This window comes from Diceros bicornis, chromosome 12, assembly GCF_020826845.1.
Source record: "Diceros bicornis minor isolate mBicDic1 chromosome 12, mDicBic1.mat.cur, whole genome shotgun sequence".
Classification (NCBI taxonomy): domain Eukaryota; kingdom Metazoa; phylum Chordata; class Mammalia; order Perissodactyla; family Rhinocerotidae; genus Diceros; species Diceros bicornis.
The window spans coordinates 49,842,855-49,987,033 of record NC_080751.1 but is presented as its reverse complement, the minus strand read 5'-3'; the positions used below and the strand labels follow the sequence as shown (position 1 = coordinate 49,987,033).

General features: G+C 39.8%; 2 protein-coding genes and 1 long non-coding RNA gene across 20 annotated transcripts in view; all 3 read left to right on the top strand.

The window, feature by feature from the left end:
* The window catches only part of LTBP1 (latent transforming growth factor beta binding protein 1), a 381,680-nt gene extending 369,297 nt beyond the window's left edge, over positions 1–12,383 (top strand). For all 18 annotated transcript variants that reach the window (XM_058551457.1, XM_058551453.1, XM_058551456.1 and 15 more), the window contains 3 exons: positions 5,810–5,932; positions 9,750–9,899; positions 11,368–12,383. In XM_058551457.1, the coding sequence (XP_058407440.1) occupies positions 5,810–5,932; positions 9,750–9,899; positions 11,368–11,549 (455 nt within the window). In that variant the 3' untranslated portion in view covers positions 11,550–12,383. The remainder of the gene's footprint in view (positions 1–5,809; positions 5,933–9,749; positions 9,900–11,367) is intronic.
* Positions 12,384–70,720: 58,337 nt separating this feature from the next.
* LOC131412064 (uncharacterized) lies at positions 70,721–104,241 on the top strand. The gene is made up of 3 exons (XR_009221701.1): positions 70,721–70,932; positions 101,293–101,424; positions 104,219–104,241. It is a non-coding gene; the product is annotated as an uncharacterized LOC131412064 (long non-coding RNA).
* A 12-nt stretch (positions 104,242–104,253) lies between these two features.
* Positions 104,254–142,157, top strand: RASGRP3 (RAS guanyl releasing protein 3). The gene is made up of 16 exons (XM_058551449.1): positions 104,254–104,414; positions 105,400–105,502; positions 107,309–107,371; positions 107,905–108,036; positions 109,287–109,434; positions 110,882–111,055; positions 111,437–111,553; positions 113,545–113,820; positions 120,507–120,584; positions 124,563–124,679; positions 128,081–128,196; positions 130,759–130,906; positions 135,512–135,548; positions 137,616–137,741; positions 138,080–138,444; positions 141,800–142,157. Exons 1-16 carry the CDS (start codon positions 104,345–104,347, stop codon positions 141,806–141,808), a joined length of 2,079 nt encoding a protein of 692 aa, XP_058407432.1. The 5' UTR covers positions 104,254–104,344; the 3' UTR covers positions 141,809–142,157.
* The last annotated feature ends 2,022 nt before the right edge of the window (positions 142,158–144,179 follow it).

Here is a 144,179-nt window from a genome sequence, read left to right as displayed (position 1 = left end):
TTGCCCAACTAAGTACTTACCTGATGCTTACGGTCGAAGGAATGTATTTAATAATTTTCCTCTCTGGGTTTCAGAAGAGCAGCTGTGGAGAAGGAAGAACAAAGCTTTCAGATAGACCGATTTAGTTTCAAATCCCTCGCCTAAACTAAGACAAGTGACACCATAAACCTTAATTTTCTTACTGGAAACAAAAGGAACTAATTACAGTTATTTCATAGGGTTGATCTGAGATTTAAATGAAAAAGTGTATGCAGAAGTACACAGCTCCTGGCACATAGGAGCTTTAATACCATGTTAGTGAACTCTCCTTTTTTCTGTTCTCCAGCAGCGATCTCTAGTAGCCAGCGTTGCCGGGTACTCTTGTTTCCCTAACACTTGCTTGTCTGTTGTCTGTGCCTGTGACTCTCTCTGAGTTCCTTTCCCTCCTCCTCTTTACCTGGTGAGCTTCTTTCCTGTAGAGTCTCGCCTCCAAGGTGAAGCCTTCCCCAGCTCTTCCTGGCTGACCCTCGTCATCACCTCTTCTGTGGTCCCCATGAGCTGTTGCACGTGTCACAGTGTACTGCCGTTATAACCTTCCTGTCTCCCAAACCCCACCCTGCCTGTGATATTCTCAGCCTCTGTTGGAATGAGTGAATGAGTCAATCACTGAAAGAAAGGACAAGTTGCCTTTAATATCACCAAGGCAAAGTACCATAATCCTGTTCAAGAGATAAGGCTCAAAAAAATGTGTCCAGTCCAGGGAACTAGGATGTGGAGAAGCAGGATTGGAACCTAAGACTTGGACTCGCATCCTTTCTCTGTTTAGTATCCCCAGTTTTCTCTCACAACTCAGCAAGTTTTAATATCGGGGGAGCAAGGTTCTCGCCTGTTTACCAGACACGGTGGGTAAGAGTTTATTCTCTGAGAAGGAGCGTAAGTGGACAGCCCCTGGAACAGATGCCAAGTTCCACAGGGTGTGGCATTGCCAGTAGAATCCCTTTTCACATTCCTTTCTCTGTCATCAGTACTGGATGGTATGTTCTGTCAATGGCCAACATTTTTCTAGTTTCATAGCTTTTGCTAATTTCAGTCAAGGAAAAATGCCTGTTACACTGCTGATTCAGCATGCACGGGGTAGATCTGCATTCCGCTCTCCCTGCCTCCTCCCTCCATTTCCTGGTTGTGTATGTATGTTTTCCGAACACCAACATCAATTAGTAATACACTTGGAAGCCTATAAGAAAAACACCTCGTCTAGAAATTTGAGCAAAATATGATCCATTTTTCTTAGTGTATAAGAATTGGTCCCTGTTTCTCCTCTATTTGAGAAGGATGCACTTCAAACTTTAGAGCACTGAGTTTGTTGCCCTGATGTGTGGAGAATGAAATGCAGCCTCTTCCTCATTTCTAGAAGCAGCTGAATTTAATCTGCCTCAGAACTAAAACTTTACCTCCCAGTTTCCTCACATGCCGGAGTGGCATTGTGACATGTGACTGTCCAGACCAGCCCTGCAGATGTGTCTGTCATCAGGAATGGAGATTTCCTGCCAGGATATAGTAATGTGCTTCCCAATGCTGCTGACAGCAGGGGCCCCAGACCCGCTGGCTCCGGGGGGTAATTTTTAAACGTTTTTTTCCAATTTAAAGTGAAAATCAAAGCAGCCCCATCTGTCATATGGATCTGCCATGCCAGGGAGATGAGTGTCATCAGTGGCCTGGATCTTGTTTAGCCCACTTAGTGACGGTGTCCCACACCCTCCCATGTGTGTCTTTTATAGCTTTGATCAAGAGCTGAGCATTTGTGCTTGGGGAGGTGAGGAATGCAATGAGGGGGGATGCTTTGAGGTGTGAATATTTCCATTTCCTATTCATTTCACATTCGGATTTGGCTAGATCTGGACGAACACATAGTATGGTGTCTCAAAAATGGTATTTTCCTCACAAGCCCTGCTAAGCAAAGCTATTCCTTTGCATCAAGCCCCAGACAACTAGGTGTGTAATTGTTGTTGACATGCTTAAGTAAAGGGTTTTGGAGAAAGAAAAAGACTCTAGGGACAGAAAACGTGTTCATCTCCACACAGTGAGCTGGATGACGTAGCAGCCAAGAGATTCTCATGGTCTCTCATGGGAAGTTGTGGAAATAGTTCAGGGGTCTGCTGTTCCCGGGCTTCGTACCCTCAACCAACCACGATTCACTGCATGCCCAAGCTGGACTGTAGCCATGACCCAGCCCTAGAGATAACCAAGGCCAGGCGCCTCCAATCTAGAATGGGTTCCAGTTGGGGCTTGTGGTGCTCAGAGACCCAGCACATGCTAGAATGTGCATGTGTGCAAATCCTGAAGAGGATGCCTTGCCCAAGACTCATTAGAAAACTGTGATATTCCACTTGCTCCCCTGAAAGATGATAAGAAAACTTCTCTCAAGACATTTCTAAAGGATTCAGGCACATACTAAGAATTGTTGAACATCAGTTTTTTCCCTATACTTTGAGTTCTCTGGATCTGGTGTTACAATGTGTTATCGCTCATACTTTATCACTGCCCGACCAAGTAGTTAAATTTGCCAAGGCAGTCACTAATTGTGTGCGTGTTACTTGAGATGAAGTCCATGAAGATATCTTCCTCTCTTTCCTGAGCTAGAGTTTCCCTCCATCTATTTAAAAATTCCAAACGATCTTGATACAATATCTAAAAACCTCTGGAGACTGCACTTTGATTGCTCTTAATATACTGCACAATTCTTTGCCCAATTGACAGCTCCTTTTAAGTTTTGCTAACACTAAAATTTATATCAATCATTCTGATACTGTCTTTGAAAATCTTCATTTATTTCCAGATGTTCAGTAGGGACTTAGTGGTTTTGCCTATGAGAAAAAACTGTAATCTCCATTTTTTTGGTGCTTCAAAATTTATGAACAGTTCCATAACATTATCTCATTTTTTATGTGTCAACACAGAGGCAGGCAAACAGGAATTATCCCCATGTGACAGATGTGGAAAATGAGGTTTGCCAAAAATTGCTAAGCTGGAAAATAACTGGTACAATCAGGACTTGAGCCCCGGCTGCTGCCTCCCAAGCCCACGTTCTTTCTGTTACTCTGTACTCACTTCACCCTTCACCCTGACCAAGTGTGAGAGCAGATGTGTGCAACAGGAGAGGCGGCATGGATGGATTAGGATGGACCCATCCATGCTCCCCAAAAAATAACTCAAAGCGGCATGTCCTGGTGAGGATGGGACTGGAGCACATCTTCAAATACAAAAGAAAGTACATTTAATGCACAAGTTATGTTTTGATAACTGACCAAAGCTGTCTTGAAGTTTGGAATGTTAATGTGTTAGAGAAAGTAAAGCAGCAAAGGACAGTGAGTTCTAGAATCTTAAAAATGTGTAGCTGCAGGAGAAGGGAGGGGAAAGAAGATGCGGCAAGTCCTAGAGGCCCCACTCGGTTACTCTCCTCTGCTCCCCTTTACCAGCCTGGGTCAAGTCAGAAGCCTTCCTTAGGAGCCACTTGGGAGCCCCCAGACCCAGCCTGTAGTTTGCTTTCTTGATGCCTTTGGATATACTCTTTCTAAAATCAATCCCAAATATCTTTTCCTGTAAAATAAATCTTGCTTGTCTACTTAGTTTCAGGTCACTCACCACCTTTTCCGGGAAGCTGTTTCTAAGCATTTCACAGGAGCAAAGGTCTGTTTCTCCTCTGCACTCTGCTCACATTTGGTCTCTTCCTTTTGCAATGCTAGATGGTGAGAGCTTGGGGAGTTTCATTTCTTGGTGGATGAGGTTTGGTCTAGGGAAGAGCATAGGAACAAGGGCCAGACAGCCCTGGGACAGCCCCATGTCAGGCGACAGATCCGGGATCTCCAGTCTCAGCAGGGCTTCCCTACAGCCAGATGTTGGAGAGGAGCGTGCTCAGCCATCTCTGGATTTGGTTTTACAAAATGAGAACATGAATGAATTTATTTTTAATATCCACTCGTGATCACAACTTTTGCTTGGATGTAAAATATTGACCAAGTCTTCCTTTCAGATGTACAACAAATGTATATAAAAAGTCACGAGAGAAAATGACCTCAGCTCTTGAAACTTGTAAACATCTCAGCAGTCTTGCTCTTGCAGGGAAATTTTTAATTCTTCTTTTTCAGACAAAGCACAAATGACAACCATTTGTGTTCTCTTTGTTTGAAGTTGTGTTTTTTGAGTCAAGGATCTATTTCCAGGTTCAGCTGTTTCTGTAATGAAATTAATGTTTCTCATGAAATGGTTTCATGCAAAAGTGTTGGGGGGTCTGTCTGTTGTCTCTGGAATGTTTCTGCACAAGGAGAATTTGGGGAAGGGGTAACCATAATCCTATCTATCTGGTGGTTCAGGTGTTTTCTGGCCTTACACTTCCTTTGTGCAATTCTGGAAGAGAATCGTGTGTGCTCATATGCACACACATGCTTGCGCACATACATGCACCTTTGACAATGAAAGAAAGCCTTAGAAGTTCACACTGTGGCCTTGGTGCATTTCTTTAGTTTTGTATGTTACAGAAGGAAACAAAGTAGAGGAAAACTCCCCTAATCTGTGGTCCAGGCCAGTGTGGCTGTCACCTTGTGTGACTGCCCTGAAAGTGTCCATCCAGTCATGGGGCCTGCAAACCTGCATCTCTGAGTTTTGACAGAGCTGCGTTTAGAATATGAAGCTATCCCTTCTAAAGCTTTCCTCTCTAGATCTTCTAAATAATTCTTCTAGAAGCAGGCAAGAGCCTGGGACTATGAAATGCATTGAAAGCTCGGTAACCCCAGAGCAAATGGAGAACCAGGAGCCCATGTGCTCGGTGGGTCCTGTGAGGAGGACTAAAGGAGAGTTTAGAAGTCAGACGGCAGTGGGGCTGACCCAGCTTGGACTGGGAATATGGCCTCGGGGAGTGGTAACTGCAGATGAGTCTATGTGGGTGCAGAGAGGTAAAGATGAGAACTGCAAAGGAGCTGAGCGAGTTGCAGGAGAGGCCCAGTGTTTAATGTGCACCGTGGAGCTTCACTACTGAGTTCCAATCTGGCAATGCCATCTACCAGCTGTCACTTAACCACTCTGTGCTTCTGTTTCCTCATCGGTAATATGGAGCTGACAATAATACCTCTTATAGGGTGGTGTGAGTGTTTTAGTGAATTAATGTGTGTTAAGTGCTTAGGACAGCACCTGGTACAGAGCAAGCAATAGAGGACTGTTAGCTATTATTATTACTATTATCATTACTAGACTATCATCATCATCATCATCATTACTATAATACTATTCATCAAGACCAGGTCTTGAGTAGAGTTATAGTAGTAGCTACTAAATTCAAATAGTACCTAGTAGCATCCTCACTTGGTTCTCTCATTTTTGATCACCAGAGATACATTTTTTCAGTCTCTAGTGAGTGAAAAAGTACCTGTCTGTAAGTATGATTACTTTATACCTCTAAAATGTTTTGATGATAACATTTTGATGATGGGTTCAGATAAAGCCGTTCTTCCGGAAGGCCTGCAACACTCTCAGGGTGCTGGCTCCGTTTTTCAGTTCCTTAGTGCCCTGGGATATGTTCTACCAACTGTTCAGCTACTATTTTTGGTCTTCAATTTAGAATCTTAATTATGTTTTACAGCATTCATCGTGTGTGAATGTACAGAGCTCCCATAAAGAATATTGAGACGCGTTCCAGGCTGAGAGGTGTTGAGGGGAGATGGGGGCATGCGGTGGACAGTGCCCTGGCTGATTCCTTTTGCTCTGAGCTGGGAGTGGGTGCATCTAGGTGCGAGCAAACAGCGATGGTGTGTCACGTTGCTTGTCATTTCCTTCTTAGATGACTATGCCCAGCTGTGTAACATCCCGGTCTCGGGACGCCGGCAGCCATATGGACGGGATGCTTTGGTCGACTTCAGTGAGCAGTATGCTCCAGAAGCTGATCCCTACTTCATTCAGGACCGTAAGCAACATTTTTTTGTTACTTTGAAACTAAATTGTGATTAAAGGTTAGTCAGTGGTCCTCAAAACGTAGTGTGGGAAACTTGTTAGAAATACCGATTTTCAGGCCACACTCTAGACCTGCTGAATCAGAAACTCTGGGGTGAGACCCAGCAATCTGTTTCACCAGCCCTCTGGATAATCTTTATGCATGTTTAAGTTTGAGAACCATTGGATCAGATTATTAGTCTCGCTGGTAGAGATGCTGTTATGTTTACTATCCTTAAAGAAAATTATCTTCTTATAATTTCCATAACAAAATCATTTTTTAATCCATTCAGTGGTGGTCTAGTTTGAGGGCTAGGGTTTTCTTGAAAGCCTGGTTTGAACTGTAGTCTTTTTTCATACAAGGAAATGACAAATGTGAACTGTACTGAGTTGATCCTTACAAGTATTTTAGAATGGGAGGTCAAAAAAATTGCTCTCCTGGGCCGGCCCCGTGGTGTAGCGGTTAAGTGCGCGCTCCGCTGCTGGCAGCCCGGGTTCGGATCCCGGGCACGCACCAATGCACCACTTGTCAGGCCATGCTGGGGTGGCATCCCGTATAAAGTAGAGGAAGATGGGCATGGATGTTAGCCCAGGGCCAGTCTTCCTCAGCGAAAAAAAAAAAAGAGGAGGATTGGCATGGATGTTAGCTCAGAGCTGATCTTCCTCACACACACACACACACACACAAAATTGCTCTCCTGGACAGAAATTAATTTTTAGAACCCACTCGGGAGGGGACTTAATAAGTAAAAAATGTGTGTGGGCTTTTCCTGGATTCGTGTGCAGAGTTCACCTGTGGGAGGTGGAGTGTGCATGCACAAATCGTGTTCCCATTTAGAAAGTAAATGTCTGAGGAAGCCACACGGGCTAAAGGTTTTTATGGGGGAAACCAGAGCTTTCAAATACAGACTAATTAAGAGGAGTCTGAAAAACAGGATGGTACAAAATGAAATATTAGTAGAGAATGGGTTGTGTCCCCTCAAGCACAGGAATAGGGACGCACAGAGTCCAGCCGCCTCGTCCCCATCTTACAGAGGGGCCCTCCTGGCAGCATAAAGCTGCAGCAGGTTTTCAAGACAAGGAGTCCCTGTGGGCCAGGGAGTGGAGGTTAGGACTTCGGAGACGCTGCTGAGTTACAAAATACAATGGAGCTTTTTCTTTCTTTGGGCCCTGACACCTGTGCACAAAGCAAACTCGCCATGGCCTGGTTCCTGAGGAGCAACTCAAGCTTCGTGATTGCATTTGGATCTACTTCAGTTCTGAGTTGAAGAGTTTTTTCTTCCTTCCCTTTTCCTTTCTCCTCCTTCCCTTTCTCTCCCTCCCACCCTCCTTCATTCCTTCCTTCCTGTTGTTTTTTGAAGGATGCAGGGTGTTTTCCTCCAGCAGAATTGAGTGCTTTAAAATTCATGTGAAAACAGCATTCTATTAATCCAGCCAAGTTGATTAACACACCTGTGTAACCCCCACCCAGGTCTAGAACATTGTCAGCACCCAGAATGCCTCTGGTGCCCTTTCCCAGTCCCCTCCAGCCCCAAGGGTAATCACTCTCCTGACTTTCTAACACCTTAGATTATTCCTTTTAATCAACAACACATACCCATGCACTACTTCATGAAATGTGCCTAAATGCACTGACAACTATGAGACTGTGTGCTTATGATTTTCTCCACTTCTCCGTGTGTATGTTATAGGTCAATAAACATTTACCTTAAAAAAAATAATGAAAAGAAGGGAGAAGAAATATTAAGGCTGAGAGAAAGCCCTGTTTGCCTGCCCTATAAATCCAAAGAGCAGGTTACGTCTGTGTGCGGCTCTGACACAGTCCCATGGCTTATGTGTGTGTCCTCCATCGCATTATGGTTCAGATTCCAGGAACTTTAATGTTGAAATGTTCTGGCTTATGTACCTTCTTTTGTAATGCTGACATTACTTTAAAAATTTTTTAATTCGCTACAAATGTTAAGAAATAAACATGTTGGTGTCACATCAATTTCCTCTTTAGCAACATATGAAGTTGAGAGGCAGTTCCAAGACCTCCAGCTTTGACTATGTAATAGCCTTTAAATTTCTTACAAGTTACAGAGAAATAGCTCCTCCTTCCCAGATCAGGAGCAAGGGCCTTCTGGTTCTGCTGTAGAAATGATCATATTGGGTTGATAGTAACATAGAGGGAAGGCTGAGGTTTCTTACCACCTTTCTGATTCACCATCACTTGCCTTCTGGTTATTTGAGAAAGTTGAGCTAATGGCTGGTAGTACCTTTAGTTAGAGCAGTATTTCTAAAATTGGAATCTTTTTCCAGAGATCAACTTTTTCTTGTAAAGGACCGGATAGTAAAAGTTTTAGGCTTTGCAGACCTAGTCTCTGTTGCAGCCACTCAACTCTGTCATGGTACCAGGAAAGCAGCCACAGACAATACGTCAGGTCAGCGAATGGGTGGGGCTGTGTTCCAGTAAAACTTTATTTACAAAATAGGCAGCAGGCCAGATTGGAGCAAGGGCTGCAGTTTCCTGACCGCTGTTTTAGAGTCCTCTGGAAGGGTTTTGGGGAGAGATTCAAAATTTCATTTCGTATTTTAATTTCTGTGATAAAAAAATAGTTTTACTAGTTATAAAGTCAAAATGATTTTGCCGTGATACATGGAATTTGAAAATATTTTCATAGATTAAGACTTTATTTTCTTAAGTCAGTATTTCTTGAACTAGCTTTGGGGATCTGGTGACATGGTCTTGATGGCCTGTAATATTTTTTCCCGCTTTAAAATTTTAAAAAGAGCCTGTCGTGGATGTATTACTCAATTTTTAAAATCACTGAGTTAGACCTTATAGCCCTGCATAAGCCATGATATGTTGCTGCCCCCTGCAGTCCCACTGGAGAATTACTTCAAAGCCAGATGGAGAGTTCTGGCCCTATTTTGATTTTTTTTTTTTTTTTTTAAAGCTCGTATGTGGTGAGGTTTGGAAGGGGGGGAGGGGATGAGAGGCCACATCAGCAGTGTTTTTGGGTCACCATGGATTTATATTTACAACTTTCCTCCCTAGAAAGAGAGCTAAACACTCTTGATGCCTGGTTAAATTGTTTTTCTATTACTGGACTCTAGCTCTGAATCAGTTTAAAGATGTCTAAACTATAAAAAGAGCCTAACAAGAGCTTCTTTGTTTCCTTAAAAAAAGACTTTCAGTTTTCTAAACACTAGTGTGATGTATTTTTCTCATTTATCAAGATGTTTTGAGTCTCTTTTACTGCCTTTATGCTTTGATCCCCAGAGCCCTTTCGTAAGGTTCCTTCCGCAGCCAGAGCAAATAAACAGGCTTCACACGGCAGGGCAGCCTGGCTTTCTCAGCTCTGGGGAACGCCAGTGAAAAAGCACCGCCTCAAAGCCCCATGGATCTTCTGAGCAAATGTCTACGGAACTCGGATAGCGAATGCCACTGCTTCTATCCTGAAAGATGTTCTGACATTTGCCCTACTGAGAACTCAGGAAATTTGGAATTCTAGATACAAACTTTTAATAATTAAGGGCAAAACAACCATACTTGCTTTATTCATTTTATGTGATTTTAATAAAGAACATCAGAATTCAAGATGTGGTGCTCATCTGTACAACATACACAACGTTTTTAATATATTTAATATTGTGTACAGATATATTCCATGTTAAATTTTAATGCTAACTTTAAGGTGTCTGGACTATGTATATATGATGAACCATAACCTTAATAATCATAGAGTTTCAAAAAATGATGTAAGAGGTTGAAATTTCTAACTTGGTGCCTGTTCTTTCCTTTCCAGGGTTTTTAAATAGCTTTGAGGAGCTGCAGGCTGAAGAATGCGGCATCCTCAACGGATGTGAAAATGGCCGCTGTGTGAGAGTGCAGGAAGGTTACACCTGCGATTGCTTTGATGGGTACCACTTGGATATGGCCAAGATGACCTGTGTCGGTAAGAATGATGTGTGTCCTGTGGGAAATTATTCTTTTCCTGAGATCCTCTGTGGCCAGATCTCATAAAGTGAAGTACATTTAAGGTAGATTTGCCGAGTTTGAGTTTGGGAAGAGGAGGAAAGTTCTGGAGATGGGGGTAGTGATGGTTGCACAATGTGAATATACTTAGGGCTACTGGACTATCCGCTTAAAAATGATTAAAATGATCGATTTTTATGTTCTGTCTATTTTACCACAATTTAAAAAAAAGAGTTGATATCTCGTTTAAGAATTTATATGGTGATACATATGGAGGAAAGGCCAGAATGTTCCAGGTAATTACTTTGACTCTTTTAAATTTAGCTTGTGTCTATGCAGCAAGTAATGTTTTCCCTGAATACCTGACACAAGCATAAGGGAGTGTAGATGTCTGAAAAAAATACAGCTTCCATGGTAATCATTTTGGAGAAAGTTGTTCCTAAAACTTTCTCTCGCATTGCCTTCCCTCTTATTTTTAAAAGGACAGCGAACATACATTTATCCTTCCCTATGTGATCAGTGTTGTCTTCCAGGGCCAGTTAGCCTCTATGCTAAAAGGCCCTTGACTTGAAGTGGGTTTTTTTTTTTCTTTTTTGGTGAGGAAGAGTGGCCCTGAGCTAGCATCTGTTGCCAATCTTCCTCTTTTTGCTTGAGGAAACTGGTCCCTGAGCTAACATCTGTGCCAGTCTTCCTCTAGTTTGTGAGTGGGATGCCACCACAGCATGGCTTGATGAGCAGCGTGTAGGTCTGCACCCGGGATCTGAACCCACGAACCCCAGGCTGCTGAAGTGGAGTACGCAAACCTAACCACTACGCCACCAGGCCAGCCCCCAACGTGTTTCTTTCTATATTTTTGTGGCTCTTCTGCTCTCTCCTGTAGCAGCCCCTTTGCCCACTTAAGTTTTGTTAGTCTCATTGTCTGGTGGGTCTGGAAAATAGGTAACCTGGGGTATTATAGGTGTTTCCAGTGCATAAGAGCCTTTCCTTTCTGTGGAAAGAAATCGAACAAGGTAACTGAAGCCTTTAGAGAAGCTGCTCAGAGGGCGCTCTGCTCACTCCTTTGGTTCTTAGCTGTGTTCCTCTTGACACATCTAACAGTTCTTCTATACCTGTGCAAGGGAATTTAGGAGTAGGATGGTTCTTCCAGCTTTCTTGAGGTTTTGACTATAAAATGTCAAGCTGACAGAATGTTTATGTTGTGTTAAATAGCAGAGAAAGAAATTCTAGAACTTCCCTGATAATCTACCTTTCTAAGAACTAGCAAGTTTTATTTATCTTGCATGTGATTGAAACAGACAAGAATGGGAAAGACTGTACAGTTTACTGGGGGGAGAGCAGAGAGCAGCCGGGCCGTGCTCAGGCCAGATGCCTGGATGCCTAAAGCGAGCTATAGGTTACGTTTCCTCGATAGCAAAGCTTGTTTACCTGCATGGTTTGGCTTATTGCAGACGTCAACGAATGTGACGAGTTGAACAACCGGATGTCTCTCTGCAAGAACGCCAAGTGTATCAACACTGAAGGTTCCTACAAGTGTTTGTGTCTGCCAGGCTATGTCCCTTCTGACAAGCCCAACTACTGCACTCCGTTGAATACCGCCTTGAATTTAGAAAAAGACAGTGACCTGGAGTAAAAGAGAATCTACATAATCGAAGCCCATATACCCTGCACTGTGTAAAGGAAAAGAGAGAAATGTATTATACTTGAGACATTGCACCTAAACCTGGAATGTTGGCAGTATGGAAACATCATGGCATTGCATGCTCTCAGAAGAGAATGAGAGGATTCAGTGTGAGCCTGACTGGTGTGACAGACCAAATGGACATTTCTCTGAAAAACCAGTATATATAGTCTGTTCATATGTAAAATTCAGTGGAAAAGAGGCGGAACAGTGCTATTATTTTAAACAGAAGGTTGTATTATTATGTCGTTTTGTTTTTTACTATTGCTTGATTAAATTTGGCATTTAAATAGTGGTGGAAATATTTTATATAATTTTCATTTTTTTGTTGTGCAGTTCCTTGGCTACTGTTTTTCTTCAGATTTTTTTTTTTTTTTAAATCTCAAGTGCAAAAGTCTTTGATGAAATATTGTTAAACTGTATTATAAGTGTTGTTACACAGGGTTATGCTATTCCTGGTCTGGAGCATTTTTAAAATCCAAATTGTCTGTCCTGTGGAGCAGGCAGTGATTTTTGTTTCAAAACTTTTATACACATTTGGAGAAAAGTACTTTATATTTACGATGTATTGTCTGATTTTAATGTCCATTCTTAGCCAAGCTGCTATTAGGTGTCAATTGGATCCTTTTCCTACATTAAAATGGAAGAACTAATGAGCTTACATTAGTATTGTAATGTGTAAAGTAAACCCAGCAAAATTTTTTGAAAACTTGATGATCCCAGTATATTTACCATTGTATGTTAAAGCAAAATAAATCACCATTTTTTTAGAAAAAAATTCTGAGAGTAACTGTTAATGAGTCCATGTGTACAAGTTGTCTCCCCCCGCCCTTTATTTTTATCAATGGTTCTCTATTAATGTAGGGTCTTGTACAGGTTAATTATTAAATTTGTTAGATACTGTAATGGACTGAATTGTGTCCCCCCCAAATTCATATGTTGAAGTCTTAACTCCCTAGTGACTTCAGAATGTCACTATATTTGGAGACAAGGTCTTTAAAGAGGTAATTAAGGTAATAAATGAGGTCATTGGGGTGGGCCCTAATCGAATATGACTGGTGTCCTTATAAGAAGAGGAGATTAGGACACAGACACACAGAGGAAAGGATGTGTGAAGACATAGTGAGAAGACAGCCCTCTGCAAGCCGGAGAGAGGCCTCAGAAGAAATCAGCCCTGCAACACTTTGATCTCGAATTTCTAGCCCCCAGTATTGTAAGAAAATTTGTTGCCTAAGCCACCTATCTGTGGTACTTTGTCATGGTAGCCCTAGCAAACTAATACAGACATACATCACAGGAAAAATGAATAATAGCTTTCAAAGTTCTAGTCCCTGCTTAATACACATCTACAGTCATGCAATCGTTTTATAACTTAAACTGAATTTCAGAATCCATTTTTACATTTATTATTTAAATTATTATTATTTAAATACATCTGAGTTAAACAAACAAGCAAAAAACTATGTATAGGCATACCCAGCAGCAAATCTCCCCATTTAACATTTTTCTGAAAGACAGGCTTTTGGTTTTTAATACTTTTGTTTGCAGAATAATGGCACATCAAAGATGTCCATGTCCTAATCCCTAGAGCCTATGAATTTGTTACCATATGTGGCAAATGGGAATTCAGATTACAGATGGAATTACGGTTGCTAATCAGCTGGCCTTAATAAGGAGATTATCCAGGTGGGCCAATATAATCACAAAGGCCATAAGAGTAGAAGAGGGGGGCAGAAAAGGAAAGTCAGGGGGAGATGTGAAAAGGGAAGAAGTCAGATGACAGGTGAGAAAGACTCTACTCCCCATTGCTGGCTTTGAAGACAGGAAGAGTGGAGGGGGCATGAGCCAAAGAATGTGGTAGCCTCTAGAAGCTGGAAAAGGCAAAGTGCCATTACTCTCCCCTAGAGCCTCCAAAAAGGAACACAACCCTGCTGACTCCCTGATTTCAGACCAGTGACATTTGTGTCAACTTCTAACCTATAGAACCTTAAATTAACAAATGTGTTGTATGAAGCCACCAAATAGGTGGTGATTTGTTGCAGCAGCAATAGAAAGCTAAAACAATACCCAAGCATCATAAAATGTACCTCTCTCTCACATTTTTCAACTGTTTATATATAGGAGAAACTTATATCCCCAAAACTCAACTCGGCATTTTCAATGATGTGTTGGCACAGTCTTGTTATATTCCAAATATAACAGCTGGATCACCATAAATGTTTGAAAAGCACAAAGGCTATCACAAAGTGGAAGTGCATTGGCATATCGCTGGTACCAAGAGGCCCCCAGGTCATACTCAGTGTGACCAGCCACCAGCTCATGTGCTTGTCCTGAATGCATTTCCACAGTGCTTTCCATGTCTGTATAGCCCTTATTTTTACCTAGTGTTGTGCAAGTCCCCCCAAAAATAGAGCAAGTGTCAAAAACTGAAAAGGAAACTATGTGAGTGTGTGACTTGAGCAATTACAATGGAAGAGAAGATATTACTGTGCACAAAGCAACTTGGTAAACCTCACTAACGATCAAGAAGAGATGTTTTAAGCATCTTATATTCCAACATGGTTTTGCTGTGTTCTAGTCGTATTTTCAGGGAATTGGTTGCGGGACTTTGAGTATCATAAATTCTCTCATCATTTCACACTGAACATTTAATTTTTACAAATTATTGATGTTAAGCAGGAGATGCCTGTATATGTAATGAAAATGCATAGCTTTAAATGTGACTTCCTATATTTTGTGTAATTTTGTTGCATACATTTTCTTTCACAGCCCTGGAAAAAGAAATTTTGTTTTTGTAATGTATGCAATTCCTTTCGCTCCTTTCAGTAGTTTACTTCAATTTTACCTTTAATACCCCAGTTGTCCTCCAAACTACAGGTTTGGGCTTCTGTGGCAGTGGTGCTAATTCGTTCGCCATGGGGAGACAGGCACATAGTGCAGTGCGTTCTAGTCATTCATTATACTAATTATATCTAATCAATTATTCATGTATTTTCCAGCTGCCTGAGTAAGAGCCTAGTCTCTTCCTCTGTCAATCCACAAAATGGGTTTCTGTATCTCGAAATACCAACAGTCAATAACATTCTATCCTTTTTGTCATAAAAATCAAGCATTGCTCCAAAAAAACCTAGACCTTGCTATCTGATTTAAGCCTACGTAATTTGAAGTTATACCCTTGAAATCTGCCATGTTAGTTGAAATGAGCGCTAGGCACAAATCCAGCAAACCAAACCCTTGAATATATCAAAGTTATTTTGCACCATTTCATCATTTATATTTCTCTAAAAAATGTTTATAGGTTAAAAAAAATACCTTGATTTAGCTTTAGTATTTTCACACTCAAAGGACTTGTATTTGAATTCTCCTGGTAAATCTCAATGTCCCCAGCTTGGCAGCAATGACAAATCTGACATGCTTAAGAAATGAGGTTCACGAAACATTTCATTTGGGTCAACAAACTGCAAGGAAACAGTTAACATGCATGTCAATACCACACGTCCCTTCTTGTGGGGACAAACCATAACCCTGAATTTAGGAATTGTTCTAATAACTTGCAGCATTAAAATATGATGATTCTAATACTGTCTTTGACTTTCAAATAAGAGTGATTTAAGTACGTACTAGAGCACCATGATTTACTGCTCAAATCTTTGGTAAGAAGAAAGATGGCTGTCACAGATCAATCTCAAAGTGACGGGTAATCGCAATTAAGAGAAAAAAAGAATAAGGAAGGTACCATCTGCAGAGTGCAGGAATAAATCACGGTCTGATAAGACAGGACACACTTCTCAGGGAAAAGAGCTCCCTAATTGAGGATAAAACATTTGTAATCATCACAGGAATGTGAGCTTCCTCTAAACTGCTTTCACCTGTCTTTGAGAAGGTAAGATGGCCATCACTAGAGGAAGAACAGTTATCTTCCAAGTCATCTGTGAAGAGAATTTTTGTTTTTATAGATGACTCTGAGTATAACTAGAACAGGCTATGCTTTCTTGTTGCGATCAGACACAGGATATTCAACAGGACACTGGTAGCCTATCATGTTGCCCTCCCCACCCCACCCCACCCCACCCCCACTCCCCAACATACACGCATACATAAGAATTCACTGAAGCCTGCATAAGAATCTGAATTTTTCTGGAGAAAATCTTCTGGGGTCAGGCACACTCAAAGTATAGTCCTCAGCCAGTTATATTTCCTGAGAGAGCTTTAGAAATGCAGAATCTCAGGCCTGCATAACAAGATTCCCCAGATGGTCCCTATGCATGTTACATTTTCAGAAGCACTTTTCTAAAGTGGGTTGGTTGGTTTGGCTGCATATTGAAATTACTTGGGGAGCTTCAAAAACTACTGATGGCTCTATCCCCAGAAATTCTGATTTAATTGGTCTGAGATATGGGGGAATTCTTACTTGTTACTTTCTTGAATTGTTACTCTTTGAACAATGTTCCTTATCTGTAAAATACAGACAGTGACAGCTGCCCTCACTACTTCATAGGAATGTAGAAGGGATCAAAATAAGATATTTAAAAAGCTTTATAAGCCAGGATTCATTGTGCGCAGATAGGGAATGATTACTTGTTGCTCCGTGCCACTAAACACACTTTAAAACCTTGACTCTTCTACATGCTCCTTTTTCTGTGGTGAGGAATTGGTCTGGATTCCTTCTGCTCTTTCCTCCCGAGCTACTTTCTTTCCTCCAAACCCGAGGCCTCCCTTGGATACACTTTCATTTAAACTCTTCACATCCTCACAATCTGGAGACTCTACCCCTTGCCCAGTCATTGAAGTAATTTTCTGGAGAAAATTGCTGCAAGAGAGCATCAGAAACAAAGGATTTTGGAGGGACAGACTACAAAATTTATTTGTAAACTTAGGAGTCATCTAAATCTTCCGGAAAAAAAAAAAGCGTGGGATTTTGGAGGCAGAATCAGAGTAAGAGTGTTAGAAGGTGGTTGGGAGAGAAGGGACTCCATCAGGGAACAAATTGTATTTTATTTATAGATATATATTTTTTTTAATAGAGCACTCCACTAATTATTTTTTATATGCTCCACATTTAATCATCATAACAACCCTGTAACCTAAGTGTTAAGAGGTGTTGCCGGAGCAGGCTGTTACCAGCTCGTGAGAGCTACTTGTGCATATCTATTCCCAGCTCACGTTGGTGGCTAGAAATTGGCCATGGTGAGAATATTTACACCGCAGAAATTGGCAAATGGAGAGCTGATTGTTAAACATTTGCCAGTGCACCACTCAATTATCCTTTCTTGTAAAGGAAGGAAACAGGATCAGCGAAGTTGAGTTGGCCAAGACTGCATGTATATGAATTTTAACCTAGATCTTGTAACTCCAAAACCAGCCTGCTGTTGTTAGCAGGGCTCTTGTGATACTTGAGTTTGTTTCAGTCAACTGAGGGCATCCAGAATCTAAACAGGAGAAACAGAGGCCATGCCTACAAGACACCAGGCTCAAAGTACCCTTCTGTAGAGGAGAAAGGTGGGCTGGAGAGGGAGATGTACTAATCAGGTAAAAATAAAGCCACACCTTGGAGGACAGGCTTAACTATTGTTCAAATCATTCCTCTTTAAGAAAGTCTTTTACATTTAAGGTTTTTTTTGGCTGACTCCTGTCTTTCTTAGAAAAATTGGCCACACTGACCCACAGTAATCTCAAGTTTAACTGGGGATTTACTCTCCCACCCTGAACAGGATCTTGAGACACAGGGATTTTGACAGGAATTGCACTGAATGTGTGGATCGATTTGGAGAGTTATGCCATCTTAGCTATATTAAGTCTTCTGATCATAAACGTGAGATGTCTTTCCATTTATTTAGGTCTTCTTTAATTTCTTTCAACAATGTTATTTAGTTTTCAGAATATAAATTTTACGTTACTTTGTTAAATTTATTCTTAAGTATTTTATCCTTTTTGATGCTACTATAAATGGAATTGTTTTAATTTCAATTTCAGTTTTCTATTGTTACTACATAGACATACAATTATGTTTTGTATATTGATCTTGTATCCTACAATTTTGCTGAACTCATTTATAAGTTCTGAAAGTTTTTCGTGGATTCCTTAGGAATCTGCAAATATAGTTTTACTTCTTCCTTTCCAATCTTTTATTTCATTTTCTTCCTTAATTGCCCTGGTTAGGACAAGTAGAAGTGGCAAGAGCAGACATCCTTGTCCTGTTCCTGATCTTAGGGGGAAAATATTCAGTCTTGCACCATTAAATCTGATTAAGCTGAGGGTTTTTATAGATGCCTTTTATCAGGCTTCAGACGTTTCCTTCTATTCCTAGTTTGTTAAGGTTTTTATCATAAATGGATGTCAAATTTTGTCCAATGCCTTCTTGTGTGTCTAGTGAGATGATCATGTGGTTTTTGTCTTTCATTCTATTAATGTGGTTTATTACAGTAATTAATTTTCGGGTGTTAATTAATTTTCGGTTGTATTCTTGAGATAAATCCCACTTGGTCGTGGTGTATAATCCTTTTTATACACTGCTGGATTCAATTTGCTAGTATTATGTTGAGGATTTTGTGTCTGTATTCACGGGGAAATATTGGTCTGTTGTTTTCTTTTGATGTCTTTGTCTGCTTTTGGTGTCAGGGTAGTATTGGCTGAATAGAGTGAGTTGGAAAGTATTCCTTCCTCTTTTATTTTTGGAAGAGTTTGTGAAGAATTGGCATTAATTCTTCTTTAAATGATTGATAGAATTTATCAGTGAAGCCAGCTGGTCCTGGGCTTTTCTTTGGGGGAAGGCTTTTGATTACTAATTCAGTCTCTATTTGTTATAAGTCCATCCAGCTTTTAAAAAGAGAAGACTTTTTCTCTTTTTAGCGTGTACTCACCTTGGAGTCACAATCCCAGCAGCCAAACCTAACTAGTCACTAGCATCCCTAAGAGGGAGGAAAGATCAAGATGAGGCCCAGGAAGGGCCAGGCAGGGCCTAAGACAAAGGCAACTGCCAGCTCCCTTGGTTGCCTGCCTCTCGACTATAGGTGACAGTAGACCCGGCTTGCATGGGACACTGTGCTCCAATGTCACTCTTCCCTGGAGCCTTCTACCCTTCACTTCTTCCCTGGCAGTCACCCAGGGCTGTGGTTTCAGCTCAGCTCTCCTCTTGGCTGTCCCTCCTTGGAAATCTCATTGGACTCACCTTAATTTCCTGGCCTGCCTTGTCCCTCTGGCCTCTCTCCACTCAACAACCCCAGATGGTTTTCCAGGTCAACTTGCCTGGCACTGCATTCCCACTAGCGGCTCTGTTTTCACCACCCTCATCCCATCCCCTCTGAAAGCTGATCTACCTCCTCTATCGTAGGCTTTTCTTTCAGCTTTCATCTCCTAGGTGTTTATGGGAAATGCTGGGTTTATGTACATGCCTGCAAGAGGCCCTGGAGATCTGCCCTCATTTTACAGATGAGAACTCTCTCCACCAAGAGAGTGATCACTCATCCTAGCCATAGCCCTACACCCCTGGGACTGGAATCCCGAAGGCCCCGTTCCCAGCAGAGCACTTTCCCCCACACCTGCATTAACCGTCCTTTCTGTGCCATCTCTTTCTGGTCTCCTTTTTTACACATTAAAGCTACTATTTGTGATTCCTTGTTCTGCGGCAAGCCTGTCATTTAATTTTCATGAGAACCGTGTTTCATCCCCATGTTACAGATGAGGGACCATGCTTGGGGAGGTTGAGGACCTTGCTCAGGGTCCCCTGAGTAGGGGGGAGCAAGGTCCCCTACTACTACTACTAACGAGTAATACGCAGAGCTTCAACTGAGTTCCCAGCCCATACTCCCACCCACTATGCCTGAATTCCCCATAGCTTTGTTTAGGAAGAAAACACACACTTCTCAGTTTACAACAGGAAATAAAAATGGGTGTAGAGGAGATTCTCCTGCAGAGTCTCTTGGGGAAAGCCCTTTATCAGGCTCTTGGTTACTTAGTATTAGTGAGTCCCAGATCACAGGGGCTGAAGCAAAATGCAAGGCTTGGGTGCATGCACCTCATCCCTTTCATTCATTCACTCACTCATTCACTCACTCACTCACTCAACAAAGACTTACTGAGTACTGCTATGTGCTGAGCAGCATACGAAGCACTAGGATCCATCGGTGATCTATAAACAACATTCCTTCCCTCATGGAACTTCCATTCTAGTTGGGGGACAACAATATCAACTATAATGTTGGGCAGTGAAAACTCTGAAGATAAATGGAAGGAGGCTATTTTATGTAACATCAGGGAAGACATCTCCTGGGATTGTATTTAAGCAAAGGCCTCAGTGAAGTAAGGATTTGAAAGGCCTGCAGATTATCTTGGAGAAGCAGTTCCTCTGTTTTAGAGGAAGTACAAAGAGCCTAGGTGGGAGTGTCTGGGGAACTTTAGGACCAGTAGGGCCAGCGTGGCTGCAGTGTAAGGAGCACTGAGGAGAGCAGTAGGTGATGCCTTCAGAGAGGCCAAGGAAGCCTTATCCTGGGAGGTTTATGGCCAGGGTAAGAAAGTTTTCCTACCTCCTAAGATTTTTTTATGTGTGTTTTTTTTTTTTTTCATAATTTTATTTATTTATTTTTTTCCCAAAGCCCCAGTAGATAGTTGTATGTCACAGCTGCACATCCCTCCAGTTGCTGTATGTGGGACGGGGCCCCAGCATGGCTGGAGAAGCGGGGCGTCGGTGCGCGCCGGGGATCCGGACCCGGGCCGCCAGCAGCGGAGCGCCCACACTTAACCGCTAAGCCACGGGGCCAGCCCTCCTAAGATATTTTTAAAGTTCTCCTTCAATCTTTATGCATCTCAATTTTTTCAGCCCATTCCCAGACTCAAACGTCCTTGAATGGTGAATAATTTTTCTGCAGTTTGTAAGCAAACTCCTCTTTTCCTCTCCATAGGGATTATCCCCCTTGGTTCCTTCCCTTGTGGCTTTCATAGTTCCCTACAGGTTATTCTGAGCTATAAAAACCCCAGAGCCAGGGTGGCCCCATGGCTTGGTGGTTAAGTGCACGCGCTCCGCTACTGGCGGCCCGGGGTTCGGATCCCCGGCGCTCAGTGATGCACCGCTTCTCCGGCCATGCTGAGGCCGCGTCCCACATACAGCAACTAGAAGCATGTGCAACTATGACATACAAGTATTTACTGGGGCTTTGGGGGAAAAAAAAGGAGGAGGCTTGGCAATAGATGTTAGCTCAGAGCCGGTCTTCCTCAGCAAAAAGAGGAGGATTAGCATGGATGTTAGCTCAGGGGTGATCTTTCTCACACACACAAAAATAATAATAATAAAAACCCCAGAGCCTCCTAAGGCACACACAGAACAGGAAGTCACATTGCTCCTGAGCCCCAGGTGGAACGTCCTGCTCTTGGAAGACAAAACAGCCCTTTCCTCTCGCCATTTGTGAGGCCCAAAGGGCAAAGACTAAAAGGATAATGAGACCCTCCTAAGGAAACAGCAAGGAGGCCGGCCTTGGGAAACTGCCCAGCTGGGTCCATTTCAGCCCCTTTCCTTTGAGAAGTTCCTAGCAGGTGGGATCCTGGCAGTGTTGTGTGCTCACCAAGCTCACTGCTCTCATGAAGGGAGCAAGGGGAAAGTGGTTGAAAACGGAGAAATACTTTGTACAGAACGTTCCCATGTAGGAGATGTGGCTGGGTACTAATTAGCCTCTTAAGATTTTAATAGCTAAAGGGAGTTGCTATTATTTCATTTATTCAGTAAACATCTGCTAAATGTTTATTTTGTGCCAGGCATTGTGCTTGACCCTGGGACTATGGAGATGTAAAACTTGTAGTGTTTGACCCCATAGCTAGCTCAGAAGACAGATGTGAGCCCAACTAACCATATCACAATGAGGTAAGTAGTCCCGTGGGAGCTAGAACTCAGTGTTATGGGAACAAGGAGGAACCAATTGATTCTGCCTGGCTCGGGGTTGGGCGTGGAGTGGGGTAGAAGCCCTAGGGAGAAGATGAACTAATTAGAATTGTATGGGCCTTGAATTTCACGAGGGAAAAGAAAAGAAAGCAACAACACAGCCGTGTCACCTGTCTCTTCCTTTTTGTCACAGAATGTGCATCTGGTCTTATAGAAAAAGCCATGGACTTGGCATCTTAGAACGTCTACCTGGGTCCTAATTTCTGGCTCTTCCACAGCCCGCTCTAAGACCTTGACCAAGTCTCTCTTTATCTCTTGTAACTGTTTTCTCATCAGTAAACAGAACTCTGAGGTCCCTACTACGTCAAAAGTTGTCTAATTCTTTGATTTCCCTTTTATTAAAGTGTCTTCTCTTTCCCAGCCTGATTTCTTAATCTCGTTAACTGTGATCACATAAATGATTCATTACTTTAGAATGGCTTAACAAAGCCCTTTGGAGGCATAGCTAATCTCTGGAGAAATCTCTAGAAAGCTGGGTGTTTCTACGTTTCATAGATGCATAAGAATAGGTGGCAACCGCTCCAACAACACAAGGGCATTCTGCAAATTAGAGCCTCAACATTTGAAAGACTCAACAGGAAAAAGATTGATTAGATTCTAAATCCACTGGCATTTTGACAATAAATTTCAGCTTTACATTTGCCAATGTGAACAAGGAAGAGAACGTCTTTAAATACAATTTTAAGTGTCTTAATTTTCTGAATGATTTTTAGAAGATTTAAAAAGTTTTAGCAATCTATTTGTGCAAATTTTTCACTGATGATGACTGTTAAGAATCTGAGACATCAAATTAAAAGTCTTGATCAGGAACTGTATGCGCTCATTAAAAGACAACACATATAAAAAAGTTTGCAGCTACAAACTCAAGTTTCTCAACAAAACAAAAACATTTTATTAGAAAGTGTTAGGAAAATTCTTCAATACTAATATTATACCTACTACTTCATATTTTATTCTTCTTAAAGTGATTATATAATATAAGGAAATGTTAATGAAGTTTTTCCATCAAACTCCACTTAGAGGCCTCAAATCCCCTCCCTTTTACCCCAGTGTGCCAAATAAAGATCCTGGGAAATAGGCTTTTACCATTATGTGAAAAACATTAGGAAGCATTATCAGGGTATACACCTGTGGGTGAAAGCGATCATTTTATTTAATAGTCATCCTGTCCTCCCCTGATCTGCGGGGACAGCCCTGTCACAGATCAAGTTTCCACCTAGGCATGGGTCTATTTCTGAGCTCTATATTCAATTCCATCATTTTTGGTCTATGTCTGCATCTATACCATACTGTTCTCATTATTATAGCTTTTTCTTAAGCCTTCATTTCTGGTAAGGTAAATTCTTCTACCTTTTTTTTTTTTGTTTGGAGTGTGTTCACCCTTCGCATTTTTTTTAATTAGTAGACTTTTTTTCTTTTTCTTTCTTTCTTTTTTTTTTTGCTGAGGAAGATTCACCCTGAGCTAACATTTGTGCCAATCTTCCTCTATTTTGTGTACGGGTCACTGCCACAGCATGGCTGACAAATAGTGTAGGTCCATGCCTGGGATCCGAACCCATGAACCCGGGCTACTGAAGCAGAGTGCGCTGAACTTAACCCATTGGCCACGTGGCCAGCCCAATAGACTTTATTTTTGAGCAGTTTTATTTTTATTGAAAAGTTTAGGGGAAGGACAGAGAGTTCCCATATACCCCCTGACTCCCACTCTCACTCTGAGTTTTCCCCATTAACACCTTGCATTAGTGTGGTACATTTGTTACAACTGATGAGCCACTATTGATGTATTATTATTAACTAAAGTCCATAGTTGACATTAGGGTTCAGCTTTTGTGTTATGCATTCTATGGATTTTGACAAATATATGATGTCATGTATCCCCCATTACAGTATCATACAGAATAGTTTCGCTGCCCTAAAAATCCCTGTGCTCCACATAGTCATGCCTCCCTCCTTCCCCCCAAACCCTTGGTAACCACTGATCTTTTTACTGTTTCCATAGTTTTGCCTTTTCCAGAATGTCACATAGTTGGAATCATATAGTATATAGACTTTTCAGATTGGCTTCTTTCTCTTAACAATAAGCACTTAAGATCCCTCTGTGTCTTTTTGTGACTTGATAGCTTCTTTCCCTTTTTTCGCTGAGTAATATTCCATTGTCTGGATGTACTACAGTTTTTTTATACGTTCACCTACTGAAGGACATCTTGGTTGCTTTCAACTTTTGGCAACTATGAATAAAGTTGGTATAAACATTCATGTGCAGATTTTGGGTAGATGTAAGTTTTCAACTCATTTGGATAAATACTAAGAAGTGTAATTGCTGGATCATGTCATAAAAATATGTTTAGTTTTGTAAGCAACTGCCAAACTGTCTTCCAAAGTGACTGTACTATTTTGCATTCCCACTAGCGATGAATGAGTGTTCCTGTTCCACCTCCTGGCCGGATTTTGATGTTGTCAGTGGTTTGGATTTTTGACGTTCTAACAGGTGTACAGTGGTATCTCGTTGTTTTAACTTGCAATTCTCTAATGACATATGATGTTGAACATCTTTTCATATGCTTGTTTGCCATCTGTATATCTTCTTTAGTGAGGTATCTGTTTAGATCTTTTGTCCATTTTTAATTGGGTTGTTTGTTTTCTTATTGTTGATTTTCAACATTTCTTGGTATATTTTAGATGCCAGTCTTTTACCAGATAGGTGTTTTTGCAAAGATTTTCTCCCACTCTGGGGTTTGTCTTTTATTCTATTAAACTCTTTGTTTTTATATATATATTCTAGAATCAGTTTGTTAAGGTAAAAAAAAAAAAAAACACCCTGTTGAGATTTTGATTAGAATTACATTGATTCTATAGATCAGTTTGGGGAGAAATAGCATCTTTACAATATTGAGTCTTCTTGTCCATGACATTTATTTTGATTTTATTTAATATCTGTCAATAAAATTTTATAATTTTATTCATAAAGATTTTACAAATATTTTAGTAGATTTATTCTGTTTTTGTTTTTTTTTTGTGAGGAAGATCAGCCCTGAGTTAACATCCGTGCCAATCCTCCTCTTTTTGCTGAGGAAGACTGGCCCTGAGCTAACATCTATTGCCAATCCTCCTTCTTTTTCTTCCCCAAAGCCCCAGTAGATAGTTGTATGTCATAGTTGCACATCCTTCTAGTTGCTGTATGTGGGACGCGGCCTCAGCACGGCTGGAGAAGCGGTGCATCGCTGAGCGCCCGGGATCTGAACCCAGGCCACCAGTAGTGGAGCGCGCGCACTTAACCACTAAGCCACGGGGCCGGCCCTAGTAGATTTGTTCTTAAGTATTTATTTTTTGTTGCTATTGGAAATGTTGTCTTTTTAAAAGGTTTATGTTTAATAGTTTGTTTTTGATGTATAGAAATACAGTTGACTTTTTTATATTGATCACAACCTTGCTAAACTCTCTTCTTAATTCGAACTTTATACTTAGATTATTTGGGGGTTTTATTTTATCTTCTGTGAATAATGACAGTTTTGTTTCTTCCTTTGCAGTCCTCATATCTTTAATTTTCATGCCTACTGAACTAGTTAAAACCTTCAATACAATATTGAATTGTAGAATGGTGACAGCAAGCATCTTGATTTGAAAAAAATCCTTTACTGTTTCCCTGTTTAATATGAATGTTAAGTGTTTATATGTATACCATTTATCAGGTGAAGAATGTTGCTTCCTATTTCTAATTTGTTAGGGTGCTTAATATGAACATAAATGTTGAATTTTATGGAATTATTTTGCAGCTGAAGAGAATATTCCTTTTGATTTTGTTGCCTACAGAAACCTCATGCAACTCAAGAATAAACCTCTAAGTCTGAAACATGCCTGAACCGGCCTCTGTTTGGGAGGAACATTCAGTGGATCATCCAAGAAACCCAGTCCACTTCAGATTATAAAAAATGTTCATTGACTGATTGAAATAATAAAATCTTTTATTATTCCTCCCGTAAGCAGGCAACTAAGTCAATTACTGGAAACTGTAACTTGACTTCTCTTAAACAGTATATAATTCCAAGTGCATACCTGGGTGCAAAATTAAAACCATGAGTATATTGTATTTCCAGAGGCATAGAATAGTCAAATGCAGTGCCTTAGCATCCAGGAAGCACAGAGTTACTTTATTTGCTCTGGTGGCATACATCCTCCTCATCCCACCCCACATTGTACCCATATTAAAGAGGGAAGGCCCAACTATGTGGAGAGGGGAAAAGGGAAGGAAAAGCAGAAAACAGAAAAACAATAGCAATAATGAGATCTCCTAGTGACAGAGTATAGTAACACCCAACATCAGAGCAAAGTGGATGTTGTCCATCTGTGAGCCAATGGAGACATTGCTATAATGTGAGGGTCAAGTTGATTGCATTAGAATCCATTATTTTTTCTCTGTTGTTTACTGTATACTAATAGTCAGTGAAATATTTACTTTTACTATATGTATGAATGTGAAATAGGTACTTTTTCACACTTATTTTCCTGCTGTATGTTTTATACCAAGTTTTTACTGACTTACTGACTCTTTTGGTTACTGTGTAGGAAATTGTTCTTATGTATTCTGATTTTATAGTTGATTTGTATTAGTTTTTGTAAATATTTACTCGAATTTATTTCGTGTTGTGATTTACTTTTGGTTTCCAATATTCATTGGAAGATTGTATTGATATCTATTTATACAGTATTCCATGTGGGATATGGGATTCCATTTACCAGTAAATTTGTTTTGTTTTGTAGCCTACTCGGTACCAAAAGTCACTAATACTGATATATTTCTTTTTAACTATGTGAATTTACATTTTTTCAGGGTAAGTAGAATATTCTTACATAACCATAACCAATGCTTTTCATCTGGTCTCCTGTCCATAGTACACTGTATCTACAGAACCACTTAAAAATCTCTTCAAAACAAGTGAGATAAAAACTATTTCAATTTTTTCCTCCACATTTTGCCCCCAAATTTCGGTGTAAAACAGGCATGTCTTATCTGCCAATAAATACAATATACATTGACCTTTTATTGGATACCAACTGTGTGCTTTGGTCTTCACACCCTTATGAATTGTATAAGCAGGGCTTGCGTAGCATTCTCTGAAAGTGTTTTTTTGATCCGGGCCAGTCCCTGGAAACCAGTTGCACAAGCCAGTGGGAACAAGCAAAGCCCTATGGTCTCCTGAGCCCCTACCTATCTGCACCACTACAGTGGACTATAAACCTGCAGGAGAAAGGAAACAGACCTGGGTGGTGTTTGTTTTTAGTGTCAAGGAGTGACATCACTGCCATCACTGAGATTATGACTTTGGACAAGCTGGTGGGTCGGCTTGGATTTACAGCACAGAAAGGTCAAACCTTGGTTAACAGGCCACATCATTAGCGCACAGAGAACACTATATGTGTATTTTAAAAGTAGGAAACATTAACACTTTTATGAGCTTTGTGTAAACTGGATGGAGTTCGTCAAGGCCAAAAAGGGCACTTTGGGCCTGGCCCGGTGGCGCAAGCGGTTAAGTGCGCGCGCTCCGCTGCGGCGGCCCGGGGTTCGCTGGATCGGATCCCGGGCGCGCACCGACGCACTGCTTGGTAAGCCATGCTGTGGCGGCGTCCCATATAAAGTGGAGGAAGATGGGCACCGATGTTAGCCCAGGGCCGTCTTCCTCAGCAAAAAAAAAAAAAAAAAAAAAAAAAAAGAGGAAGATTGGCGGATGTTAGCTCAGGGCTGATCTCCTCACAAAAAAAAAAAAAAAAAAAAAAAAAAGGGCACTTTATGTAAATCTTACGTGACATACTTGGGCCAATTTTTTTTCTTTTTCTTTTTTGTGAAGAAGATTGGCCCTGAGCTAACATCTGTGCCAATCTTCCTCTACTCTGTGTATGGGATGCTGCCACAGCATGGCTTGATGAGCAGTATGTAGGTCTGCACCTGGGATCTGAACCCACAAATCCCGGGCCTCTGGAGCGGAGTGCACAAACTTAACCACTGTACCACCTGACCGGCCCCCAATTTTTCTTTTATTCTAAATCTTGTGATAACAATTTTCTTTTTTTTCTCCAATGGGTTGGCAAAGTCTCTTGCTTGGTTAAAATCAATGAGTTGGGGTTTGGCCAATTCCCTTTTTCGTTTCCATGGGCTCTAAGCAGTCAGTCAAGGTAGGAGCTCACAATTATAAGAGCACAGATAAAAAATGACTTGGAATGTCCAGTAGGGACTGAGAGGTTCGAGCTCCATAAGGGTGTGTGGGGGGGATGGGCTAGGGTGAATAGGGCAGGGGTTTGGTGTGTCATCAAGACAAGAGCTTTAATGGGCCAGGTTCTGCCCACGTTGAGTACACTCTCAAAGTAAACTGGTTGGTAAACTGGTTGCTATGGAAGCCTGTGATCTCCTTCAGAACCACTAGAGGACCAACTGAAGTTATTAATTTAAAATCAGGAAAACATAATACGAATTTCATGGCAAGTTAGTATTGCAGATTAGTCCCTAAACTTGAATGAATGGCATTTGGGACTTTGCTGTCCCAAAACAGAGATTAACTGTGCCTCTTTACCATATTTGTCTGAGAGCACCACCACTGGATGGCAGTAAAAATCCTTGGATTTCCTTCTATTTTTTTCTTTTTTTCCTACTTATTAGCTAGTCCTTCTTGTCCACTTAAAAATGGACAAGACGCTTTTAGAGTTAACTTTTACCAGAAAACCTTAGTGTGATATGCATATGATCTGTTAGGCTTAAGGTCAAAAACAAAAAAATTAAAAAAGGAAAGATAATTCCGTGTATTGTGGTCAAAACAGGATAAAGAAACTTGTATGACCGCAAAGTCAGGCAACTTCCCCATTAGTTAAGCTCAATACTCAGTTACTATGTCATTTTAAAATCAAATTAAGTCCAAAGTGATGAGATATTGATTATACAGGGTCTCATAGGGACTTCAAACTTCTAATTACTAAAGAGAATAATGGTCTCAAAATAAGGACACAGGAGTTATCTTTTCACTGGTTACCTTCAGAATTGAACAAAAGGTTATGCCATCCCGAGAGTGGACTTTCAAAAGAGGGCACACAGGCACTCAAAATTCTCCATATCCAAAATCGAACTCATTATCCTAACTTCCAAGGTTACTTATTCACTCATTCATTTATTCAACAAATATTTATTAAACACCTACAGACTAGGGCTGAGCATAGAATGTAATAGTACTGAAGTGAATCAGAATCTCTGGGAATGGGATAAGTCGGGTCATCTTATTTTGGTAACTTTTTATTTTGATATAAATTCAAACTTACAGAAAAGTTGCAAGAAGTGTATAAATAACTCCCCTATACCTTTTACCCAGATTCACCAGTTGTTTATAGTTTGCCCTAGTTTCTTCTTTCTTTCTCTGATCCTCCACCTCTCCATGTACAATTTTTTCTAAATCATTTGAGATTAAGTTGCAGATGTTGTGTGCCTATATCCCTACTTACTCCAGTGTGTGTTTCCTAAGAACAAGGACAATCTCTTATACAAACACTGTATAAAATCTCTTATATAAACACTTATATAAACTTATATAAACACTTCAAAAATCAGGAAATTTAACGCTGATACAATCCCATTATCTAATCGAGAGTCCATATTCGAATTTCATCATGTGTTCCTATAATGTTCCTGTTGAAACGTGGGTTTCCTAGGAAGCAGACTCTGGGATGGAGATTAGTGTGCAGGAATTTTTATAGGGAGCACTCTCTGGATCAACAGTGTGGAAAGGAAGAGAAAGAAGCAGTGGGTATGGGACAGAGGAAGAAATTGGGCTGTGATGTAGTTTCGACAAAGACTAGGCCAATGCTTTGGGGACCCTGAAGCTGTGATGCCCTTTAATGTTGTCCTGAGATAAGTTGAGGGGTCTGGGTCTTTATACTACACACTGACTTATGCTACACACTTTATTGGATCTCGGCTGCCCTAGGGAGGAGGCTGACTTTGTGCAAGGCAGAACTCTCCAGGCTAGGGTAATTTCGGACAGCTCTCAGTCAACAGTGCCCTCAATCGCTGGAGAGATAAGTCCTTCAGTCTTAAAGGGGTCAGAGAGGCACATCACAGCTTCCACTATGGTCCACCATTTGCACTACTCAAATCCACTTCTCCATATAAATTCTCAGAAGAGTTCCTCCAAGATCCTGTTGGACCTCTTTTCCTGGGGAAAATGGATAAGAAGCCTCGAAGGATAAATTACAGCCCTGGCTGTAAGCAGTTGGAGCCCAAACAGTTGGAGCCACAACCGATACTCATCATCTACTACCCATTCTAGATTGCCTCATTCTCAGCCAACATCTTTGCTGAGTAGATGGTTTACCTGTTGGCATGACTCGGTTCCTCATCCAGAGGCCTCTGAGTGCCTGATCTCCACACCCTTCTTAAGCATGACTATTGTATTTATCCTTTTATCATCAAGATGAGCCAGGGAAAGTCAAGAGGCACCCCAGTGGATCACCAGGATGCCATCACATTCTTCTCTGTCCCATTATGTAGCAGCAGCCCTCCTTCTTTTGAAGATCAGGGTCCTCAATGCTAGCTGGCTGGTGAGTGGCAGCTTCAGAATCCCATATGAGCATCTGTTTTCTTAGATTACCCCTGCCATTGTTGCAAGTTGAGTTTCCAGGGAAGCAGACTCTGAGGTGAAAATCTGCACACGGGAATTGAATTAGGGAGTGTTCTTGGGAACAATGCCTGTAGAAGGGAAGGGAAGGAAGCAATATCAGGTAGAAGAAGAAAATGGGGTATAGTGTAATCTCAACAGACTCTTCCTCTCATTATAATCTTGTAAAGTTCTGCTGTTTAAAGGTTTTCATTAAAACTAACCACATAGTGACATCAAGTAGTATCATATGCATTTCCAGCATCAATTTCTTTGTGGCATTAGCTCCCCAAAGAATGAAACATTGGATGAACACCACAGAGATGAACATCCCTGTCGAGGTTACCTGAAATCCTTCCTTTTATTCCTCTGCAGGAATACCTTTTATTCTTCTGAATTCAGTGGTTACACTTCAACGGCTTTCCCATAAAATATTGTTTTTATTTATGAACTCATTTACCGCTGGGATATTCTTCAGTAGGATTTTTCAGCAAGATTTTTCTTTAAAATGCCTCACAAAAAAGCAGTTCTTCAGAAATGAAGCTATTGAAATAGAATCTAACAAATACCATAAGCTGAGGCATGTTACAAACATTTGTACTTTCACCCAAATGAGTGACCAATACTGAGTAATCTGTTCTAATATTTGTTTCTTCATATCTTCAGCAATGTTTTCTATGTGACTTCCTCAAAACATTGCTGACAATGGAATGCATTTTAGTTTGTTGGTCTTTTGTTTTACAATTATTTCAACCATTTTTTACTATGGCAAGAGGAACCAGAGACCCCTATGGTTTGTGGCTTTTGCTCTTTAATTGTAAAGTGAAAACCTCAAAAGAAGCTTCTAAGCAATCATCAGGGGGGTTTGTGAGATTGTCAAGAACTGGGTTTGTTCCACATATCTTTAAATATCTCTGAAAAACTGCTGAAGTTTGTCTTCCGGTTCTGGATGGTTTGCTTTTAAATGCCTGGCTAATTACTGGACCTCATATTATTACTAGTTAATATCTGAAGCCATAATATGCTAGCCAACTAGGGAGAATTTTATCATTAATGGCAGTAGATGTAAATCCATATTTCAAATGGTTTTCTCGATAATTTTAGATTTGGAGGGACTACTTCTTACTATTCTAAATATGTTATCATTCTTTTTTTAACATAATGTGGCTGATGAGTTTGTACTCAGAGTTGAAAGAGTTGCTCTGCCATTTTCTTTAGGTTTATTTTGCTGTTATCTTCCTTTCACCTGCTACTTTTTTGCGGAAATCTTTTTAAGCCCTTTTTTCCAATATGAGTGTTAACTTATTTAAAATGAGACAATATTGTCTAAAAATCCCCTTACTGGGCACACATTGATGGGAATGTCTGAAGACTTGCTAGATGCAATCAATTGACTGAGCGAGCACTGTCATCCCCTCGGCATGTTTTTCTCCGTAGAATATCTTAAAACCACTAAGGCTTGGGAATTGTAATTATAGCAATTAGCATACGCTGATTGATATAGCATCAATAACAAGTTTACAAGTATGGGCTCTTGTTAAGCCGTGTCTCCCCACTCTGAACTTGCTCAAGTGGTTTTTTTGGACCTCAATGCAGAATTTTACCTTTACTCCTATTAATTTTACCTTCTGTCATTTGTCCCTTTACTTTACCCCGTCAAGATCCTTTGAGATTCTGATTTTGTCATCCAATATGGTTGCTATCTCTTTCAAGTTTGTATACTCTCTACATCTTTATTCAAGACATTCATGCAGATATTAAGAAGGATATCTCTTTAAGACAAAAACAAAACAAAACAGTACAATAAAACAACTTCCTTTCGCTCCAGTTGCTCAGCCCCTAGTGGGGCTGACAATGGCAGGATGGTGTAGTCTATAGTCTCTACAGCGCTTCCTGCCAGGGGACTTCTGCATTTCAGAATTGGGCAACAGGAATTAAACAGCTCTTACAGTCTTTGTTCTCAAACTCCCTCCGCAGATCAGACCTCTCATCTTCAGAATTCCCTCCCCATGTTCCTAATCACCAGCACCAACCCCATTTTCTGTTTCTCATGACTCCCTTCTAAGAGAGACATTTGAATAAAAAGTCTTTCCCAGATTTACCTTTCACTGATTTTTATTCCCGACAAGGCAGCAAGACTTCATCTTATTCACTTATATGCCACACAGATTATCCAAACAGTTTGAAGCCAGTAAGAAAGAAGGAAGAAGGGAAAAATCTAGGATGACACCAGATTTCTGGTTTTGGTGGCTGCATTGAAGGAAGCTAGTGCTTCATACCTACTTTCCTTGGGGGAAAATGAAAAAGAGACTGAATTCAATCTTGAACATGCTGAGTTTGAGATGTCCAGAGCATCCAAGATGTTGATAGTTGGAGATGCTGAGAGTCCATGACATGGACCAGTCTGGAGGTGAGAAGCTGCTGAGATTAGTACTCTGCAATGTTCCGATGGTACATCTGAGGATACATTGAGTAAGTGCTCTCACAACTTTGGTCTCAGGGAAGTCCTAGTCCTTGGAGTAGACACGGTGGGACAGAAAGAGCCACGAGGTGAAAAAGGCGCTCTTTTCCATGTCTAGCTGACTCTATGACCATAGACAACATACATCAGGAATCATTTTGCAAGCTGCTCTTGGAACTCACCAACCCCCACTCTAAACAAACGAGGATTGCTGCCTGAAGAGTTAGTTTCCATGTCGAGCCTACACAGCTCCAGGGGCAGATTGCAAGCTGTTTATAGTCACTACTCTCTGCTGGCATCTCCAGGTGGGCATAGCCGTCCATGTATTGTGCTGGGGCATGTCACATTCTGTCTGGGGTCTGGTCTGAGCAGCACATATCCACACTGGGAAAATGAGGCTGGTCAGCCTCCACCCATGGAGATCAGAGTGATCGATGCCCACACCTCCAGGTTTCAGCCATGGGAGAATCAGAGGCAACAGTAGTAGCACCAAAGTTTCTTTATGTGGCTTGGGAGTAGCAATGGAGTTGGGAGGGGAAGCTAGGGAGTTTGTCATGAAGCTGCTTTTGCGTGACAAGAATCCTATTTTTACTTAGATCGTATGTTTATTGGGACGACTTTGAGGGTGGAGGCTAATGGTTGTTTTGGGAGATAATGGCTCACTTAGACACCCCTTGGTGCCATGACTTGGGCTACCATGCTGTTTTGAAAACCAAGCCATGGCTGAAGGAGCCCAATAACCAACCTATTAGCCGAAGTTACAGGCTGTCATATACCTCCCTGCCTTCGTTGCTTCATATACAGGCCTCTCAGGCTTCATATACCTCCTTGCCTTCATTCTCAACCTCAGGATTCTTACCACGTCCAATTCTTACTGGCTGCTTTCATCATTGAGAGGAGAAATTGTGCCTCTGCACCAGGAGAGCATCTTACAGTGGTACACAGCACTTAGGACCCAAGTCCTTGCCCAATGGGTGAGCTTGATTTCTGAGCCTGAGACTTCCACAACTCCATTGACACAAACTTGTGTTGAGAGTTTATCAGATCCTCCACCTCCCCAATGCTCTTTATAATGAAGAAGGATGCCAACTCTTCTCAGTTGACAGCTGCCTCTAGATAATTCCTCTCCAAGCCTATGTCTGTTTTCTAATCACTGACACCTACACCTACTCTTTGGTACCTGGATCTCCATAAAATTATACTTTTTGAAAGGAGGGAACATTGTCTGGATCTTGGAGGATAATACATGAAAAGCCACATCTCAGGTGTGTCTCTGTGCCCAGTAATGGTCATGGCCTCTGCATTTTCCCAGACATCCCATAAGTGGGATACGGGAAGAACTCACGGACCTGCATGATGCCATGCTCCCAGACAAGTATTTCATGGAGCTTCCAAACACTTTTCACATGTTTGTGCATTAAAAAATTAAAAATAGGGGGGCCGGCCTGGTGGCGTAATGGTTAAGTGTGCGAGCTCGGCTTCGGTGGCCCGAGGGTTCACAGGTTCAGATCCCAGGTGCACACCGATGCACTGCTTGTCAAGCCATGCTGTGGGAGTGTCCCATATAAAGTGGGGGAAGATGGGCATGGATGTTAGCCCACAACCAATCTTCCTCAGCAAAAAGAGAAGGATTGGCATCGGATGTTAGCTCAGGGCTGATCTTTCTCACAAAAAATAAAATTAAATTTAAAAAAATTAGAAAAAAATAAAAATAGGGGCCGGCCCTATTTTTCGCATGCTCTGCTTCAGTGACCCGGGGTTCATGGGTTCAGATCCCGGGCGCAGACCTACACACCACTCATCAATTGATGCTGTGGTGATGTCCCACATACAAAATAGAGGAATATTGGCACAGACATTAGCTCAGTGACAATCTTCCTGAAGCAAAAAGAGGAAGGCTGGCAACCGATGTTAGCTCAGGGCCGATCTTCCACACCAAAAAAATAAAAAAATAAAAATAAAAAAATAATATGTATGTGGCCTACTGGGGTAAACAGAAGATTCCGCTATACTGGGAAACAACTAACCTCAAACCCCACCCACACTGCTGTCCAGAGGGTTGAGGGTTTCTTTTTCTCGGTAACCTGGAAGCCACTCTTGGTACACTTATTAGGAACTGGCTAAGGGCTGGGCCTGCTGTAACAATTTGCCACAAACTGGGTACCTTGAAACAAGAGAAATTTATTCTCGCACAGTTTTGGAGGCTAGAAGTCTGAAATCAAGGTGTTGACTGGGCCGTGCTCTCTCTGAAGGCTCTAGGTGAGAATCCTTCCTTGTCTCTTCCTACCTTTTAGTGGCTCCAAGTGTTCCTTGAGTTGTCGCTATGATTCTCCAATCTCTGACTTCATCTTCACGCAGCCTTCACCTTTGTGCTTCTCTGTGTGTCCTCTCCTCTTCTTATAAGGACATCAGTCATTGGATTTACCTCTAACCTTAAATCCAGGATGATATCATCTTGAGATCCCCGACAAATTACATCTGCAAAGATCCTATTTCCAGATGAGGTCTCATTCTGAGGTTCTAGGTGAACGTGAATTTTGGGGTACACTAGTCAACCCACCCCAAATACACAGCCTAACATCCTCCTTATAGCTTCCTGGTGTTGAACAATTCCTTTTTTATTATGTTACTTAAATATCCAAATGTAAAACATAGACTCCCTATCCTTGTAGCTCCTTTGCAAGCATAAAACCAAAACAAAATTTCCAATTACATGCAAACAGTGAAATGAACATATTTAAAATTAATAACATTAATTTAATATGACAGGTTACCTTTTCTAAGATTAAATTGTCCTTTAAGCATTGTATTGTCTGCTGTGGTGTACATTTTTCAAAGTCTGGCTTCAAAGTCTGGCCAATATTACTATTTATTTATTTATTTATTTATTTTAATTTAATTTATTTTTTTCCCCCAAAGCCCCAGTAGATAGCTGTATGTCATAGCTGCACATCCTTCTAGTTGCTGTATGTGGGACGCGGCCTCAGCATGGCCAGAGAAGCGGTGCGTCGGTGCGCACCCGGGATCCGAACCCGGGCCTCCAGCAGCTGAGCGCAGGCACTTAACCGCTAAGCCACGGGGCCAGCCCCTACCATTTATTTTTTAATCACCTTTTGCTCTTCTAACTATTAGGAATTTTGGTTTATACAGCTCCCCACTGACTTATTTTCTGGGTACAAGTATGTCCTTTACTTATTTACTTATGCAAATTCAGTCTCTGATATCATGTGACAACACCTAGTTAAAAGGTGGAGGTGGGAGAAAGGAGCCCCACTCCTCTCTGGTCACTGTGAGGATGTGAGCCCAGAAGAGCCGTGTTTCTAGTCTTATGGAGAATCCAGTCTGAGAGTTTGACGTAGAGATTTTAGCCAGAGAAAGAATCATGATGGTGCTCAGTGTTGGTTTCAACACTCCTAACGTTCCTCGTAGTGTAAGCACTGACAAGCAACATTTTTGAAGTAATGTGAATGCCTGACATTAAACTTGTGATTACTGAGGTATCCACTTCAAAGATACGCATTTTGAAGAAACACATTGCCAGCTACACAACTAGGTAAGAGTCAGGCCACCCCATGCATGAAGTTCCCTTTTTTTTTGGAAAGCTCTAGTTGACTTAAACTGATTGTTTGACCATTTGCTTTTCCCTTCCCAAGCTTTAATTACTGCTCTTAAGTTTTAAATTTACCAATAGTGAACATAAAACCCCAGGCACCCACCCTCCACCCTAATAAGAGCAGAACCCCAGGTCCACGTTCTCTCTCTCTCCCCCCACAACCTCACTGTATGGCCCTGGGCATGCTGTGTACCCTCCAGGACTTGTGAGTAATAAACTTCATTTTTTCCAAAGTTCCGTGATGGTTGTTGCTGAGGTGCATCTTGCAATCATAATAAGAACCACAAGGGCCAGTCCAGCCACAGCACTGGCTCTGACAGGGGAAATGTCTGTGTACTTTCGTCATAGTCATTTGTTCACCAAAGATGTAGGAGGATTATCTGATATCTGACAGTGACTTACAGTTCATAATCTGGCTTCAGAGAGCACATCTCCCCAGCACCCAACACCCACAGCCAGATGGCCAAACTGTATCAACCCAATTCTGGAAAATGCCTCTGCTTCTACATCCATCTGTCTTTGCTTTGCTCCTTCTTTCTGCTTTATGATCTCATTTCTTAAATCTAGCCCCTGATTTTGATGTTTGGACTCAACTCTCCTTGTTCTTTTATCTCAGACATGATGTTTTGTCATTGGATTGGGTTTTTTAAAAGGTCCTTCCATCACAGAAACAGAAGGTAGCATGATGGCTACCGGGGACTTGGGGGAGGGTGAAAAGGAGAGTTGTTGTTTGAAGGATATAGAGTTTCAGTTTTGCAAGATGAAAAACTTCTGGAGGTCTGTTTAACAATAGTGTAAATATACTTAATACTACTGTGCACCTAAAAATTGTTAAGATGGTAAATTTTGTTAGATGTTTTTTACTACAAAAACAAATTTTTTTAATACCCAGGGGAAAAAAAATGGTCCCTCCATCCAAATCTTTTCTAAGAGACTCAAATTGAATTTGCTACCATTAGGAACAAATTAGAACTGACTTTAAAGGAAGTTTACACCATAACACGTTTTCCAGTATGGAACCTTGATGTTGGCTACAGCTATAATCAGAGTTCACTCAGTACTTGCATAACCTGTTCCCTTGGATCACTCTTATATTAGTTAAAAATGTACATTTTGACCCCTGGATCACTGGTTCTCAAACTTCAGTGTGCAATAACAATCACAGGCTTATTTTAAATCATACTCTGGGCTTACTCTAGACCCACTGAATTAGATATTCTCTGAGGCTGAGGCCTGGAAATCTGCATGTTTAGTAAACTCTATGTCATTCTGACACAGGCTGTCATTGGACCATGATTGGAGAAATTCTGCTTTAGAAGGCATGCTGCGTTTAGGGCAAGGACTAAAGGTTTAATTTTGTTTTTTTCTTCTATGGCTCAAGCTCAGAGCTTTGTATCTAGTAGGGACTTAACATGTGGTTGAAAAAATACAGTAAAAAACCTATTTTGCGGGACTCATCCAAATAAAATACAATCTGTAGCATGTGGTTTCTTTCAGAATTAATTGTGCGTTAATATTTCATATTTGAGCAAGCCATGTCATAAGGAACTATAATGTGATGCTAGCTCCAAAAATGTGGCTTTAGTGTTTAGTGTTTTGAAATTCAGACTCTCAGATGCTCTGATCTCATATGGCTCTAAAAAGTCATTTCCTTTTTGAACTTTTTATCCCTCTTCAGCCTCTAAATGGAAATGAAGCGTTCCTCATTTCAACCTGACTTCCAACTTTTAATCTGTGTTCTTAATGAAGAACACATTAAAGAACATTTATAATGTATTTCATTGTGTAGTCTGTCCACACAAGAATAACTGTAGATATATGTTTAGAGTTCCATATACTTTAGAGTTTAATTTTTTGCCTGAAGAAAAAGGAAAGTTCATTTATCTAGCGAGCAAAGCAATTTGGAGTTGCCTCACTTAGATTAAATTCATAATTTTATTTTTAATAGAATCATTTATATTTATGGCATCACAAGGATATGCAATGACAGTCTTTTTACTTAGAAATTAATAAGATAATTTATTTTTCATCTTCTGGAGGAATTTTGTCCATCAGGTAGGTGGTTGGACAGATGTTAGCTCTTTCTAACCCTGAGAATCTGTGAATTTGTACTGCCAAAGTAATTTATTGATGCACTCAATATTACTGGGATGTAATGTGAAATGTAATTTGTTCCTCGCAGAGAACATAGTTTTTAGCTTAAAATTTGACTGTACAGGGGCCAGCCCAGTGGCGCAAGCAGTTAAGTGCGCGTGCTCCGCTGTGGTGGCCTGGGGTTTGCCGTTTCGGATCCCCAGCCTGCACCAACGCACCACTTGTTAAGCCATGCTGTGACGGCGTCTCATATAAAGTAGAGGAAGATGGACACAGATGTTAGCCCAGGGCCAGTCTTCCTCAGCAAAAAAGAGGAGGATTGGCATCGGATGTTAGCTCAGGGCTGGTCTTCCTCACACACACACAAAGAAAATTTGATTGTACAAGTGAATTTCATAATTTTATCTCCATGCATTTTTACAATGATATCATGCTTTAGAAATATAAACATCCAAATGGAAAATCAAAAGTTGGATCAGATAGTAACACCCCAATAGATTTGGCATTTAACTTTTCTAAGAGACTAGTCTGTTATATATTCTTTCTCTCCTGTATTGTTCCATTAAGTTGTCCACGGTAACACAGAGGTCACCAAATGCTTCGTATAGATACAACCAGGACTTGTAACATTCCAAAATGTCATGAGAGGCTTGGAAGGGCAGGTCCAAAGTCAAAGAAGCTTAGAATTGAGAGGACCTCCATGAGGATATTGAGGGTATTGAGTTGCTCAAGAGTTCATAAGGGTAGAGAGATGACTTGCTTCTCTCTCAAGACAGTACACTTCCCACTGCTTTGAAGGAGGAAAAATTAAAGTAGCTTCATCTATTCTGCCTTTGGGTAACACTGTCCTAGCTATCCTTTAGTAATCCACCTGATTAGGTGTATTTGTTTCTTCTTTTTAGGTCAGTTACCCATTGTGGCAGACAGACATAAAGGTGGCCCCCATAATCCCCTGCCTCTTGATATTCACGCCCTTTGATCCTCTCACCTGAGTATGAACAGGACCTGTGACTTGCTGCTAACTGACAGAATGCAGCAAAGATGATGGGATATTCATGGTTATGTGTATCTGATTACCTTACATACAACTGTAAACCGTTTTGATGGGAGACTCTTATAGCCTGCCTGGCCAGACACTGCTTAGCTGAGTCCACTGCTTCAGAGTCTTATAAGGCTGCAATCAAGGTATCGGTTGAGACTTTGGCCTCATCTGAGGCTCGACTGGGGAAGGATTTGCTTCCAGCTCATATGGTTGTTGGCAGCATCCAATTCCTTGCCTGACACTCTCCAGAGGCAGCTCACAACATGGCAGCTTGCTTCTTCAAAGCCAGCAAGGGGCAGAGAGAGTCTCTTGTTCATATTGGATCCAACCAGAAGACTCAGTTGTTTTAACTTGCTGCATGTAATTGGGTAAATTTGCACCCCATAATTTATGTTAGAATTCTAAAGCTTGTGATTGTGTTCACCTTGACAATATCAATATAAACTCAGTTTAAGCTTTTTTCATTAATTGCATAATTATATGGTTAGGGGAATTATGGAGTATATGGACTCTGTTGTGAATTCAAACCAATCTATTGTTTTTTAAGCAAGGAACCTATATGAACTACTATATCAGCAACCAACCTACCACTTGGTCTTTACTAGACCAGACTGCCAATCAATACATTTTAATCTTTGATGGGAAAATCAATTTCACTGCCATGCTCTCTCCCCTAATTCCTTCCCTCTTTCCTTCTAAATGTTACACAAAAATGAGGTAATAATCGGGCACCAAGATCTTAGAGCTCAAGGTAATCTCCCTCTGCCTTCAAAAGTGTGCCTGCACTGTCCCTACAATGATCTGTTTTCTTTTCTGCATATTTTCCTCCTAGTGATGGTTTTGCTTCTTCCAGCCTCCAACAGTGATTAGCTTCACAAACCACCTTATGGTACAGTCCAAAGCTTTTCCCAAAGGAATACACAACTGGCAGAAATGGCAAAATGAAAGTGTCTGTGTTTCAAAATTAATAGGAAAACTTTTACCCCAACACCAGTTAGAATTTCCTTTAGTTATTATGACATCGGATTTTAGTCTTGACAAAACTGAACAAGCTCTAGGAATTTATTATCAGAAAGTCTTAAGATCATTTTTTTTACTTCATGACATGGAAACTAGTGCTGTTTTATTTTAGGTACATGGCAAAGTGACAGAATACCAACAGAGGCCAAAACTAAATCCAGTGAAGGCAGTCTGGTTTAGCTTTTCCCACTAAACTTTACCAAGGCTGGGCTTCTCCTGGGAGATATTGTGAACTGTTTTATTTGTGCCAGAATTGTTGTAATTTTGCAAGGTAACTTTATTGTTCACTGAGAATTAGGCTAAATAAAAATAAACTACTGACGAACACAATTCAATTTTAATGAAATTAATAGAAAAGTTTCATTTCTATCCCACTAAGTCTTCTAGTTCCTTCAAAGAGTTGTTACTTTTTATATTTTATTTTTGTAATGCAGACCTCCTTCCTAACTTTCAACCATCTTTTCAATGTTGCTGCTAGAATTTAGAGACACATCCTTTACCTGTATCCTTTTGACAAGTCGGTCCAGCAGTCCTGATTTATTTTCATTAGTAGGAAGAAATTCAAGTCAAAGCAACACCATTCCCCACAACTTGGTAATCACCTAGAGCTTCTGCACTTTGTGAACGAAGATAGGCTATTATTAAAAATACCTAGAAGACACACAGGCTCAGATACACACAGTGCATTTAACCCAGTTGAGCAATAACATGTAGACTTTTTCTGCATTTTTCTTGAGGACTTTTGCTTGGGTTTCCCCTATATTGTATACATTGAAATTCTTTGTAACTGCAACAAAAAAAATGTATTTTCCTCCAGTTGCAGAACGAAAGTAGTTGAAGAAATTTTCACATTACCTTTCCTCATGAGACCTTTGACTTTTTCCCCTAATGCCTTTTGAGAGAGTCTATCATTAATTTTAGGTTAAGAGTACAAAGTCTTTCTGTTCCTATAAAATGTTTTAATGCTTCGTTTCTAGAGATGGGCTATGTGGGGAGCTCTGTGAAGTTGTTCTTTTTGAGAAGTAAAATATTTCCCCACAAAAAGGGAAGCAACATTTCCAGAGAACAATGAAAGCCTGCTAATGCACTTGGAGTCTCTTAGAAGAGTTCATTATTCTCACAGGGGAGCATGGTTTGCTCCCAGAGACATATCACCCTGTTGCCAGCCATTTTTTTTGCCAATGTCAACTCATGTACCTCTTAGCCACTTCAATCCACTGCAGCTGTTACATCCTGACCACCGTGGACTTCCTTCTTCCTTTCTGCTATTACAACGAGGTCATTCACTCTTTTCTCTCTCTCTGTCTTTTTAAAGAAATCTTTTCCTCTCCATCTGTGCCTGGGATGTAGACACTCTTGTTTCCCTCACTGGCTCTGGCTGAGCTTATGGTCCAATCTATTGTTCCTAATACACAGGGCTTTGCATTAAGGCTACGAAAGGACAAGAAATGGCTGGGTAAGAAAACAATAATCAAATCACTAAACAAAAATAGAGAGTAGGACTTTTTTTTTTCATCTAGAGACTTTTAATTTAATTTCTCCATGTTTTCTTTGGTTGCGTATTATTTTGGGCAACTTACAATTTTCAAATATACAAATAAGTAAAGTTTGCTTTGAATTTATCTATTTTTGTCATGACTACCCTAGATGTAGGAACTCTTTTGTCTCTCCTTTAAATACCATCAGATTGTTTTTTCCCCTGGTTTTGCCTTGCTTCAGGCAGCTTCTCCAAAATAACTGGGAAATTAATGTCTTCCTACTTTATTGTAAAAACTCTTCTAGCCTTCTCAATAGGAGTCACCAGCATACCAAGCATTTAAAAGTTTTCCTTATTCTTACCTTAAAGAAAAAATCAATCGTCTCAAATCGTTTTTAGAAGGTGGGATATAAATAAACAAACAAAATAATTCTGTAGACCAGTGCTTCTCATATTGTAGTGAGCCTCAGAATCACCTGGAGTTAAAATGCAGACTGCTGGGTCCCAGCCCGGAGGTTCTGATCAAAGTGCTACTGATGTTGCTGGTCAGTGGGCAGCACTCTGAGTAGCCCCTCCTTTCAAGAGATTCTCTAGCCATCCCTGTATTGCCCTCAAAATGTTACCCCAACAGCATTGTTGGCAGCTTGTTGACAGACAAAAAGTGTAGGATAATTGATAGATGATAGATAAATAGATAATAGATAATAAATAGATATCTAATAGAATCATATGAAATAATAAGAGTTTTAAAAATTCTGTCTTGAAAACTCATAAGCACGGCAAAGCACAGTATAAAGTTTAAAAGAGCACAAAAACTGGGTATCACAAGCTAAACTGTCCCTGCGTTCCAGATCTACATTCTCACTTTGCAGAATCACCCATGTTTAAGTATCCTGTTAGAATATGTGCGTTTAATGATTTGAAGGAAGTTGAGAATTGCCCTCCCGATAGCTTATACCAGTTTACACTTCCTTCTACTGTTATATGAATGCTTATTTCTCCACACTTGAACGGTATCAGACAGTATCCACAATTTTGATCTGCCAATCTGATATGTGAAAAATGACACCTAATTTTTATTTTAGTTTGTGTTGTGTATAATCATGAGAGACGTTATACAACTTTGAGTAGCAAGGCTGTGGACAATCAATTTAGTGCAGATGGATGATTGGTTTATAAACTCACCTTTGTAATTTCTTTTACCCAAAAGTATCTGCTTTTCTTGTTCACTTGATGATATCTTCCTTTTGTTGAACCTTGCCTCAAAAAGTACTTCACCTCCTTTTGAATGAAAAGAAACAAATACGGTAACCCCCGTTGTCTGCCTTCTCCCTCATTTCCCCCAGAAAATTCAATTTATGTGGCATTGCTTTGGGAAATGAAGGGTTAGAGGTAGGTTTGTTCATGGTGTTTTATATAGAAAATGAGACATCTCCAAACCCAAGCTTTGCTTATGGGAAATGACAATTTACAGCCAAACAGAGACTATAGACAAAGAGAATTTTGATTATGGTGCACATATCAAAGCTGAATTTTCCTCAGCTTGTTTATTGGTATTCACTTGAAAGAAACATGCACACACACATTCATCTAAGACTGCTTTTTGAAATCAAATGCATTTCCTGCCTTCTTTCCTCACTACCCTTACGACCAGCCTATTTATAGCCCAGGAAAGGAAAAAGCTCCACTGGAGGCAGGAAAACTAAGTTGAGAAAGAATAGGAGGAAGTGTGCCTGCCATTTAGCCAAACAACCTTTAATTCATTGAACTCAAAGCTTAGCAGCTTCACTGTCGTTGTTAGGCGTAAACAGCTTGCAAATTTGTTTTTTTTTTTCTCTCCCCACTTTGGAACTGGATTTGGGCGATGGAGGCGATGACAGCATTTTAGAAGAGAGAACAGGAATCTCTCGGTGTTTAGACATGTGGTAGAGAAGCCTGTTAGGGGGTGATGAAGTGGAAAGAAGGAGACGATTCAATAGAGTGATGAACTTGAAATGATTCCACATCTGTGAGTTAAGGTAAGCATCATTTTTAAGACTGTCCATTGTTGTGTCTACATGCAGATCATGAACTATGGATATTAGCTACAGACGGTGGATATGATTTGAGGGCACATCCTCAGGCAACTCTTCACTGATCTTTGCTTATATCTCTGAAGAAATGTAGAAATCAGCCTCAGTTATGACATCTCTGTTTTTAACAATAATAAATATTTTTAAAAAATTAGTTTCCTTAAGAAAACTTTATCTCCACTGTTTTCCTTAGTTTCATAATCATCAGAAGATTAAATACTGTAAATAATTTCATTGAAGAGCATTTTTGAAAAATAATTTCTGGATATTCGTCTGTTTTTCTATCTTTTTCAAAGTGCTGATTAATAATCCGTATGCCATTTCTTTGATTAACACTGGTTTAGCATATATTTAATAGGCCCTTAGGCAAAAATGACCAATTTCAGAAAAGTTATTTTAACTAAAATTTAAATTTTGTGTAAAATTAAGTGGAGATAAAGTTGTTTTTTTTCAATACAAAGCTTCTTCTCCTGGACATTTATTTTCAGACAAAGGAGAACTTTCCAGAAGCGCAAAACACAGCACTGAACAGCTCCAGCGATAGAAACTGTTCACAATAATTATTTACATTTAAGTCATTATTTCAAAATATTCATTCAGTATATATTTTCTGCGTGACCTGAAAAGTGTCACTGGGTTTGGACGCGGAAAGGTCAAAAGGGGAATGGATTAAATCCAAGAACAGTGGATGCTGCCCACAAAAACTTGGAAAGCTCCTAGGGACATTCCAAATTCTTTTAACGTTCCCTGCCATCAAACAAGTATGTTCGCCTAAATGATGCACCGTATTTGAATCCACTGCCGATAACATCCACATTTGTGTCCTGGAGTAACTTGATTAATGGCGCCACAATGTCGAACAAAGGAACAGGGTTCTAGTGGTTTATTGAAAAGGAAGAGCAGGAGGAAATGTGTTGCTCTCATGTTTGCTTATCCCAGTTTGAGATTGGTATGTTTAGAATCTGTCGTAAGAAGATAGCAAAGCTGGAAGCCAGAAAAGCTGAGCCAGCCAGATTGCAACCGGTGCAGGAGGTTAAGGCTTGCTTCTGTCTCAGTGTGGAGCTCATTGGCTGTTCTCCTTGCTGAGAGAACTTAGGGTTATGTTTTTCTGATTAGAAAATTATAACTCATTCCATGGAAACCGTAGCAAAGTATAATTGTCTTGAATAGAAAGAGCAATATATCTCAGTTGGACTTAGGTTGTAAAAAATAGAGGGAAATAAAATTAATCTGGACAAATATGATGGGTGTGAAGAAACAAATAAACTCTTAGCATTTATTTCCAGGACACTCCAATGCTGCAAAGTCAATTATGAATCCATTTTATTATTTTCACGAAGTGAAATCTAAGGTAACCTGATTAATCGCCACTCTGCGTGGGTCTAGTGACGGAGACGTTGCTCCCAGTGATCCTGGTTTCTGTTACTGCTGAACTCCTTTCCCTTACAGTCTCAAAACAACTTTCTCACTTGACACATTCGTGCATTTACATTATGAGCATGAAAATGTTTTAAACGCTATGAAGGTTAAAATAATAGATAAAATTACGAGTTACATATTTTATTCTAAGAATATATTTTTTTTCACTTTTAGAAGTCTTATTGTTGGTCATTGGTTTCTGGATGTCCGTAGATGCTTATAAATTTATTCATGAAATGTCAGTTATTTAAAATAGATTTCTTGGGAACTGCTTAATAGTTTCACAGGTTTCTTGATGTATTTTCAAGCCTCTGAGAGTATTTTACGTTATCAGAGTTAGCTAATTTTGAAAAAAAATTGTCAATGTTTCTTAGCTTTTCTATGAATTAAGTAGAAATTTATCGCTTGGTTTCCAGCATAATTTCTATAATCACTACATGTTTACAGGTTGCGTAGTATAGCCGCTCCTGGCCCTCACATTTAATATAAGTGAAACAGATTAATGAAGAGATTGTGTGGAGTGGTGAGAAATTTAGATGTCACCAAATATAATCCACCACTTGTAGGATGTGTTGCAGTGGGGTGTTGGGGAGAAGCGTGCCAAGGTCAGGCAGCCATACCCATCGGCCTGATGCTGTGGGGGGAGGAGGAATTGCTTGTTGATTTTTATGTGTCTATGAGCACCTTAAATCCAGATCAGTGGCCTCTGGAGCTTCTCTTTCTCCTAGGCTCTCATCCCCTTACACTCTGTATTACGGGTCAGCAGCAGCACCGTGTACCACCAAAGCATATTTATTAAGTTCTCCTACTTAGAATACAAGCTCTACCTCTGATAAACTTAACATTTACTTGGAGAAAGGGAATGATATAGGATGCAAGTCATCCTCTGTGTGGAAGCAAATGAATGACGAGTACCAGATCAGAAAGGCCTGATCCAGGCGGGCTTCGTGGAGGTATGAGGTTGAGCTGGGCCATGAAGGGCGGAAGGAGATCTGATGGGGATGGCGGGAGATAAGAGCATTCAAGACAAGAATGGAGCTGCGTGCATGGGCAGACATAGGAATGTACTTGGGTTGCCAGATGAAATATAGGATTCCCATTTAAATGTGAATTTCAGATAAACAACGTGCACTTTTTTCAGTAAAAGTATGTCCTGTTGCACGGGTATGTATGAGGCCTATTGCATGGGGCGTACTTACACAAAATATGATTTGTGGTTTATCTGATTCACATTTGACTGGGTGTCCTGTGTTTTTATTTCCTAAATCTGGCAACCCCACCAGGGAACTGTGCATCCACCAGCTTGATAGGAGCAGAGGCGATGAGCACGTGGAGCAAGAGAGAAGTGTCCGGAGGAGATTGGGGTCAGACTGGTAGGACTGTCATGTCAGACTAAGGAGTTTAGAATCTAACTTAAAGACACTGGGGAGCCACTGAGGGTTTTGAAAAGGGAAACGACATCAATAAAATCGGCCCATTCGAGGCAGGACCTGGTGGGGCAAAGAGAGAGAAAGAAACCAGATGGAGACACCTTAGAGAAGAAATCGACATGTTTCGTAAACTAATTGCATATGGTTATAGGAGGAGATGACGTGTTAGAGATGATGTTATGTTTTATGGTCCATTCAAAGAAATAGCCAAAGAGATAGCGGCAGGTCAGGGAGTTAGTGAGGAGGATGAAGATTTTGGTTTCAGACACGTTAAATTTGAGGCAATGATGGGATAATCAGGTAGAAATAGTAAGTGGACAGCTGGAAATGAGAAACAGCTTAGGGGGGCAGTGAGGACCAGACGTAACAACGGCCGACATTGATTGAACATTTACCATATGCCAAGCCTTTTATATCCGTTCTCTTATTTAATGCTCACAACCACTTATGGGCAGGTTCCGTTGCTAGCCGCATTTTATAGATGAGAAAACTGAGGCTCAGAGAAGTTAAGTAATTTGTCCATGATTACCTAACTAGTTCTGAGAGACAGATAGAAAATGGAACCCAGGTGTTTACGAGGTCAAAGCCCATGGGCCTGCTAATTCCCAGAGAGAATACTGAGTATCTGCTCTGGATTCACTTTCTCCATATGCAAAGATCTAAGGGCACCAATTGTTCATGCTATAACCCAATTCTTAACTGGATTCCTGGCCTTAATTTGCTCCTAACTGGGGTAGCCCTCAGAATTCTGCACCTTTTGGTTAATCTCTATTTGGAAAATCTCTCTGAGGGAATAGTTTATACACAGAGATTTTCTTATTTATTTTTTTAAATATTTATTTATTACCTAAACTGTTTTCCCTTCAGTTTTTGACTTCTCCTCGACAATCTGGTGAAATAAAGATTATGCTGAGGAGAATAACAGGACCAAGAACGTTAACCTCCTCTCTCTGTCCCTGGCTGCCCTCTCGTGGCAGTACCTTGTAACAATGCTCGACCCAGGCCAGGGACAGCGCAGGCAGCCACTAGAAGGAAGCTCCTTGAGACACCAAGAGTTCGCAGAATCACTACAGAATCATCTAAATGGTGTGGGGGCTAGTCGTGCTAGGAGATTCTGGAAAAGCCCTTCATGGAATTACATACACCCTTACAGCTGGCTGGCCTGAAGGGCATTTTGAATAGACCAGTTTTAGATTTATCTTAAACTTTGTAATCATTAAAAGTATTTCACTCGTGTATCGTGTTAGGAAGGCACACCTATCCAGTTTGGTTATTAAACTTTTAACGCACGTATGTGCCTATATTGTTAAGAAAACTTCCTAGACCTTTTATTCTAAGTATTTACTTCCAGATACACAATATATTTTTTAGTAAAAAGTGAATAGCCTTTTAGGAATGTATCCTAAGGAAATATTCATAGATTGAGACAAAAATGTATATAAAAGAATGTTTACCTATTTGTAACAGAAAAATATTTGACTTAACCTAAATATACAAAAATAAGGGAATTGTTAAATAATATTCCACAATATGAAATTTTATATGGCCATTAAATTACATTAAAATATTTAATGACATTGGAAACTGTTCATGGTAAATGTTAAGTGAAAAATAGAAAGTAACAAAATTATACACATGGTATGTTTCCATTTTCTTAAAAATTATATATGTAAATATGAAAAAGAGTTAAGAACTAAAAATTCATATACCAAAAGGTTAACAACAAGAATCTCTGGTCAGTGGGGTGATGGTGATTTTTATTTTCTACTTTGTCTCCAGGAATATTCTCCAGGACAAACATGTGCTACTTTTATAATCAGGAACAAAAACTAGTATGTTTCTAAGAAGTGGAGAGCTAAGTCCCAGTGTTCTAATATCTTGCTGTCATGGCTGACAATAATATGTTTGTGCTAATTCAGCCCCATTTACTGCCTCTTTGCCCAGTGAAGAGCTGTATCCTGTTTGTGACAGCATAATTCATTGTAATGGAAAAGATTATGATGCACTAGCCTGGTCTATGACTTCACTGCATTCATCAGCAACAGGAAACAAAGACACACACTTTTTTTTTTCATAATTGTTTCGGTAATAATTGACAATTGGAGGAAATGAATGGCAGAAAACAATTATGGGCAGACAAGATGGTCAGCAAATCAGACTGGGAAATGCAATGGAGCCAGTCTCAGTTTTATTCATGCAACAGTTTCAGAGCATTACAAAGATATTACTGTTTTGTTCTCAATCTATTCCTGAAATCACTATTGTTTTTACCAGCAGTTACACAATTCTTTGCTGGCAGCAGTGATCCCCAGTATGTTTTTAATTCAGTAATCTGGTAATCCCACATCAGCGATTTGGTACTGAATTTTTTATGTATTTTAATGTTCAGGGTCAGTGTGAACTTTGCCCTGTGCACTTGTCCAGGAATAATGCTCCTGTAATAATAACTAGTCACCTGTTGCCCATACATAGAATCTTAAAAGTTTTATTTTCCATTAAACTTGAAAAAAACAAATTCTTCTTTCTGTTTTCTGTGAAATGATTCCTAGTCTTCATTTTAGCAGCACTGGCAGAGGAAACAAGCAACAGAAAACAAAACAAGTGAATTCGTGATTCACTATCCAGTTTCCATGCTATGAAATGATCACAATTAATGATCGCTGAGATGAAAATGAGGGATGTGTTATCAATTAGGAGAGAGCTAAGTAAGGCAAGTATTACATATATTGCCATAACATTTATCTCTCCTAGCGACTTGTGTCTGTAGGCATAACTTAACCCTCCTGTTGTGTACTGTTAAAATTCTTTAGATGGGAGAACTAAGCATGCAGGCTCTTGAACCTTTACTCCAAGTCATATTCTCCTCTGATTAGCCTGATTTGGAGTAAAATTTTGCAGCAGCTCTGACTTCCAATCTTAAAGACCCCTTCCTGGTCATGTGATTTATTGTGGAGGCTTCTGGACCAGTGCTGTCCAATAGAAATATAACATAAGCCACAAAGAAGAGCTACATATGTCATTTTATATTTTCTAGGGCCATATTAAGAAAATAAAAGGAAACAAGTAAAATTAATTTTAAGAATCTAATTAATTTAACCCAATATATATATATAAAACATTATCATTTTGGCATGCAATCAATATAAAAAAATTATTCATGAGATATTTTACGTTCTTTTTCTTGTACCCAGTCTTTGAAATCCGGTGTGTATTTTATTTTATTTTTTTTAATAATTTTATTTATTTATTTTTTCCCCAAAGCCCCAGTAGATAGTTGTATGTCATAGCTGCATGTCCTTCTAGTTGCTGTATGTGGGACGCAGCCTCAGCATGGCAGGAGAAGCAGTGTGTCGGCGCGAGCCCGGGATCCGAACCCGGGCCGCCAGCAGCGGAGCACGCTCACTTAACCGCTAAGCCATGGGGCCGGCCCCCGGTGTGTATTTTATACTTACTATATATCTCAGTTTGGAGAAGCCTTATTGCATGTGCTCAGTGGCTTCAGGTCACTAGTGGCTACTGCACTGGACAGTGCAAATCTAAACAAACAGAAGGGCTATGGTGCTCCCACAGTTATGTGAATAGCATTTGAAGTCTGGGCTGTGAGTCTACTATCTGCTCAGGATGCACAGTCTTCTCCATTCTGATACATTCAGTTGGCTGCTCTTACAGGTATCAACTAAAACTGAATAATTGAAGAGCAAGCAAAAGATTGGCAGTTTTTGAGATTTTGTCTATTAGAACAATCTAACTGTTCATTTAGGCTGCATAACTATGGATTCCTTAATTGAGAAGAAGTATAATAGAGGTTTTAAAAAACTCTGAATTTTAGAAATCTGGATTACATGATCATAAGATATTTTTTTATCATCATGTTTTCAAGTGAATTTAGGCATTGGAATAGATTACATTATGCAGTCTAGAACTAACTTCCAGAAGGCATTATAGATGTTGTGCTCTTAATAACGCATAAAACTTAGTACAAAGGAAAAACTCTTTAGCAATTCACACACACACACACACACACACACACACACACACACACTTCTCCTAACATTGTGACCACTTGCTGATGTCTTTCTGCATTCTGCATTGTTTTATTTGAAGGGTAGGAAGTATGCTTCAACAATCTTGAATAACTCCTATGCCCTGGGGACTCTCATGCCAGTCAGCTGGAGTGATAAAGATAGCTCTGTGTGCTAAATATAGAGATACAAAAATAGAACTGGTGGAAGTGGATAAAACTGAGATACGCTGTAGGTTCTCATGGCCCCCCCAGTGGCAGAGACCTGGAAACAAGGGCCCCTGAAGTCCTGGCAATGAGTCGCAGCCAACTAGAACAATCATATTTTGGGTTCGTTTCGTATTCCATGAGGGATTGGTTATAAAACTAGATTGAAAGCAGTCAGAAAATTCTAAAATCAAAATAAAAGATAAAGACATTTAAAATATAAATAATAACCATCCATTGAGTGATTTACACATTAGTTGTGCTCCAAAAGCTTGTTTTTAAGAGTTTCCTTGGGCATCTGAATTCACTTTCCATTTTTCCCATAGAAGCAAAGCCATAAATAGTGACTGGGTATGGGCACCTAAAATACCATATACTTACAATGAAATTATTACAATGTATTTACAATATATTCACAATGTATTACATTAAATTATTCTTTATTAAATCATTATAATTTATTATAAATATGTATTAATTATTAAATTATTATAATGCATTTATAATGAAATATAATTATTAACATTGTTTCTGCCTCAATACACTATACCATACGTTAATACTATGTTAATAATTACATTACATTAATACGTTAATAATACATTAATTATTAACCAAAACAAATAGAATATACTAATCAACTCACAATCACCTTATATCCAAAGCAACAAGTGCTGGCAGAGAACCTAGGAAGTGCTAGGTGCTGTACCAGGTGGTGGGACAAGCAGAAAAGATAAATCATATTTATTTGTCCATTAATCTTGGTAGGAAAGCAAATTCACTGGAGAAGAATGAGGAAATAGATGGAATTCTTTTCTAAGGAGACTGCCTTATCTACGTGACTCTTATCTACGTGGAGAAGGCCTTTTCATTTCTCTGTCTAATTTTGCTTCCAAACTTTGGATTTGCTTTTTCCTTAAGGACGAAGTACCTCCAGCACTGCTCTCAGTGTGAGGTCATAATTAGGAACTTTTTTGGTTCCCTAATAGGGTGAGGTTTTCCTGAGTAACATTTGGCAGAGATGTAGAAGAGAGGAAGGTGGAGAGAAAGATCATAATGAAAGAGCACATGTGAGCACATGAGAAAGAGAGAATTGTGTAAAACTGTTCAGTTCTCGCGTGGGAAAAAGAAGGGTAGAGCGCTAGGGGACCAGGGCTTGGATCATTCTCTGAATTTTCCCTTGCAGCCTCCAGGGTGGGAAAAAGGAGGGGAAGGAGGTATGTGCAGCTGGCCTTCGCATGTAGAGTGTGCTTTCCAAGTCAGTTTTTCATATCTCCGTGAATGCCATTAATTGTTGGATCCTGCAGATATGACCATTGCTTTATCTAATCATTAATAAACGACGAGTGGGGGTCAAAGTTAGGCATCAACTGGCCTTCAGGCAAGGTAAAAAAATCTGGGTTGAGGGGGGACACTGATTGGTTTCACAAATCAACAAGAGAACTCAGGGACAGGAGTCTAGACCAGGAAAAGAATGTATTCCTGTGATTTATCTCTTCTGGGACACTTTCCTATTTCTTCTGTCTGAGAACTGGGGCTGTCAATCTGGTGATGGAGGTCCACTAACAAAGACCAAGGGTGAGTGGCTATGCCACATGCTACTCAAAGAGACACGCCAGCTCTCTATTTCCTGTATCTGAAACCGCTCCCACCCTCCTGATGAGTTAATCCATCCTTCTTCAGTATCTTCTCTCTCAATTTATTTTGCTTCTTGGACATTGTCTTTAAAACATCCATGTTTCTTCTTTGCCACGGAAAACTGTGACCCAATCTACCTGAATCTGCTGCTCCCTCTAGTCACCCATTTGAATTCTCTGATTTCACTGCTGCAATTCTCAGTGTGTATTTGGACACATATCACCTTTATTTTCTCATTTCTCTTTCAAGATTTAAACACATAAAAATCTGGTACTCTGTCCTCAACCCCACCAAAACTATGTCAGAAATGTTCTACATGATTCAATGAATGATGCTTTTCCAACTTTTATTCCTCTTGATCCCTGCACCATTTAATACCTAAAATGTTCCTCTATGGAATTCCGAGATGCTTCATTGTCATTGTTTTCTTCCAATCTTGAGGAGCATTTTTTTCTCTGCTCTCAAATGTAGCTACTTAGCAAGAGTCATTTTTTTCTAAGTCCTTTCTCCCTAAGAGGGCTGATTCATAACTTCAATATGTAAATAACTCTGAATGTGCTTATCTAGCTCTGAGAGAATTCTAGCCTACATTCTAGCACCAGGTGTCTAACTGTCTGTAGTGTATTTCTACTGGATATTCCATCATCATTTCAAGTTTAGCACATCCAAGGTAAAAATCCTACCCTTCTTATCTTACCCACTCGGCCTCTGTGTTGTTTCCTTTGATGGTGACATCATCCCATCTGGGTTGGTGCCATCTTTCCTCTATCTTGTTCTTCGCCTCCCAGTAACCCAGTGGATCATCCTTCCTGTTAAATGTGTCTCACATCCCATTCCTCCCTTCCTGTCACTACTGCTTCCATTCTTGTTCCTTTTTACCTTATTCAAGGACTCTCTATGTAGCTCTCCAGCTGGTTTCCTTCCCTCAGCATCTTCCCTCCCCACACACTCAACTCTCCACACTTCTGAGAGAATAATCTGTCTTGGAGGGTGTTATGACTTTGTTAAATTAACATTTGTTAAGTAGAGTCCTGGATGGTGAGCAAAATAAAAGACCACAAGAGAAACTGAAACAGGGAGATTTAGTACTCACAAGACCTGGAAGAAGTACGTGGCATGCCTCGAAGGGCTGCATGGGGAGGTCAAGGCAGGGTGCAGGCGAAGACCTGGGGCACAGGCCTTTATAAGGGTAGGGTCCATGGGTGAAATGCTTTGGAGTTTCCAGGCTAAGGCTGGATTGGTCAATTCTAACCAAAAAGAGTGAGGATTTTGGTAAGCTCCATTTGGGTCTTATCTGAGGGAGCACAATTGGAAGGCCTCTGGGAGGCGGGTAGAGACTGTTGGTCACAAGAGTCTTTGAGGAAGTCATATCAGGAATTTACATTTACTTGTGAATCTGTGGGCTGTTATCTAGGGCATTCCCCGGCATAAGGGGCTAGCATCAGTTTAAGGCCCCCTGCAGGCCACTTGGCCAAATAAAATGGATGCTGACATAGCAACACAACAGAGTAGATTAGCTAAACTCTTGACAGAGGGCCATGAACTGCCTGGGATCTTAGCCAAGTTGCAAGGAATGGAAATACATTCAAAGTAGCTATGTTGGTTACAAGAAAAAAGTGTATCTCGTGGAAGAACAAGAAGTGAAGTTGAGACTGGTAAGGGCCTCCCTCCAGAAACGAGCTGATCATGGCCCTGAGGCCGTGACTGCCAGAACTTGATGGTATCTCACCTCCACTCCTCTCTCTCTCTCACTCCTCCTCCCTTCCTCTCCCACTTTCCCTACCTCACCATGCACAGAGAGAAGGAGGATGTCTTGGTTTGAATGTTCTTTTTGTTCAAGGACTGAGAAAGTGATAAATCTCTTGCTCTCAATTCAAAATTCTCTTGAGAAAGAGTATGACCATTGGAATGGCCTAAACTTGCCTCAGGTGTCAATTCCTTGTCCACTTCATTACAGTCTTGGGAGTGGGACCCTGAGGATGGTGGCATTTTTCATCAAAGGGGGGCTTGAGCTGGGGGCCCCCCAAAGCTGTCTCTTACACCTGGTGTAGGTGTAATAAAATATTTCTTTTTCTGACCTCTCTCTCTCAGGCCCTAACCAATGTGTCTCCTAACTCTCCCTGAATGTGTCATGTATTTTCTCTCCCTATGGATTTCCCTGTGCTGATTTAGCCAATTAGAGTGATGCTACTGCCCCTCCTGTCTCTCAGTCCAAATCCTACTCATGCTTCCAGATGCAGCACAAACCTGCCATCTCTGATGAAGCCATCGCTGGTCTTTAGTGAGAGTTCCTCTTCTGAAATACTGTAACACATTGTCTAATATATTTAATCACATGATGTTTGGTGATATTTCTTTCATTTATTCAGCTTTTATTTGTCTCTATAGTTAATTTTCCAGGAGTTTCTTCTCTCATCAACTTAATTTTAAATTCCTTGAGGTATGAGCCACATTTTGTGCTTTTAAAAAAATCCCTCTGGAGTACATCAATGTTCATAGAAGCATTATACACAACAGCCAAAGAGTGGAAAAAACCCAAGTGTTTATCAACAGATAAATGAGAAACAAAATGTAGTATATACAAATGATGGAATATTATTCAGCCATAAAAAGAAATGAAGTTCTGATATATACTATGCTACAGATGTACCATGAGAAAATTATGCTAAGTGAAATAATCCAGACACAAAAGGAGAAATATTGTATAATTCTACTTGCGTTAAATATCTAGAATAGGCAAATCATAGAGACAGAAAGTAGATTAGAGGTCACTGGAGGCTGGAGGCAGAGGGGAATGGGAGTTATTCCTTAATGGTTACAGAGTTTCTGTTTGGGGTGATAACAAGTTTTTGGAAATAACAGTGATGTTGCACGACATTATGAATGTAATTAATCCCACTGAATTATCAATGGCCAAAATAGCAAATTTTTTGTTTTATATCTTTTACCACAATTTGAAAAAAATTAATACTATAATATGCCAAAAACCAATGAATTATATGGTAAGCGAATTAAGTCTCAATAAAGCTATTTTTTAAAAATTCCCTCTGGGAGCCAGATATAGCCTTACATATAATAAGTGCTTAAGTAATGTTTGTTGTATCATTTGTTGTAATGAGACTCATTAGGACACAAATTTATATCTGATAGAGATCAGATACGTTTCTCCAGTTATGCATACCAGATAAAACATGATTACTCACTATTTGGTGCTAAGGTATGTGTTTAGACACGCGCCAAGTACTGTCCAGGTATAATCTGAGATCCTAAATTCTGTCTTAATCATGTCTACTTCTCCTGAAGAGCCAGCTATAAGGTATTGCACATACCAATTTACTGATTTGATGTTTGGTGAAAGAATGAATAAAAGTATTAACAAAGAATTTCCACTCATATATATATATATGTTTTTCTCCCACCAACTTTCTACCATTGGGGATTCATTCTTTAGGGCTGAGACATTGTTTTTTCAAATGCCTACTTTTAAGACATAATACATTATACTATGTAGATAAGATGGAATATTGTGCCGCCATTTGGGAAAAAAATCCTATTTTAGAGGAATATTTGATGACATTGGAATATTTAAGAATATTTAATGACATTGGAAATAATTATGAGATATGATAGGGGCCAGCCCAGTGGCGCAGTGGTTAAGTGCACGTGCTCTGCTGTGGCGGCCTGGGGTTCGTAGGTTCGGATCCCAGGCGTACACCAATGCATGGCTTGTCAGTACTCTGACAGCATCCCATATAAAGTAGAGGAAGATGGGCACAGATGTTAGCCCAGGGCCAATCTTCCTCAGCAAAAAAGAGGAGGATTGACATCGGATGTTAGCTCAGGGCTGATCTTCCTCACACACACACACACACAAAATTATGAGATATGATAAATTAAAAAGGCAGACTGAAAATCTATAGCCATTATACATTTTAGAAAAGATGGCAAAGATATTTTATTAGTTACCTATTTCCACATAACAAATCACTCCAAAACTAAGTGTCTTTGAAGAGCAGGTTGCAGTCAGGTGCCAATGGGGCTGCAGTCATCTGAAGACCTGATGGGGACTTGAAGATCTGCTTTTGAGGGGATTCATGCACGTGACTGGCAAGTCAGTGTTGGCTGTTGGCTGGGGGTCCCTGTTCCTCTCCTCTTGGGTTTCTCTGTGGGGCTGCTTGAATGTCCTCATGACATGGCATCTGACTTCCTTCAGACTGAGAGATCCAAGAGACCAAAGTGAAAGCTGCAGTGCTTTTGATGACCTTACCTTGGAAGTTGTACACCATCACTGCTCGGTATTATACAGGTCACACAGGGCCAGCCCTGAGGCAGTGTTGGCAAGGTCTACACAAGGGCATGTGAGCATCACTGGGGACCATCTGCAGGCTACCATACATATACACCAAAACAAAATTTTAAGAGTGATGTGATTAGAGTTGATTTTAGTTTTCTTCTTTGTGCTTTTCTATGCTTTTCAAATTTTTTATGGAGAACATACGTGATTTTTGAAATTACACACATACAAATCAAAGCAATTTATTTTTCATAAACTATAACTATTCCAAATAGGAGCAAGTCAATCCCTGATACCTTGATATAAAGCTGGTTATCTATGCTTTCTTCATTTGATATAATCCTGTAACGTGGGAAAGGGGAATTTGTATGGGAAGAGGGATAGTTTTGAAATATGGGACACAAGCCTGGAAGAGGTGGCCAAGGCAGAGAGCAAACATGGCAGCACATGGGCCCCAGCAGCCAGACAGACATCAAAGAGGTTAAGAATATTAAAGAGTGATGAGTGTATTGTAAAGACCCTGAGCTTTCAGCTAAAAGTGGTTTAATACACCTTTACCTACCTCTGCTTCTTTCTGAAATTCTATTAAAATGAGATCAAAGGATTGTGGGTTTTTTTAAGTCACAAACACAGAATGACAATATTTCTAAAGCTGGAAAGCAGATGATTGACTACTAATTCAACAATGGAAATCAGAAAAGCAATCTAATTTGTACTGGCAAACCCTTCAAAGACTCAGGAATTGGTGGCATTAGGTACCATTGAAACTGTAGGTGAAGATGAGGCTAAAATGAGGAAGACTGGTTGAAAATCTCCCTAAAAAGGCGTTAGATTCCCAGATCTCCTCCCCTACTTTACACAGTTGGGAGATCATCCTTCTCCCACCATAGCAGGATTCTGGAGGTTTATTCTCTCAAGAGGATAAAACATGGGGTATTTAGACTGGGGGACCCTGGTCTTTGGATGAGGCCCAGCTGAAGACAGGCATATTACACTTAAAACCAGAGAATTAATTGAAAGTTGAGACCAGCCCTCTTCTCCCACTCATCTCCCAGAACAGTGTAGGCAAAGTAGAAAATATGACTGCTAATAGGTTCTAAGTTTTATATCTTAAGATGCGGCCAGGAAAAAAGGATGTTCTGGCTCTATGTCTGAAAAACATGGGGAAGAGACTCATTAGGTGAGGGAATCATCTGCCTGAATCAGGGCTCACCCATGAAACACTCAAATGTGGCCAAAGCAAGAGAGGTACCACGACTGGCCCAGTTTGGATCACATGCTCATCACTGGACAATTGAAGTTTGGCCAAAAGATCAAGGAAGTTCCAAAAGTAGGAGAGGCAGGTAGGGTTGTTGTTGAGGCAGGTGATAGAGGAGAGTTAGCATGTTAGGCAGTGTAGGAGACGTCCACTAGAACTTCTCAGCATCCTCTATCGGAGATAATGTCATGTAAGCAAAGGTACAAGGAAGGCTTAAAATTGTCTCACAAATGTAAGAAATGAGTGCATTTTATATTTCTACAATATATTATGGGTTTTCAAAGTACTTTTTTCCCATATTATTTTATTTGCTTTCCAGAAAAATCCATAAGACAGATATTGCCATTCCCACTTTATTGATCATTAAGGGGGACTCATAATGGCAATGTGGTGAACTCACTCAATATCATTCAACTAGATTAAGGCAGAGCTGGTATGAGAAATCCTGTCTTCTGATTCTTAGTCTGATATGATTTCTATTTTAACATCCCACTGATCACGCCAGGATCACAGATTCCTAGATAATTGGGCTGGGAAGGACATTTGGAGATGCTGTTTACAGGCAATGAACTGTACGACTGTTCATAGTCTCCTAGGGCCTCGCCCACAGTTCCCTGCACATCAACCTCAACATGTGTAAAATCAATAGAGGCTGAGAGAGTGCTGCCAAACGCACACAGCCTGGAGGAGCCACGTGACCTCCTTTTGGAAAAAGGCAAAAGAATCAACTTCTGGGAAGAATTTTCCATCTGTTTTCCAGATAAGATTGATTAGAACTATCTATTCAGTTTTGCAGATTCCATGAAAGAACAGATGAATTGTACCATCTGGCCTGGTTAAGTTTAGCTCACATTTCTCAGAAGAGTTCTAGCTCCACCATGCAGGCTTACCTTCAGACATCCTATGGAGAAGAGGAGCTGGGAGGTCCCAGAAGTGAGCCCCACCCTGCCCTGAGGGCCTCACTGTAAGCAAGAAGAGATGCCTCATTCTCAGTAGGCCAGCTGGGCATCAGTTAGACAACTTCACATGCATTTCGTTTATCGTTCTGCTGAGGTTATAGCAGGAAAACATTATTTCTCTTTGTCTCCCTTCTACTTCCCTCACCCTCTCCCTCCCCACCAAGTCAGTTCCCTTTGTTATTTTCGGTATAAAGAACTTCCCTTCAATTAATTTCATGGCTTCAGAAAAGAAGTTAAAAGAGGTTGAGTTGGGGAGAAGTATTTCATCCTCTTATTTGTGCATGTGTTTACACACACACACATACACACACACAGACACATACACACACCCTCCATCTGTGGAGCTGAACTGATTAAAGATAAATCCATCTTTTTGTTTGTAATTTAATGATAGTCTTTGCACTTTAACGGTGAGTTCAGACAATCTACACCTATTGTGGTTATTGACGTGTTAATAGTGTTATTTTTTATTTTCTATTTACCATTCTTTTCTCTCCTCTCCTGCCTTATTTTGGATTTTCAAGTTTTCTTTATTCCAATTTCTCCTTTCTAGTGTTTTGGAAGTTATGTAATCTATTTCTTTTCTTTTAGTGGTTACACTTAAAATTTTAAAACATATATTTGATTTAACAAAGTGTAATGTTAATATCTTCATATTGACAACTTCTTCCGAATAACATAAAGACCTTAAGAAACCTTCAATTCTGATCTCATTCTCCCATCTTTCGTGTTATTACTGTTGAAAATTTTAGCTTCCCTTTTTTTCTTTTTTTAAACAATTTTGTTTAGGTATAATTGACATATAATAAGCAGGACATATTAAAAGTACACAATTTGATACATTGACATATGTATACAACCATAAAGCCGTTACCACAATCAAGATAATAAACAACCACTTAAGAAAAACAACCCAGTTCACACATGAACATAACTACATAACTCATTGCATGTCATCAAGGTCTGCTAGTTTTCTGTAAACTTTTACTTAAGGAGTTCTGCAGCTTCTGGACAGAAGTAACTATGATAATCATCATTCATCAATGCCCACTAGGCATTGTGCTAAATCCTTCACATTAATTATTTCTCATTGCTTTCTTTAATTGTCCTTAATTTTTAATTGTAAAAACAATACAAGTTTCTTATAAACGAATGTACTCAATACCAAAATGAATAGTATAAAAAAAGAAAGCTTTGTAAGCCTTGCAACCCTCTTTCTTTCTTTGGAGTGGACACATGTTTATTGCTTGTTGTCACGGCAGATTATTTTCTACACATTTGAAAACACACATAATTGTAATAAAAACAGGGCTAAATGCATAGTGGGTTTTTTTTTTTTTTTGCTTGAACAATAATCATTTATGAATAGTGATTTTGCAGCTTGCTTTTTTCATTTCTTACATCAAAGCTATCTTCCCATTTCATCCTTTTCGTGGCTCCATGATGTATATAGCATTGAATTAATGCATTATGATTATTTTGATCAATCTCCCTTCATTTTTAGGTTGTTTCCATTTTTTTGTTGTTATTACAAGTGTCTCATTGAACTTGTCTTACATATATCTTTGTGCACTTATTGAATGTTTTTATGTGATAAACCCTGAAGTGCAATGCATTATTTCCAACCCGTATAGCCACTCTTTGAGTTGGGTACTATCATTTCCCTTTTACAACTGAGGAATTTTATACTTAAAGGGTTAAGTGACTTACTCAGCTAGTGAGTGGCAGGTTGGGGAATGAGAATCCTGATTTCCTAGTTCTCCAATGTGCAACATCTCACCACTCACCACACTGACTCTCCTAGTAGTTTGGAAGATGGTTTAAAAAAAAAGGTTATTAATGTTGGAATTGTCAGCTGGATTACCGGGGATTTTCAGCTAATAGTGATCCTGTGGAATTAGAATGCAGGGGATGTATTTTCAGGCAATCTATATTTTCACCTGGTCCTTCAGCCACGGAAGCTAATGTGAGAGCTGAGGGGCTATTTTTAACAGGTTACTTTTAAGCACCCTGGGGAGGTTGTGAAATAGCCTGTCTATCACGGGCAGCTAGGAATTGCTCGCCCACTTTTTTGTTCCGAAGGAAAGGACACAGACCATCTGGGCCAGTAAGTTGGGTCTAAAAATTGGACTCATGTTTATTTTACTTAGTAAATGTGTTCTTGAATAATATGAGTTGAATTTTGGTTGGTTGAATGCCATTTTTAATGCACAAGGGGTGCACACATGTCTTGTAATCCTGCAGTGAGTGGCTTTCTAAAACAAAGAATGCTTTGGTAACGTGAACAAATTTCCCTTAATTTACGTTGACTACAACTTATTTTTTCTCTTCTTAAGGCAGGGAACCTTATGCTCAGTCGTTGGTGTCCTAGAGCGTGTTGGCTGCTATAGCCATATCAGTTAATGGTAATGTGGAATATATATGCTGTTAAAAAACAACCTCTCACTCCAAAGTCCCAAACCAAACGACATGGCAAAACTGTATACTTTAGAAGACGTGGTTTAAATAAACACCCCACGCCAGAAGGAGTGCAGCTGTAGACAGTGGGTGCTCCTATCCCAAGTTTGAATTGTGGGCCCCATTCCTGCCTTGCTGAGATGGCATGTGTGGAAGAGTGGGCTCTTTAGTTGCTAAGGCCACAGTCCAGAAAATAAGATAATAACCGGTGAGTGTGTGACTGACCCTTTTCTGTGCTAGCAGCATTGCATGCTTTGAAGGTACAAGAAAGCACTTTTAGTCCAACATTAACATTTTTGTTCTTCATAACATATCAGTTCACATTTGCTCACAAATTTTTTTAATCAATCAGCAATTGATTCTATAACCGGAATGGCCTTTAGAGTTCATGGAATTTTTGGTGTGCAGATAATAAGGTCTAGCTGGAGGGAAATAGACTCTAACTTTTAACTTGACAAATTTTAGTCAATTTGGCTTAAGATGCTTTGGTTTTAAAAAAATATTATTCTACAGGAAAAGCAAGCAAACATCTTCAACACAAACTATTTAGTCAATATGCCTGGTGGGATATGATTCTGAAATGAATTGTTAGTACCTCTCATATTATGGTCTTGATCCTCTAAGTTGACATTTGTCAGTCTTTTTAAGGCATTGCTTTTAGTTTAGTTTTGGGAAAATAACTGAGAATGCATAGTAAAATAAATAACTTTGCAATCCCAATAATCCCAGTTTTGGAGATCTATACTATAGAAATAAAAGCACCAGAAACGAAAGATATATGTGCACTGATATTTAGTGCAACACTGTTTATAGAGGCAAAACATTGGGAGCATCTTGAATGTTCATTAATAGGGTGAATAAACTATGATATAACTATACTGTGGAGGAGTATGCAACTATTAAAGGGAATAAATTAAATCTATATTATTGACCTTGGAGCCACTATATGTGACCATGATGCATTAAGGGGAAAAATCAAATTACAGATTAATGTTTTATTTTTAAATGGAAAAACAGAACCCCATAATTATATGTATGAAAGAGATCCATTTCTCATAAGTGCATGTTATCTTGGTGAGATGAGAATGGATCGGGAAAAGGTTATAAATTTTTCTTTATGTGTATCTCTATATCGTTTGACTTGCTACAATGAGCATTATTGCTTTTTAAATTTAAGTATCTTATAAAGTAAAAAACACACACACGTGTCCTGCTTTTATTATTTTGTAAAAGGAAATAAGACTATCCTTCCATGTAGTAATGTAGTTTTTCTGACCATTAGAATATACATTTAAAAAGAATTTATAGGCATTCAAATACCTGTGGAAGCCTTCCCATTTAGTTGGTATTTTCAGCTGTTTTAGCCCATGCTCCCTGCACTGAATTCTCACTACACTGTGTTGCTCTCCATCAGCCAAGAAGCTTTGCGGAGCTTCCTCCTCCCTATGGTTACATTAAGGAAATAGCACCTACCTCTCAGATTTGATCCCTTCCTTCCATGTGCTCCTCAATTTGAGAGTTTTACCACAGCATAAATTGATCTACCGCTTTTCACTAAAAAGAATGGCAATCACAAAGATGAGCCCTCAGAACAAACACTCCTTGTTTAATTAAAACATGAAGGAAAACTGCCTGCCACTTTTTTTATGTGCTTCTAACAGTGCTTTCTTAGTTTACTCCCCCTGATCTACAAATAAGAAAATCCTGTTGCTAAAATATTAGATCCTTATTCCTTAGCAGGTTCCCACTCTGCTTGTGGTTGCCTTTGTGTTTTCCCAGGAAGTCATAAAAAAGAAGTTCTTATCCAAAGGCCTTCTATACACAAAGAGTATAAGAATCCTGAGGCTGCAGCCAAAAGGTTGAGCAAATACAGTGTAAGTAAATCACGGCGGTGTTCCATGAAGTGGATGATGAAGGCAGCAATACCTTAGGGAAGGATTTGGAAATGAGGTTAGAAGCTCAGGCCTCATCAATTAATAACCTACAGGTGGTTATGGTTGGATTAAAACTCGAGCGAGGGGCCATCCAGTGATGTAGCAGTTAAGTTAGTGTGTTCCGCTTCGGCAGCCCAGGGTTCACCGGTTCGGATCCTGGGCTCGGAGCTACTCACTGCTCATCAAGCCATGCTGAGGCAGCGTCTCACATAGAAGAGCCACAACTCTACAACTATGATACACAACTATGTACTGGGGCTTTGGGGAGAAAAAAGAAAGAGAGAAAGATTGGCAACAGATGTTAACATAGGGCCAATCTTCCTCAAAAAGGAAAAAAGAAAAAAGAAACACTTGCAAAAGTGCAAACTTTAAACAACAACAACTTGAGTGAGTAGTTACCTCTAAGAACTGGAAAACAGGATTTGTAGTCAGCCAGCCGGGTTTGGATAACATGGTAACGTGAAAAGCAGAAGCAATTAAGTAGAACATTGGCATTGTTCAGAATTACACACAATTTTGAGCAGATGGATTTGGTATCAAAATTATAAGGCTATTTTATAATTACAACTGTGGTGTAAAAATTCATTCAGAAAGTGTACACTGAGCATCATCTTCCAGTCAAGGCCAGTGGGCTATGGTGTGAACCCAGGACAGGACAGCTTAGCCAACTCAGGAGGCCAGTGTCATCGAGAGAGAAGCAGCAATGGGAGGATGGGGAGAAGAGAGGCAGAGGGGGCCTGTAGTTTGCACAGAATAAGAGGATTTGGAGTTTCTAACTTCACCCCACTTATACATTTAGCTATCACACATTTCAAGCAAAAAATAAATTTAAATATTTTCTTTGCCTCATTTATCCCTGAACCAGGTTTGTATTTTCTGCTTTGAAACAGCAACACTGCTGAAACTTGAATAGAAAGGAAATCATAAATCTGAAAATTGCCCTTCTATTATTCTCTGCACACTAAATGATTATCAGAAAAATGTGCAGAAACAACCTCAGGGATTTTTTTTTGTTTTGTTTTTTATTCTAAGCAACTTTTTTCATGTCTGGAAACAGCAGTGGCGTTTTAGAAGATTCAGACTCAGATTAACTTTACTGTTAGTCTGCGGTTTATAGGGGCGAGATCCTCAAAGATTAAGGAAAGTTGCTGTCAAATCAGGGTTTTGAAATAAAACTATTAGGGGAAAAGTTTATTATGTAAGTAATTATGCTAAACAAGATGTTTTGTGCCACAAAGGCTAAATTTTCCTTTTCATGTTCTACTGAATCCAGCTTCAGCTATAAATCTAGCCTAATTTAGGAAGCTGATTAGATGGAGGGAATAGTGCTGCCATAAAGGTAAATCTAAATGAATTAGATCAAGTAAATGCAACTATACTAATATGTAGTGTATTTTTAAGAAGTAAATGAAATCTTATAAAAAGGAAGAAAGAAAAGATAAGAGCTAAAAGACAGGAAAATGAAAGAGACTAAAAGTGGAAGTCTATTTTTAATCTTGGACTAATTTGTCCAGAAATTTTGGAGTTTCTCCAGGGATGCTGAATAAAGGGGGAAGGGGCACAGAGACTGGGGTGTGTAGACACCTTCTGCAGAGGCCTCGTCTGGTGGAGGCTGTCTTCCTTATTCATTCTCCTTTTTATTTTTATATAGCCCATCCCCAATTTATGAATGGCTTGTGTTCCAAATGTACACTTATGGTTGGAAGTCAAAATGCTTTTAATCCACAGAAGGCATCATCAACAGGAACAATGTTATAAATGTCACTCAGTCTACCAGGCAACCACTTAATGGGTATCACTGGTTGAAATATCACTCTTCGCAATGGATAATAGTAGCAAACCACTGTTGTAATGCCAATAATTAGACTCAAAAGTACAATACAATTGACTTGGCTGTTGCACTTGAGGGTGAGCAGGTTTAATCAGGAATGGACGTGCAAGTCTATGAAAACTTTTATGGCTATTAAATCATTTTAGGGGGTAAATGTGTAGGGTTTGGAGTAAGACAGACCTGGGTTCACATCCATATTTCCCTCTCTTTCTCTGCTGCTTACTAGTTGTGGGCAGGCTAGATAATTGCACGAAAGGTCATCTGGGGGTGATAATATAATACATTATAATATTAATAGATACTTATTGTTATGATATAAAATTATTATTATTCCTTGTACATGGCTTTCTACATGTTCCAACTTTTCTTCCAGGGAGATTATAAGCTTTGAGAGCAGAGATTTTTGTCACACACTTTGGCAAATCCCTAAATGCAATGCACGTTGAACACAGATACTATATTTTTTCATTTATTGACAATGATTTGCTTTGTTCAAGAGCTTTGGAGATTAAAAACTCTACGATTTCTTCACAATTTTTTCTTTCTTTCTGTTTGTCACAGGCATGTAGCTAGCACAGCTCTTATGGTAATTGATTATGACTGGTATTTGTTTTGGCTCACACATGGCTCACGGGGAAGAACAAGAAGGGGAGAGAAAACTCCCCATGATACTTAGACAAATGTGGGAAGGAAAAAGAGAAGGAGAGAAGGGATCCGAAAAATGTATGTATCTGAGAACGAGATGACCAGGTAGAATTTACCAGTCTGGAGAAATAAAGGAGTAATGTTGCATACAAGTTCCCCTGAAGGGAAAGGAAGGTGGGATGGGGATGTGATCCGGTGTTAGTACCTCAAATTGACCAGCAGGTGGTGTGTCACCAACTTGGAGCAGCTTGTTTGGAGTTTGGCACAAGACAAATGGGTGGATAGGCAGCTCCAGGAGGGGGCAGCTGGTAGGGGAGGTTCATGCTATCTGACCATGTATACATGGGCTGGATACCATTTGGGAATTTCTACTTAAGGGAATGCCTCAGATAGGCACAAAAGCCCATGAGGATATCTCTGAGAAACTAAATCCAAAGTGCTTAAGCAGGACCGCACTTCCTTCCTCTTCCTGCATCCTTTGAACCTGGTAGTTCTACCACTTCCAGTGACTTGCTATCAAATATTGGGTCCAGGACCAGGAAGTCAGAGAATCAAGACTTAGCCGGGAGGAAGTGTCTGGCTTAGTTAACGAATGCTGAGGCTTTCTGCTCCGGGCCTTTTTTCTTGATCACATTTCTTGTCAATGGCTTTCTCTTCTTTGTCTAGATGATTAAAGTACTTAAGCATGGTTTTTTGTTGTTGTTGTTGCTACTATTATGAGTGAGATTTTTTCCGTTATGTTTTCTAACCGTTTTGGTAATTATCTGGAAAATTCTATTAATTTTGTGTATTTATTTGCAACTATTCCCTTCACTGATGTTTCTAATTTTTAAAAACATTTTTTAGGTTGATTCTATTGAGTAAATGATTATAACATGTGCAGATTGGATAATTTTGTGTCCTGCTTTCTCATAATTCTTCTTTAGTTTTTGTTTCTTGTCTAGTTGCAATGGCTCAAATGTCCAGAACAGTGCTAAATGATGGCAGTGATAGCGAGCATCCTTTTCTTGCTTCTGATTTTAATGTTAATACCTCTAGTATTACACCATTAGGTATGGCACCTGTGTTTGGTTTAAGATAGATAATCTTTATTACGCTAAGAAAAATTCTCCTAACTCCATTTTATTAATTTAAAAAAATTGATATTCAATTTTATCAAAAGACTTTGTCAAGATTACCTGTTGTGCTAATCCAAAAGCTTTTTTCCATTGACTTATTTATGTCATGATGTCAACGTATTCCTTAATATTGAGATATTTTTACATATCTAGGGTAAACTATGTTTATATGTGAGGTTAGTCTGTGATTTCCTTTATTGTGCTTTATCGATTTGTTGCTTTGCTGTTAAGTCAGGAGTATTATGTTAGCTTGCTGTTACTTTTGTCCACTTGAACATTTTGTAGTCTGGGAATTTTCTGTGGCTTGAAGCTCAGAAAGAACTTGATTGTGTAAGTAATTTGGACTAAAAACTTTTCTTGGAAACAATTTCTCAATAACTTTTATATTTTTCCATGATTATTGATCTCTGGTTTTTCAACTTCTTCACGGGTCTGTTTGCCTCTAATTAACTATTTTGGCTCTGTCCACAATATTTGATATGTGATGTTCTCATTATTAAAATCTAAGCATTCTATAATGGCTTTTTTTATTTCTTCTCCAATTAATGATTGTTTTTTTGAAGAAGAGCTATAAAAAGTTGCCAAAGCTTGACTCTTTTTTGACTTCCACTTTGTAATTAATTGATAGGTTTCTTACTGTGTGGTCACAGAACGTGACCAGAATTATTTCTTTCGGGGGGAAATTACTTAAGGTTTTTGGTGGTCTAATATAAAATTAATTTGTGCTGACTTTTCCTATAATTCTTCTTAATGGAATAAACAGAAGATCTTTCTCTTTAATCATTCACTTATTCATTCAGCATTATTTCAGCTATGTGTCTTCTCCATGTCAGGCATTGTACGAGGCATTCAAATGAACAAGTCATAAGCTTTCTCTAAGGTTATCAAAGTTTAGAGGAACATAGACACGAGAAGACCTAATTATAATATAGAGCAAGAAATGAAACAGCAGTGGAATGTACAAAAGAGAAATTCAAGGGCTGTCATAGGTTCTGGGAATACAGAGATGCCTAAGATACCACATGCCCCCGAGAGTCCAAGTGTGAAAAAAAAAGGTAAATTGAAGGCAGAGACAGATTTTTGGAGGCAAGGCGACTAATTAGGAAACCACCATAGTCGTTCAGTAATAAATTAAGACAGATGAGAGCTGTTAGGAGACAGGAAGAACAGAGGGGGTTTTCACATTTAAGGGGCAGGTAGAAGAAAGGTCCACATAGGAGGCTGAAGGAGGTAGGAGTGAAATTTTATGGAAGAACATTTTAAGGAATGTTTGGTGAGTTGGGTCAAATGCAGCCAAGACGTCGAGTAAGACAAAAGCAAAAAAGGTATCCAATAGCTTTGGCCTTTGGCGACTTGGGGAAAGCAGCTTCAGCGAAGCAGGGGAAGAAGCAGACTGTACGTAGGCTGAGGCTTAAATGGGACGCAAGATGATGGAGACAAGAAGTGTTTCTCCAGAAGCTTGGTTGTGAAGGGAATGAGGGGGTTAGGGCAGTAACTAAAGGAGCAAAGGATCAAAAAAGGTAGTTTTAGGACATAAAAACAAGGTGAACATGTTTAGATAATAAGGAGGGTGAGTGGACAGGGAGAGAAGGCACGACTGTTGGCAAAAGGTTCCTGAACAGGCAGGAGTCACAGGGTGAGAGCAAAATCCCAGGGGGTGGATGGCCTCTGACAGAAGGAGGGCTCCTCTTTCTGAGTGGAAGGAAATGATTGGTATCTGTAGGCATTTTGGGCAGAGAGGTGGGATCTCCCCATTTCTTTGCAAGGCTGGAAGAAGGTGTCATTGTAGCACCTTCAGTTACACTTCTGGACCCAGTTGGAAGGGTCCAGGGTCTTGGTCTGCGTTGACGGTTTGCTTCATAGGTATGATTCAGGATCCGTCCCTTCCTCTCTGCCAATAGAATGAGAGAAGAATTTCTATGCTTACTGTCTCAAGGCTGTTTTTTCTATTGGTCATTTAAGAGTTTCCAGAAGTTTCTCTTTCGCCAACTATGTGATATGTAATGGATTGTCAGAATAATTAACACGGTCAACGCAAATAAAGTGATTGATGGATGCCATAAAGTCACAAAAGTTTCTCTTACTGTAAATACACAGTATAAATAAATCAAAATAATATTTCAAATCTTCAACAGGCCTCCTTTTCTCTTTCTGATTAATGACTGTCACATTAACACATAAGGAAAAATGTTTATGAAGGTGATGTATTTTAGCACATTGTACTTTTATGTCTGTAGTTTATTTATATTACTAACTTTGAACGCTTAAAAAGGGATATGTTTTGAAGCTTGCAAAAAATTTCCCGTTTGCACTTTGGGCTCTCACATGTTGATAACAAATTAGTCCCAAGAAAGAATGGCAACATTGAGGTTTTTTTTGTCTTTTTCTGTTATTCTGGAAAAACACTCTATCCTCTGTATGAAGGGAAACTTCTGGTTTGATTAACACTGTAAATAATTATGAGACAAAGCCCAGATATGAAAGATTGCCCACATAGGCTCTTCAACTGAGTAAGATCTCACTTATTAAAAATCAAGATTGACAGTTTAACAGGCTCATTATGGTTCAGAAATCCCCTGGGGCATTTTAACCTTTTAAACTCTTTTTTGGATGTTCCCTTTGCCAAATGGTCTGACTCCCTGTCATATCTCCACTCTACCCTGCTCAGGCACTGATTTTAGAAGTGTCACTCTTACTATACTGAGAAGTCAGATACCCAAGGTCAGATGCTATCCAAAGTCAGATAGTCCAAGGGCTTTCCTTGGAGAAGGGGCTGACGAGGAAGGGGTGGGAAAATCAGCTCAAGTGAGAAGTATGACTTCACCAAAGCATCCAGGATGGTTTGCCACATTTGTGAACAGCACAGGAAACAGGTTGGTCCCACTTCCTAGCACACCAAAGGGGGCAGCAGCACATCTGTAAAATGCTTTGTAAATTTTGTGATAATTTTTGTTTCCACTCTCATTCATTGATAATCTCAACTGCTCTGCTGTGCGCTGAAACGTTGACGCAGCCCAACAGATAACTATGAGGAAGTTTGGTCATTAGCTACCTGAAATTATTCCCATTGGCTCTTTACATAAAGCCGCATTTGATATTCTTCATTAACCCCAAACATTTGCCCCTGAGCATCACTTGCACGGCAGCCCTGACCCTTGAAATTAAACAGAAGCGTTCTTGGACTGTTAGTCTGCCTTCTGCAGAATGGTCCATTCAGTCTTGTGGCTCTTCTGACTAACTGGAGCTGGGATGCTGAGAAAATGAAACAAAGATGGAGTGACAGATTGAGTTCTCTGGGGTACCTGGAACATAGAGCGGTTCCACCTGCTGGGCCAGCCTGTGGTTCCTTCTTCCTGCTGTTCAAGAGCCCCAGTAAAAACTTGAGGGAGATGAGAGAGTGTAGGGACTGCCAGCCTCCCCGCCGCACCCCCACCCTCCACACAAACACATCAACTTTCCACTTGCAGCGACCTCCCCTCCAGTGTGACTTATCAGCTGTTTGGAATTTGTCACTAAAACAAAACAAATTGTGGAATGTACTGCTCTGCATGCTAATGAAATGGCTGAGCCAGCTCAGGGGTTATGAGAAGGTTTGCAAATTAAGAGAATAATGATCTTCGGTTTCTGACCTCCTGGCACGGCGGCAGTATTTATCAGGAGGCGCATGTGACTAGTTAAGACACAGAGCCCCAGCTTGAAGGAAACAGCTGCTGGCGGCGTGCTCTGGCACTTGGCAGCTGGACAGGCAGGGTGCTGATGTGAGGAATACCGAGACAAAACCACCCCAGTAAGTAACTGGAGAACTTTCGTGTGTGTGTGTGTGTGTGTGTGTGTGTGTGTGTGTGTGTGTGTTTGCAAGCCACCGACAATTTTTAATTTTGATTTTGGTTTCCCTCTGGCGCTAAAGGAGGTGTTTTATCTGTACCTGCTGTTAATAGCCATTTGTATTTTTACTGATTTTTTTTTTTTTAGAATCTGTTCTTTTTAGCCAACGTTGTTTTCTAACTTTACGGATGAATGAGGTATATTCCTTGATTCCTATCTAGGAAACATTGAGTATATTTCCTGATGTCCGGGATTTTTATGGTCTGTGGTGTTTAAGTTCAAAGCCAAGATTCAGGTTTTGAAGTAGAGAATCTATCGAAGTGAGTCAATGGCTAGACTTGATTTTAATTAGTTTTGCCATTGAAACTTGAAAAATAGTGTTTTGAGAAATAACTTGTGAATTTATTGTATGTCTGACTTGACCATTCTAGTCATTTTTGAAGACTCTCTCATTTAACTATGTATAACAATCTGCAATAGAGAAATGAATAAAATAATATTTAGATTAGAAATCACATTTAGATTTCAGGCATGCTTTCTAACTCATTGAAAGATAATATTTTATAGCTCTTTTCTTCAACAAGCTAATTCACCTTCATTACTTTACAGCTAAAATTTTGAGTTGCCCCTGGTCTTTCCGATTTTAGAAAAGGGAAAGTTCATGTTTTTATGAGGCTTGGAGTCTTTCTTCCTTGTTTATGACCTGGTTTATCAAAGTGTTGCCTTAAGCTGATTATCAGCTCTGGGAGCCTGGCACCCAAACTACTGAGAGGACCTGTTCTATTGTTGATTCATTCGGCAAGAATGGAGCTTGCTCTTGGGAGAGCAGCAAAGCAGACATTGTACTGGAACGGAGCTGTTGTTCAGGGACTTTTGTCCTTCCGTGATAGTCACCTGACAGAACGCTTAAGGAGAAAAGAAAAGGGGAAAGGGAGAGGGCAGAACCCTGAATTGGTGATGTAAACCTCTGGAAGTGACAGGCCTCTGAATCAGAGCGTTGCGGGGAGATAACCAAACAAGTTCCTTTTTCTGGATCGCCTGGACATTAAGGGAGGGGTGGGGGGGGGGTCGGTAGTGAGGGCTTGTTTTGATTTGAATTCTTACCAAACACTTGTTTTGTTTGTGACAAGCCCAGGGCACCCTGAAGTGTGGTTTTTCCTCCAGGTGACTGAAAGATTGTCAAGTAGGCTCAGGTCGTACAATTTTCTTGCAACTTCTGCTCCCTGTCTGGAGGGAGCACTGCCCCTCCTCCACCCTCACGACTCTGTGTAGTATGTGGAGAGTGGATTGCAAATGACCCAGGATGTGCTGGTTCTGCCACAATTTCCCTCAACACAGCTGGTCTTGAGTACCACATCAGCCAGAGATCTGGGATGGAAGCTGTTTCAGATGCTCCGTCTGGGGGGCCAGTCTGGCACTGGAATGTTTCCCCTCTTTGTTTCCTTAAGATGGAAGAATCCACAAAACCTAGAGTGTTCAATGAGAAAACATATCTCCAACTCCTCTGTTCCCCTTTATGCTGTTTGGGAGAGGTCCTTGGGTCACCATGTGGCCACATGGCCCAGTGACTTCCCTGTCTGACTGCAGGGCGCTGGCTGCCCGCTGGGCCATTCTTTAGGGAGTTTGCTTCCGGATAGTTTCACTTTTTCCACAGGCTGATGGTGGAAAAGAACTCTCAGGTGAAATTGTGTCTCTGGAATAATACAGCCACCCACAATAAAATGAGGGGTCTAAATGGCAGAGTATCCTTTGAATTATTCAAGTGCTGAATTTTTGAAAGCCCACCAATTATTTTGAAAAACCCAATGATACTCTGACTTTCAAAATATTAATAACAGAATAATAAAAATGATTATTTTACATGCAGACAATACATCCATGGAGTCAAAGACTTTTAGATCTGGATAGGAATTATAGAAGGTGCAATTTAGGGCCGGCCCTGTGGCTTAGCGGTTAAGCGCGCGCGCTCTGCTACTGGCCGTCCGAGGTCCGGATCCCGGGTGCGCACCGACGCACCGCTTCTCCGGCCATGCTGAAGCCACGTTCCACATACAGCAACTAGAAGGATGTGCAGCTATGACATACAACTATCTACTGGGGCTTTGGGGGAAAAAAAAAAAAAGGAGGAGGATTGGCAATAGATGTTAGCTCAGAGCCGGTCTTCCTCAGCAAAAAGAGGAGGATTAGCACGGATGTTAGCTCAGGGCTGATCTTCTTCACAAAAGAAAAAAAAAAAAAGAAGAAGGTGCAATTTAATGCCTTCGTTTCAAAGATGAGGAAATGATAGCAAATTTATCTGGGTCACAGCACTAGTTAGTGGCAGAGCCAGAAAAGAAAGCTCAAGGCTTCTGCTACGATTACCATCATAATATTAACACTAATAATTATAACTTACATTTATTGTGCACTTACTATGCCAAATGATGTGCTAAGCAAGTGTATTTATTTTTATATAATCCTCACAACAAATTTCTCTGCTATATATTATTATTCTAGTTTTATAGACGGAGAAGCTGAGGCTCAGAGACCCCCTTAGCTACTTGACTCTACATGGTACAGGCAGAAGTGGCACCTAGATCTGACTCCAGAACTTGCACGCATTAAAAAGTAAAAGTGGAATGCATATGCTCATCCTACACATTTAAACTTAAAAGCTCGTGAAATGCAAATGAGAATATTTCAGTGCAATGCAGTTAGACACACAATGTGTGTTATGGCCCTTTTGAGCTCCCCATGACAGGAAGGGCGAGGTTTCCCCTTGTGACAGTCCAAGCCCAAGCTATATGGGCTCACTGACCGGCACATGTTTTTCTCTTTGAGAGTAGTTCAGTGATGGCCCTCACATTGGGATGAACAGCAGGGGGGCTTTTTTATCACCCTGGAACACACTGCTTTCACTGCCCCTTCTGACCTCTTCTTCAGTTTTTCCTGTCACTCCTTTCCTTTGGAGGACAGCCACTCCAGCCATGCCCCACCCCAAATAGCTGGCTTAGTGGTGATAAAACTACTATCAGATCTGTTCATTGTGGCTCAACCTGGAAGGTTGGTTGTCCAAGTGTGTTATTGTTGTTTATGAATGTTGTTTATGAAGCAGTGCAATCCTTCCCTCTGTTTGGTCCATTTGTTCTGAGCTGGGAAGGAGGGTCACAGGACAGGGAACCTGGTGTGAGAGGGGAAGGAAGAGAGGTGTGCTTTTCTCTGCTGAGTGGGATGCTGCCTGCACTCACCTTTGCCCGGCTGCGCACTTCTCCCCCGACCGGCTGCCTAACTAAAGACTGGCCGTCTTACTTGTGTGCTATGAACCTGCATCTTTTCTGGGTCATCAGCTAGAGACAGATCCCTAAGAGAAACCTACTTTTTGAACCCTTCTAAAAATTTAGTTTGGCTTTCCATAGTCCTCCATATGGTTAAATGTCAAAATTAGGGCTGGCGATGAGAAAGAGCATTGAGTAATATGTAAGTAGCAGAGGGGTCCTTCAGTTAATCAGGAGGAAAATTAAGTAGACCATTCATGGATGTCTTTGAGAAAATTATCAATGATTTTTCAAGGCTGTTATGACAAGACTACACATTTTGAAGATCAAGCTATTTATAGCAAGAAAAGGGAATTTTTAATCTACTCCTCACCTGCCTGATGCATCTAAAACTAAGCCCAACTCAAGAGTAGTCAGCGATACAGTGTGCTAAACCAGAACCACTGGAAATTACCTCCTATTCTTGCTGGGAATTGCTTATTTTCATAACAATTGGCATAGTCCATTGGGTGTTATACGGAGACACATGAGATAGACTCGAAATCGCAGCCAAGTCCATAAGTCATACTCCAGAGCTGATTTGAAGCAAAATAAAGTGTTTATTTTCCTGGGACCTTTTAGGTTAAGGAAACAAATTTTGTGATGCGGTTCTTGTTTTGTTTCTTTATTTTTGTCTGATTATGTGTGTTCCAAAGAACCTGTTCCCAGAGTGTTAACTCTCTTGGGCCCCACTTTCCCTTTGTATAGCTTGCTCATTTACAGTCCCTGGAGTTGTTGAGTAGTTTGAGTGTCGTGTTCCAATTGTTTTATGGGATTTGAAAGTCTTTGGGTGTTTTTGCTGTTTCAAATGATCTCGAGTCTGCAGTGTGTAGGTTCGCTGTGCTTTGATCTTTTTTGAGCCCATCTATGGTATTGAGAAGACAAACTCCTGAATTTATATGGGAATTTTCTGGTATAAAGCACTTTCTTGCACTTTGCCACAATCCTATGACAGCAGGGCATCATCACCATTCTTTACAGGGAGGAAACTGAGAATGAGAGAAAGTGAGTGACTTGTCCGTGGTCATGGAACCAGTAACCAGCAGAGCTCACCCAAGCCCCAGTCTTCTGATTCTGAGTGATATCTATGGAACTGTCCTTAGTGATCAAAAGTGCTGTAATTTGTATTATCTTCCAGTGGGCAAAGGGTAAATGGATGACTGATTTATGATATGCCATCTCATGCCTGTCAAAGATGGTATTTCTGAAGCCTATGGATATTTGGCTTTGGAAAAAGGGTCAGCTTAGTTACAGACACAATAGTATTTGCTTAGGGCAATATTTTTAAAGGAACTTAGTGGTCATTTTCCTCCCCTGCAGACCCAATGTGGTTAAGTTGGAGTCAAACCAACTGTGACACGATGTAATAGTCAGCTTTTAGAAGAAATGTGGTTGTTTTTTGAGACATAAAAAATGTAGTCTGATGTCCACTGTGCACTCGCCTTACCCAACAAAACCTGCCTGGTTACAGTACCCTTATTCCCATGGGATATAGTGTACTCTGACCACCAGGAACAGTGGTCCACTGTGACTATTTCCCTCTGCAAAGTTATCTACTTACAAGTGAGAGAGTCTCAGCTTGCTGGAATAATTGAAAATCTTCACTACTAGTTGATTTTCTGTTATGGCAATCCAGTTCATTGAATAACAGCATTATCAGTATGTTGGCAAGGTCATAAAAATGACAGTGCATGATGCCTGATGGTTTTACAGTGCTGCACATTGTAATAGCTAGGGCTTAGAGGCAGGGGGTGAGATGGAAGCAAGTGAACAGCTTTATGACAATAACAGCTGTAATAGTGTTTCTTTCTGAAGTAGCTTTTTTTGAGCATGAATGTGAAAGGTAGCCCTCTTTGAATTTAAAAAATCCTGAAAAACATTTAATTCACGAACTGACTTAAAGAGCATTTTTCCTTAGTGACTACTGTAATAGAACTTTCTGCACCTTTCAAGAAGACAAGTTCAACTCAATATTATGGCGGATTCAAATCAATATATGAATGATTTATGAAGCTGCAGATATCCCAACATCTTTTAAGTTTGTATATGATCGAATTCGTAATTTTATTTTCTGAAGACTTCTCTATTTGCCAACTGCTGCCCTATCTTTACACTTAACTTTGTCCTGGTTTAGTGGGGACCTGTCCCCACCCCACACAATGTTCCAAGACCCTTGCATAGATCATTATGCCACTGATTTGCTTTAGTATTATACGTATACGCAGAATTTCATCTTTGAACGTGTTCCAGATACAATCTTTGACAGAGAACTAGTAATGGGGAAAATAACATGGAAAAACTTAAGTTCATAGTTAATTCTAAAAACTTTGCTGCTGCTTAATTGTTTCAAAAATCGCAGACAAGTAACTGCATTTGAATGTGTGTAAGAGATTTTAATTGCTTCGCTTCTTCCTCTCTGAAATACCTGTACTGTTGTAGAGACCTTAGCAATTGTGAACTGGCCAAAAGGGAGGCGATGGGCTGGAAAAGAACTTGGGCAAAGGGGCCATCAAGCAGCCACAGAATCAGACTCCATATTTTTTTTTTTTTTAAAAAGCTGTTTAGTCACTCCTCTGTTTTATTTTGAGAAAGTCATATTTTTCCTTTCATCTCACAATTCAAAATGGGCTGAACCAAGTTGCCTTGGGGTCTTTTACATAAGTTCACTTTGGAAAGGTACCATCCAGGGATTCCTTTCCAGGAATTTTTGCTCTGCAAAACCGACCTGGTTGTACAGAACTTAGACCTGGAGTCAAGAAGCTGGGAAGGACAAATGTCCTTTTCCCCTTTTCCAGCCACACTCTAACGACTGGCCCTTTGACTATCAAGGATGAATGTTCTCAAATCTCAAGTTCATATAGATTTCTGGAATTCATAAACTGCTCAAGAATTTAAAGCAGTTTTAAAATAGAAGAACTGAGTATAATTCCATATTTGGTTCTGGAAAACTCATACCATAAGTTCAATTTGACTGAAGTTTGGATTCTGCTCTATTTTCAGTTCTGCTTTTTAAAAGTTGAAAGTATTTCATTTATGTGTGGAATGCCTGCCATTCAAAATCATATGAGTTGACAGGAGGTTTTAGAGATCGTCATTTTTTTACGGAAAGGACAGTGCTCAATCTGAGTGGTGGTACTCAAGATTTCTCTGTAGTCTCTTTCTCTCCCCCGTCACTCTGATTCTAAGAGGAATCTGTCTCTTTCTATTTGACTTCTGAAGTAGGCATTTAAACTGGATCTGCTCCTGGGAGAGGAAAGAAATTGATGTCTATTTTCACAACACCCAGAGGTAGACGTTGTTGTTGATGTTGTTGATGCTCCTACAGAAGAGAAAACTGAATTTCACAGAGGTTGAGTACCTTGCACAAGGTCACAGCCAGTGAATCGTTAAGCCAGGATTCTGGTCCTGGTCTGCCTGGAAACAAAGTAGATGCCTTTTCTCTTCAACCACAGTGTCTCCCACTATATTTATGTTAAAAACTGGTGCTCACTGTGGAAAGGGCAGTCATTCTGTGGCATTCGGATTCTGCTGTCCTTGTCATGCAACTGACATTATGTCATGCCCAATACACAGCTGTTCCCATTAGAAGGATGCTGTAGGACAAAGAAACGTCCTAGGATTCTGTGGATTCATGATTGCAACCTGCAGTCTCCTTTTAGCCCCTACCCAGAACACACTCATCCTGCTTTTATTGTTGAGGTATTCTCTTAACTGTGGTGGTCTGCACCTTGGGCAGGGTGCTTTGGCAGAGCTAAGCCTCTGGCAACACTCAAAAATCATTGTAGTATCTCAGATGATGTTAGGTATAAAAAAGAATCATAACTGTAGGACCTGGCTGATTAACCAGGAATGGCAATTTGCTTTAAATTATATTTTGTTTTTATAAAAAGTGACGTAATATTGGCACCAAAAGGGGCAATCATAGTCACTCTATAAATTGTTTCTTGGGGCCAACCAGGTAGATAAAAGGGCCAAGCAGACTTTGAAGCAGGACCAGTGGAACATATCTCATGTTATTTTAATTCTCTATGTTTTAAAAAATACTGCTTTCAAGCTCTCTTTGGAAGCTGCAGGAACTTTTGTTGACTTAAGCCAGTGACGGTGGTTTTATTGTGTAAGTACCGAGGCTTTATCTTTTCAGCTATAAGGAGGACTGAGAAATGTGTCACATATAAAATTCTGCAACTACTTGGAATACTCTTTCACATCAAGCTTGTGGAAGAGAGGCTAATATACTTGAAAATTTGTTTTGAGTTTTAATCCTCAGATTTGGAAATCTGACTCAACCAAAAGTTGTTAAAACCTCGGTAAGTACAGACTAGTTTATGGGACTCCTTATGTAGAAGCCAGGATTTACATTTACGTAACAAAAGCAAAAGAAAAAAAGTCCAAAATATATTTTCATATGATTCATTTGGCAAGTATTTTTAAATAGATGCTTTCCACTGCATATTGCACAAACACTAATAATGGCACAGACTTTATCCTACAGGATATTACCACCTAGTTATGCATATTAATATTTTAAAAAATTATTGCAACAATCTTCTTACAACACACAAATATTTGTTATACAAAAGAGAACTTTGCACAGAGTTCTATGGAAGTCTGGGGAAAGGAGATGACTGCATCAAAGTGAGTCAGGGAAGCTTCCTTCGCGTTGATGCCACTTTAACTGGGCATAAAAAGATAAGTAGTCATTGTTCAAGAAGAAAAAACTGTATTTTGAAAGACTCCTTTCCAGGAATAACATGTAACTTGGTAGAGCTGAATCATAGGGTACATGTTGGAGGAAGGATTGGAGAAAAGGCTCAAAAGATAAGGTGGATCCAGATGGTTAAGGGTAATGTTTGCCCTTCTGAAGCATTTAGATATTTTTGAGAACCATTTAAAGTGAAAAAAAAATCTTTTTATTATAGAACATTTCCAACATATACAAAATTAAACAAAATAACATAATGAACCCCCATGTATTCATTACTTGACTTTAACAATTTTCAGTGGACAATCTTGTTTTATTTATATCCCTACCCATGCTCTCTTCTTCCCATATTAGTTTGGAAGCAAATCCCAGACATTTCATCATTTCACCTGTAAATATTTTAGTATGTATTTCTAAAAGATAAGTTCTCCTTTGAAAAACACATGGTCATTAATACATCTAAAATAATTAACTGTAATCCTTACCTATTATTGAAGTTTGTCAAGTAAAGGAGTGAATGAATATATTTGCATTCTGAAAAGAAAACTCTGGAGGCAATGAGGAGAACAGCTTGGAGAGAAAAAATACCAAAGACCAATAGATACTCCAGAGATGGGTTTGAACAAAGCCAATGCTAATGGAGAGGGTAGAAGAATTTTCAGAATATTTAAAAAGTAAAATTGATAGTTTTTGAGAGCAATTAGATATGAGCATGAAGGAGAGGAGAGAATTAAGGGAAATTTAGAGGTTTTAACTTGCACAATCAGTGTATGAATATGCCATTAACTGATGTAATGTGGGGATTCCTTGAAAAGCAGTTTAATCTGGTTCTTCATTAGCCAGAAATGATTGGAAACAAATTGCAAAATGTCTTCCTATTACCCTCAAACAAAACTTTGAGACTTGGACAATTTGGAGTAATTTTGATTGCTCCAACTTAAGAAAGTTATTAACAAAAATTGGAAAACATTTAGAGAATAGCATCTAAAATGCTCAAGGGGACAGAAGAGCCACTTGGACAGACTGATAATTGAGACCTCTTCAGTTTACTATGATTAATAGTTATAAAATTGTAAAGGCTAATGAACATGACATTCACCAAATCCCCAAATGCTAAAGGTTTTAAAGACGTAAATTTGAAATAATGGAAGATTTTTTTTTCACGTTTCATGATGAAAATGCTCAACAAACAAAAAAGTTGAAAGAATTGAATAGTGAATATCAATATACCACCAATTCAGTTTTACCACTAACAATTTACTATGTTAGCTTTTTCACCCATCTACCCATGTATCCATTACTCTAGCCATCCATTGGCACATCTTTTTTTTTGTTCAAAAGAAGTTGCAGACAGCAGTACACTTCATTCCTAAACACTTCGTCATACGTATCGTGAACCAGAGTTCAATATTTGTTTATGTGGAATTTATATTTTACACGAGAGATTAAATTTATACACTTATTTTGCCAAAAGGAATGGCTGTGATTCAAGAAGGATTAACACAATTCATGGCTGATTCTCACTCGGTTATTTATGAAAACAAGAAGCTGTTTGAGAACCTCTTGATGCTCAAAAGTTCTTGCCATATGGAGAAGCCACTCCCTACCACAAAACAGTCTTTGAGGCACTGTCAAGTATTGACTTGGCAAAAGCACATGCCTCTCAGTAAATGTTAATTGAATCTGAATGTGAAGGAACTGACACCCAGAAGCATAAGCTATCTGCCAGTAAGTAATAGATCTGGTACGAGAACAAATCACCTCTAATAGTTTCACATTGAGCATCACTCCCTGCCTGTGACAACTCTGCAGAGTAACAATGCAACAGAGTGAATGATTTATAAGTAAGAACTGTAACACAAGCCATTCATTCTATACAAAGTCAGCCTGAGATTTCTCAAGAGAAACCAGTACTTGGGCACTGGGGAAGGAGGTAAACTGTTCTCACAAAATAGACCTCTTTATTCACGTATTGAAAAAAAACGTGCCTGTGTTCATAAATATTTATCCTCTGATGTCCTCCAAAAAGGATTAAAGCAGCTTATGATAAACAGCAAAAATAAAATAAAATAAAACTGAAAACAATGATTATAGGAATAAAACAAGGGCCAAAATATGCCAGTTAGTAGAGTGAGAAAAGTTTAGATTTAGAAAGCTCTGAAATGTTCTAAATTAAGCCAAATTCTGACATGTCAAATCCTGCCAATTAGCTCAAGAATTGAAAATAAAGCTGAGATGATGTGTAGAAGACATGTTCGTTCAAACGTTTGTTGTTAATGAACATATCTAGGATTCATTTGAAAACTGAAAAATTCAGTTAAATAGCCAGGCATCTGCCCATACGAAAAGGAGATATTCTGATACTAGGAAAAGTTTTAGGTGTTCAATTGACTTTTTCAGTTTCTATTTTGATGTTATGACATCAGTTTATATCAGTGATTCTCAGCTGGGGGCAATTTTACCCTCCAGGGGACATTGGCAAAGTCTGGAGTCATTGTTAGCTGTCCATACTGGGGGTGGGGGTGGAGTATTATTGGCACCTAGTGGGTAGAGGCCAAGAATGCTGCTAAACATCCTACAATGCACAGGACGGACCCCCACCACAAAGAATTATCCAGCTGAAATATCAGTAGGACCAAGGTTGAGGAACCCTGATCCATGAGAGTCAATTACAAATCTTATCCTAATATGCCTTGAAAACACTTTACATGATTTACACATGCCATTTCTCCTCATGACTGCTGTTGAACAGTGAGCAGTGAAGACCAAATACACTTAATGAAATCCTACCGTATCAGCTCCAGGGCAAAAAAGAGATGTAAAGTGACTCGTCCTTCAGAATAAGGTTCATGAAAGTTCAAGCTGAGTGGCTCACATCACAAGTTGACAGCACTCTTTGGTGTCCAAGAGCATTAAATGTTGTCAGGCAACAATATAGATATTTACCTAGCAGAAAAGTGTTCAAATGAATTAGGGCCATGTTGTTTATTGGACAGTTCATCCCAGGACTTCTCCCTCTGGGACTTTGGGACCTCATTTCTCTCTTCGTTCCTCTCCAAAAACTCATGAAGGAGAACGGAGGGTATCGGAAGCAGGTGGATTGAATAAACTACTGCTGCCAAACTGATGATTATATGTCTCTGATTTACGTTATTCTCCTTCATCTTCCCCTTACTAATTATATATACTCTACCTGTGTTTGCAAACATGTTCTCCTTCTTTTGTTATTCTTGTTACAACTGGTACCTATCCTCTTATCTTCAGTTATCCCCTCCTCCTTCTGAGTCTTTAACCTCTTCCTTTCTACTAGATCATCCCCATCAGCATTACAAGTATGTTCCAGCAATGCTCATCTTATAAAAATATCCCTTGGTCCTCACATCCTCTGCCAATTTCACTTCACTTCAGTCCTAGACGAATGTGTTAAATTCAGATTCTACACGAGCTGTTTTTGTTTCTTGACCTCCCATTTACTCTCCAACTCACACCAACCTGGCTTCTGCTCACAGCTTCACTAAAGCTGCTCTTGTCAAGGTTACCAGTGACCTTCTTATAGCAAAAATTTTTTAAGCAGATAGTTTTCCATCCTTCTCTTCTTTGACCTCTCAGTAGCATTCAGCCAGTTGATGGTTTCAGCTTCCATGAGCACATTCTTCTCTTGGCCCCATGGCACAATATGCTTTAAGTTTTCCTTCTGCCTCTCTGACAACTGCTCATGATGCTTTGCTGCTTCACTTCCTCTCTCTGACCTCTAGATGTTGCAATGCCCAAGGCTTAAGGGTGGACTCTCTTGTCCTTTCTCTTTCTACTTTCTCCCTAAGCGATCTGAACTATTCCTCTGGCTTTAAATGCTGTTCACATGGGGATAACTCTCAATTTTAAATTCTCAGATCTTTCCTTGGAGCTCTGTATGTATAAATAAATAAACATTTGTGTCTTGAGACCTGCATGTGGCAGTTTCACAGGCATCTCAACCTTAACACATCTTAAGCACAACTCTAGATTTCTTCCAATATACCCATTCCCTTCATCCTGCCAATCTTTTCCAACTAAGTAAATGGAATTATGATCCAGCCAGTTTTTCAAGCCTTACATTCCCTCATATCTTGCACTAAATTAATCTCCAGGTTTCAGCTCTTGACTTAAATATCACCTCTTCAAAGAGATCTTTCCTTACCACTCACCTAAAATAATCCCTCCTGTCATTCTCTGTTTTAGCATCATGCATGGGTTTTCATTCATAGCTCTTATAACAATTTGTAATTATATATCAATTTGCCTGTCGGATTAGTTTCCCTCACTAAACTGTACACTCCATTGGACGGGGTCCTGGTCTGTTTCATTTACCACTGGATACCCAGGGCCTGGCATAATGTCTGGAAGGTAGAGGTATGTGCTCGGTCGATATTTGTTGAGTTAATAGAGGACTATTTGGATACCGGGCCTAAAACAGACACTTTTTGCTTCCTGCCAAGATAAGAATTAGGTCCTTTTGCTGTTAGAATCATACTTTTAATTAAATTAAAAGATAATGTTTAAACACCAACCAGGAAAAAAAGATAATATTTAATAAGTGCTTGTCAATTGATGAATCGATTGATTAACCAATTGAAAATTCACTTAATTTCTTTGTATCCAATTTGTTTATTTATAACATAAAAATAATACTATTAACTCTCTTTTTCAGAATTATGCTATAGGGTGAAGTTAGATTCTTGCCCTTTAATCTCCTTTGAACAAAGACATTAAATACGTACAAAGTCCCATTTGAGATGGGGCAGATACTACATGTACTATCAACTTCCTTGGTCTGAGTACTGCACTGGACTAATGTCTGAACTCTTGTGGTTTGTGAGCCAACCAAATGTCATCAGTCTTTATTATTATAAGCCCAATATAAAGGACACTATAAGACAGTGTTTTTGTGAGGTGGCTAGAATGATATCATCGCCTATGCAGCCTTGGAGGCCTCCCCTTGGCTGCCTTGCCCTGTAGGGAGTGCCATATGAAGCTGGTGGACCACACAGCACAGTGGCCCCTGGCTGATGGCCTCTGGCCAAGTTACTGAAGGGTAACTGAGGTGAACGAAGTGACAAAGGAAGCAACTTCACGGGGAGTAGTAAGGGGTATTATCTCTAGATCTTGATAGAGTCACAGACGCCTCTGCAAAAAGGAAACCCTTATATTTGCAAATTGGATGTTCAGTCTGAGGTTGCCCATGGACTCTTGGGAGGGAGAGAAAGTTTTATTATCACGAATTTTTGTGCCTCTAAAAAGATGACGGTGAGAATCAGAGAATGAGGTTGTTTTTTCTCTCCTTTTGCACTGGGCAAGTCCACCTGTTTTAAGTTATAAAAAATGATATCAGGTGGGGGAACCTCAGGGAACACTGATTTCCTTTTGTCTTCTGAAATTCTCTGGGACGATCAGTCTTCATGCATACGAGTAGTGTTTGACAGACTCCTTTGAGACCCTGGGCAGGTTGTCCATCCGAACCCAGGGACATCCTTCAGTTTTTTTCAAGCATTTAATGAGGCAGGTATCCTCCTGAAGACAATTATCTCATTTTGTAAAGTAGAGACATCTCTCCCCACAGTTAAGACTGGAGCCACCTGAGGGGCCAGCCCCATGGCCTAGTGGTGAAGTTCGGCACACTCCACTTCAGCGGCCCGGGTTTGGTTCTCAGGCGCAGACCTACACCACTCATCAGCAGCCATGCTGTGGCAGCAACCCACAGGCACAGATGTTAGCTCAGGGCGAATCTTCCTCAAGCAAAAAGAGGAAGATTGGCAATAGATGTTAGCTCAGGGCCAATCTTCTTCAACAACAACAACAACAAAAAGATTGGAGCCACGAGAGCCCTGAACAAACCACTGGGAATGTGAGGAGTATTTACTTCTTACAAATTAACTTACCCCATCCTTGTCCCTCTTGAAAAAGCTGCCACTGTCTAATGCGGGTGGAATTTGAGGATGAAGACAATGGGAGCTATATTTTGCAGACTATTTGAGCCCAAACCTGGGAGACCGGCGCAGAGTCTCGAAGCCTCGTGGTGAGCAAGTTTAGAAGTGAGTTTAGACCAGGGGAAGGGAGCATGTGCAGGTCTTTTCTGTGAGACTTGAAAAAAAGAAGCCAAAGTTTCAGTGACCAAAGGTAACCAACAAAATATATAGGGCTCCGTGCGACAGGAGTAAATGACCAGACAGGGTTCAGGACCCAAGCATCAGAGCCAGAGAGCCAGCCATTTGTGCCTAGAGCCATCTTGAGTTCTAAGGCTCTACCTTCTCATGCTTATCTTCACCAACACATTTTTGCCCATCTCAGAGTTACCCAGAACTGCTGCAGATGCCCAGTACCCACCAACCAGGGATTTTCACGTTTTACTAAAACCTTCACTATCATTCTAAACCCCTGAAAACAATAATTATTTGACAAAGGGAGATGATTAGGTTGGAATAGTTTTTGCAAAGTCAAAGAACCAAATTCCTTGGAATCAGACTGGTGAGCAAAAATTTCGTGACTGAGTATGGCTGCTTCATTTCGCCAAATCTAAATGGCAAAAGGACTGCTTCATCTCAGAAAACTCAGACTTTTTTAAGCAGATGCATTAGCTCAAAATCAGCCTTCTGACACATGCACTTTTTATATCCCAGGGACCCCAGTATGAGTCTGGATTCTACGGAAGCTCACTGTGATGGAATATTTCCCTTTCTTCCTTCCACTAACACATTCTTTAAACTTGGTCAAATTATGTTATCTTTTTGGCCTGGGGCTCTCTTTTATAGGATGAGATAGTGGAAATGTTCCCTGTCTCTCCTATTACCACAGTCTCTTTCTCTGTTAGAGCCACAGAGTTTCCTCTGAGTGGATTTAAAAAAGCACGATCAGAAGAATTGAATGAGCAAGATGATGAAATCAGGTGTTTAGAGACCAATCCTTGCAGCTGCACTGACCACTAAAGAATCCTTCCCTGGTTTCTGGTTTCTTTTTAGAGTAGTAAACAACAACAGAGGAAGACTACTAGCTCAACTTGTGTAATCACTAATTATCCAAGTGACTCATTATCTAAGTGCTGGAAATTATCCACAGGAAATTATCCTGAAAAGTCCACAGTGATGAATACCTGTGATTAACTCAAATCTGACAGAGGAGTAAGTTGTTACTAGTTGTGGTCAAGAAATCCAAAGCAACAGAGAGAGGAAGTGGGAGAGAGTGAAACTAGATACTATGGTGTGTGGAATATGAAAATATATTTGCCTCTAAGCATGAGTAGGTACATATTTTTTTTAGAGACAGCCCAGTAAACACTCTATTTTCCCTTAGTCTTTCCAGAATCTACAAAGTAAAGTGTTGAGAGGGCATTGGCATCAAGTCCCATGCTCTTTGGGAATCATTTGTAAACATCTATTTTGTTGATTATGAGAATTTTTCTGTAAAAGAAAAACACAAAAATCTGATAAAATTGCAAAACTTGGAGGTAATCTAGACATTTAAGCATATTATAAGGGGAAATAAATAATAATTTATTAGCCTAACCAAGCTTGATAAATGCTACAGAAATCCCCAAACTTTCTCGCTTGGGCAAGAGGCGAAATTTGTCTTGCAATTTGAACCTACTTTTTAAAGGAAAATATGCCAGAAGCCTTAAGCATAGTAGCTGCCTCGTGCTTCTTCCTTGTTCAACCCACAAATAGTAACATTCTGAAGATTTGCACGTTGAAGAGTCCTCCTTAGCTTTTGCTTAGCATCTGTGCTGTCAGCCGGCAACCTGATGAGTCTGAGGTAAGGATTGGCAAATGCGAACATCTGCAGGGCCAAGAAGATCCCATGATGAGTGGGATTAGGGATTAGGGGTAAGAAAAATTCCCTCTGTCTGGGATAAGTGCTATTTCTCATTCCTCTTAATTCTACTAAACAAGGAAAGGGGCATAGTGGGATAATAAATGGCAATGAGGATTGGCCGCAGTTTGGGGCGACAATCGAGGATAGTAAGGACTTGGGGGAATGCGGAGGCAGTTGCTCTTCAGCTCCAACTAGATGTTGCCCCATTTGGATGCAGCCCTAAACTGGCAGATCAAATTTTTCCACAAGAATCTAGAAAACTGGATTTTTTAAAGTGAAAGTCTGGATTTGTACATTTTTTCAACTAATTCAAAATTTTTGAAAGTTTGTGAGACCCAATCCTGTGTGGGCCTAACAAAAAAATACATCTATGGGCTAGATCTCTGTCCAAGAAGTCACCATTTTATAACCTGTGGATGCTGAGTGAGGAAGAAAGTGTTAACTTGAACCATCTTCAATTTGGATAAAAAACTAAGACTTGTGGTCTATTATTTGTATGTCTTTAAATAGGCAGGTATTTATAAAGAGAAAAGTGTAAAAAGAGAAGGGCATTTGAGAACAATACTTATAATGTTTAAACAACCACTGTACTTTTATACTTAATTCTAGCATCAGAACCAGAATTCTTGGGTTATTATGGAAGCATGATTTTGTGTTGACCCACAAGCCCATCTATGTGAGATGTTGCTGATGTGAAGCACATGGCATCTGTTCAGGCATCTTGCTGTGACTATGATTCTCAATAAAAACCTCCTTGGAATGATTCACATTGCTTCATATTACAACAAAGACACGGCAATTTGGATACATCTAGATGACATAAGGAATTTTCTAGTTTTTATGGAATTGATGTTTGGCACTTTGTAGACAGCACATTCTCAAAGTAAAGACTTCCTTATCCAAAAGCAAAATTAAATTTTGGAAGAGAAACTATAATACCTAAGAAACAAAAACATCTTTACAAAACCTGAACTCCTTTCACACTGCTTTAGATGCATGAAGGTAATAGATTTTGGGTCTTGAGCACTCCTTGATTATTCAGTGTAAATACTGCTCCAGATATTCCAGTATTTTTTTTCCCAGTCATTGATGTTTTTATGGTGTTTTTTTGTGTTTCTCTCCCAAACTGTATTATTATGTCATAATAAGTCAGTGAGAGGTTTAAATATTTTCATTTGTATTTTTCTGTTTTAAAAATTCCATAAATAATTTGTGTCGCATTTAGTAGTAAGGAAGTATCTTTTTACTTAAATGCCTGGTGAATACTTTCAGGTTTCATGTGATTAATAGTTCAAGAATGCTAAGATAATTAAATAAATAAATACATGCCCTGTTTCTTGGACTAGAAATTAGAAGCAAGCGTTGAAAAGAAAACACTGAAGATGAGATACTGTGGCAGGTTAAAGACTGGCAAGGGTCTAAGACTGTGTGAACATGCAGACTTGTGAAATCCCCACAGATTACCCTAGAAGCCGATGAGGTTCTCGTTCTAATTTTAGTGCCCAGTTTGGTTTCACTTACTATTTCAACTCTTCAACATCCTTATTGTGACTAGTAGATCCATCAGCAAAACTTTGGGTGGAAATGTTTTTGTGTAAAATCCACTCTCAAGAATTGTTTTCAGGGACATGACACGCATTTATTTCCATTCCGCAGAAGAGGAAATGCAATTTCCAGACTTGGATCCCATTCATGACTCACTAGTTCACATGAGCTACTACTGGCATTTCTCTGTGTATCTACTGAAATTGCCTGGTCTTTTTTTTTTTTTTTTTTTTTTTGAGGGAGATCAGCCCTGAGCTAACATCCCTGCTAATCCTCCTCTTTTTGCTGAGGAAGACTGGCTCTGAGCTAACGTCTATTGCCAATCCTCCTCCTTTTTTTTTTCCTTCCCCAAAGACCCAGTAGATAGTTGTATGCCATAGTTGCACATCCTTCTAGTTGCTGTACGTGGGACGCGGCCTCAGCATGGCCGGAGAAGCGGTGCGTCGGTGCGCGCCCGGGATCCGAATCCGGGCCGCCAGCAGCGGAGCGCGCGCACTCAACCGCTAAGCCACAGGGCCGGCCCCTGAAATTGCCTCGTCTTTAAGTTCTTTGGGGGCATGTATATGTCTTTGTATCCCCTTAAGTACTTATCTTATATGCTTGATAAATATTTCTTTAAAAAATAGATTGTAACTGATCAATAAAAATATAATTGAATAGGTTGGGCTGTATGTCTAGAGACAGCTAGTTTTATCCTCCCAAAAATAATGAACACTACAGAGTAAGAAGCCGATTATAGAATCTTCTTTTAAGAAAATGTGGGACGAAGGAACATTTGGTACAAACGGGATTTAAACTAGTTCTTATTTCGTAGCCTGTGCTACCCTTACCCCCTTTTTCTTTCTCTCTCTCTCTTTTTTCTTTCTTTATTTTGCAAAATGGGTATAAGTAGGTAAAATATGTGTGGCTTATGAGTTTGAGAGAGATGACATAAATGGGAATCATTGTATCCCTTATGTAGAAGACACCTTTTGGTCGCTTACCAGGAAAATAATAATAGTAGCTAACAAGAATGTACTATGTGCCAGTTAATAAGCACTTTACCTGTATTAACTCATTTAATTCTCATAACAATTCTACAACATAAATACTATTATTATCCTACTCTACAGATAAAGATACAGAGACACAGTAAGATTAAATAGCTTGCCCAAGGCCATATAGCTAGAAAGCAAATTTGATCCCAGTGATCTGGCTCTACAGTCCAGGCTCTTAACCACTAAGCTGTACTAAGAAAAGAACTCACTGAATGAGTAAAATGGGTAAAGCCTACACAGACCCACAAGAAAGGGCTGTATTGGACTGTATCACATGCACCACCACAGAGGCTTTTAGTTCTGATGCTTAGAACACGGTAGTCCCTCTCTCCCTCTTTCAATCTTTGTTGAGTGAAAGAATGAACACATGTATACTTTAATTCCAGGTTTAAGACCTCACCATTCTGCTAGCATTCCTGCTTTTCCATGCCTCTCTGAGGTTTTCAGTGTCATTTTCTCGGCGTTCAGTGTTCTCCTTTCCTCTGCTCAGAGCAACCCTACTCATGCCTCAAGGCACAGCTCAATTCTATGAGTGGAACTTGTCTTTACTTCTCTCCTGACTCTTTCATAACCCCATGCATTGTAATTTCTATTCATGTGTGTCCTCTCTTTAGATCCTAAGGCCTCTGAGATCACAATCTAGCCTGATATATACTTGTCCCTCTGCCATGGTGTTAATCACAGTGTCTGGCATGGTAATAAGTGTTTATTAAATAAATAAGAAAATGACTGGAAGAAATATTCAAGTGTATTTCTATTCTTTTTAACATAAATCGGTAATACTAAAAATCTGGAAGCATGTCTTGAAATTCCATTATAGGCATGTTAACATAAAAGGAGTAAATTCATTCAATAATCAAAATAAAAAATTCACGACAAGAGTAAGATTAGAGAAGAAAATTGGAGAAGAAACAAATTTGAAGTGTGAAGGCCATGTTGGAAGAATAAGATGGCAGAGAAAGATAGCCATATAAAGCTATCAAACACACTTCTGTGTTGGGGGCTAGAAAGACAAAAGACACAGTCTGGTTCTTGGAAACTACTAGGGAGACAGAGCCATTCAGTAACATAAATCATAAAAAGCCTAAAGGAAATCAGTACATTGAGTGCCAAAGTCTGCCTGGAACTTTGGGGAGGGAGGAGGAGAATTCAAGGAGGCATTTGAAAAGTAAGTATGTGATTGCCAAGCAGACATATTAGGGGGAAGGGAGACATTCTAAAAAAAAGAACAATATGTGCGAAGTGTGATGTCTTAGTCAGTTCAGGCTGCTATACCAAAAATACCATAGACTGGGTAACTTAAACAACAAACCACCCTCATGATCTAATCAACTCCCAAAGGCCCCATTTGCAAACACCATCGCATTGGGGATTAAGGTTTCAACATATGGATTTGGTAGGGACACAAACATTCAGTCCTTTTCACATGGGCGCTATGAAAAAGAAGTTCATTTTACAGCAATAGAACATGTGGTATAGTAAAGCAGAGGTGAGTAAAGAGGAGTGAGGGCCATTCATGACAGGCTTTGTATGCCATGCAAAGGACTTTAGATTTTGATAAGACACAATAGGGAATGGTGGTAGAATTTTGAATAGGGGAACTGTGTGATCAAGCTCATAATTTGGAAAGATTGATTTGGCCCCAATAGAGAGAAGAGATAAACAGGAGGCAAGAGTTGATGTAGAGGCCTGAGGAGTAAGCATTGTAGTGCACCAGCTTGAACCCAAGAGTGTCAGTGGAGAAAGGTAATGCCAGCTTGAACCCAGAAGTATTGGTGAAGAGGAAGAGAAGTGGAGGCATATGAGAAACAATTGAGATGCAGATGATTGGACTTGGATATGGACGGATGGTGAAAGAAGGCTACAAACTCTAGAGTGAGTCCCAAGTTTCTGGCATGGAACATTGGAAGGAAGGTTGAGCCATAAATCAAGGAAGGAAATATAGGAGATATAGCAATTTAGGGAAGTGAAGAGGACATATCTTTTAATTAATTAAAAACTTTTAAATTGACATATAATTCATACACCATTAGAATCTACACTTTTAAAGTACACACTTCAGTGATTTTTAGCATATTCACAAGGTTATACAACTACCATTATCAAATTCCAGAACATTTTCATCATCCCCAAAGTAAACCCTGAACTCATTGTAGTCACTCTCTATTCCTCTCTCCTCTCAGCCCCTGGCAACCACTAATTTACTTTCTGTCTCTGTGGATTTACCTATTCTAGACATTTCATATAAATGGCATTATACAATATATGACCTTTTGTATCTGGATTCTTTCACTTAGCATAATGTTTTTAAGGTTTATTCATGTTGTAGCATGTATTAATACTTAATTCCTTTTTATGGCTGAATAACATTTCATTGTATAGATATACTTCAATTTTGTTTATCCATTCATCAGTTCATGGACATTTGGGTTGTTTCCACTTTTTGGCTATTATAAATAATACTGCTATGAACATTTGTGTACAAGTTTTTGTGTGGACATAAGTTTTCCCTTCTCTTGGGTATATCCCTAGCAGTGAATTTCCTGGATCATATGGAAACTCAATGTTTAAGTTTTTGAGGAACTGCCAAACTGTTTTCCAAAGTGGTTGTATCATTTTACATTTCCATTAGCAATGTATAATGGTAAGATATGAAAACTTACCCAAAAGTTAAGTAAAACTTGTCCAAAGTCGCACCTTAGTAAGTAGCAGAGCTAGGATGTGATCTGCAGAGCCCACTCTGTCCTCTACAGTACACCATGCAGCTGGTCTCCACTTGGTTTGGAGTCACCGACATAGATGGTGATTGAAGCCATGGTTGTGGATGAGTTTACCATGGTGAGTTTGAGGCGAGAGGAAAAGTCCAGGCAAGGAGACCTGCGAACCCCCAGCAGTAGGACAGAAGTCTGCACATGAGACTGAGAAGGTGTGACCGGAGGCACAGAAAGAAAATCAGGGAAAAGACATTGCCAGGAAAACCATCTGAGGGGAGAATTTTAGTGGGGGTGTAGTCAAGAGATAACACACGGCTGCTGAGCCTTAGTGTAACTTCTGCCAGAATTTGGTGACTTCTGCCAGAGTGGTTTTGGCGAGGTGTAGGGGTGGGAAGTGGAGGGAAAATTGAACAGAGCTTATTTTGGTAGTCTGAAGAGGGGATGGAATCAAGTCAGCAAATTCTACTTTCCTGTGAAGAATAGGGAGATAGGAGAGATGGCCAATAGATAGCTGGTGTTTTTCATTTGTTTTTGTTTTGGGCCAGAAAAGACATCTCATGTTTACTTAAACTGCTAACAATTTAGTTTCAATTCATTAATTCCTCCATTCTTTTATAATTGTACCAACAAAATCCTTATTCCTGTTCCTTTGCCTCCTCTCTTTAACAGTGACTATGAAAAGCTATCTACCTCTCCCTCTATCTTTCTTTCTCCTTTGTCTTTCTAGATCCACTAATAGTAAAAAATACCCATCAGATTCCTGTTTCTAGAAGTCACACAACTTCTCAAGGGTAATTTGTCTTATAAGGAACCAGTACTATCAACCTCAAAACTCCTTGAGAATTCCAAAAGTTCTTGTCAGCACTTTTGACAGATCCCCACCATATGTAGTGTGTCCTCCATATGTAATATGCTATTAATCGATTTATAATATTGTTCTAATGGGGAAATATATTCTAAATTCTGAATAATCACTTTACAAATATAGTTTGAAAATTTCGTAATTTTAGGACTTCCTTTTTTTCATTGTGCTTTACGCTCTTAAAACATTTTTCAAATGAATTTTTTTTGTTCTGACGAGGAAAGCAGAGTAATATTATTTCTCTTATATTAAAGATGATGAAAGTGAACCTTACAGAAGTTGAATGAGACCTAAGATACTACTGAAATTTTCTAGTCACTTATGTTTTCTCTTTTATTGCTATGTACAGTGATTTCTCTTCAGAAGTAAGATGAAGTTAGTCAATGTCTTAGATGGGAGCAAGAGAGACATCATCACCTCTTGAGATTTGTTTTCCTTGTAGAGAAAGGAAGAAACATTTGCTATAGGACAAACATCTGAAATAAAGGAGAATGACAAATTCATTAAGTGGAGTCTTCTAGTTATGGGCTTTAAGCTGTGTAAATTTAACTGAGAGTACAGAAATAATTTTAAAAACATATTTTTCTTTGGTTACTGTACTTTACTTTTAATTGGTTCCAATAAAAAATCTAGCTCCAAGTCTCTGATTAGAAGTAATTTCAAACTGAGACTTTACCATCCCTTAAAAGAGTACGATAAACATATTGGTTTCGAAACAAGAGCAATATGTTTTCACTTAGATGATAACATAGCACAATTTCAATTGAAAAAGGGAAATTAATATTACATCTTCAAGCAGGTCTGTATCTATGTATATAAAATTCAGCACCAAAATGGTGTAAGAAACTTTGCTTTTAAAGCTTATCTCTGTCGGGTCTGGCCTGGTGGCATAGCGGTTAAGTTTGCATGCTCTGCTTTGGTGGCCTGGGGTTCGCAGATTCCCATCCCGGGCACGGACCAACGTACTGCTTGTCAAGCCATGCTGTGGTGGCATCTCATATAAAGTAGAAGAAGATGGGCACAGAGGTTAGCTCAGGGCCAATCTTCAGCAAAAGGAGGAGGATTGGCAACGGATGTTAGCTCAGAGCTAATCTTCCTCACACACAAAAAATAAATAAATAAAGCTTATCACTGTCAATAGTGAAACTGGATAATAAAATGAATAATAATAATAATAATAATAATAATAAAGCACTGTACAGCCCCTGTGCTTTTCATAGTGCATTCATTTACTTATGCTTTGTTTTTAATCCAAAAACAATTCAGAACTCAATGCATCCCTACTTGACCCCAATCATTTTACCGTCATCAGCTCTTGTTCTAAATATTGTCTTATGTGTGTTCTTATTCTTTTTTCACGTGATGATAAGTTTCTTGATAGCAGGTTGGTGATATCTGTCTTGTGTCCAATTCTGGAATCATGCTCAGATATCTCCAGCCACTTTGCTGTCTGACATCACTGAATTTAGCTGGTATCTTCTGTTTTAGTTTTGTGACCCATAAAACTTAATATTCTCAGGTGTCTCGTTTTTCAGAAAGCCTCCCTAGATCTTTTTGGTTGAATTCGGTCCCCTTTGTGTGCTCCCATAATACCCTGGGCATGTGTCTCTGACACTGGACTTAACAGGGTCATTGTTTTACAATAACCAGTGTAATCTGTCTCCCACACAGCAACGTGGGCCCTTGTGTATGGCTCTTTACATCTCCAACCCGTAGCACAGGGCTTAACATTTAATAGGTATTCAGTAATCGCTGGCCTTTTTGCTCAATCAACCAAACACCTTCCTCTGAGAGCATGGAGATACTTTTGAAGGCAGTCTTTCATTATGTTAGTGCTTCTTGCTGCATTCCTATGTAGCAACTTAGAACTCAGGTTTTAAAACCCTTTCCTGGTATTTTCAGAGAAAGGCAGCTTCCACTCCCAGCACGTAGTTTAGAACGAGATTTTGTATTCCAGGCTGTGCCTTCTGTTCACATTTTCTTGCTTCTGAGAGGTTTTCTGTGTAGTGTCTTCATTCCCTTAAGGTTTCCTTGGTGCAGATTCCCTCCCTTGAGATTATCATCTGGCCCCAGTGGGAGGATCCCTAAGAGTTTTACTTACTCCTGCCAGCTATTGAGAATGTATTCTTGCTCATGATGGGCACATAAGGCATGAGCACATTAGTGCTAGTACCAATTACTGAATGGAGGTCAATAACCAGCTCAGAGCTCATGTCACAAGGCCTCCTTGCAGTTTTTGGTAACAATTAAGTAACATGGTTTAGCTGTATTTTATTTATTACTGGATTTCTGGGGTGGGGCCTGGACTCTCAGAGTTCATTGGGTAAAGCACTCAACATGGTGACTAGCACAGAAGCACTCAAAAAGATGACTTCCTCCTCCTCTTCCGCCTCTTCTTCTCCATCATCATCATCATCATCATCATCACCAACCTCATCATCATCAAACTTACTCTGAAGTAGATGAACAGTCAAAGGATAAGGAAGTGACTTTACTTCAGAGGATTTGGAACCAGGTCCTTTCAGATCATTAGTGCCACAGACAGGATTCTTATGAATATAATATTGGCATCTTCAGGAGAAGAAAACATTGATCTTTAAAAAAAATTATTTTACCAAAGTTTAAAATTTTAACTTCTGAGCAAAACATTTCCTAGTTCTGGAATTTATTTTGGGGTATTATTTACAATTTGAACATTGGAGTCACCATAGTAGGTCGTAAGCCTTCCATGTGGTTGAATGTGTCCATCTGGAAACCATCTGATTGCAAATATCTAATATGTGTATATATGGGTTCTCTTCCATGCTCAGCTCTGGACAAGTGCTAGGAAAATACCTCCTTGGTTGGACTTTGGAATTCCATTTTATTTGTTACTAGAGCTTCTTCAAGGCTTTCATTTCTGGGCCTGCCCCGCGGCTTAGTGGTTAAGTGCGCATGCTCCACTACTGGCGGCCCGGGTTCAGATCCCGGGTGCGCACCGACGCACCGCTTCTCTGGCCATGCTGAGGCCACGTCCCACATACAGCAACTAGAAGGATGTGCAACTATGACATACGACTATCTACTGGGGCTTTGGGGGAAAAAAATGAGGAGGATTGGCAATAGATGTTAGCTCAGAGCCGGTCTTCCTCAGCAAAAAGAGGAGGATTAGCATGGATGTTAGCTCAGGGCTGATCTTCCTTACAAAAAAAAAAAAAAGACTTTCATTTCTCATTCAACTCATGTCAGGAAGCTGTAAATAAGTTAGTTTCATTGCCAATACTAAATGCCAGTAACCAAGAAAAAAAAAATAAAATGCAGCTTAACCTTGTTACTTAATTGTTACCAAAAAATGCAGTGAGGCCTTGTGAGATGAGCTTTGATCTGGTTATTGACTTCTGTTCAGTATTTGGTACCAGTGTGTCCCTGAGTTGCAAAGCTTGCTGTAATAATGATGGTTATTCATTTTCAGACAATAGGGCCAGTGATAGCATGCTTAGAAGCTAAGCACAGAGAATAGTAAACACTTGTTCTAGACAATGCCCAGAAATTGATCTAATAGGCAAGCCTTAACAACAGCTAAAATTCGTGTAGGTAGTGGAAAAATTATAAACTTTTGGAGTCAGATGGATCTATCTTTGCAACTTAATTAGTAACATGATATGGACAAGTAATTGAACCTCTCTAGGCCTCAATTTCCTTATCTGTGAAATGAGAATAATACTTGGCTTTCAGAGTGTTTATAAGATTTAAACATAATATAGGTAATTTCCCCAACATTATGTCTATCACATTACATGCCACCAACACATAATCTAGTATGTGTAAAGGCTATTATTACTTTGTTTTCTAAAATCTGGGACAATGTTGATTATTAATGCCCCATTAATTTAATAAAACCTCTTTGCAGGTAAAAGCAAGAAAACAACAACAACTAAAAATTTAAAACCCAGGAAAACCTCATTATGGCATTAAATAAACCTATCCAAAGCAAGAATGAAAAAAATTACTTCTAGGATTGAGAAATACAGAAATGCATGCTCCCTACTGTCATTCTTCAATAACCTTTGGGGATATTGCTCCACTATCCATAAATGTGGCATAGTTTATTCTCTGTGTCACCATTATGGCCCACTTATAATGTTTTAACTTTGCTTTAAGTACTAGGCTCATTTCCTAAGCTCACACTATCCCGGTTGGGTGGCGATAGAAACAACTGTGACAGTGCTGGCAATAAGACTGTGATGGAGCACACTGGGAAAAGTAACTGATTGGTGGAAATAAAATAGATAGAGACGTTCAAAGAACTGACTGGTGAAGTTGAAAGAAAAGGAAAAATAAATTAAAACAAGACCAATGCAGAAACAACCAAAGAATACCAAATATGACAAGTGAACCGAGAAATAAGAGTAATGTATCTTGTGAGATTTACGAGTTTTTTAAAGACAACAGATGATGAGGGCATTGGAGAATGTGCGTGGTGGGGCAGATATACAGAAATCCTGGCTGGCAGGATGGAGAATATGGGGATAGTGGCTGAGGTTATACTTGCCAGAATGAAATATCCTGGATCAAGCCAAAGGGTGGGAGGTAAATGATTTCTTTATTATTTCATTTCCAATAGTATCTATCTTCCTCTTCCCCATTTCAAGCAAAACTAGGTGAAACGGGGGCAGGGATCCATGCTACCAGGAAGAAACCACCTTGCAAACGCCAGCCATGCTTTAGCTCTGAGGTTCGTACTTATGGAAACCGTGTGTAACTAGACTATAACAACAGAAACCCGGAAATGCCTGCTTCACACAGAAGAAACTTGCCATATAAGTTGTTCTAGAAAATTTGCCTTGAACAATTTCAGAAACATGACACAAGTGAATGGTATAATAGCCCAAGGAACAAGGAACATTAAACTTCTTCTCAAAACAAACTCCAGAAGAAGAGAAGCATCAGCCTTCTACCCTAGATGGAAATACTTTCAATACTTCTGGTTTCTTTCTTCTGTTCTTCACAACATCTTTTGCATATTTTCTCCTCTTGATAAACCTCAGACCTGTTCCCATCATACCTTCCAGCAGAGGACCTTGACTCCTTCTTTTCAGAGTAAATAGAAGTCACCAGAGGAACTTCCTGGACTTCTTGCTATCACAAGGACAAATCTACCTATATCTATACCCATTTTTTTTCTCGTTCCTGCTGTTACAGTGAAAGAGATGACCCTCTACTTTATCCAAGGTAAATCCCTCCACCTGTACATGAGTCTATCACTCTGGTCCTCCCACGGACCTTTACGTGGATCAAATTCTCCTTCTCCTGTCCTTTAAATTTCCCTTTCCACTGATTCTTAGCACTTAAACATGTTCAGGTGTCAACCTAGAAGTCTGTAACAGAGATCCAGAAACTAACTCATTTCCTTTGGATATCTCAGACATCCAACTCAACATGTCCAAAAGTGAACTAATGATCTGTCCCCTCCACCCCATGAACCTCCTACTCTTTCCTTCTCCTCTCAATTTCTCAGTCTCAGGGGAATGGAACCATAACCCAACCAAATGTCTAGTTAGAAATCTGGGAATTATCCCTGATTCCTCCTTTCTGCTCATTCCCCATAGCCAATGGATCAGCAAATATTGCTGGATCTATCTTCAAAATATATTCTCTAACCAACCATTTCTCTCCATCTCCATGGCCACACACTCGTAGAGAAAACTATCATCTCTTGCCTGGATGGTTATAACTGATCACTAACAGTTTGACTACTAACTGGTTTCTCAATCACCAGTGTAGGTCTTTACTAATCTCTTCTCCATACTGTAGCCAGAGGGATCTGTAAATAATCCAAATATGATCATGCCACTCTCCTGCCCACCATTAAAACAGTGGTTTCCCATTGCACTTCAAAAAGTCCATACTCCTTAATCTAGCTTACAATACTCTTCATTAGCTACTCCTACTGACTTTTTAGTCTCATCTCTTGCCACTTTTAATTCTTCAGTCATTCTAAATGTCTTTCAACTTTTCTTAATTGCCATCTTTTCACCCACTCTTTGCCCAGCTAAAAATTCTCTGTCTCCTGGACTAAATTAGTGCCCCATAAATTAGTGCCCCATCACTTCATAGGATACTTTTTTGAAATTACTTGTTTAATTCTTTGCTGGAGTGTATGAGCAAGAATCATGTCTGTCTTGCTCACCAATTTGTCCTTCTCTCTGCTCACCCCCAACCTCCTCTACAGCCATTCTAGTACCTTGCTTAGTATCTGGTGTCTAATAGATGCTCAGTAAGTATTTGTCAAATAAATTAATTATCTTTCAGAGTTTTGTTATCATTTCTCTTCTTGAACTCAGTAATCTTGATTCCCCCACGGAATCTCAGAGAATATAATCATAGCACTTTAAAAATCTTATGTCTATGTGTGTGGTGATGGGTTGTAATTAGTATTTTGGTGGTGAACATGATGTAATCTATGCAGAAATAGAAGTACAATGATGTACACCTGATATTTTTACAATGTTATAAACCAATGTGACTGCAATAAACAAAAAATTAAAAAAAAAATAAAGAAATGTAAATAAAATAAATAAATAAATAAATAAATAAAAATCTTATGTCTATGGTGAGAAAGGGAGATAAGCTTGAATGTTGCCGGAACAAAAAATGCTATGACACCTTAGTTCTTAATCCTTAAGGCTTAAAGATTTGTAATAATTACCACTCATTTTCACAAAGGATTTAGGCATTTAGAGAAACCCCCTTGTCTCCATATGAAGGGCATATGAATGTAAAGACATATCCATGGTCATATAGTTATAAAGATAATATCGGCCATTAGGAGGGAAGAGTCTTCAAGGGTTTTTGTTTGTTTCTTCTTGCAATAGAGATAATGCTATAGACAAGACTATCTTTGGAAGTTCTAATATGGCCAACATCATTTTAAAACTATTTGTTGAATACTTACTAGATATAATATTTCACCTTATAAATCCTTCAATCCTAGAGCCAGAAGCAACTTTTGCTGTCATTTTGGCATGCTTCCTAGACACCGTCTGGGAATTTAGTCTACAACATCTCTGACAGTCATTACCTTACTTTGGCTCAAGAACTTTCAGGAATGGGATTCCATTGCTGATGAGGCCACCTGCCCCACTAGTAGATGCTCTAGTGCCACAATATTTTTTCTCCCATTTTCTTTTACGTTCTCTAAACTAACATCTCTCTTTCTGTCACTTCTACACGTAGGTCCTCTACATCACCTTAAGTCCTCAACTTAAAAGCCTTTAAATATTGGAAGGGAAGAGGTAGTGCAGGCAAAAGGCAACACCTTTCCCAAGCACCCACTGTTTTGCAGGACACATGTGGGTGCATTTTATGTTACCTCACTAACTTCTTAAACAATCTAGTAGAGTAAGCAGAATTAATGGCATTTTACTCAGAGGTAAGTAAAACTTTCCTCATTTGTTTATCTAATGTTGAAATCCAATTTTTAATTACTCTAAAAGTTCTGAGTCAAGAGCCTGGGTGCTAATTTATATCTGTTGATGGATAGTTGCATGGAATTGGCTCCTTTTCACTATTTCTAAAATCGGGAGCATAGTCCTTATTGTCCCAGGCAATCTCACGAGGATTTTTTTTTGAAGATAGAGGCTTTGCCAGTCTTGTTAATCAAAGTCTTTTGCTGTATGAACTCATCATGGCTTTTGGAAATCACACTCAACAGAACTCTATTGCCCTTTGGAAGAGAGAACTTTTCTCCTAGAAATAATTCAAGCCCTGGGGAAATTTTGGCTTATTGTGTCCTTTTCAGATTTGTGAGAAATGTTGATGCTGGGGAACAATCATTTTCATTGCAGCCAGAGAGTACCTATCAACACTAAAGCAAGTCCTAAACCATTGGGAGACTAAACAGCCTGGACTAAAATAACATTGACATTCACGTTGAGACACTCAGGAGAGATTTAGATCAGAGTTTGATGATCACCACAACAAACTGTTTTAGAGATTTACTAACATTCCAAAGTCACTGTTTGGAAATTCTTAATGAGTAATCCACTGATATATGTATATTTGGACTAAAATAGTATTTTATACTATGTGTATAAATTTTGGTTTTGCCCCATTTGTAGGTTTTTAATAGGCTGAATTTTTGTTTAGCTACTTGATTTAAAAAATATCATGTCACCAAAATATTTTGAATATTTTTTGTTTTAATTGACTCTGTGGCTGAAGTTTAGACAAAATCTCAAAAACCACTTATAATTCAAGGGTTTTGGAAATTCTTTAACATAATGTGAATTCTTTTAGTTTTGTATTATTTAACTCTGTCTGGGGATTTCTTTCTGTTCTTTTATCAGGTTCTCCAAAGTACCTGTTATTCAGGCTGGATAAAAACTTCTATAGATTGTGTCCCCAGTGCATTTTCTGATGATGATAAGTGCCCTTAAAATTCTTTCAGACCTGAATATCTATCTGTGTGAAACTGATAGGTAAGTATTTCTTTAAACTATTGTAGATTATGTAAGAAACTCACCAAAATAAATGTGCCTAGAAAAATGAAAAGAAACATGCCATGATATTAACAAGTTATCTTTGGATGATGAGATTTCTTTTCCCTTACTATCCTATTTTAAATGATGAATGTATGTTGCTTTTACAATAAAGAAGGTTTATTTGTGAAAAAGCAGTTGTAGACACAATAATATCCACACATATGAAATGAGATCTCAGGTACATGTGTAGGTGACTGAATGCTAAGCAGGGATTCAGACACATCTACTGATTGCAGAAACAGATTGTAACCAGAGAGCTCGGCCCACCTGGCTCTCATGTGCTGACTCCTTGGCAGATCACAAATATAACTCCAAACAATGGTGACAGGTCTTTGGTAGCAGGTTATTTCTAACCCCTTGTAGAAGGTCAAAACCTTCCCCAAACAGATCAGGTGAATAATTTTGGTTTTGACCAGAGAAACTGGTTTAATTAATCTAGGCTGTTTGGTTCTAAGTAATATATTTACTACTCAGTAACAAGAGTTAACAAGATAAAAAATTCTGTATATACTATAAGGTAATCAAACTTGTCAATTGTCCAATGGGATTGGCAGAATTTATATTAGGGAAATCAGAGAAGTGCTGACCCAAAATGTCCTGGAAGAGGTTCTTATTATGAAAATAAGCAGACGCTATTAAGTCTAGAAAGCTGGCAGGAACTTCTGTCCCAGTGATGTTTGCTAAAAGCTGATTTAAATTAGTAAATCACATTTAAAAATAGCCTTTTAAAAATTTATAGTACACATTCATACAAATATACACCTATTCAAAGACAAAATTTTGACAATTTTCATTTTATTCATTTATTCATCCATCCGTCCACTCATTCATTAATTTAGCAAATGCTTTTTTGAGTATCTTCTACATCAGAGGCAAAATCTTGGGAGTTGGGGAGTAAACCAGAGAACAAACACAAAAATCCCTACGTTCATGGAGCTTATGTTTACAGTACTAGAGAGACTAAAAAACAAATAAAGTAAAATATATAGTATGTGAGATGGGGATACGTATTATGAAGAAAAATAAATCCAGGAAGCGAGGTAGGGCATGCCAAGTGGGAGGTGGGCACAGAGAAAGAAGTAGTGTTGTTTTAAATAGGATGGTTAGGAAAGGCCTTACCAATAAGGTAACTTGGTAGAAGAGATGGTTCCAGACAACTTTAATATCCCCCTTTCACAAATCATTTGAGCAGCAGAAGTGGGAGAGCATTGATCCAGGGTTCCTGTTATTTTTATTGCACATGTGAGATAACCCTTCTTTTTATGCTCTACGAGTAGTAGATTCAGCACAAGAATATGACTCTTACACAGAAATAATACACAGTAAACATTTTTCCTCCATAGTGATATGCCTGGTGAATAGATTCACTGAAATGCCACTCTTCAGTGGTCCTATTGAACTAATACAACCATACATATGGAAATTAGCTTTTTTCCCTGTTCCTTCATGTGTTTGCTTTCTGAAGTTGACTATGAGCCCATTGAAGACAGGGATGGGACAATGATTTGTTCATCTTGCCAGTCTCAATGCCTAGCCCAGTGCCTAGCATTTGTCAAGTGCTCAACGATTACCAGCTGAATAAATAAATTTTGAAAGTAAAAGAGACATTGACTTCAAACAGTTCATGAGATGAATTCCCAATGGCCACATTTACCTACTAAACTGTCCAAAGGGGATAACCGTCTTACATCCTGGTGACCTCTGGACCTCAAACCCTATAGGCACCTGGCATCAAGGACTTGCTCTGTAAAATAAGATGTTTGTGTGTCCCCAACAGGGATACTTTCTGTATAAGCAGCTCTAAGAGCTTGTTTCAAATCACTTTTTCCCCACAACAGTGCTATAAAATGGGACTGCTGTCATCCCCACATTTTTCTTCTACCTCTGTGACAGATAATCTGGCTTATATCCTTTCTCTGAGACGATGTGGAGGAATGATATTCATCACACTAGATTAAGGGGACAAAATTATGACAGCGTGTGATATCCACACTTCGGGGAATAGTAAAAGGGAAAAGGGAACCCCAAAGCTGTATTTTATAATAGAGTCCTGATTCTAGACCTTAATAATTGTGTGAGTTTTTTGGACAAGTTACTCAATCTCTGTGAATCCCATGATCTCATCTGTAAACTAGGAATAATAATTACTACCTCACAGTATTGTTCTGAAGGTCAAGTTGGATAATATATGTAAAGCATTTGGTATGGTGCCTGGTACATAATCTGGGTGTTCAACAGATTGTTGTTAATATTTTTACTACTACTACTAATACTGTTACTATTGGAAAACTTAGACAAAAAAGATTTTTTTTTAACCAGTTGTTGAACATTTATATGATCACTGAGGATAATGCTCATAAATATATTTGCACTTTAAAATTTATCTCCCTCTATATATTTGTAATAACATTAAACCATGTTTATAATATTCTTGAAAGTCTTACCACTTAAGAATATGAAGAAAGTATAAAATATGTATCAAAAAATATCAGCTGCAAAATGGGATGATGCTTAATAGGGAACATCTCCATGTTCTCAGAGCACCATACATGCTAAAGGACAACTTAGCAGGCATTTTGCCATCATGGTGGTTGATGCAATCTCTGTTGCTTTGATACTTTTCTTTTAGAAAGATACAGTCAATGAAAGTCATTATCTTTTCGGGTAGGAAAGTGACGCTTTAATGGGGTCTGAACTCTAGTCTGATAACTTTCTTTTCTTGTTTCTTTAGCATCTTGAAGTATAATTAAGGACAGAGACCACCACTAGGCACAAACATCACCAACTTGCATGATTATGGAGGTGGTCTGTCTGATGCTGAAAATGTCTCTAGTTTTTTGACAACGGTTGCATAACCATGGGGTCAAGTGGACTTGGGAAAGCAGCAACATTAGATGAATTGCTGAGTACTTGCATTGAGATGTTTGGTACGAGCCTTTTCTCTCTTTGTATATCTTGATACCATCACTTCCTCCTATTCAGATACAAATGTTTCTGTGGAATGGATTTCAATCTCCATACCTTGGTATTTAAGGTCTTTTTGATTGACCCTAATCCGTTTCCCCAGTATCGCTGATCTCTGCATTTCCTTCCTTTTACTGCCCACAGTTCATACTCCAGCCACACTGTCCACTTAATGTTTCTGGAACATTCTCTGCATCTTTCTACCTCCATGCCTTTCATTGAAAATCTGCTTCAGGGCTCATCTCAGATGTCATCTCCGATGTTCATAACACCATTCCTAACCTCCCCGTCAGGAATGCTGATTGCTTCCTCTGCCCTCCCACAGCCCCTTGTAACTTTCTGATAGCACATGGTATATGCTGCTGTGATCATTTCTTGGTCTTTTGCCTTAGACAAGTGTGGGTAGAACAATCTGCTGCATTCTATATTTGCATATATATCTTATATCTCCTACTAGATTATAGACTTTACAGCTATATGCTTTTTATGTTGTTTATGTGTTTTGGATTATTCCTTGCACAAATAGGGTCACAAAGGAGTTATTTGCTGAATTAATTGTTATAGGAAGAGTTAAACCAGAGTGGGGTTGCCAGATAAAAAATACAGGATGATCAGTTAAATCTGAATTTCAGGTAAACCATATTTTTACTATAAGTATGTCCTAAATAATACACGGGACATACTTATACTAAAAAGTTATAGGTGGTTTATGTTAATTCAAATTTATCTAAGTGTCCTGTACTTTTATTTGCTAAATCTGGCAACCGTAAACCAGAACGGTGAGACCGACCCACTTAACATGCAAGGAAATGCCAGCAGAAGTAGGAGGAAAACAGTAATTGGGTCTATGAGAAATTTTTGACACTAATGTTTCTCTACTGATATTAGAAAAAGAGAAGAGTAGTACTGTTGTCTCCTCACCACTCATTTTATTTTATTTTTTAACAGATGACAATGGAGAGCTGAATAATAGTTATTTGCCAAGAATAGTTCTACTAATGCACCGATGGTATTTATCTTCCACTGAATTGGCAGAAAAACTTCTCTGCATATATCTTTTCAACTACTGTGTAATTTTTACAATCATAAATCAAGTTCTGTATTTAGATAGAGTGTGTAACCAAAGCCAGTAAATTAAGATGAATAAACAGTCTTCAGTCAGTTATCCAGCTGTTTTGAGAATATATATAGATGGCTAGACAAAACATCTGGATGATGGACCAAATAGTTGACTATCCTTCTGGATGTTTTGGCTCCACTTGAAAATAGTCAGTAGATATAAAATGAAACAGGAGCTGTAGGCTGAATATTTCTAACTTGTCTTAAACACTTCTGCTGTTAGTACAATGCGAGAATATTTAACACTGATTCACGATCTAATTTATTTCTTTTAGGATGGCAAAATGATGGACCTAGAGGATACAGCTTAGGCATACGGAAATGCCAGCCAAAATAATATGATCTAGCTCAGGCATAAACACCACCTAAGTTTCCACATCTTCCCTTCCTGGCAAGACACAAAGAACATTCTAGCAGGTTTATTGTAATTTGTTGATTGATATTAATTTTAGATTTCCTTCTGCCATAAAAGCAAAAAAAAATAGTTAGAAACTCCTTCTATAATAAGGGCTTTTATCAGTCCGCCACTTTTGTACATAATGCAGTCCTGAAAGGTAGTTGAAAGCCAAATGACTGAAAATGGCAAAATAGTCTCACATTTATAAGGAGCTTTTATTCCGTGAGGTCTAAGGTATATTACGTAATCACTAATGTTGGTTCCTGCAGTCTCTGCCTACTTCAAGCCCAGGAGGCCCTGCAAATGGGTAAGAAGCCTTACAGGGCAGGGGATATCTGAGAGGGACAGGGTCCGTTAAGTGTTATTAGGGCCAAGTGGGGCTTCCACCTGCTCACTTCAAGCTTCCTCCACTTTCAACTTCTTCCCTTTATCCTCCCCACAACTCAGGGCAGAAGGGAATGTTACAGAGGATAATGGTACATTCACCCTAAAGAGGTCCCTGGAAGTGAACAAGATCCTAGTCCCCAGTGTTCCAACAGTTTCCGGGTCCTGCTATTGAGGGTAGCGCATAGGGAAGGATGGAGATGATTGACTCAGTCTGGCCCTATCCCTCCTCAGGATCCAAACATTGTCTAAGGAATGTACCCACAAACAGCGTTTTCATTAGTATGTCCACTGATGTATGAAACACAAATAAAAAAGGATATTTAGGCATAGTCAAGTCTACTATCTGCAAGTACAGATTGTATAAAAGTTGAAACTGCCTGTGAATCAACATTTCTTTAGATTTTCCTCCCTTTGGATTTCTTGCTCGCCACATATCCACAGCGCCTGGTAAATAGCAGGAGTTCAATAAAATTTTGTTAAAAAGAGTATGAATAAACAAACTTAAGAAGAAATTACAACACAACCCATGTATTAATATACCTAAAAATGACATTTTCAAATACCAAAGAAATTAGAGTACTTATATAAGGCATTAATCCTAAATACAAAATCATTTTGGCTCACATGACTATCAATTTTAAATTATCTATAATTGGCAGTATATTTGTAATTACAGTTGACAGTCATCACTTGGTACATGCTCAGAAAGGTAAAACTAATTTTATGTGCGTTCCCTTCCAGACCAAAAAATACATCACAGAGTAATAACACATCAAGTTTAAGTTATTCAGTGTTGATGTCATCAGAACCCACTTCTCTCCCCATTTGAACGTCCACATAACCCAAATGTCCCCAGTATGGCCCTCTTATTAGGAATTCATCTAAACTGATCAAACAGCTGAAGGTGTGTGTAAAGGAAACAAGATGCAAGGATTTTTTCTTTAACTAGTGTACGTATCGAAATGCCAGTGGAGAAAGTTGCAACGAATTTCGATTAAAGATCTGCTACTTCATAAGGTAAATATACTTACAAATTTAATTGTACTGTAGTTTCTGGTTCTGGAATTGTTGACAATTTCCTTTTCCCCAAGCAGCAGACCTAGTTTGACAACAGAATCAGCTCAGATCCTCCTTTTATTGACTTTGTTAAAATTGGCCCTCTTCTGTTCCTAGGAGTAAAATTTATCTTTCTTTTGGACTAGAGATCAAGCAGTGGTAAATTGCGAGTAGGGAATGAAGCCAGCACATTTTTTCCCTATTCCTTCACTGTACACATTCCCACCTACTTCCCATGAGTTGAGAGAAGAGTTTCCTCTCAGCTATGGTTCTAGAGCGAGTCAGAGAGGCTCAGGGTGAGATTGGTGGACTTGGGTCCTTGGTTGAAGGAAGGAAGAGTGAGACTCAGTGTGATGGATGGGACACGGGAGATGGCTAATTTGGGGTATGGTCCTGGATTCATTGTTGAATGTAATCTGTAAAATGATACAATGGTTTCCATAGACGTCTGACTTAAAATCTTCCAGTTGTCAAAAATATTTGATGCCTTTCAGGTACTGGATTCTGAAGTTTCCTGCAGAGTTTAATTTGGACCTTGGTTTGATCCGTATGACTGAGGAATTCCGGGAAGTAGCTAGTCAACTAGGATATGAAAAACACATCAGCCTTATCGACATATCCAGCATGTAAGTGTGGCACAAGCCTCTTTAAAACATGATGAGTCCACTGTTTGGGGAGGGAGTAGTGATGACTCAACTTGACCTGAACCCATACCACTTTAGAATCAGGGTGTACTTCTTTGAGGAAAGCCTTGCTGCAGTGAGCACAGCCCCATTGGACATAGTTCATCTCTCCAAGCTTCAGTTTCTTTATTTGTAAAATGGGGACAGTACCTTTCCCGTGGGGTTATTATAAGCATCCCATAAGTACGTAAGATAGCATGTGAAAGCATTTGACACATAAATGATATACAGTATTAAATTGCTGAATCTAGTTAATGGCTCCTATGCCTTTGCCACTCATAGTGTGGTCCGTGGACCAGCAGTATTGGCATCACCTGGGAGCTCAATAGAAATGCAGAATCTCAGGGCCCACCCTAAACCTGCTGAATTGGAAACTGCATTTTAATAAAATCCCCAGGGGACTCATGTGCTCATTCGAGTTTGAGAAGTCCTGTACCATGGTACTTCTGAGGTCAGCCTGAGGCTGTGCAAATGTTGACCATATTTGTGCCATGGACCGGTTAGCTCAGTTATTAGGAAATTGGTGCTAATTAGGCTAGGATTTTATATCAACTAGTTGACTTTGCACAGAGAAAACTATTTTATGACCCTAAGTATGGTTATCCATCATTCAAATATATGCTCTTATGTCCTAGACATTCATACTCTTGTCTATTTTCCTAGAACACTTCTTTAAGAGTGATCAACAGTGAGTGATCCAGGAATCATTAGGGATGTTGTTAAAAATACAGATTATTCAGGTTCATTCCTAGTAAATCAGAATCTCTGGCAGCTAGGTCCAGGCTTCTGTCTTTATAATCAGCTTTTTAGATAATCCATATGTTGCCAAAATGTGAGAACCAGCTTCTGGTGGTTTCCATGTGCCTTAAATCACCATCTATATATCGATAAACTCTCAAATTTACATACCTAGCCCTGATCTCTCCCTTGTGATTCAAATCTTCCTGGTCACAAGACCAAGTAAGGGATTCTGGATGGATCAGTGCAAACCCACCCTGTCTGGAAAAATAACTGGAAGTTTATGTTCTATTGGCAATGGGTCAGTGGTTTTCTTTTCAAATATGAAGGACAGGGTGTGTATTTTGCACAAGCCCCTGGAAGCAGGCCAAGAGTGACAGAGTCAGTAGGTTAATAACTTCCATTGAGTGGAATGGGCTTTCAGCACATTGACCAGACTCACTTTTCTTTTATAGTCCTTCCTATGACTGGATGAGAAGAGTCACACAGAGGAAAAAAATATCCAAGAAGGGAAAAGCCTGTCTGCTGTTTGACCATCTGGAGCCCATTGAATTGGCTGAGCACCTCACTTTTCTGGAGCATAAATCTTTTAGAAGGATCTCAGTAAGAAACTTGACATTTATTCTTCCAAGGATAACAATCACCATGCCAACTTTCCCAAGAGCTGCGTTTTCATACTCTGAAGTGTTGGCAGCCTCTGTCACTGTGCTCCACTGGAAAAGTGCCCTTAATTCACAGGAACAATCCCTTTTAACCGAAGATAAATATTATCCTGTCTTTATTTTATGGCTCAGGAGCTATATTTCTGTCGCTATTTTCAATGTCTCCTTTCATAGGATTAAAGCATGATTTTCTAAATACTCAGCAGAGATTTAACCATTCAAGGTTTATTTCATTCCATTGACTTCTCCCAAGTGAACATGCTTTGTTAGGCCCTTCATTTGGGGGAAGAAATATTTATTTAGGTCGGGATTTGTGTAAATGCCTAATTATGGGTGTAGGTTGAAAATAGGAATTGTAGGCTTTGAGGAGAATCTCAACTTCAGGTTGTTTCTTTCCCAGGGATGGAGATCCTGAATTAAACTTTTCTTTCCTACTCTGTCTTGATAGCATTCCTTCTCTACATCCCTTTTCTTCCTCCTGTCTGTGGTCTCTTCCTTACCACCTATGCACTCTCCACTAGTTACGACAATATTTCCACAATGGTTCACAACCAGCCTTTGTCTTTGTCTCACCAAGCTCTGGGGTAGTCACTCCTCCTTCTTTTCCAAGATCCCAGGGAATGAATTACGTTATTGCTTGCAAAAAAGGACATGAAGTTAGAAGTATGGATTTCTGAAAGACTGATTCTTTTCACCAAGTAATCCTACTAGCAGAGGACCTCAACGATTCCCCGCAGGCAGGCCATGACAGGGAACCCCTGTACTGTTTATATGATAGAAGACTCATATGTATTTGATGACATCCATGCTGACTTCCTGAAATGTGTCTGTTTCTCTAATGAGCTGCCTTACTTAATTACTATTTTTTCTTGAAAAAACTTAACAAAATTATTCTGACTTGAAATCATTATATTTATATTCATTTCCTCTTCTGTAATGTATGCCATTGTATCTCTGACTTGCCTGACCACTGGATCATCAGTAGTGGGTGCAAAATGGAGATTCTTAGGTTTTTCCTCTGGAGATACAGATCCTTTAGGTCTGGGGTGTTCCCAGAAACCATTATTTTAGCAAATGCCGTGGGTGGGTCTTATGATCCAGCAAATTTGGGACTCACTGGAATGTGACTTGGAGTCTTGTCCTTTCCTCTCCCCACCAACACTGTGATGTGTGTTAAGTGTGTGTCTGGGTATGGGGGAGTGAAATGCAACAAAATAACATGTTAAATGTACATGTATATCCAACTTGTAAGATGCCATTATAAATGTGAAGTGAAAGAAATCATTACGCCATATGAAACGATATCTCACCTCTTCTATGCAACATTCCAATTTCTGATTTTGCGAAGACTCCATATAATTCAGAGTCTCTGAATCTTCCTTTACTAGTTCACCGATTACCAAAGCTATGTCATCCATGGCTGCCTGGAGAATAACCCAACCTTGGAGAGATCTATTGCTTTATTTAATGGAATCTCTAAGTGGGTCCAGTTGATGGTGCTTAGCAAACCAAGCCCCCAGCAAAGAGCAGATGTCATCACAAAGTTTATCAATATTGCCAAGGTATGTATGTCTGATAATTAAACTGGGGTTCTTAAAGGATTCTAGATGTTCTTTATTGAGAAAAGTTGTCGAGGAAATTTGGGGTTCACAATATAAAGGACAATTAAACTACTCATAAATGTCTAATGAACAAACCATACTTTTCTCATGCAAGAAGATTGCTTTTAATTGGCAATACTTAGCGCATTTAATGTAGCTATTTTTCTCTGAAATGATTGATATATTTTTCTAGCGGAATTCACTTGTACTTAACTTTAAATTGATATTATTTTTCCTAGATCCTTGTTATTAAAATTTTGTACGCAGTCACCTGTAATTCAGAAAGGTCAGAATAATTCAAAAATTGCTACACAGTATTGATGTTAACATTTTTTATTGCAGAAGCTCCTTCAGCTCAAAAATTTTAACACCCTGATGGCTGTGGTGGGAGGCCTTAGTCATAGTTCCATTTCACGCCTCAAAGAGACCCATTCTCATCTTTCTTCAGAAGTTACAAAGGTAAACAATGGATTGGAGTAAAAAATTCATTTGTAAATTGTTTAGGGGAAGGATACTCCTAACAGATGTCACTCAGAGGGAGGAATTTTTCTTCTTAGACAATGGTAAGTTACACATGGGGGATAAAATAGGAAGGGAATGGCCACACCACCTGGAAAAACAAGTTGAAAGTGGTGACAACTGTCCCAATATGAATGCCTCGAATACCATTAACATATTGCAGTTGTAAATATTCAACAAATATGTATTTGATGCTTACTATGTGATAGGCACTGTGATAACACTGGGGGGTACAAGGGAATAAGACATAAATCATTCCTACCCTCCCCTCCTCAAATGAAGACATTGAAGGCTTGCTCTATTCATAGCACTATGTTCAACACAGTGGAAGATACAAAAGAAAGGGGAGATGTAGGCCTTGTATAGAATTCCCTCAGATTTATAGCTGAGCTGTCAGGAACAAAAATATATTTTTTAAAAAACAATGATCATTTCTCAAACCGAGCTTTTCTGCCATATTTATTTCCAGACCACCATAATATTTTTTTCTTATTGAACATAAAAGAACATTTCATCCTTATGAAACGATTTCCTTGTAAGAGTGTACTTTGCTGTATCAGTGAGGACACTCAGCTGTGAGTTAAAAAAAAAATCTTGAGATTGCTTAAACAGTAAGGAAATGGATCGTTTCGCATACCTGGAAGTCCAGAGGCAGGGTTGACTCCAGGCACGGTCTGATTAGAGCTCTGGCTCAGTTGCTCTGCCTTCCTCTGAGTATCAGTTTTTGTTTGTTGTTTGTTTTTTTCATCAGACTGGCTTCCCTCCTGATTGGGCTGTCTGCAGCAACAGGAAACTTATTTTCTCTTGTTCATGAAAGTTGAAGATAGGGAAAACTTCTCTCTTCAGCCCTGCCCTCATGGAATTAAAGCCCCTTTTAGACAGATTGGACCATCTCAAGTCACATGTCCACCCCTGGACCCATAACAGTTGTCAGAGGAATACTACGTACTGATTGGCTTAATTCTATGTTCCTGAACCAATCACAAACCAGAGGGGTGGAATTATGATGATGGTAAATCAGAACCCATCCTTGGACCAGGGAAAGGAAACAGCTCTATCTGAGTCACATGAGCTGCTTTGGGAAAGAGTAGACTGATCACAACTGGGGTCTATTAAGAAGGTCTGGTTGCTGTTAGGCAACCAACAATAACTTGTCCATATAAACAGGAGGATGTAAGCCACAGAAGCACTGCTGTCTGACCTCAAACGCTGCACTCATTCCAAGTGTAATGGGGCTCATTATGTAAGTGTTTCATTTTCCTTTAGCTTTGTACTGAATTTCAAGTAAGGAGTAAAACACATTTTAAATATTGTAAAGAATAAGAATTCAATGGAGGATCATAGGGGCTTAGAACCACCAGTATGTCTTCAAAAATTATTTATTTGAACTCCTCTTTCTTACAGAAAAGGAAACTGAGGCCCCCAAAAGTGAAGTGACTTGCTCAAGGTCACCCCTCTAGTTAGCGGCAAAGTCCAAAACCACAGCTATCTCACACCTCAGTGTGACTTTTCCTGGCCCATACAAGTGATATCTCAAATGCAACTTTCTTGGCACAACTAGGAAACTTTAATATACTACATACTTTAAATAATACCATACATGCTTGTATTTGTGGACTATAATATTTCCATGAATTGCAAAATACTTATATAGATATGATGCTATTTAACATCCCAACATCCCTAGTAGATAGGCAGAGGTGCAGGCTATTTCTGTTTTGCAGCAGAATGGAACAAGCTGTCCAATTCATAGCCAGGCCTAGTACATTTTTCTAATTTTCTTTTTCCTGGTTAATAGTTCCCTGCATCAACATTGGTGCAATTGATACTTTTCTCAGTAGCCGAGGAATTTCCTAGCCACACACTGCAGGGCCTGGGGGTGGGCAGAAGGGCAGGCTGTTTGAAACGTCTACTTTTCCATCTGTTCCCAGAACTGGAATGAAATGACAGAGCTGGTCTCCTCCAATGGCAATTACTGCAATTACCGCAAAGCCTTTGCCGACTGCGACGGCTTCAAAATCCCCATCCTTGGCGTACACTTGAAAGACTTGATAGCAGTCCATGTCATTTTCCCAGACTGGACAGAGGAGAACAAAGTGAACATTGTGAAAATGCACCAGCTCTCCGTTACCTTGAGTGAACTGGTCTCCCTGCAGAATGCCTCTCATCACTTAGAACCCAACATGGATTTGATCAATCTGCTCACGGTGAGTCCAAGGAACTGGAGTTTGTGCTAATACCTCTTCTGCACCTCACTTCCCAGGGGATGCAGGAAGATCTGTGCCAGCAGTTCACTGGGTGGGGGGACAGGGATTGAGTTCAGGGTCAGTAGATAGGGAGAAATCTCAAAGGATGAGGGGAGGGGAACCCCACACCTATAAGCAGCATGACTTGAGACCAAAATCGCCAGGCAAAAAATATTCCCCTTGCTTTGGGGGGCCCAACCTCTGCCCCTACGACTCCAGCTTCTGGAGTTCTTAGAGACGCCCTCTAGATCTGTGCTCAGCCCCTCACTCTCCGTCATCACACTTGTCTAATTAATCGCCTCCTTCTGCATGTGCTCAATTCATCTGCTTCTCTTTACCCTTGCTGTACTGCTGTAGTTGAAGCCTGGAGTAATGCGAGGACCTCCTCTGTGATCTCCCTGCCCCTTCCACCAGCCTCCCCAAACCACCAGGATGCAGTTCCCAGTCTGGCATCTGAGGCCCTTCAGGACTCCTTTTCCGACTATCAGTCTAGACTTGTTTGTCATTACTTGATCCTGTATCACACCTGCCTTTGAAGAATATTAGACTTATACTTTCCACCACGAACTGCTGCCTTCTGCTTCCTGGCCTTTGCACTTTCTTGCAAAACCCCTTCCCTACCCACCCCTGTGACTAGCTCAAATTCAAAAGTCTCTATCTTTCTGGAGCCTTCTCTGTTCCCCTCCAAAGCAGTAATGCATCTGTCAGATGTGTCGCCCTTGCACTTGACAATTTATTAACTACACGAAGTATCGCTTTGCATTAGATTTTATTTTCTGTTTATCTGCCTTATACATCACATCTTTCCAGCACCTCTCATGGTACCTGGCATATTTAGGAGCTCAACAGATGAAATGAATGCTGTATTTACGAATGATGTGGTTCAGACAGAAGACGTTCACCTACCATTCATATTTTTGGGATTTGTGACACACGCCTTTAGCTGGTCTCCAGGTCCTAGCACTTTTAGACACAACAGGAGCGTAGAAGAGAACATTTCCCATTGGTGGCTTCTGTGTCAGGGGAAGAGGCGTAACCAAATTCTCTCACCCTCGCTTAGACAAGTGGAGGGGCAACTTCCCTGTTTGAGTTTATGACACGGTAGCATGTGAAACTTGGCTCCAATACTGAATTGACTATTTTCCTTTAATGGCCATGGAGAATGAAAACAATAGTCCCTCTGAAGCTCTGAGAGCCTAAATTTCCTAGAACTGCTACATTGGAATAAGGGTGTGGTTCCTAGACCTTCTCACAAGCTGTTCCTAGAGCAGGTAATTGTTTACCAAAGAACAGAACCCCTAAGTGTATCCAATAATGCTAGCTGTACGCTTAGTATAAAGCAGAAGTGCCCAACACACAGAAATACCAATCCCTGGGGTTTGAGTTTGTGTGACAAATAGTAATCACACATTCTCTACTGGGGAAAAAAAAACTCATAATAATCTAGGCACCTGCATTTATTAGTCATTTGCCATGTAAATCTGTTGCCACAAATAAGTGACCAGCGTTGCAACCCCAATCAGACTGCAAACCCACAGACACAGGTGATAATTGCAGACTAGTCTCAAGGTGCAGCCTGGGTTTCAAGTGTCTGTGTCGGGGCTGTCTCCATGATGTGGAGGATAACTTCACAAAGCAGGTGCCTACACTTGGGCAATTTCTAATCCAGATAAAAGATAATGATGGAGTAGGGAAATTAAATTTGAGTTGTAAATGCAGCAAGCAACATCATGAAAGATATTTAGAGCAATATTGAAAGATGTTGAATGAAATTTTGGGGGTGCAAATGAAAAATCTCAACTCTAGAAATAAAAGCTAAGAAATTATTCCTTTTTGCTGGGAAGGAAAGAGGAAAAAAGGATGCCAGCTTAATCACTCTCTTGCTCTCTCTCTCACTCTCACTCTCAGAGGTGTTGAAGGAATATTTAGAAACCACCAAGCACCATACTTAGTTCTGGCAGTGTTATATAGTATAGAGTGGTGGCAAGAATCCTAGACAGGAGAATCCTAGACAGGAGATCCAGCTTTTAGCCCTGCCTCTGCAGTTACCTAGCTTTGTCTCCCTGCTAACTAGCCTTGATTCTGGATTTTTTGTAAAGGGTTTTGTGCTCATTTGTGAGGTCTCTTTCATCTCTAAACTTCTGTGATTCTAGACTTAAGGAATGGTGGAGCCTTGAGAATAAAGAACCAAGTGTCAACCAGATTCTGTAGTTCCAGCCCATCGGCTCATCAGGACAGCACAGTCCTGCATATGAGTCACTGATCATCAAGCCAATTTCTATTTAAAGCCAAGATCCTTCCTCTCTCCCCACAAGTGAAGAGAAAGTTCAATGCACAGGACTATACATTCATTCTTTCTGGCCCCTGGGGAATTAATCTCCTAGAGTGAGGACTGAGGGGATTCCCACGAGGTATTCACTGGAGCCCAGTGAGCATTTCATGAAGCGCACACGTGTAGGGATTAGGACCACAAGATTGACTGCAGCTGCCCAAATGCATCTGAAGGGGCGATTCTTTTTGCCCTGAGACTCTAGGTCAGTTTTCTGCCATTCTAAACATGGTCCCGGTGAGATAGCCGATATATGATTAAGAGCCCTGGAAGATAGAAAATGAGAGCTCTTAAGTTAATCAACAATTACTAAATGCCTACCCTGTGCAAGAGGCTGCACAGCAATGCTTGACCTTCTGTAATAACTGATGCCAGTGTTCACCCATGTTTCTCTGGTAGATTCTCACAAACACCCTGTGATGTAACTGGGACAGAGCAGCGAGTATAACATCACCCCTTCCTCTTCCCATTTTACAAATGAAGAAGCTGAGATCCATAAAGGACAAAGGCTTGCAGATGGCAAACTTCTGAATCTCAGCCTGGGGCTTTTTCTCTCTTGGAAAGTTTGCCTTGGATGGACGTTTACTCTGTATTGTGGGCATATTGGTGACATTTATTTTATTTTGCTTCTGTAAAAATTAAATTATAGGTCTCTCTCTCTCCCTCTTCATGGATGTGGAGAGATGGAATTAATTACAGGACAAAATCTCTGAGGGCAGGGACTGTGTATACCATTTTTATCATTGTAACCTTAGCTCCCTGAACAGCACTGGGCGTGTGAAGGAAGGAGGGGCACACCACCAAACTGTTGGGATTTGGGTTGTTCCCCTTTTCAGGGAAGATCTGGAGAAGACATTTTCCACTCTGATCCCAATTCACATAACCGGGAGCTTTAAAAGCTGATGCTTCTTATTTTGCGGTATATGAAATAGTCTGATGCTTTTCATAGTATTTTTAGATCTATCAGTTACGTTTACCATTCTGAGTATATGCAAATGACTGGAAAGCCCCTGTATTTTTACAGTCTCATAAAAAAAAAGAAGAAGAAGAACAATTGCAAAAATGGTAAATGGAGATAATTTGATAACCAAGTGTATTTTATTTCACAATTCTCCAATCAAGGCGATGCAGGTTCTAATGTGCGGCTAAATCCACAACTATCTTTGCTGATAGGCTCGGGTGTAAATGCAACAACCTGAAATAGTGACTCAGAACATTTTTCAGAAACAATCAAACTCAAATATGTTTAGACACAAGCAAACATTCTCGAAATCCCATTGACAAGCTGCCTATGTTCTAAAACAGTTGTGTAGGAAATAGAACAGGTCACTCTGTGTAGGACTATAAAGCCCAGGGGAGATCTGGGAAAGCAAGTAGAATCGTGGCTTGGAAAGCAGAGAGATGGCAAGCGTGACTCAGAGGCTGGCTTTACATTCAAGGATGAGCATAGTGGCGTTTGGCTGCTGCATTGACTGGAAGCCAAACCCTGCAGTTCCCATCCATGTGGCCCTCTGAACAAACCCCATCAGACACACACAAGCTCATTTAATCTTCGCAACAGTCCTGGGAGGGAGCTATTCTTTATGATTCCCATTTTACAGATCAGAAGACTGAGACTGAAGAAGATTAATGACTTGCCCATGTTCTCACCACCACTAATCAATGGAGAGCAAACATTTGGAAAAGACTAAAATATTTCCATCATAGGGTCAGGTGTCTGTCCGTTTGACATATGAAAATACCTAAGGATGTTCTGTTTCTTCTGAAAGAGCATCCTCCCTACTCAGTGTGTGGCTTGTTTGGGTTTCTGATCGGATGTTCCAGCAGTGCTGTCATCCCATCTCCAGTAGATGCGAGCATCATCATCAGTGTGCTCTCAGGCCTGGGAGGCCGAGTTAGGAGGAAAGGAACATGCTCATCAAATCCAGATTAACTCCTGATAACAAGGAATTCAGAGGGAAGAAGTCACTTGGTTTTCTATTTATGTAGCACTCACAATGCGAGGTGGCAAACGGGACTGGGATTACAGAGGTAGAAAAGACAGATGCGCTGCTTGCTTTCATGAGGTTTAGAGACCAGCAGAATCTTTTGTGGAATTTACAAAACGGTGGGCAACTGCCCACGGCAGATGTGTTTTATTTGGCCCACGTAGAATCATAAAAGTTTTCTGTTATTAGTTGCTAGTGTTTAAAAATTGGGATATTTCATATAAAACCCCAGATTTTTGACTTCTCTTGACAAATCAGAGTATACGGAAACTGTAGTCAGCCTGACAACAATTTGCCTTAGTGGAGTAGTGGTTGTCTCCCATCCATCAGAGACCACGCCTCTCCCTGTTGCTTCCCTGACACAGAGATCCAGAGTCAGATTCCACCTATCATCACAAATTTTTCTTATTGTTGAGCTAAGAGGAAAGATCCCCAAGTTAATTATATCTGCAAAGACTTTTTTCCAAAGAAGATATTTTTATACCATTGTCTCTATCAAAATATCTCTTTCATGCATCCCGTTTCACTCTTTCATATGGTGCGCTGACTCCCCAAGGCATTTGTTTGTGACCTGGGGATGATTCCTTTCCTGCAGAAAGGCAGAGCTCCTGGGAGGTTGCAGTGACAACTGTTCAGGGGAGGGTGAATACAGTGTCCATTTTTTGTGAACTTTGGATTTTCATGATCTGAAACGATGCTGGGGCAATTTTATAGTAAAATCGAGTCAATTTTATTATGTTTAGAAAAAAACTCTAGGTGACAATGTCTAGGTAAAGCTATATATGACCTGAGGTATGAAATCTTTAATTTAAATGTTGTATTAAGTCAGTAGAACAGAGACTAGAATGGTCCCTGGCACATATTAGGTGATCAATAAATACTTCTTGAATGAATGATTCAAAAATGACATTTTATAATGCCAACTTCTTTTTTAAATAAGGTAGAACAAGAAGATAAATCCTTGAAGGACATCCTTTGCCTCTGAGTTTTCTCTTGTTGCCTCCTTCTTTCTCTTCCCCTCATTCCACACCCATCCACCCGTCGCATTAAGACTTATCTTTAGACAAAACATATTAGAGGAAATTTTTCATGCCTAAATGGTTAAAGAAAGGACAGGGCACTTGGTTATCTTCGCTGCTGATGAAGTCGTGTGATTAACTGGGTGTTGTGACATTGAAGGACATAGGTGAGAAATATCCAGTTTTATTCTAAGTCTCACAACTTCTGTTTCAGGTGAAGGGGATCGTGCATTTAAAGGTTTTACAGACTTTATCGATGCTCTGCAATCTTGGTCTTGTCTTTGTCCTTGCCTGCCCTGATCTTTCTCTCCCCCTTCTTTACTTGTCCAAGTCTTCCCAGTTAGGCCCCAACTCACAAGTTCCTTTGTGAATCCATACTGAGCATTTCTGTCTTCAGTGGCCCCTACCCACAATAATATTATTAGTAACAGCTATAATAATAACAATAACATCAACACCACCAAATTCCATTTCTTGAGATTTTACTGTGTACCAGGTCCTGTGTGGAGTACTTCACGTGCATTACTCCATTTGATCTGGATAAAAATCCAATTCAGTAGGGACTTTGTGACCACACCCATTTTACAGATGTGGAAACTGAGTGTCAGAAAATAACTGGTTCAAGGTCACAGAGCTCACCAGTGGCAGGCTCAGCATTTAAACTCGGGCTCACCTGACTCCAAAACCTCTCCCTCATGCTTTATATGCTGCCTCCGTGAATAATTCCTATAGTACTTAGAGTGGGGCAACTTACTTCACACTCTGCGTGTGTTGCCTTTTGTTGATATGAACACAGCTTTTTGTGTTCAGTTCCTATTTATTCAAATAAATTGTCAGGCCCTTGAGGGCAGGACAATGATTTTATACCATTTGGTATCACCAGGACTTAGCACAATGCCCTAAAATAATAGAAACCTATTAATTCCTCCTTTATTTCTATAATACTTTAATCAAGCCTCTAAGACAGCATTTATTACATTTACCAGTCTTATTTTATGCATCTGCCCCTGCTTCTAGCCTATAAACATCAAGGATCCCTTATCTCCAGCTCAGTACTTAGTAGCTGCTCAATAAATACTATCAAGGAATTGAGTCAACGGTTCTTGCTGATGCTGATGACCACACAAAGTTTAACTTTTTCTTTTTAAAATTTCATTTTCCACCTCTGCATGCCATCGTTTTACTGTTCTGCATTCACTCAAATTATTGGACACTGGGCTTAAACATTCAGTTTGAAAAATATTTCAACAATGTAAATAAATAAATAAATAAGATCCAACATAATTATTTATCCATTCTAATTTCTTGTAGCTTTCTCTGGACCTCTATCACACAGAAGATGATATTTACAAACTGTCACTGGTGCTGGAGCCTAGAAATTCTAAATCGGTAGGTATTGTTTTCTCTGTAAGTATCAGTGCCAAACACCATGATTTGTCATTTACAGTAACCGGCCGTTACAGTGGTCCTTTGTGATCTAAGGACTGAAGAATTTTACCAGATCTATATTATTCCCATTTTACCAATGGAACAGCTTAGCTCTGACAGTTCAAGAGTTATTTCTTCACATCAGAGGCTAATAAAGAAAAATGTCATTCCCAATTACTATGTTTTATTATTGATCTTGTTTGTGTTGTGTCCCCTCTGAGAACTCACCTGCATGTAGGACCAAAAAGAACAAACCACAATTTATCGTAATGCTAAAGATCATTTAGACCTTTCCAGGATTTAAAAAAAATCCCATTTAACGTAAAATTAGATTTAACAAATTTTAAATACCCTCATTATAATTCACAAATTTCTCTGCTAATAATTGACTCAGCTCAGAATTTCAATATCACATTAGATAGTGTCTCACTTAATTGATGGCTGACTCTTAGTAATGAAACATTATGTAATGAGATTGAGGAAACTGTATTACTGAATGTGCACCCCTCATTAGTTTTAGCAAGTGGACTGTATCTTAGGTATGTTTTGCGCTAATAAAAAAATACCTGAGTGAATTTGAAATTTACAATGAGGATGAGGTTTACATGTTGAAAGGAAAAGTGTCCATGTTTGCTTCTCATACTCATATCCTGAGATCAGTTTTCTTATAAAGGTCTTATACATTACCTCCTTACCAGCTGGACTCTATGGCACATTGCCAGTGACTATATAGACCCTGAGTCTGTCTATCTATTAATACCTGCTGTGATTCTGAACCATCGGACTGAAAGAGGCAGAATGACTGTGAGAATATTGTTCTTTGGTGCTAGGAGGGCACGCCTTGAGTCTGAGTCAGTTGACCTGGTAGCATCTGTTCTTAAAATAGTGACTGTGGCGAGCCAGCCCTGATGGCCTGGTGGTTAAGTTTGGTGCGCTCCACTTCGGTGGCCCAGGTTCGGTTCCCGGGTGCGGAACCACACCACTGTCTGTCAGTAGCCATGCTGCATACGGTGGCTTACATAGAAGAACCAGAAGAACTGACAACTATATACAACTATGTACCGAGGGTTTGTGGGGGAAAAAGGAAGAAACAAAAGGAAGAATAGATGTTAGCTTAGGGCAAATCTTCCCCTAAAAAAAAAAAATAGTGAGTGTGGTAGTTCCATCAGCACAATCACCTCCCTGCCAGTCACCAGAGGCCCATTTCCTGGGGACACTGCAGAAGACACAGCAACAGGCAAAGCGAGGAGGGGGGACCAGAGTCTTCAAAGTTAACATGGCTAAGAGAGAGCTAGTGAAAGGTCCAGTTACTGAAGAAAAAGGAATGTGTAAGCTCCACCCTCATTCCATAGCTTTGGTGTGATGAAGCTGGCCGTGGTGTGGTTAGCTGTACCGTACGTGCACACACAGCATTTCCACCTCCCGACACCTTCCTGTACCTGTAACTAGGCACCTTCATTACTACCAGTTGGTTATTAGATGCCTGGCAGGGCATCATATACATGTTATCTCTTTCACATTGTTAAGGAAACCGAGTCTGGTGAGCAAAGGTGTCCTACGTGCACCACATAGCCAGTAAGTGGGAGAGCTGAGATTCGGCCTCAGGCCTGTCTGTCTTCAACATCTGTGGTTTTTCTACCGAGAGACGCTGGCTGTTATTTTCCCAGCACCCCTGTAACAGGAACAGGGTAGGAACGTCCATTTATCACACTTGCTCTCTTTGTGTTCTTTAAATTTACTTTAGTTTATTTTCAAGATAAATTGTTGCCAATTTTAGGAGACGTTTCCCTCAAACATAGAAAGTCTTTTTCTCATTTGTAAAAGCAGACACTTTCAAAGCCCCTTCGAATGCTAAAATCCTATGAATCTGTGAAAATGTGTTTCCCAATGCCATTCTGTCTCTTCTCAAAGGGGAATGTCATCTTATTTTGTGCTTAGTGTTTGACATGTGCTCTAGGGAAAAATTTCCAGTCAGGATGATATTACTGAGACCCCGTAGCTTCAATGTGCTTACAGTGGTGCCAACTCATGTCCCCTAAATAGTTAGTGCGGAGGTTCTCCCCCTTTTTCTGTTCATAGTGACCCCCTTTGTGCCTCACTCTTCTTTGTGTTTTACTTCATGTCTAGATTTTTCACACTCTTGCTTCCAAATAAAAACCTCAACACTAATTTCTAACCAAAAAGGCTTAATTAAATTATGTTTTCACCTCTAGGTCAAAAGAAATACCTAACAGTTCCACTTAAAGAATAGTTAGATCCAAGCAACTTAATAAACATTTTATGTCCTAATGACTTAGTACCCACTTGAAAAAATAACATACATATATTGAAAAAATTTTTTTTATTTCATTATTAAATAACCACAATTACTTACTAATGAATGTGTGTACCTGTTGGGCACTGTACAATTTCTTAAATCTTGGAATTAAATTTCGTTCTGCTGCTCCTATTTCTTGTTCCACATTGATTTTTTTTCTTTTTTCTTCTTTTGCTTGAGGAAGAATAGCCCTGAGCTAACATCTTTGCCAATCTTCTATTTTGTATGTGGGTCACTGCCACAGCGTGGCTGACGAGTGGCGTAGGTCTGCTCCCAGGATTTGAACCCTCAAACTTGGGTCCCCAAAGTGGCACGTGCTGAACTTAACCACTGCGCCATGTGGCTAGCCCCCTACATTGATTTTTTTGCTTCATAAAGATAAGATATCATTGAAAGAAATATAGCACGATCTAATGGGTGGATTGTGAACTACTTCAAGCTGGTAGATTGCGCGGTGTGCTACAAATACTGAACATTGCTGTATTTCCCTTGGAAGTTTGAAATACCTTTTGATACCCCTCTGAGTTCGCTGCAACGCTTTGAGCAGTGCACCTTGCTGTACAGTTTGGGAACTGTGGGTTTATCCTTTATGAGATCAACAAGATGAAAAGCTTGATAGAAAGAGCCATGATGTGTGCAAGTGTGTGTGTGAGTGTGTCAGTGTGTGGGTGACCATATCCAGACAGCAGGTAATTTTTGGTCATGCTGGTAGCCCACAGGATACTGGCAACAGCCACCTCACAACATTGTTAGGGGCTTAAATCAGCACAGTTACTCCTCAATTCATCTTGCAAAAATGTTTGTTCCCAATTCCGTATCAATCAAAAAGCCTGCTAATACAGGTTTGCATGCATGCACCAGCAAGAACATTTACGTTGTATGAGGGTCCCAGAGGGGGGATATAAGGTGCACAGCACTCTTGGCTGGTCTCCCTATAGGGTTGTGTTTCACGCTTGTGTTGTACAAACATGTTATGCATTATTGCCACCATCTTCTCCGCGTTATTAAGTGAAAATATCTCCCAAGAACCTGGAAAAACCTGTGGAGAAAGCAAGTTCACCAAAGAGCGCTAGAAAGACTTAATGATTAGCCAGTCAGAAGCCATTAAGCATGTTTAGAGAGACTCTGGCATAAGGATATAAACTTGGCTGTGCACTGGGGCCCATTTACTGCACACATCTACTAATTTATCGCTAACACCAAGTATTAGAGAATTGGATGACTAGTGTTTTATATATTTTGTATCATACAAAAGTCTGTACGGATTGTTATATAGGTGTTTGAGGATGTGTTAGTAATATTTGGGGAACTTGGATAGGATTTTTGGATGGGCTGGGAGAGCAATATATTTTTTTTCCATTTAAAATAATAGAATCCAGGCTGCTGCAAAACAAAACGCCGTATCCAAACATGTATTTGGTTACAGATTAGATTCCACTGACAAAATATTCCACTGACAAACATTCCATCAACGTTTGTTTTCAAAACATTTAAGTGCTATATAAACATAAGTTTTTAATGGTATTATTAATATAAAAGACTTATGTGTCTTTCTCAATGTCTCTGGTCCTAATTGCTCAAAGTCCCAGATAAAGTTGAAAAATGTGTGTGTTTCCTGTCAGCAGCCTACCTCCCCTACGACGCCCACCAAGCCCGTGGTGCCCCTGGAGTGGGCATCAGGAGTGATGCCAAAGCCAGACCCCACGGTCATCAACAAGCACATAAGGAAATTAGTTGAGGTAAGTGGTTGAGGGAGAGTAAAGAGTGAGCACTAGAAAGCTTCTTTCTCTTTCCAGAATATTCTCTGGTTGTCCAGGAATTAGATGGAGTCCATGAAAACAGCCTTCTGGAGGTAGGAGCAATTTAGCAGACACTTAGCTCTACCTGGCATTGGCCTCTGGGGGAGGATCTCCCAGGAAGGCCCCCTCTCCCCTTCACATCCATCTGTTCTCACTTGCCCAAATACTCTCAGCTACTTCCAACTACTGTCTTTCCCAGGCATTTGACACCTCTGTCATTGCCCCTCAACCCAAGGGACTGTTAGAGGATTAGAATCTACTCATTAAAAACTCACGTGGGTCACAATAAAATACATGATAAATTGGTTACCTGAGGGTAGGAAAAGACCCTGTAAGTTGGTCAGTTTCTCTTGCTGTACATATTTGGGGGTCTGTGACCCAGCAGCACGATGTCATTTAGGTCAGAAACATCACTTAATGAAGGGCAAGGCTCTGTCAGAGTTTCCAAATAAAAAGAAGAGTAGAGATGCCAATGGGGGAAAAATGGGAACATCTCAGGTACTAGAAACTGTGATCCTTGATTAAACACCTACTTTAATGAACAGGAACATCCTCGGATGCAAAAGGATCAAGTCTGTGGGATATAGTGTGCTTTTTTATAGGAAAGGATGTTTAAAGAAAAAGAAAGAATGTTCTGCATTTTGGTTCATCCAGGAAACTACGAGGTGCTGAAATAAAAGTTATATGGAGCATGTGAGGCAGGAAGGAAAGATTGGAAAGGGTGAGGGAAGGGGTTGATAAAGCAATTAAGGTCCAAGGAGGTCACGTGATGATGCAGTAGTAACAGAGCCAACTTGGAGCCAGGGAAGCTGGGTGAAGCATCCAGGGTGCATGGAGTTGCAGCTCAGGAAGGTCTAGAATCAGGAAATGGAAGACAGAACTATTCTTTCTCCTACTCTCGTATCCACTTTTCTCTGAATGCTCACTCCATTGTCTGCAGACAGGCTTTCTTTGCTCCACATGGGGAGTCTGTTTCTTCCTCCCTCCCCACTCTTTCTTATACATTTCTCTTCTCTTCTCTCAGATTCCAATTTCATGGGGAAGGTTGGCCCAGTTTGATAAATTGCATACTGTTGGTTTAATCAAATGAAAGACTAGGTTTTATTGTGAATTTTCATACTAAATTTTATTCCACAAAAAATATTGTATTCCCAGTATAAATATGGATATTAGACTATAAATAGTAGGCACTCCATAATAGTTAACTTTAAGCAATTTTAATTATGGATAAGTATTGATATTGGGACTTGCAAAAAAAATGTAATGCTTTGTGACTATACAATTCTGTTATCTGTGGATAAATTTACAATCGTTGCTAAACAATCATATGTATATATATTTTTTTTTCGTGAGGAAGATTAGCCCTGAGCTAACATCCATTGCCAAACCTTCTCTTTTTGCTGAGGAAGATTGGCCCTGGGCTAACATCTGTGCCCATCTTCCTCTACTTTATATGTGGGACGCCTGCCACAGCATGGCTTGATAAGCGGTGCGTAGGTCCATGCCCGGGATCCGAACCTGTGAACACTGGGGTGCCAAAATGGAGCATGTGAACTTAACCATGCTTAACTTAACTTAACTATGCTACCAGGCCAGCCCCATAAACAATCATATTTTTAATTAAGTAATTTGTTCATTTATACTTTGCCAACTTCCCCAAATACTCCTAAAGCAGCTTGTGACCTAGGACAGTATAGATAGAATAGAAAGAAACCACAGGGAAGAGAGAGAAAGATCCATTCTAACTGGACTCTAGGTCAAATATATGTTTGCATACATGCGTCTGCAGGGAGAACTTACAAACCTTTTTGAAAACCCAGCTTAGCAAAGGGCAATGGAAAGATCTTTTTTATGTTTCTCTAATTATAAAGAAAGCCCGAATCATTGTAAATAATTAAACATTACATAAAATATAGAAAATACAAAGTTTTACTTTCAGGCCTTGGTAATTCTACTTTCTAGGGATAACCACTGATAATTTGTAAATTATCTTTATACGACTTTATCCCCCCCACCCCCACATAGACACACACACACACACACACACACACACGTGCATATATACATGTATATCTTTGAGCAACCTTGTTCAATTATTTCTTTAGAACAATTCCAAGAAGTGGAATTGCTGAGTCAGAGAGTAAGCACTGATTGTCCTCCAGAAAGATTGTGGCTATTTACTTCATCAACTTGATATGAGAGGGCCTATTTTCTCATACTCTATGAAATTATCAATTATTTTAATGTTTTCCAATCTGAGAGGTAAAAAAAAAAATGTTTCATTTGCTCTTCTATAATTATTAGCAGACTTGAGCATCTTCCATGAGTGTTTTGGCCATTTGCATTTTTACTTTGGTGATTGCCTGTTTTCCTTTTGTGTCTTTGCTCTCATATATGTTGGAAATAATTTTCTGTTATTTATCTTAAATTTGTTAATTAAGCTTTTTTGATTAAAATATTTTGCATTTTATTGTAATAAAATATTTTTGTTTATGGCTTCTGACTTTGATATGCTAAGAAAGGCCTTTCCCACTCAAAGATTATAAAACAGCACAAATATTTTCGTCTATTTACCTTTGATACTTTTATAGCTTTATTGTTTTACATCAAAATATTTAATGCATCTAGAATTTATTTCGAGGGCAATTAATTTTGTAAGATTATTAGCCATTTAACTCAAAAGCAATTATTGGATAATCCATAATTTTCCTGTGGATTTGGAAAGATACTTTTTGATATTCTGGATGGATCCATTTCTGGACTTTACTCTCTGCAGTAAGTTATGATACCATGTTGTTTTGATTAATGTAGTTTTGTAGATTATTTGATTTCTTGTAGGACACATTCTCCCTCATTATTTCTCATCTTAAACAATTTTAGGTTATTCTCAACATGTTCACTTCTTTTTGAACTTTAGAATCAATTTGTTCATTTAAAACAAATTCCCAGTGGGATTTGATTGGAATTGCATTAAATGTATACTTCAATTTTTGAGATAATTATACATTTTAAAGCTTCATTTCCTATTGTCATAATATTGGCATTTCTGAATTCAACAAGCCTAACTCCTGCTTGACCCTGAGGTTTCAGTTTAGACCTCACTTTCTCCAGAAAACCTTTTAAAATCTCCTTCCCTCTTCCCCGCAGAGCACTCTGTTTTTATCCTCAGCACTGAGCTTATCTTGTTATACCATAAATCTTCTTGATTTTGTTATCTCCCGCTAGATTCCAAGCTCTTTGATAGAAAGAATAATACGCGAGTTATCATTGCTTTCCCAATAATGAGTTCAGAGCCTGACTCATAAATAGTCATTCAATAAATATTTGTCTTTCCTTTGCAGTCTGTATTTAGAAACTATGACCATGACCATGATGGGTACATCTCCCAAGAAGACTTTGAAAGTATAGCTGCCAATTTTCCCTTCTTGGATTCCTTCTGTGTGCTGGACAAAGATCAGTAAGTTTTCATTTTGTTATATTTTAATGCAACTGTCCTGAAGCAGAAAGTTATTTTCGGAGGAGAGCAGGGAAACCTTTAATTTACATCTGACAGCTTCGATCCTACTGGTTGATGAGATGAAACTAACTTTTCGCTGATTTTTTTCTTGGTGTTCACGGACATGACTGGTTGGATGCAATCACAAGGCAGACCACATCATCAGTGTTGAGTACAAGCACTCATTTGCAAGTTAGCCTGGCTCTCCATTTCCCATATTACTTCTACTGCTTAGCTAATTCATCACCCCCAAAACCAAAAGAATAGAGGAGAAACAGAGTTAGATCTAGCCTGGTAGAGCCCTCAGCATTAGTGGACCTGAGGGCAATCTTAAAACTCATCAGATAAGTAAGATATTTTAAATTACTTATGGCCTTTAGGAGAGCAGGTGATGGCTGCAGACAACCAAGAAATGTCCATGCTTTTTTTTCTTTGCTAGTTCAAAGGTTGTATCATTTCTCTTTAGCTTCAGATGATTCCTGAAAAATTAAATGACTTTAGAAGCTAAAACCCAGCCCATTAAAAAAGTAGTGATTAAAAAAAATTTTGCCAAGAAATCCTGGCATTAATAAATTGATTGCTTAATTTTTAATTAGTTCCTAGATTAAAAATCATCTGTAATGAAATGTTGGATTTTATATTGGTGAAATGTCCAAATTATATCACATTAAAATCCACTAAATTTTTGTTGGTGTGAGAATTTTTTTTTTAATTAAATCCGTAAGTAACTCAACACACCAAGGAAAGCCTTGGTACTTTATCATAAATGTCTGAAAACCTTAATTCATCTTCATTGTATATCTAAACAAAGAATATTTTTTAAACAAATTAAATTTATTAGAGACATAAACTTCCTTTACAAAATAAAATTTAAATTACCTGCAAATTTCCCACTTTTTTCCTTAGTTTGCTTCTACCAGTGGCACACAAGTAAGCCATGAACTTAAAATCACTTCCTAGTCTTCATTTCTTTTCTCTGCTGCTTCTTTAGATAGAACTGAGACTATCTAAGCAGATATATAAATACGTATAATTTTTCTAAAAATGAAAGCTTGAAGTATTCATGGCTCACACGATTTCTTTCATCAGATAGGTTTAGCTATGTTGATTTCGAGAGGAGAGTGAACCATCTGGGAAGAGATTCTAGCAAGTTGTTGAAGATGGTACCAAGAGTCAGAACAGTCAGGGCAGGAGATGCAGACTGTTAGGTCTTCAGCCCAGCTGTGTAAGCCGGAGTCCCAGGAGTGTGAGCAAATTCTGGTGGGAAAGTTTAGAGGAATGTGAGCATGGGGCCTGAGGAATGCGGCTTCGGGGACTCCTCTCCCCACATGCAGAAGCTAAAAGGAAGAAGTGGGTCCTGCAGAAGAGCTGGAGAAGGAGGAGCATGAGAGGCAGAATGGAAACCAGGGCTGCATGGAATCACAGGTGTCCATGGAGCAGAGAGTGTCAAAAAGGAGGAAACCTGTCCCCATGTCACATGCTGCCGGGAGGTCAAGTTCGAGGAATGAGAAAAGGCCACTGAGGATGTCATTGTGACAGCTTCAATAGAATGGTAGGGTTAGACACCTGATTGTATGGAGCAAAGAGTAATCGAAGGAAATGGAAAAAATGTCTGATGAATACTCTTCTTGAAAACTTTGGGAGTAAGAGAAGGAAGAGAGAAAAGACAAGAATTGGAGATGGCAGAAAGAATGAGGAAAGACATTTTTTAGGAGAGGAAGTCCTGAGTGTATTTATAAACAGAGGAAGGAGTGGGTGAAGAAATGGAGCAAAACCTGGAAGGAGCAGTGTCCTGTGGGGGCTGGAGAATGGGGGGTAGGAGGATGACTTCCTTTGAGACAGGAGCACCCCGAGAGAGGACAGATGAGCTATAAAGGAATTCTGAATTGGCACAGAAGGGTGTGGTCTCCAGCTCGTGCTGACGTGGAGAGAAGGCAACATGAAGCTCACCTACGCCAAGTGGATTTGATCTCTTTTGGTAAACAAGAAGTCAGGGTGTGTGGTGGTGGGTGGAACGGGAGGTTTCGTGAGGAGAAGATCTAGAAGAATTGCTCTAGCAAATGGTCTGTGAGCCAATAAGACATGAATGAAAAGATTACCAATGGCAGTGTCCTGGATGACATCAGGCTGAATGAATTTGAGAATAGTGGGCCCAGTTATTACAGTTTTCTGCCTTTCTCCAGTAGCCTGATTCTTACAAACCCTATTGCGAGGCAAGGGCTAGAAAAGAGAAGTCCTTCTGGAAACTACTATTTGGTAATGAAGGAAAGACTCTGTGCCGTGGTACACAGGTCACACACACACACACACACACACACACACATACCACTTCTGCTTACTAAGAAACCCTTTGGCACTTATGCTGTCCTTTGAGGTCCTCTCCTCCTTCCAGATATAACAGAGAAGTGGACATTTCCCATCTGTTATTGCCCACAAAGTTTTCAGAGGTGGATGATTAAAGTGTGGCAACTACTTAGCCATATGGTATTCTAACATTCCTCCTTTCTTGGATTCTTTTCACAGAGATGGCCTAATTAGTAAAGATGAAATGATGGCTTACTTCCTGAGAGCTAAGTCCCAACTACACTGTAAAATGGGACCAGGATTTGTCCATAATTTTCAGGAGATGACCTATCTCAAGCCAACCTTCTGCGAACACTGTGCAGGATTTGTAAGTCTGTTTTCCATTGTTTTCTCTTGTATGGAGTTATTTGTGCACCACTCTGAGGAGGTAGGAAAATGATACTGTAACAGAGTCCATTGCCTGCCTAGATCAGAAATAAAATATGATGGCTCCCTGAAATTAAAAATTAAATTAAAAACAAAAGCAAGATCTGCGGGTTTAGCTACTTTCTTTCTAGGAATGCAGGGCTGGCGAAGACAGGGAAGGTTGGTGAGGCCTGTTAGCTCAAGAGGGCAATGTGTCTATTCATCTCTGCCAGGAAATGTTCTGCCCAATGACCCCCAGCATTCATCACTAATACTCATAAGCAAGTGCAATTAAGGGGAGTATTTATGTTAGCCAGTTCCTCCCAGTTATTGTTTCATATGGTGTCAGTTACTAGAAATCCATCATGGCATGGCTCAATAATTCATAACTCAAAAAAGAAAAAAAAAATCTTTTTGGAGAAAAGATGGTTATAATAATAAATAACATTTACTTGGCACTTGATGGTAATGAAGTACTTCCATAGACATTAGTGTAATTAATCCTCATGACTAGCCCATGAGGTGGGCATGTTACTCTCCCCATTTGCCTATGAAGATGGAGAGGCCCGCAGAGCATAACTCAAGTATCCCAGGATTGCACAGCCAATAATGACCAGATCCTGGACTCAAACACAGGTGTTCTGACTCTGAATCCTGTGCTCTGCCTACACCACTGCAACAAATGAAGATTGTATGCTTCATTTCCCCACATTTGATAATTCTTTGGCAACTAAGGTCAGCTTTGGCCCTGGTATTAAACAAAGACTCTTGAGCCCTGAACATCTTCTAGTTGATACCAAAGTTATATAAGGTGGAAAATGTTTTACTCTAGGTGAGGGTGGCCGAGCAGCCAAGCGAGTATGACTATTGCTTCCCTGTCCAGATGCCAGGGCTCAGCTATGTTAGCTTCATTCAGTAGTCATGTCCCACTGGTCACCCATATTGAATTCACAGCTGATGTTATATGCTACCTCTAAATGACATTTTCCCCATCCCATGCTTGAAGAACTGGCTTTGAGGGGCCCAAAGGCAGGAGTTTGTGTTCAAGCACACACCCCTCTGAGAATGGATAAATAAGAGGCAATGGTTATCTCAAAGATGGCCTCAGGTGGTCACAAGAGCTGATGTGGTCAAGGGCAAGGCCAGCCTAATAGCTCCCTTCGCCCACTCCAGGGAAGGAGAGGTTCTTCTATCAGCTTTGCCACTGGGACTGCATCACCTGACCATTTCTACATAAAACAAATGCATCTCCTTTTTCATGTTTCTCTCTTCTGATGGGAACTTTTCACATATCTAGACCTGAAAAATGCTGAAGTGGGATGGGGCCATGTATAACTCTCTCCTGCAGACTGGGGCCCAGTGAATCTGTTAGGCCATGGCACAGCTCAGCCAAAAGTCAGCTTGAGACATCAGTCCTTTGGTGTGATGTGAGAGTTGGAAGGCCGTTATCAAATCTCAAGGTCTTATCTCTGCTCTCCAGTCCTTCTGGATGTCTCTTCCTTTTATGGAGGCATTGGTTCTATAGAAGCAGAAAGGCAGTCTTTCTCGGGAGCTTCTACACTCCTCTCCCCAACTCATGAGAGCAGATTTGCTGGCACTAGTTCTTGACGCAGCTGTGATGAGGTAGAAAGCTCTGGACTTGGAGTCCAGACTGGAACCCTGGCTTTGAATCTCAGTTCTGCCCCTTATTAACTCTATGTCCTTGACCAAGTTATTGATCATCTTTGAGTCTCTGTTTTCCCACGTGTTAAAGGGGGTTAATACTTACCTGCCATATTGTTGTGATGATTAAATGATATCAGACATGTTGCACGTCACATAGCCCAGAGTAAATATTTCCTTTTTTTAGTATTCCTTGATACTTTTGGGGTTTACTTGAAATTAACTCATTTAGAGTTTTGATAGCCCTTTTTATTTTTCAAAATATATTTAATTTCATTGGTACAATTTGATTTGATCTTTGCTCACATTTTTTAAACAAGTCCATTGGTTTTCAAAGGGATTTATAAATTTAACTCACTAGATGTGTTGAAAGGAATTTTGGGGGAATGCAAGGAACCATGTTTCAGTGCCTGGACCACTTGCTTTTGAAATAAATTCCATCTTAAAGGTAAGGAAGACAAACAGACACTACTTGAAATACATTAATTCCAGAACTGAAAGAGTTTTGCTAATTCCCTTATTTTGAGGTCTGGAAAAGTTAAGTGACTGCTTTAAGGTCACATGGACCATTAGCAGCAGGACCATGACTCATATCCAGGTCTGCTGACTCCCAGTCCAGTGCTCCTCACACTACAAACATTCACTCCACATCTTACGGTAGCCTGAGGTCTCAAATCAAAGGACTATAGGAAGTACTCCCGCATACCACCTACATGAGGTCGCCATCTCCTGTCCTTGGCTGGCACGCTGCCCACCGCCTCTTCCTGCCTCGTGTTATCTCCTAGTTATTAAGTGAGCATTAGCAAGCAATGCCCTGACCTCCCCTCCTGACAGGACTCATGCTTGACTATATCTTTTCCAGCACTTCCTGCAGCTATGCTAATAATGTGTCAGGTCCAGATATTAGGATGCTTCTTCTTAAATCTTAACCCTTTTTGTCCTAGATCAGTGGCTTTTGCTCACACACAAAACATCCAGAAGCTATGGCTTCCTGTCTTTCCCTCAAGTGACACATTCTTCTTTCCCTGCTTACTAGCTACAAGACCTTGTTGATGGACTCCACCTCTCTGTAACTCAGTCTCCTCAGCTGTAAAATGAGAAAATTATTATTACCTATCCCATAAGGATATTGTGAGCATTACATGAGTTAATACACGTAAAGAGCTTAAAACTGTGCCTCTCACATTAGCAAGAGTTCAATAAACATTAGCCATCGTTATTATTGTTATGGGGGCCGGCCCAGTGGCTTAGCGGTTAAGTGCGTGCGCTCCGCTGCTGGCGGCCCGGGTTCGGACCCTGGGCGCGCACAGATGCACTGCTTCTCCAGCCATGCTGAGGCCGCGTCGCACATACAGCAACTAGAAGGATGTGCAACTATGACATACAACTATCTACTGGGGCTTTGGGGGAAAAATAAAATAAAATAAAATTATATTATTGTTATGACTAGTACCAAGGGCTCCGTGAGGAAACAATTTCTTATCACTACAAAGTTTCCCAGATGTGGGAGCTTCCAAATTATTTAATTTCCTGGATCATCACAGTCACCCTTTATAAAAGAGAAGCAAACTAGATGATCTTAAAGATCCTTATAGCTCTGAACATGTGATTGTCCTGACCACTCACTTCCCTTTTCCGTATTGACTCCTCCCCGTCCCTCATCCAGTCATCCTAGGCACCTGAGGACTTGCTTCCAGTTAGTTGTCTTAATAATCCTTCCTGTCCCCAAGGCAAAATGTTGCCCTGTTCCAGGAGACATTTGCATCTTAATAATGTATTCTGAAGGACCAAATACCTTTTAAGGCTCAGAGGAATCACTCTCCACTGGTGGAATTTCCTTGTCAGAAAGAGGGCAAGGGGCAGCCTTCCTAATGCCCTTGAGTCACTTCACATTGGCAGCTACTTACTCTTCTCATGGGGCTATGATGCCCACACTCAGGACGTTGTTCTCCTATAATACGTCGTGAACGACACCCCCACCAGCCTCAGTAGGCCACCCGCCCTGCTTCTTTCAATTAAGTTTCATTTTATTAAGTAGATATCAGTCACCTAACCTAACCACTAAAAGGTTAGGAATGGAGCTTCTCCAGCTTGAGCTAAGCCCATTTAATTCATCAGTGCTGTACTTTTCTGGTGTCCCTGGTACCCACGTGCAAGTACTGTGGGAGTCACGAGAAAGAACACGGGAAGGCCCCTTCTTCAGGAAGTTTACGTGTGTCGGGAGGGCAAAGACACCACCACCAGGATGATGCCCCTGAGCTGCCTGGGCAAATGCTCCCTCCTGGAACTGTAGGCCCTCACATATCTCCTGAGACATTTGTCACTTCCCTACATCCTGCTTCCTACGTGGTTGGCAGAATCTGAGTCTTTTTTACATCTACCACAGCCCCGGCACAGGCCAAACACGGATCAAATACGAAGAATGAGTACATGAATAAATAGTAGATCTTTTCCTCTTCTGTATTCCTTCAAGGTACAAATGCTACTCAGACAATAACCTAGCAAAATCCAAATGCTTTAGTGGGATGTGCGCTGTTTAGGTTGCTTAATTTCCTGTAGGGGGCGCCAAGAGAAGCTAATGTGATTAAAAAGAAGGCAGAGGGTGCTAGGGGCTTCCAAAGACAGAGTGAAAAAGACTCCACCATAAATTTTGCTGAAAGCGCAGCATGCCCAAGTCCAATTTGGCTCCCAGAAAGAAAAGGGAAGCATAACTCCTGTTATCGCCCCAGCTGGAGTGGGGGCTGGGAGAGGATTCTTCTATCTGACAGGAAGGGTGTCAGGAGCAGCTACATCCTGTTTGTGCTCCACCAGTCACTACGCTTCCCAGGACTTCCTTCTCTGTGGCCTTGTTTTCTTTCCAGATTTTTCTTCAGATTCCCTGATACTCCTTTGTCTTTTGTTACAGCTCTGGGGCATAATCAAGCAAGGATACAAATGCAAAGGTAAATAAATGTTATTTGGTTAAATTGTAAAATGTGACATTTGGGGCAGTAATCAAACTTGTCCGATGAAACCACAAAAGCTCTTGGCATCACGGAGAACTTGGGTCTTTTGGGCCACCGGCAACTGAAGAGTTAATGTGTCCAGGAAAGGACTCCCTGGGGTTCTGGAGAGCCTAGAGTGGAATTTTTTAGCTTCTTACAAGAGCAAGCAAACCACCCTTATCAATCTGCATACGTGTAGCCCCCATCTCTAAGACATCTTGTTAATCAGGAGCCCATGGTGGGAATTCTGAAGTGGGACAGGCCCAACTAAGATACTGTATATAAGAACTTTATCATTCAAGGGAAAACAACACACACTCGTTTCTGTAATATGTATGCATATCCTTTCACTTCATATAGCTCTTCCTTTCTCTACTAGATCACAGATGACGCTGAGAAAAGAGAAGAAACCTTAAAACTTATTTTTCTCCCTTTCAATAAATTCGTTTGTATGTCTCCCTCATTTAATTGAAATTTATAAACAATTGAATAACTGTGCATTTGATAAATGCAATACACATGCACATTAATAGGCATTTAGGAATGTGTTGCTACTTGTACATATATTATTATTACACTTTATTGGTGTTTAATTTAAACAATTGCTGGATATTATATGCAGACTGTTTATACTGGTTCTTTTAAAAATATGATAATGCTCTTGAAAAATAGAATAAAACTACAAAAGGAAACATCTTAATCACAGAATGCCTTCAGATTAATATTATTCCCTTGTGATGCCTTTTTCTCTCCAGCCATCTTTCGGTACTTGGCCCTCATTTTGCAGGAACAGAGAGCTTCCCTTAACGTCAATGGGAGCCACATTTTACTGCTCGAAAAAGCTTTCCCTTTAGTTCTCTGTATCAATTATGTTCCTCTAACTTGGATTTTTACTTTCAAACAGCAAAGATATTGCAACATCTTACTGCTCGGCCATAAGTCATTAGTTTTATTCTGGTTTCTGTCTCATCTCCTAAAAGACACATACACACACACAATTTTATGAAGATGAAAATCAATTAAACCCTTGGATCATCTTTGTACATATGGTATTTTCTCTTAAAGTCACATACAGTGAAAAAGCTAATTAAAATGGACTGAACATGTCATTACAATTTGATCTTTCTGTGATGTCATTACAAGACCATTTGAAACAAGACCCTTTGGGGAAAAATGGGTACTGGAAACAACTAGAATGGTTCTCTTTGATGGTGAAAGAGAGATATACTCTTTAAAATGATCATATCTGTTCAGTGAGCTTAAGGGAAATGTAGGACCCTCATCATATGAAATAATTGTGTCGCTATCTTCCAAAGTGGCCAAAATTTTCTACCCTAAGTAGCAATTAATATTCTACTTCCTTAACTAAAGCACCCTAATGGAAATTTCACGGAATCTGCTGTATGCCATTTCACAGCCATAGTCAAATCTGGAACACGTTTATTGAGCATTTGCCCACCTTGTTTTTTGCTTCTATGCAAAGGAGATACAGTCTCTTGGCCGTAGAAAAGGTTTTGGGAAATGAAGAAGAATGAAAATTACAGACAAATACTGACTGGAGGGAGACCTCGCCGTACACGATCAGAGACAGCAGTTGGTCATGGGAGAGACTAGGAGCTGGGACTTCTCACTCTCATTCTGGCTCAGGGGCCTTCTTGGGGGAATCCTTCTTGGCCTGGGAAAGAACACCAGTCCTATGTAATTTGCATTTAGTTTTGGGCAAAGGCAACCCCCACCTCAGGCTATCCCCTGCTGGTTTGCTCCCCAGCGCTTCAATGAATTGTGCAGAGGAAGAAGCTGAAGAAATATGAGACTTTTAGGAACCCCAGGAAGGCAAGAGTGACCCACTGGCCCTTTTCTAGCCCCTAGACACACCCTGTGGGCTTGAGCTGGACTCTCAGATTCAACACAGAAACGAGCCTGGGGGAGGGGAGAGTGACAGCTCAAGCACTGCCCTGAGAGCCCATTCAGCACCAGACACACGTGGTTCACAATAATCATCTGTGATACTTTGGGATTTTTCAGACTGTGGAGCCAATTGTCACAAACAGTGCAAAGACCTCCTGGTTCTGGCCTGCAGGAGATTTGCCCGGGCGCCCTCCTTGGGCAGTAGTCATGGCTCGCTGCCTGGAAGCCCCTCGTTGCCCCCAGGTAATGTTCTCTACTTTCTTTCCTACCACAATTACTCTCTGCTCATCTTCCCACACCTGGACCTTGGTTGGGTTCTGGACCTAAACCCAGCCAGAGTCATTATAGACACCAAGGCCTTCTTCAGGGTGAGCAGCAGTCGCTAAACCCTTGAGTCCTGCTCATTTCTCTCTGCTTTCAGGTCTCACTAAAGGGCAACTCACCTGCAAGCAACTTAGTCCTGCCTCTGGTCTGTTCCTCTAGGACCTTGCCTGTCAAACTCCAGAGGTTTGCACCAACTTTGATGGTTTGCCGTGAAGCAGTCAGATGTCAAATAATCACAATAATCTTTCCCCTTCCAGTGCAGGATGAAGTGTTTGAGTTCCCTGGCGTTGCTGCTGGACACCGAGACCTGGACAGCAGCGCCATCACGCTGGTTACAGGCTCTTCTCGCAAGATTTCCGTGATGCTGCAGCGGGCCACCACCAGCCAGGCCACCCAGACCGAGCCTGTATGGTCTGAGGCGGGCTGGGGGGACTCAGGGTCCCACACCTTCCCCAAAATGAAATCCAAGTTCCTTGACAAAGCAGCAAAGGACAAAGGCTTTGCCAAGTGGGAGAACGAGAAGCCCAGGGTGCAGGCTGGTGTGGATGTTGTTGACAGGGGCACCGAGTTCGAACCTGACCAGGATGAAGCAGACATGGATGAGACCAGACAGGATGGTGAGGTCAGTGCTGGATCAAATCACAGATGAAGTCAGAAGAGGGAGGCTGAAAGGGGCTGAGATGAGCATTATAGCGAGTTCAGGAGGCAGCCTAGTAGTTTTGAAATTGGGAATCAAGACACATCACTTTTAGTCTTGCTCTGGGCTAATTATGTGACCCTGGGCAAATGATTTCTTCTCCTTGGACCTGTTTCATCATGTATAAAACTGAACCAGATGGATTCTAAAATTTAGTGACGGTTGCCATGTCTTGGTGCTGAAATGCTGTCCCAGGGACCCATGACTATTGCGTGTATCCAACATACCAGTACCTTATACTGATCAGCTTAGTTTTCCAAGCTAGAATCAGGACCCAAACCCAGGGGAGGCAGTGGAAGCAAAAGATTTATAGATAGAGAAGGAGAGTTGGAAACTCTTGACCCTACTGAAAAAAGAGGCTTCTGACAGAATCATGGAGAAGGGAGTGGTGAGAATCAGAGACATGAGGACCTCAAGGTTCTATAAGCCAGGCTCTGCTTCTACACAAAAATTACAACTCAAATCATCCAAAGCAAATTGGGAAGCATATGGAATTTGTTAGAACAAGCTGAAGATGTAAATTGATTCAAGATGGACTTAGATAAATTTATTAGTCAACAGTCCACAGTGTATTAAGAAAAAAGGATTTGGGGAAATTGGTGTCATATTCCTGACTTTAAAGCAATGTCATGGAGGGCAGCCATTGCTTCCCTACTGAATCATTCTCATAAGCAGAATATTGGGTTAGGCAGAGATCCTATTGGATCAAGCCAGTGCTCTTTATTCTTATGGGTGGTCCTCCACATTCCACACTTCAGAAGACCTAAACACACGATCTCTATAGTTTCCTATGATGAGAAAAACTTCAATGACCTTTAACCAAAATTTCTCAAGTTCCTTCCTCACTGAAGACAATTAATAAGGAGGCCACACATTATCTTCAGTCATGTGAAGTTTATTGTAAGTTCCTGCTGAACCATTTTTTTCCTTTCTTATACACCAACTTTTAAAAGCAGCTTTATTGAGATATAATTTATGTACTATAAAATTTACCCATTTAAAGTGTATAATTCAATGGTTTTTAATATTTTAACAGAGTTGTGCCACCATCACTACAATCTAATTTTACAAAATTTACATCATTCAAAAAAGAAACCCTGTACTTATTAGCAGTCACTCTTCAACTCCCCCACCTCACCCGAGCCCTAGGCAACCAACTAATTTACTTTCTGTCCCTATAGATTTGCAATGCCAACTTTATTTTTAACCTTTCCCCTACTGATCATCTTGGCAAATATTTCAGTCCTATCTTTCCACTTCTTCTACTGGCCTAGCTTTGTTCAAGCTGGGAATATAAAGGTGAATAAGAAAAAGTTCATGATTTAGTGACAGAGGAAGATAGTCTAGGGCAAGGGATCTTAACTTGGGCTCTAAAAAGGGCTTCAGGGAGTTTATCAAAGTACATTATATTTTATGTGGAATTATACATGGACATATCTGGGGAGAGGGTCCACAGCATTGAGCAGATTGTTAAGGGGGTCTGCAATCCAAAAAAAACAAGGTATCATTGTGTAAGATTTCTTGGATGCTACCTGAAATTGTGCTAGTCGCCCCAAGTACCACCTCAGCCTGCAGAGGCTGTGTCCATGAGCAATGTAGGCGTCATTGAAATCTCAGGAAAAGAGCTTCTATGGGTAGAATCATGCAATGCCCACCTAGAGCTCTCAGGACGGTGCCCACTTCGCGGACCATCTTTGAATTCAGAGCAGTATCTGCTTTTGTTTAACAAATAGTGAAACTAGCCATGAGTTCGCTTCTATTGGCCGAGCACCGTTCAAGTTACTTAAACCTTGCTCCTGGGTTGGGAGAAATTCACAGCCTGTTAGGTATAGGACAATCACTTGCATGAGTAAGATTTCCTGATCTCCAATCTCTATAAGGAAATAAAAACAAGATCTAGGGTTTTTTAAATTTAATTTTATTCTTTGAAAATTGGATCATTATATTCAGGTGTTGTCTTACCCTTCCAATTTTATCATCTCATAAATCGTAGAGACGGTTCACTGACCACAAGTATTTAATTTCATTTGTGCTAATTGAAGAACGCAGTATGTTCTTATGTAAAATGCATATGGGATACAGTCTCACTCTCATCCAAATCAGCAACAAATGAGAAGACATTTACCCTAGTTTAGGGAAAAAAGCAAGAAGGAAAAATTGTGACAAAATTATACCCGAGAGTTGAATATGTAGACGAAGGAGTTTTCAAATTGAAGAATTTTTCTGGGGCCTGCCCCGTGGCGTAGCAGTTAAGTGCGCGTGCTCCACTGTTGGTGGTCCAGGTTCAGATCCCAGGCGCGCACCGAGGCACCACTTGTCAGGCCATGCTGTGGCGGTGTCCCATATAAAGTGGAGGAAGATGGGCACGGATGTTAGCCCAGGGCCAGTCTTTCTCAGCAAAAAGAGGAGGATTGGCATGGATGTTAGCTCAGGGCTGATCTTCCTCACAAAAAAAAAAAAAAAAGAAAAGAAAAAAGAATTTTTCTGCCAGGCAAGACCAATGAATGGCACTAGAAGAAATGATTTACACATTTATTATTTAGGATCAGATGATGTTTATGAGTCCTATAAGTAAAACTGATAGACAGAAAAGGCTATTGTGTTTGTAATCTGTATATTTCCTTTCGTGGAGTTTCAGGATTTACACTCATTTTAAAATATAAGGGTGTGAACGTTTTCTGCAGTGGTGGATATCATTTCACCAATGATCATTTAGCCCCTGGATGGCAGGAACAGGTCAAACTTAATCTCTTGGCAGTAAGAATATGTGTATTTCTGTTATAATACTTCTTTGTTTTCCATTACCTTCTGCTAAATTAAATCTAATCAACAAATACCATAGAAGAGCTAGAAAATGCTGGACTAAACAAAGTTGAATGTTTATGTATCTCTCTCTCTCTCTATATATATATATACACCTATATATAGGTAGAGATATCTTTTTCCCTTACAAATTTTCTCAGTGCCCTTATACTAATTCACAATGTGCATTTCTAAGAGGGAAACCTCAACAAGGAACATTTCACAGACCAATGTTTTGTGCATCACCCTTTACAGAGCATTATAGTAAGCATCCTTGTTGCACTCTGTATGGACATCTTTAAGATGTCATGACATGGGTGGACTACATGATCTTTTACTTCCCTCTACATCTTGAGAGTAGAAGGTACTGATCATTTGAGATATTTCCTCGAATTTATCTGATAAACTACTTTCTAGGAATATTTTTATTTTGTTAAATGAGACCCAGCCATACAACACGTTTTGATTCATATTGCAGGATGGCTGACTTCAGGCTGAGGATACTGAAGGCAAGAATGTTGGCATTTGGAAGAAACAAGATGAGAAACTCTGAAGAACACTTCAACTCTCAGGAACTTATCTGAAAAGACATCTGGACCTTTACTGCCTTGTAACACCATGGGATCTCCTTGATTGCACTAAGGGACAGAGGATTTATTTACCCTATGAACTATTTATTTCCTTCTCCCTTGCCCCTAGTTTGGTGCCACGAAGACTGTGTTATGTAGTTGGTAGTTTTGTCACATATCTTTCTCTAGAGCCGTTTATGTACGGGTGAAATGAAAGCTTTTGTACATGTGCTTGATACTTATTCTCTAAACTCAGACTTTGCTTTTTGTGCGAGAATATTATTGCAGTATTTTTATAAACTTTTGTGGGGGGAGTTTTATGAGGAGTCGATGTAAGAGTCTTTTTGTGTGCTTTTTGGATGGGACCAGGACTTAACATTTTTTTGAGGGACAAGGACGCTCTTAAGATCCTGGAGTGCAGTGGATCTTCTAATGATGATCTGTTACAAGGAGAAGCTGTTTACATTGTTCTTACCATACAGTTGCTATTATGATGTGTAACAAGTCACACATTTATATATCACATAAGTCTTATCAATTCTGCATCACTAGGAAGCTATGACACAGCCATAAAAACTCTCCTAATATTTATAATTGCCATGGGGGAAAATTAACTATACTTGCCCCATCTGACCAGGTTTAGCTATCTTTCTTAAGACTCCTATTAAGACTACTATTAAGAAATGTGGGGCCGGCCCTGTGGCTTAGCAGTTAAGTGCGCGCGCTCCGCTGCTGCGGTGGCCTGGGGTTCGCCAGTTCAGATCCGGGGGCACACACCGATGCACCGCTTGTCAGGCCATGCTGTGGCGGCGTCCCATATAAAGTGGAGGAAGATGGGCATGGATGTTAGCCCAGGGCCAGTCTTCCTCAGCAAAAAGAGGAGGATTGTCAGATGTTAGCTCAGGGCCTATGTCCCTCACAAAAAAAAGTGACCAGTCAGAAACTGTACCCACAGAGGTGCGCTGGTCCACATTTGGGCGTTTAAGTGTGTCTATTCCATCTAAGGCTGAATTCGTTTCTATTTGTCAGTCCAGTAAAGAAATTCCTTTCTTCTCTTTTTCCACTAGGTAGTTGAGGACAGTTCTGTTCAGCAAATACTTGCTGAGCACCTGCTCTGGGCAGGTTCTACGCTAGATGCACAAAGGCAAGCAACACTTGGTTTCTGCTCTCAGGAACCGAGAGCCTGTGGGCGTTAAGGCAAGATGTTCCTTAAAATACGGTTCCAAATTTGCTAGAACTGACTTAATTGTGCCGTACAGATTCAGAGATCAATTTGCAGAGATATTGCAAATTAAATGAAGTTATTAGCTGAGGGAGCTGTGATTAAGCTAGAAAAGAATAGAACTCACTTACCATTTGCAAGCACCTCGGAAGGCAAACAGCCATCCCGAAGTGCTGGTTCTATGTACATACACTATCTATTCCTATTCATAAATGCAATGAAATACATGTTACCCAAATTAAAAACAGAAAATGGCAATTTAAGTACAAGAAGCCTTTCTTGTGTTTTTTTTTTTCTAATTTTAAGAAAATTCAAGAAGAAACTTCTTAATAGATGTTGGACTGTTCTTTTTCTTCTCAAAGCAATTATTGCACTTGCCATTTAGTTTGGGTTATTTTTGAGTTATCACATATAAGAAGGGTTTTATATTGTTAGTTTTCCTGTTACAAAGATACTAAATGTATCTTGAGTGAAAAACAAAAAATAAACCGAAACGAAAAAGAAAACAAACATATATACGTGTGTATACATATATATAAACTATAAATGTGTGTATATGTGTGTGTATATATATATATGTATGCACAAACACACTATTATTACTCTGCAGAAGAGGAATTTTAGTCCATAATGAGCTGCTTTATAATTTTGATTATATCATTTACTCATAACCAATGGTGACTCTGATGTTTCCAATCTAGCAATTTCCCATAATCAGTAAAATAAACAAAATAGGCAAACACATGGTGGAGCAGAAAGAACTATTATAGTCGATCCCTCCAGACCTTCGTTTTGTAGGTTTAATGATCACGGTCACTTTTAGGTGACAAAAACAAAACAAAACTCTTAACAGTGAATATTATTAGGTACCAGAGGAGGATATGTTAGATGATGCAATTGAGTCTTCAATGAAGGATGTACAGATTGGATTGATGCTTTTTCAGATCTGCCCAAACCAGAGGGTGGCCATAATTAGTATTCAAATGCTGTATATTAAGTGGCTCCCTCCTGAGACAATAATGTCCCCAGATTTCCATGGTAACAGAGTCTCTCCAAAGGTCAGAGGG

Coding starts and splice junctions, on each gene's coding strand:
- RASGRP3 (XM_058551449.1), top strand. CDS start 104,345: ATGGGGTCAAGTGGACTTGGGAAAGCAGCAACATTAGATGAATTGCTG. Junction 107,372..107,904: donor AAGATCTGCTACTTCATAAG/GTAAATATACTT, acceptor GATGCCTTTCAG/GTACTGGATTCTGAAGTTTC. Junction 108,037..109,286: donor CTTATCGACATATCCAGCAT/GTAAGTGTGGCA, acceptor TTTCTTTTATAG/TCCTTCCTATGACTGGATGA.